General features: G+C 38.6%; 3 protein-coding genes across 4 annotated transcripts; 1 reads left to right on the top strand and 2 right to left on the bottom strand.

The window, feature by feature from the left end:
- Window positions 1–18,096: 18,096 nt before the first annotated feature.
- Window positions 18,097–19,164, bottom strand: LOC145773752 (uncharacterized). The gene has a single exon (XM_082584885.1). It carries the CDS (start codon window positions 19,162–19,164, stop codon window positions 18,097–18,099), a length of 1,068 nt encoding a protein of 355 aa, XP_082441011.1.
- Window positions 19,165–46,149: 26,985 nt separating this feature from the next.
- LOC145774844 (surfeit locus protein 4-like) lies at window positions 46,150–143,145 on the top strand. 2 transcript variants are annotated; one of them, XM_082586171.1, is made up of 7 exons: window positions 46,150–46,295; window positions 48,548–48,669; window positions 67,224–67,320; window positions 72,122–72,210; window positions 91,960–92,146; window positions 141,949–142,122; window positions 142,885–143,145. In XM_082586171.1, the coding sequence occupies exons 1-7, from the start codon at window positions 46,248–46,250 to the stop codon at window positions 142,969–142,971; spliced, it is 804 nt and encodes a 267-aa protein (XP_082442297.1). In that variant the 5' UTR covers window positions 46,150–46,247; the 3' UTR covers window positions 142,972–143,145. The 2 variants fall into 2 exon arrangements, with proteins under 2 accessions (XP_082442297.1, XP_082442296.1); XM_082586170.1 differs by lacking the exons at window positions 141,949–142,122; window positions 142,885–143,145 and adding an exon at window positions 135,910–136,713.
- On the bottom strand, window positions 121,965–122,563 carry LOC145774845 (zinc finger BED domain-containing protein 5-like). The gene has a single exon (XM_082586172.1). The coding sequence runs from the start codon at window positions 122,454–122,456 to the stop codon at window positions 121,965–121,967; it is 492 nt and encodes a 163-aa protein (XP_082442298.1). The 5' UTR covers window positions 122,457–122,563.
- Window positions 143,146–144,179: the final 1,034 nt, after the last annotated feature.

Below are 144,179 nucleotides of genomic sequence, written 5' to 3'. Positions count from 1 at the left end.
ATTGGTTGGTAGTCTAAAGAAGTAAAGAAAAGTAAAGACATTTCTTCTCAGTTTGGTACAGAAGAAAAATAACTTTGACATTCATTGGCAAGAAAGAAGATTAAAGGCAATCCATCTGTGCTTGAAGATTCAAGTGGAAGAATCCAAGCAAGTTTTGTGGAATTTAGGACTTCATACTCGTACAGCTACGGTATCGTGCATTTAAATTCTTTTTTGTATTTTTACGGTCTTTGCAGTTAAGTTTTTTATAACTACTGTAATTTTGTGTGTTTGTGTAACTTAATTTTTTAATTGTTAAATTTAGCCCTAACATTTAATATGTCTACACTCGGTGGCGACAAGGACTCGACCGCCGTAGACTCGACTGAGTTTAAGCCTGATGATGTTCTTTGCGGTCGGGCAGGCCATTCTGGGGAGGGACCCATTAACGATGAGGCTAAGTCAGTTCGAGAGGCCCGGCATCTTAGACGGGATATTTTGACTCAAATTGGGAAACTTTCTGTAGCCCTAGGTTCTTTGAGTGATAAGCAGGAACTGTTAATTTTTAGATCTAAGTTATCTACTTTAGAAGAGGAATTACGGCATTTCCATGCTCTCTTGAGTAAAATTTTTAACTCTGCAATCTTAGCAGAACTTCGTGATAGGGTAGATCCCGAATTTAACTCGTTAAAAAATAACTTCGAACAAAAAGAAAGTGAGTTCTCAGATAGGTTGGATGCTGACATACATCCTGAGGATAGCGCCTCAAATGTAAGCACTAGGATGTCTGAGAGCTCGTCACGGATAGTTGCACAAATTAACCTACAGTTAAGACGAGAGGAGCTCCAGATCCAAGCTGAGGCCGAAGCTAGAGCTGCTGAGGCCATCGCAAGAGCTGAGGCCATACGAGCTGAGGCCATACGAGCTGAGGCTGCCGCGAGAGCTGAGGCCGACGCGAGAGCTGAGGCCGCACGAGCAGAGGCTGCCGCAAGAGCTGAGGCCGAACGAGCAGAGGCTGCCGCGAGAGCTGCTGAGGCCGCCGCGAGAGCCGAAGCTAGAGCTGCTGAGTACGCACTCAAAGACGCTCAGTTGAGGGCCGAACAACGTAAAGAGGTAGTTTTAGCTGAATATCGTTCTGAGTTGGGCTCCCGGCGTAGCTCTAGGAAGGGCTCTTCTAGGCATTCCAGAAGTGAACATCAATCGCAGTTTAATTTACCTAACCTTTTCCAGACGCCTGTTCAATCTGTAAGTGGACCTGTACAATCCACATGTTTTCCAGCTGTTTCAGGAGGTCTCAGGGCCGCGGCTAAGGGTCTTCCAAAGGCTGTAGAGCCAAGGTCTGCAAATTACAACCGAACTCCTCCCCCAGAGCGTACAGGTCACGGGGCCGCCATTAGCAGTAATGCTTTGCCCCCTTCACAGTTTTCTGCGCCGCTAGTTTTTGATCGCCCAGCTACACGTAATTTGGGTGGTTGTGAGAGGCGTATCGTGTCTCCTGATTTTAACGTGTTTGAGGATCGTGATCGGGCTGTGCATGTGACTGAGCCCACTCAGCCCCTTAAGGGATATAGCTTGTCTTCTCCCGCTAAATCGAGTTCTCAACAGCAGGATTGCTTTTTTGAATACCAAAATAGTAGGACGTTCTTCGATAAGGCGGCCTTGATTGGTTACGATGGTAATAATATGCCATTTGTCTTCTTTAAAAATCGTGTTATGGCCTTGATGGCAGCTTCGCCCTTTAAGGGAACTCGTTTGACTTTGTTGCAAGCAGCTTGTGTTAGAACAGCTGCACAAACGATTGCTAATTTGGTTTCTGACACTCCTGGCTTGTCAGAGGAAGACAGGATAGAAATGTCGTTAGCTCGCTTGTCCCAACGTTTTGGGGTTCGTGGAGGTCTTTTCGCAGAACCAGAAATTAGAAAGTATCGCTATGGTAGCAAATTGACTTCTATCTCTTCCAGTGATTTGAAAGAGTTTAAAGATGAATTGTCGCAGTGTTTGCTTTACGCGAAAGCTTATGGTCAGCGTGATAAATTAGAAGGACGTTTTGTTTTGGATTTGGCTAAGCGACTCCCGTTTGACGCTAAGCAGCGTTATCTTGACTTTTTAGGTGATCAGTATGGTAGCACTGAGGAACCTACTTTTCAGAGTTTGTTTGATTTTGTAGTACGGGAGGAAACGCGCAAGTCGACTGATTTTAGCATTATGCTAATGGGCGATTCTGGTGAGTCGCAGCATTTTAAAAAGTTTGGCAAAGGAAAATTGCCTTCATGTCCGGTTAGGCAGACGTCGGTAAAACCCCATGATAATGTGATTTCAGGGAGTTCGCAGTACTCGACTGCTGTTGGCGCACCGCGCGGCGGTGTGGCCAGACGTAGTGACATACCGGCATGTTTTTGTTGTTCGTCACGTGGTCAAGTTGAATATCATTTTTTGTCTAATTGTAAAGAATTTTTGCGCTTGACACCTAAAGGTCGGAGAGATGTCATTGTGAAAGCTGGAAAATGCTTGAACTGTTTGCGCCAGCATATGGTTAAGGACTGTAATCATGCAAACAACTGTCGTCAGTGTGGGCCTAACAACGATAGGAAACACTATTTTCTTCTGCATGATTTTTATGTGACGTCACGTGATTCTCTGGATTCGGTCGGTAAAGATGATGCTGGTGCCAGAGTTCCTGTGCGTAATGTTAAGATTGGAAATGTTAAAGCAGCCTTTAACCGCGTTACTGCTGCTCGTGTTTTGAATCCAATGACTGGCAAATCGAAGTTGGTGTATTGTCAGCATGATCCTGGTTCGCAGTTGACCTTTGTTTCGAGTGATTTGGTGTGCGAACTTGGTCTTAAACCGTATGATAAAGCGTCGTTTAAAATAGATACTCTGGCTGGTCAGAAACCTACTTGTGCTGACCTTGTTAAACTCAACATCCAGTCGTTAGAGACTGATGAACTGTTTTGTGATATAACCTCGGTGGTTAACCCAGCTTGGGCTGACGATGTTAAGACTTTACCACATAAGCAGGATTTAAGTAGTTTCCGTCATTTTCATGACGTGAATATGTTTCATTTGAATGATTGTAGTACTGTAGATGTACTGATTGGCAATGACAACGCTTATTTGATGTGGGCTAAAGAAGAACGTGTTGGTGAAAATCGCAGTGAACCGCATGCTTTACTCACTCCTCTCGGTTGGTTGGCTTGTGGTGGTAAGTCACCCTTAGTTGAAAGCGTTGCTAAAGTGTGCAGAGTGCAGACGTCTTCAGAGTCGGATGTCATCTCTGGCTTTCAGCGTAAAATTGAGTCTCGTGATATGGAAATAACAGACCTGAATAAAGTCATTCAGGATTTGACTTTGCAAAATGAAACCTGTGAATTGTCTCGCAATGATATTTTGGCTAGAGAACTTGTCGAACCGAATATTGAGTTGAAAGATGGTCGATTTGAGATACCTGTTCCGTTGAAGGAAGATATTGATCTACCTAACAATTTTGTGTTGGCGTCAGATAGAGCTGCTGCTTTAAGAAAGAAAGCTTTAAAACAACCTGAACTTCGTGATTTCCTTACTGACACCATGAAAGATCTTAAATCTAATGGCTATATTGAGCGTGCTGGTGAAGCAGGAAATGTCAAGGGATTTGAACGGTATTTGCCATACTTTGTAACGTCACAATTAAAAAAGCGTATTGTTTACGATGGCAAGTCTGAATTTCGAGGAACTTGTGTTAATGATGTAATGTTTTCGGGTCCTGACTTGTTAAACCCTCTGGTAGATGTCTTGGCTAGATTTCGGCTTGGTAGATTTGGTCTCATGGCTGATGTGACTAAATGCTTCTTTCAAATAATGTTACCTGAGTCGCAAAGGGATTTGTTTCGTATATTGTGGTTTGAAGATGATGACCTTGAAAATGGTAGGATGGTACCATTTCGTTTTTGTGTACACCCTTGGGGAATAAAGAGTAGCCCGTATATCGCTTGCTTGGCTATAAAGAAAATGATCGAGCAGAATCCCAGCAGTGCTGGTGAATTGACTCTCTGCAATATTGCAAATAATATGTAGCCTACATGGATGATTTTATATTTTCGGCTGATAGCTTAGAGGAAGCTCAGCAAATCACTCATGAATCAATTGCTTTGTTTGATAGCCGTGGGTTTAAACTTGTTAAGTGGAGTGCTAACAAGGAGGCTATGATTGTCTTGTCAAATTTGGATTATGAGATGCTTTCACCTTTGATTCGTGACATTGACTTTCAGACTGAAAATATGACTTTGCCATCAGCGAAGACATTGGGTTGTGTGTGGCAAACCGAGTCTGACGAGATGCGTATCGCATGTTCCTTAAAGCCCTTAGCTAAACACACGCGCCGAAGTATGCTCAGTCAGCTTGGACAAAATTTTGATCCGCTAGGCTTTGGAGCGCCATTTTTTCTAAAAGCACGCCTTATACTTCAGCAATTGGCGATAGACAAGTTTGATTGGGACACCGAGGTCCCTGATAGCTTTGTTAAAGAGTGGGAGTCGTGGCTTCGCTCTTTGGACCTGCTTAAGGATTTTTCGTTACCGAGATGGTATTTTGCAAACTCTGGTGTGTGCAGTCCGGATGATATTGTTTCATATCAATTGCATGGGTTCAGTGATGCTTCGAATCAAGCTTTCTCTTCTGTTGTTTACTTACGTAGACTGGTTAACGGAGTTCCGAGTGTGTCTTTCGTTCTGGGTAAATCTACCATTGTTGTAAAAAATCAGTTTTCTTGGCCGATAGCTAGGAAAGAGCTTGTTGCCGCTTTGAATACAGCAAGACTCGTGAAGCAGGCCTACGAGGCATTGAAGATGCCCGACTGCAGTAAGTATTTTTGGTGTGATTCTCGGACTGTGTTGCAGTGGGTTAAGAACCCTGATTTACGTTTGAATAAGTTTATTACGCGTCGAGTTGAGCATATTTTATTGTTGTCTGGAGCCCAGGATTGGCGTTTTTGCCCTACCGATATGAACCCAGCTGATGTTGGCACAAGGCCAAATCTTATTACAAAGAAAGAGTTTCGAGAGTTGTGGTTAAATGGTTCTAGTCTTCTCTATCAGTGTGAAGAAATTCCATCTGTAGAAAACCCCACTCCAGTACCTGTCCATAGCCTATATCTTCGTGACGAAGAGGGGTCGCTTGACGTTGGACAGGGTGGCCTTCACAGATTGATCGAGGCCGCACCTTCTTTGTATGTTATGAAAAAGAGAATTGCTTATTTGGTTGCTTTTGTTGAATTTTTGTGCTGTAAAACGAGAAAGCGTAGCTTTATGAAGCCAAAACTGGACGCCTCTTATCTTAATAGAGCCTTAGACTTAACTGTGAAGTTTGTTCAGAAAAGCGTGTATGGCGATGTGTTACATTTAATGACCAAACGATCGCCGGATGCACTTGAGGAAGTGATAAAGCGGGGTAGTGTTGGCGCTTCGCAACGTGAGAAGGAACGCTTAAAAGAATTGCGTTCACTTAAAAAGTACAGACCTTGTGTAGATGATGCTGGTGTAATCCGCATTGAAGGACGCTTAAGTAATTCTCCCGAGATTTCTCTAGAAGCAAAGCATCCGATTGTTTTGCCTTCGAAACACCCCTTCACTAGGCTTGTTGTACTGTCGCATCATAATCGAAATGCGCACTGTGGAGTACAGCACACTTTGTTGTCTACGCGACAGAAGTTTTGGATCGCTAATGGTAATGCTTCCGTGAAGAGGTATCTTAATGATTGTGGTGTATGTGCGATTGAGAAAGCTCGGCCTATAAGGCAGCTCATGTCTGATTTACCTTTGTCTCGCACAACTGCACATAGGAAACCCTTTTTTGATTGCGGCTTAGACTATCTTGGACCATTGACCTTTGTTGAAGGTAGGAGTCACAAAAAAGCTTGGGGACTCTTATTCACATGTATGGCATCTCGCGCTATTCATGTTGAGCTGGTTACGTCATTGTCGCTGAGTGATTTTTTACTTGCCTTTACAAGGTTTACAGATTTACGTGGGCAGGTTAATGCTATCTATTCCGATAATGGAAGTACCTTTCAGGCAGCATCTAAGAAGTTACCCGAGTTGATAGAATCAGCTGAATTTCACAACGCCCTGAGACAGAGAGAGATAAACTGGGAATTTATACCTCCGTATGCTCCGGCGCAAGGTGGCGCCTGGGAGGCAATGGTAAAACAATTTAAAATCGCATTTTTTCACATTTTGGACTCTTCAATTCGTAAGCCCAATTTTATTGAACTGCTTACGTACACAGGCAATGCCGTTCGGATCGTGAACGAACGCCCTTTGGTACCTTTGAGTGACGACCCTAGGGATTTTACTGTCATCACCCCTGCCTCACTTTTGACCCCATACTTAGACCCATACTGTGCTGTTGGGCAACCACATGATCGTGACCAATTAAGAAGGGATTATCGGTTCAATTTGTCACTTTCTCATCAGTTTTGGAATAAATGGATCGATTTTTACTTGCCAGGTCTTCAGGGCCGGAAAAAATGGCTAAAAATGGCCGAGAATTTGGAGCCTGGTCAACTTGTAGTGGTAGGTTCTCTCCAAGACATTGGTAAACGTGGGAAGTATCAACTTGGGAGGGTGCATGAGGTAGTTCCACAAATTAGGAAAGGGAAGCCTGTGGTTCGTAGAGCCAAAGTTGCCGTCTGCAACTATGATGAGAGTACGGGGAAAGTAAAAGTAGACTACGTGTTGAGGGATATTTCGTGCCTCGCCCCCGTAAAGAACACCTAAGTGTTAGGGTTTGAGCCTGGTTTTGTCTGCGGTGGCCGACCCTTGTCTGAGCCCGGAACAGTCGGTTATTATCGCAACTATTGTATATAGCGTCATTTTAGCGTGTACCTATGGTACCAATTTCATGTATCGTCGTGTATTATTCCGTATTGTTGTTCATTCTTTGCATGCCCTTTGTATTTACGTATTAACTTAAACGTGAGTGATTCAAACAATTTGTGTATCATGTGTTTTTATTCATTGGCTCACGATTGTCCTTCAATTCTTTTTTAGTTATGCCATGTTAGACTGTCATAACTAGGGGCCGCTATGTTACGGCCAATCTCTGTACAAATCAAACGTCATATAAAACCGTTCAAGTCTACTGAATATTACGTCATGGAAGTTGCTAGAAAATGTGCCAAAATTGCACCATCGTTCATAGACTTGTGTCAAACTTGTTTGGACTTGTTTTGGCCTGTTTAAACAGGAAATATTACATCAGCTTTAAACACCTGTTGGAATGACTTCATAATTGTCTTTCATTTATTGCGTCACAGTTACTTTCTACGTGAATTTGAGATATTGATATCTATTCTGGTCATTCGTAAAATGATTGTTTGAAAGTTGGCCGCACATTTAACTGTTGGCTTAGTGCTTGCTAGCTGGACAAAAGTTCCGTCTTTTATCCAAGTAATCTGTTCTGTAGTGACAGTTTTTCAGTGGTGTAAGGCGTTGCACCCCCTCGTTTTCGGTAGCCGTGGGCTAATTTTACAGAAATACACTGTTTGAAAAGAAGTTCAAGCGTGTGTTTCTTCGGTCATTATATACAGACGAACGGATTCGGGAACTTTATGTTAAAATTTTCCCAAGAAGAGATTATGGTTTACCGCTGTGACCAGGGGGTATTATGTTTGTATCTCAGTTGTACACTGGTAATGTGAGTGACAAAGAAATATGTCAGGGGAGTGGATTCTTTCACCTTTCAAAGCAGAAAATAGCTGCTAATGAAGTTAATGAACTGCACTTCAATGATGCTGCTATGGCCGATAAAGGGTTTCTTATAGAAAAAGACTTAGGCTACATGATATTGGTCTACATTTGAATATCCCACCGTTCCTAGGTAGAAGGCCTCAAATGAGTGAAGACGAAGTGTTGAATACACGAAGTATTACACGCCACCGCATTCATGTAGACTAGAGAGAACAATAAAAAAATTCGTCAATTTCATATCTTCAACAGGAAAATACCAGTGACTAGCCTATGCTTGGTGTCATCAATCAAGTGTGGTTGGCTTGTTGCATGTTAAGCAATTTTCAAGAACCTATGTTGATTGATTGATGGAATCTTTATCCTCGGACTGGGAAAGCTTCTTGCAGAGCTTAATCCTGGCAGTTTCGCATACTTGTAGAGCAGCGGTTCCCAAACTGGGGTCCGCGGACCAACTGGGGTCCCTACAGTAGTTTCAGAGGGTCCGCACTGAGAATTTATATTTTTAATGATTGTGATTCGATAATGAAGATTTCTCAGGTGTAATGCTTACTTTATCATTAGTCTTTAGTTAGCGAATGTTGTAAACAATATTGCGTGTTTTCGGATGTCTCTTGTGACATCATAAAGCATCTAGGCTATTATGCTGTACTACATACTATCAGTGAATCGTTCGCAATAGTTAGAAAATTGTTAACATTAGAAACAATCGTGACTGCACTAGTGTAGCTTACTACAAGAAACATGGGTCAACTGACCCTTAAACGGAGGAGTGACTGTCGCGGTGTAGATGTGGTAACAGACTGAGTTGGTAGCACTTAGTAGATAGGAGAGTTAAACGCTTACGGTATTTGATTGTTTTTGCTTTTTTTTCATTGGTGTGGTTTTTGCATTTTTCCTATAGCATTCTTTGATTTTTATAGGGCCGCGAAATATCAAAACAATTGCAAAGGGTCCACCAGGCAAAATTTTTAGAAAAGTTTGGGAACCGCTGTTGTAGAGGCTTTGAATCACTGACGCAGGCCCAGTCACCGAGATTAACAGAGTGAAGTTTCTGATTGTTGAAGTCTTGTTGCCGGGGAACTATTCCATCCATTAGATGCCACTGAATGGAGAGCACTCGTTAACGTGCGTTGCTCAAGCGCACATCCCGAGAGTCGAACCAGCGACGCTTGATCTTGAAGCTTTTTCGTTCCAGAAGTCACGCGCTAGCCAACTGAGCTATCGGGCGGACTTAAGTTATGTTGTTTGAACAAACTGAAGGAAACTGAATAAAACATGCCTCAGTTTTATCCGCTTATTAACACTTTCAACACCATGAATTTTAATTTACTGACAGAGAAAAGGCGATGCAGAATCAAAATAAAATGTTGCAAGACAAGGTAGCCTACCACTGACGTGGTCCATATAATAGCCTGCCCGGTCAAAATGCACACGCTCCACAAACATCGTTTAAACCGAGTTGTCCTTGGATTTGAAAATAGGCTATTCATGTGTTGTTTTAAGCTGTATGTCGCCATCCAAGACATGAAGGTAGGACTAGGAGTCCTTGTTTGTAGTCATCTCTTCTATGGTGCTATTCCTCCACTTAAATGGACATTTTATTTCTAACAAACCAAAGTTACTTCCAGGTTCATACTTTGATATACAATCCACTTAGATTATTTAGATATATGTATGCCGTTATCTAGTTTTGATGGCTGCCATGTCATCTGATTGTTGTTATCGTTCTGAATACTTTCAGTTCTTCTAACTTGTAACACTACTGTAGGCCTACCATTGTCTGTAAACTTGTAACAGTTGATCGCCTATTGAGTGAGATTTTGTGCATTTGCAGTTTGTGTATTATTTCGTTGTTTTTCGTTGTTATTTCGCTGTTGTTGTGATTTGGATATGGACAGCTTTGTCTGATGCAAATAAATATTATATTATTATATCACTTATGTCAAATGACAGCAGCTTTTCTAATGATTTCATCCAGTCACACGTTGTAGCTTATATCGCATATCTACAAAATAGCATTTGTTAATTATGCCTATGGGCTACTCCAGGGAGTCGAACCGTTTGATTTTTCCGGTTCGGGTCCGGTTCTGGTTCAAAGATTGTTTCAAAATTTGGTTCAGTTCCGGTTCAGGTTCGAAGAAACTTAAAACCGGTTTTATAAGTTCCGGTTCGGGTCCGATAAAATTAGGCCTAGGCCTACTATTGCCCAACTACTAACTAGCTCAATTGGGCGTGAAAACCGCAAGGTTGGCAACACTGATCTCAACACTGCTTTGCTCAATTAACTTGCCTTTGTTGTTTGTTGCATAAGTTACAATCAAACTATATCGTCTATGATGTCACAGAACAGAAGTTGTTTACCTCAAAAAATTCCTCTCCAAAGCATCGATGATAGTGGATCGTGTGTTACGGAATAGGCTATAATTCATCCGTACAATGTGGCCTCCAAGATAACAACATGCTACGTACCACTTCACTTACCACAATGCGAACAATGACGTAATGCTGGAGTGAACCGCTTTTTCAACCGGTTCGGGTTCGGTTAGGGTTTAAGCTAACTCAAATTTTCGGTTCAGTTCCGGTTAAGGTTCAGACAAAATCGCACCAAAACCGGTTTACGAAAATCCGGTTCGGGTTCGGTTCGACTCCCTGGCTACTACAGTACAACAATTCATAAACACAAAAAATTTACTTTTACTTGCCAGCGACCTCTCGCTTGTTTTTAATAACAAGAAACGCCTTCATAAACTGTAGTAAACAAGCGATTCTTAACCCTCAGACTTCGCGTAACTCAAACGTCACGCTCTGGTGATTTTGAATGTGCAAAAGGTCTATTATACACAATACGAATAAAATAATACCATAGCTATCTAAATACCACAACAGACAGAAAGCAGCGAAAGACTACATCAGTCATCGAGTCAGCTGCTTCCCAGTTCTTAATGTGACAAATGTCAAGCATCGGCAAATTACGTTGAAACAAGATAGGCTGATGTTCAGTAATATTAATGAAAGAAAAGAAATCATGTGCTGCTGCGATCCTCAAGTGAAGTCCTGAGGTTTTATTCAAATGTAAACTTTATTCCGGGTGAATAAAAATAAGAAAAACTTTTGAAATCAATAAACTCTTGTAGCAAGGGCGTTTAAACTTCAGTGCAACCAAGAAAAGTTCAAGCCAATAAATAGTACAAGATGCTGAAAAACGGCGGAATGAAGGTGATAAAGCGGAATGGATATGGATTTTTTGACAATTTTACTGTGTTTTTACAATAAAAACATTAAACCAACGTCGAGTGTTGAATATAACTACCTAGGCTAGAATGACATAAAATTTGCCAAATTGCATTAATTCAACTCAAAATTTACCCAATAAAACTTTAATACCCAATAAAAATATGAAACGTTTGCAACTAAATGTGTTGTAGCTATGTAATTTCTACTCGCAATTTAATTTTTACAATAAATGTACCAATGTAACGCAATTACGAAGAGTATGTCTTGATTTATGCACGTAGAAAGTTTCAGAAAAAAATGTTTTGCTCACCAAACGTGGGGCCTTGTGAAGCGCGGGGCCCGTAGCAGCTGCTACATCTGCTACTATAGTTAATCCGGCGCTGCTTCTTCTTAGTTTGAGCTCAAATTGACTAAAGCGGGATTGTCATTATTAGTAACAGCTTTTTCATTCTTGGAAGCGTAAACGATATCATCCGGTGGCATGAATTCTTGGATGGAATCAGCTAAGAATGGATAAAGTTCTTTTTTATTGTCTGTATTTTGCAAAAAAGTTTGGCCAGTTCTTTGGGACTCTCCCATCTCGAGTAACTCTCCGCCTGCTACCATTACCCCTCTTTGTACAAGCATGAGATTTGATGCTTCCGTCCTTGCAAGTGTCAAACACAACATCCGTTCGTTTGTGCTTTCCGGCATATGGCTTAATTTTCTCCACGACGTCCTTCTGGGCATATTCACCAAACGTTTGGTGTAGTAGAGTGTACTAAACATGCTCCATCTATCACCATCATGTCTGATGTCTACATCGTCCAGTAAAGCAGGTTGTGCAGGTACCACATTCTCTAGGCAACCCATTAAATCTGCTTTCTGTGTTTGGTAAAGATCACCTCCTGAACTTAAAGCTGCTGAGAATCGTTGGTTTTCATGGCTAAAAAATTCAGGCAGATCAACTTGTCGGATCTGGCATGAAATAAAGAGCTTTGAAAAAAGGCTGCAGTCACCATTCAATGTGCCTGTGATTCCCTTTTTGTGTTGTCTTTTTTGAGTTAAACCATCTCTGGTTAAACAGTGTGAATTTGTTCCGAGCAATTGGTGAGTAGAACTCAGGGATATCTAAAGAAGGGGATACGAAGGCTTTTATTATGTCTGACAATAGAAGGGCTTTTGTTTATCGTAAATAATCTGTGTTTATTGTAAAATGACAATTGGCACCGATAGTAGTTTAATAAATCTTGTTATGATAACTTGCATTGCACTATTAGCATCAGGCCTGGATATTCAGAGCATGCTCATGGTTGCTTGTTAATTCAACTACCCATATACTTACTTAGTTACTTTACATCTAGCTTACTGCAAAGGCTTTGTTAAAAAAAAAACAGCTCACTGATAACTTTTCAACTGTCTTTGTAAACAAGTATTCTTTAAATATGCTCTACATAACATTTGCTAACTGTCTTCTGTGGGCTCATTGTACCAGCTGCACTACAAAACTTTCTACGATTTTAAAAAAAACCACATGTTTAAAGCATTACAAACTACCGCCCTGGTAGTGTCATGAGAATAAGGCAATCGCTGCGAGCCTTCATATCCCCTTCTCTAGATATCCCTGGTAGAACTTGTCTAACTCTGATGTGAAGTTTTCCAACTGTGGTCACAGCGGTAAACCATAATCTCTTCGTGGGAAAATTGTAACATAAGATTCCCGAATCCGTTCGTCTGTATGTAATGACCGAAAAAGAAACACTCCTTTGAAACGTCTATTCAAAATTGTATTTCTGTAAAATTAGCCACCTGGCTGTCGAAAATGGAATGCAACGCGATACACCACTAGAAACTTGTCAATACAATACAAACTACTTAGATAAAAGACGGAAACTTTGTCCAGCTAGAAAGCACTAAGCGAAACAGTTAAATTTGCGACCAACTTTCAAGCAACAACCTTACGAATGACTAGAATAATTTGCGATATCTCAAACTCACGTAAACAGTAACTGTGACGCAATAATGAAAGACATTGTCACGCAATTCAAACAGGTGTTCAAAGTTGGTGATGCAATGTTTCATCAGGTGTTACGAACGATGGTGCAATATTTTGACATTTTCTAGCAATTTCCATGACGTAAGATGCCAGCTAGGTTAAGTAGACCATAACGGTTTTATATGACGTTTGATTTGGTGAAAATTGTCCGTAACATGTGGCCCCTAGTTATGACAGTCTGACATGGCATAACTAAAAAAGAATTTAAGGACAATTTTGAGCCAATGAATAAAAACACACGATACACAAATTGTTTGAATCACTCACGTTTAAGTTAATACGTAAATATAAAGGGCATGCAAAGAATGAACAACAATAAGAATAATATACGACGATACATGAAATTGGTACCATAGGTACACGCTAACATGACGCTATATACAATGGTTGCGATAATAACCGACTGTTCTGGGCTCAGACAAGTGTCGGCCATCGCAGACAAAACCAGGCTCAAACCCTAACACTTAGGTGTTCTTTACGGGGGCGAGGCACGAAATATCCCTCAACACGTAGTCTACTTTCACTTTCCCCGTACTCTCATCATAGTTGCAGACGGCAACTTTAGCTTTACGAACCACAGGCTTTCCTTTCCTAATTTGTGGAACTACCTCATGCACCCTCCCAAGTTGATACTTCCCACGTTTACCAATGTCTTGGAGAGAACCCACCACTACAAGTTGACCAGGCTCCAAATTCTCGGCCATTTTTAGCCATTTTTTCCGGCCCTGAAGCCCTGGCAAGTAAAAATCTATCCATTTACTCCAAAACTGCTGAGAAAGTGACAAATTGAACCGAACCGATAGTCCCTTCTTAATTGGTCACGATCATGTGATTTCCCAACAGCACAGTATGGGTCTAAGTATGGGGTCAAAAGTGAGGCAGGGGTGATGACAGTAAAATCCCTAGGGTCGTCACTCAAAGGTACCAAAGGGCGTTCGTTCACGAATCCGAACGGCACTGCCTGTGTACGTAAGCAGTTCCATAAAATTGGGCTTACGTATTGAAGAGTCCAAAATGTGAAAAAAGTACTTGGTCATATCGGCCACGAAACCAAATCTACTCAGCCGAAATCTAGCCAAGAGATCTGCCAGAGGGTTTAACAAATCAGGACCTGAAAACATTACATCATTAACACAAGTTCCTCAAAATTCAGACTTGCCATCGTAAACGATACGCTTTTTTAATTGTGACGTCACAAAGTATGGTAAATACCATTCAAATCCCTTTACATTTTCTGCTTCACCAGCACGCTCAATATAGCCATTACATTTAAGATCCTTCATGGTGTCAGTAAGGAAATCACAAAGTTCAGGTTGTTTTAAAGCCTTCTTCCTTAAAGCAGCAGCTCTATTTGACGTCAACACAAAATTGTTAGGTAAATCAATATCTTCCTTCAACGGTACAGGTATCTCAAATCGACCATCTTTCAACTCAATATTCGGTTCAACAAGTTCTCTAGCCAAAATGTCATTGCGAGACAATTCACAGGTTTCATTTTGCAACGTCAAATCCTGAATGACTTTATTCAGGTCTGCTATTTCCATATCACGAGACTCAATTTTACGCTGAAAGCCAGAGATGACATCCGACTCTGAAGACGTTTGCACTCTGCACACGTTAGCAACGCTTTGATCTAAGGGTGACTTACCACCACAAGCCAACCAACCAAGAGGAGTGAGCAAAGCATGTGGCTCACTACGATTCTCACCAACACGCTCTTCTTTAGCCCACATCAAATAAGCGTTGTCGTTTCCAATCAGTACATCTACAGTACTACAATCATTCAAATGAAACATATTCACGTCATGAAAATGACGAAAACCACTTAAGTCCTGCTTATGCGGTAAAGTTTTAACATCGTCAGCCCAAGCTGGGTTAACCACCGAAGTTATATCACAAAACAGTTCATTCGTCTCTAACGACTGAATGATGAGTTTAACAAGGTCAGCACAAGTAGGTTTCTGACCAGCCAGAGTATCCATTTTAAACGACGCTTTGTCATACGGTTTAACGCCAAGCTCGCACACCAAATCACTCGAAACAAAAGTCAACTGCGAACCAGGATCATGCTGACAATACACCAACTTCGATTTGCCAGTCATTGGATTCAAAACACGAGCAGCAGTAACGCGGTTAAAAGCTGCTTTAACATTTCCAATCTTAACATTACGCACAGGAACTCTGGCACCAGCATCATCTTTGCCAATCGAATCCAGAGAATCACGTGACGTCACATAAAAATCATGCAGAAGAAAATAGTGTTTCCTATCGTTGTTAGGGCCACACTTACGACAGTTGTTTGCATGAACGCAATCCCTAACCATACGCTGGCGCAAACAATTCAAGCATTTGCCAGCTTTCACAATGACATCTCTCCGATCTTTAGGTGTCAAGCGCGAAAATTCTTTACAATTAGACAAAAAATGATATTCAGCTTGACCACGTGACGAACAATAAAGACATGCCGGTTTGTCACTACGTCTGGTCACACCACCGCGCAGTGCGCCAACAGCAGTCGAGTAGCCTACTGCGAACTCCCTGAAATCACATTATCATGGGGTTTTACGGACGTCTGCCTAACCGGATATGAAGGCAATTTTCCTTTACCAAACTTTTTAAAATGCTGCGACTCACCAGAATCGCTATAATCAGTCGACTTGCGCGTTTCCTCCCGTACTACAAATTCAAACAAACTCTGAAAAGTAGGCTCATCAGTAGGCTACCACCATACTGATCACCTAAAATGTCAAGATAACGCTGCTTAGCGTCAAACGGGAGTCGCTTAGTCAAATCCAAAACAAAACGTCCTTCTAATTTGTCACGCTGACCATAAGCTTGCGCGTAAAGCAGACACTGCGACAATTCATCTTTAAACTCTTTCAAATCACTGGAAAAGATTGAAGTCAATTTGCTACCATAGCGATACTTTCTAATTTCCGGTTCGGCGAAAAGACCTCCACGAACCCCAAAACGCTGGGACAAGCGAGCTAACGACATTTCTATCCTGTCTTCTTCTGACAAGCCAGGAGTGTTAGAAACCAAATTAGCAATCGTTTGCGCAGCTGTTCTAACACAAGCTGCTTGTAACAAAGTCAAACGAGTTCCTTTAAAGGGCGAAGCTGCCATTAAGGCCGTAACACGATTTTTAAAGAAGATAAATGGCATATTATTACCATCGTAACCAATCAAGGCCGCCTTATGAGTTTAAGCCTGATGATGTTCTTTTTCGGTCGGGCAGGCCATTCCGGGGAGAGACCCAGTAACGATGAGGCTAAGTCAGTTCGAGAGGCCCGGCATCTTAGAAGGGATATTTTGACTCAATTTGGGGAACTTTCTGTAGCCCTAGGTTCTTTGAGTGATAAGCAGGAACTGTTAATTTTTCGATCTAACTTATCTACTTTGGAAGAGGAATTAAGGCATTTCCATGCTCTTATGAGTAAAATTTTTAACTCTGCAATTCTGTTGTTGAGAACTGTTGCTGTTGTTGAGAAATTCAAAAAACGTCCTACTATTTTGGTATTCAAAAAAGCAATCCTGTTGTTGAGAACTCGATTTAGCGGGAGAAGACAAGCTATATCCCCTAAGGGGCTGAGGGGGCTCAGTCACATGCACAGCCTGATCACGATCTTCACAAACGTTAAAATCAGGAGACGCGTTACGCCTCTCACAATCACCCAAATTACGTGTAGCTGGGCGATCAAAAACTAGCGGCGCAGAAAACTGTGAAAGGGGCAAAGCATTACTTCTAATGGCGACCCCGTTGTAGCATCCCGCTCGGTGGATGGCTGGGTTTTATCGCTAACCTACCAGTCTAGCCTGACTCTCACCACAAGAAAAAAATACAGTTAGCATGAAAATTGTAATTTGACCAGAAAGTAATTAACAAGTGATAAACAGCATAGTTTTAACAGTAACTAACCAATAGGAAGCATAATTTAAACTAAAGTTTTCTTACCATCCACCTTGCGACCGAACACCACATGAAAAGAAAGCACAAGAGATCAGCAACTTCGTTGTGCTACATTGTCACACAGGTTCAAGTAAGAATAAATTGTAAACAAAAAAGGGCAAACATGAAATGACAGGAATCGTCCTCAACATTCTCCCCACAAAAACGTAAGTTGCTAACGAACGTTTTTTAACTAAGGACGATACCACACGAGAGATAAATTGACACTGGCACACGAGCAACTGCCAAACAGTACAGTAGGCGACAGGGAAGCGAAGACAACACAAATAGCAGACCGTGTATGAGCACGAAAGTCGAAATCAAATGCAATTACGAAATCGAGTACGAATACAGACTATCCAACGACTAACCTTGAAATTAGCTAAAACTTGATGTAGCTAAACGCATCAATGAAAGGCTTAAACTCAAGTACGCCTCTACATTATACTTAAACGTCGTTGTTGCTTCTAAACAACAACAAACAATTCAAAATACACCAGTAAACTAAACAAAAACATGCACACGAAATGAGAAACTTACTGTTCGTCAGCGAAACCCTCTAACAAACAAAGTTTACGAATATCTCTTACGAGGGTTGAGTGAGCCATTCGAACTCTCACTCTTCGAACCAAATTATTACTATCAGGCATTACGGCCTCGACCACACCCTTCGGCCAACAACCACGCTTGACCGATTCGTTCACAACTAAAACAAGATCACCAGGGCGCAAATTACGAGACGTGCCAAACCATTTCTGGCGTGGCTGCAGCAGCGGTAAATAGTCCTGTAACCATCGATCCCAAAATACATCTGCTTTGTATTGTGTCATTTTCCACGATCTGCGGTACGCATCAGCCTTCATGAACACACCTGGGGCAACTCCTTCGCATAACGATCCGGTAAGGATCATACTGGGGGTCAAGGCTGCTAAATCATCTGGGGTCGCGGCAAGCTTGGTAATTGGTCTGTTGTTTAAAATTCTTTCAACCTCTGTTGCCAAGGTTAGCAAGTCGAATTCTTCTAGTGTAGCTTCTCCGACAACCGAACGAAAGATTTTCCTGACAATACGGAAAAAGGCTTCAGTAAAACCGTTTTGATGTGAGGCCAGAGGAGGCCCGAAATGCCAGTTGATGCCTTCTTGCAACATGGCATCTTGAAAATTCTTGCTTTTTCAAAGCTTGATACATTGGTTCAATTCGCGATTAGCTGCAACGAAATTGCCACCATTATCACTGTAAACATCACGAACCTTGGTTGTTCTTCTGTTGCAAAATCGTCGAAAGGCTTGAATGAACGCAGTCATGTCCAATGATTGAACTATTTCGAGGTGAACAGCTCTGCTGGCTAAGCAGTTAAAAATACAAACATATCGATTCACATAGCTTCTTCCGATTTTCACATGCAGTGGACCCATTAAATCGGTCCCACAAGCGCTGAAGGGGGGGCTCGGCGTCACTCTGTGAGCAGGCAGGTTACCCATTTGTTGCTGACCTGCTTTCGCCGCCCAAAACTTGCAATTGAGACACGAACGTAGCACTCTCTTCACGGTGGATCTTCCTTTCAGAATCCAGTAGGTTTTGTTTAGCGAAGACAACACATGAGGGGTTCCCATGTGTCCTTCTCGTTGATGACACGTCAAAATAAGGAGAGCGGTAACTGGATGATTACTTGGGAGCAAAATGGGATGTTTTTCTTCATCTGTCAGCGGAGATCTTTGTAAACGGCCGCCAACGCGAAGCACCCCATCGACAAGATACGGATTGAGCGACTGAACAGTTCGCAAATTGGCACATTTCTTTATTTGAGCTTCTTCTACTGGGACAAACGGGGCATCAAAACTTGGGTGATTGTAAAGCGTCTGCATCACGTCGGAAAAGGCTTCAACTTGAACAGCTTTGATGATCACGGACGTAGCTTCTGTTAATTCTTCCATGCTCAACAGACCACACTTGAGAGCATCACGAGCTGATTTAGCTTTCCACATCAGAAACTTCTTAAAACGTAATAACCAGGCACACGTGCGTCGAAGACGACTGAAGTCTGAATAGTACCGCAGTAATCGATGGATCGAGTCACTTGATGGATCAGTCAGTTGAGTGGAACAAACCTTCACTTCAGCATCACATTGTTCGACATTGTTCACAAAATCTGGCTGTCCTGGCCATTCGTTTTCGCGCGCGCGTAGAAATTCGGGACCATGAAACCACATGTCTGCATTGGACACCTTAGAGGGCGCCATACCGCGCGACGCTATGTCAGCGGGATTTTGGTCGGTGGGCACGTAACGCCATTGCTGCACTGACGTAAGAGTATGTAATAATTCCAGTCTGTTAGCTACAAACGTTTGAAAGCGACTGGTAGAATTATGCAAATACCTTAAAACTACGGTGGCGTCAGTCCAAAACACAACACTACTCAAAGAATACTCTAATTCACTACAAATCATTTTACCAAGTTTAGCACCAAGAACAGCAGCAGTAAGCTCCAATCGGGAACACTAACGGGTTTTAAGGGAGCTATCCTGGACTTCCCCATCACAAAAACACAATCAATGAAATTATCAACATATACTATACGTAAATAAGCACATGCACCATACCCAGTGGTGGAAGCATCAGTGAAAATGTGCAACTCAATGTAGTCAACCACACAATCTTGGAGCTTGAAGCTCCTTGCAAGAGACACCGCCTCTAAACTAGAGAGTGCCTGCACCCATTCTTCCCAACTATCTTTCCCACCCCCCACGGCCGGTAAAGGTTCATCCCACGCCAATTTCAAGCGGCAGGCCTCTTGCAACAATTTCCTAGCAGGCAACATGAATGGTTGGAGAAACCCTAGAGCAGTGCTTCTCAACCCCTGGGTCGCGACCCAAAACTGGGTCGCCGTTTCATTTGGCTGGGTCGCTGTAAGATGTGGTGATAAAAGATCATGTCTCTTGAGTCTTTAGCAAAGTTAAAACTGCCTACCACTAATTTAGTTTTCGTAATTTCCACTATTCAAACTACGCCGCAGGTTTCACCCAACGATTTTACCACACGCATTTTGCGCAGAAGTAGTACACACTAGACTAATTTAGAAGAAGAATTTTTGTTCTGCAAAGCTTCAGAAACAACAACACGAGGTCGAGGCGAAGATATCTTTGCTTTGGTCGCCTCATTTAAGAATGAAGAGGGTTAGAGTGGATAAAATGCTCCAGTATTTGCAGTGATGGAGCTCCAGCTATGCTCGGATTCGCAAAGGTTTTACTGCTCGTGTGAAAGAAATTAATCCTAATGTAGCCTACTCGTCAGTCACTGTTTCATCAAACCAAAGGAGAGAAATTGTCTTCAACCTGGAGATGACATGAGATTGGCACTAAGTAAGATAGCTCCAAATTTTGACAAGTTGTTGAAACAATACAAAGTCAAGGCTCATATTAATTAAATTCGACATTTTCTTGTTATGTTTAATTGTGTTATATGAGTGTGGCTCATTTTTTCACGCTTACAAAACGGTGAGCAAAACGTAGCTTTGGAAATAGGGTCGCCAAATCTTCGCTATTAATTCGACCTTAATTTTTGGGTCGCCACAAATAAAGGTTGAGAAGCACTGCCCTAGAGGATCGTATGTCTGAGAAATCATTGACAGGAGCCCTCGTCGAGTACACGGTTTTTCTTTTATATTTACCTTCACTTTTAAACTATCACTTTCAGCATCCCAGTAAACGCCCAAAGCCTTCTGGGTTGGAAGTTCACGTTGCTCCAAATCGAAAACGCCTGAAGCATGGTCCTTGGATGGAATTGAGCTTAACACCTGCTTGTTATTGGAAAGAAATTTTGTTAATTTAAAACCACCACTACTCAAAAGCTCTTGCAGTTCTTTCACTAGTCTCACTGCCTCTTGCACAGTTGTACAAGATTTACACATATCGTCTACATAAAAATTGTTAAAAACAGTCTTAACTGTGTCTTGACCAGAGTTTGTGAGGTTCTCCTCAGCTGTCCTTCGTAGGGCGAATGCAGCAACTGATGGCGATGAAGTCGCTCCGAACAGATGCACTCTCATCCGATATTCAGCTGGAGGTTGAGTCAGATCATGGTCTGGGAACCAAAGAAACCTCAAGGCATCACGGTCCCTTTCATCTACCAAAACCTGGAAGAACATGCCTTTGATATCTGCCACAACAGCAATGGGTTCCTGCCTGAAACGCATCAAAACACCTACAAGATTATTAGTTAAATCTGGGCCTTGAAGAAGCCCATCATTAAGAGCAGAACCATTCCACTTCGCACTGCAATCAAAAACTACACGAAACTTTGTTAACAATGATGTGCAGTGGTGTGGGACATACGAGATTTTTCCTTCTGGAGGCGAATCAGTCAATGGAACAAGTTCACAATACTCATTTTCAATCATTTCATTCATTTTTTCACAATATTTTTGACACACTTCTGGATCAGCCTCTAACTTTCTTTTTAAACCAGCTAAACGTTTCTCTGCCAACTTTCTGTTATTTTTGAGATCTACCCTGTCCTTTCTCCATGGTAACGCTACCTGGTAGTGATCTCCCACTTTCTTCACGGACTCTTCCATAATTTTGACCGCACGTTTGTCTTCTCGTGAAAGACAAGCATTCTGGGGAAGGTCAAGGTCCTTGAAATCTTGGTCCATTATTTGCAAGACTTGCTGGCAAGACTCATCTGGCAGGCTTAACTCACTGATGAAACTAACACATACTTGGTCAGAGTAACAACCGGGTGTCACTTTGTCAACTCCCCACAAAGCCCAACCTAGGGCCGTATGAAAGCCGAATGGCTGGTCAGTATCACCATAACGCAGTTCAGTGACACGAAATGCGTTTTGCACATCCTGACCAAGCAACAATTCAACTTCATTTACCTCCATCTTAGGGAATGACAAATCTTCCAAGTGTGGAAACATTTTTGCAACTTCATTGGTGGGGATACTAGACCTTACATTCACGATGGAATCCTGCACCAACACTCTGTTTGCTTGAAATACCTCTGACTCGTCAACTCCTCTTATATGCAGATTATTCATCTGCCACGAAGCTTCTGACACAGCATTAGCCGTGCATATTTTCACCTTGGCCTTGGACAAAGGAGCGCAAAGCTTCTCAGCAAGTGCACGGGTGCACAAAGTTGCTTCCGACCCCTCATCCATATAGGCCCAAGTATGCACAGCCTTTGCTGGATCATGCAGCCACACTCTTACAGGAACCACCTTATGCAATTTCCTGCCCAGTCCATCAACAGAACTTGGACAAGAGTTACACGCTACTAACACATTGTCATTAGTTTCAGGGCTACTGTCACCAACACTCCTCACCTCTCTTTGATGTCTCTGAAAGTGCAGTAAGCTATGGTGTCGCTTGCCACACTCTTGACATCTCTGTTTGGAATAACAATCACCCACACGATGTCCTGGTAACAAACAATTGAAACACAACTTGAGACTTTTGACAATATCATTCCTTTCATTTACCGACTTCTGTTTAAAAACAGCACAGCTTAACAGTTTATGTCCACCATCACATATGTAGCATTTTCCTTCTGCCCTCGGTAAACCTGAGTGGACTTCTTTCACAGCACTTACTGTTACACGTTTATTAAAATGACCACTGGAATGCTGGTCTCTGGAAGTTTTTGCTCTTCCAGCTGGTTTGAGGTCCAGCTGATACAGCTTCTTTCCAAGGGCACACTCAGCGTCCGCAGCAGCACTATCTACCAACTCTCTTAACTGACGAAAACTACCTCGTCCCTTTCTGTACAAGGGAACGAAATCCCTTTGAAGTTGTTCAGGCAAGCGACTGAACAATTTATGGATTACCTCATGACTGTCTAAACTATCTAAACAACCAAGACTGAGATAACTCTGTTCACATTCAAACATTTTGTCACGTAGGTAGACTATTTAGGGCTGACGAATCATATGCCTTGATGGCAGGTCCGTTAAGCATCTCCTGACGCACCTGTGCCATCAGAAGGTCATGACTGCCAAACCTTTGGTCTAACCTGTTCCACGCTGTCTGATAAGCCAGACTTCTATCGACATGACCACCAAGGCCGCGAATTGCCCTACCTGCCTCTCCAACACACAGAGATTGCAGGTACGACATGCGTACATCATCATCCTGGTAAACATTCTCTACAAATTTTGTAAATTTACGTTTAAACTCTAAGTAGTCCATCACATTACCACTAAACTTATCTAATGTCACTGGAGGAGCAACACCAAGATGTGGAGGCCGCATGTATGGAGCAGCGACACCTGGGAATATGGGGATTTGTTCATTCACAACTCTCACTGGTGATTGCACTGATGGAATACTGTATGAAGTACTAGCACTAGGATCTGGCAAATCCACTGTTGCCCTAGACCTAGGCTCCTCATGATTATTTACGACCGGTTGAGGACTAGTGGCAACTTGAACATGGGACTGATTCTCATCTCTCCTGTTATTGGAAATTCTAGAATCACTTAACTCCTTCACTTGACTTAAAGTCACATTTAAGCTATTCCAGTATCTCTGGGCTCTAGATTTGGCCGAATCAGAAAAACTAGTACAGGCATTGATTTTCTCAAACAAGAACTTGGCATCTGTCATTGCCAACTCACATCTTTCGATTAGCTCATTGACCAACTCATCGGCATCTGGTTGACCAATGGCAGTCCACATCTCATGTTTGAACTCACATAATTTTCTCTCAACGCTTAGAAATCCTTTCATCAGCAAGGACAATTCCTTGGATGAAGACACCTGCACTTGTTTATTCACCACAGTTGTCACTTCAGAACCACTTGGCTCACTGACACTTGATTGGCTGGCCACAGAACTCACACCGAGTACGACCCCATCGTCACTTTCTACAGCTACACTGTTACTTGTACTAGATTGCTCAGACATGTTCTTACAACTGGTAACACGAGATCTAAGATAATAATTATGCTGACTTTGGTGCATTCAACCAAATTCACTTAATGAGGCTACACCACCAGCAAACACAAGTTCAACACTTACTTTATCCTTAACATTAAACAATGTCTAACAACTTCAACACAAGTTTAACAGCACAACACAATTTGTCAACACAGCACAAGAGTTAATCAACACTAAGCAAGTTAAAATGACTTAGCTTTTCAACTGATTACACAAAGAAACAAATTCACTAAAGACCAAGTGCAAACAGCACTATGACGACACAATTAGCATTGGAATTTACAATGCATATAAACACTAGTGGTTACACAAGACACCACAAATCACTTACTAGGAATAATCCAATTTAACACAACACAAATTAAGAGGCCTTTAGTTTAAATCAAATGTAGCATCCCGCTCGGTGGATGGCTGGGTTTTATCGCTAACCTACCAGTCTAGCCTGACTCTCACCACAAGAAAAAAATACAGTCAGCATGAAAATTGTAATTTGACCAGAAAGTAATTAACAAGTGATAAACAGCATAGTTTTAACAGTAACTAACCAATAGGAAGCAATTTAAACTAAAGTTTTCTTACCACCCACCTTGCGACCGAACACCACATGAAAAGAAAGCACAAGAGATCAGCAACTTCGTTGTGCTACATTGTCACACAGGTTCAAGTAAGAATAAATTGTAAACAAAAAGGGGCAAACATGAAATGATAGGAATCGTCCTCAACACCCGTGACCTGCACGCTCTGGGGGAGGAGTTCGGCTATAATTCGCAGGCTTTGGCTCTACAGCCTTCGGAAGACCCTTAGCCGCGGCCCTGAGACCTCCTGAAACAGCTGGAAAACGTGTGGATTGCACTGGTCCACTTACAGATTGAACAGGTGTCTGGAAAAGGTTATGTAAATTAAACTGCGATTGATGTTCACTTCTGGAATGGCTAGAAGAGCCCTTCTTAGAACTACGCCGGGAGCCCACCTCTGATCGATATTCAGCCAAAGCTACCTCTTTACGTTGTTCAGCCCTCAACTGTGCGTCTTTGAATGCCAACTCAGCAGCTCTCGCTTCAGCTCTCGCGGCAGCCTCAGCTCGTATGGCCTCAGCTCTCGCAGCGGCCTCAGCAGCTCTCGCTTCGGCCTCAACTCGTATGGTCTCAGCCGGGGACGGTCTCAGCTCTCGCTTCGGCGTCAGCTTGTAGGCTATCTGGCGCTCCTTTCGTCTTAGCTGCAGGTTAATTTGTGCAACTATCCGTGATGAGCTCTCAGACATCCTAGTGCTTACATTTGAGGCGCTATCCTCAGGGTGTATGTCAGCATCCGACCTATCTGAGAACTCACTTACTTTTTGTTCGAAGTTATTTTTTAACGAGTTAAATTCGGGATCTACCCTATCACGAGAAGTTCTGCCAGAATTGCAGAGTTAAAAATTTTACTCATAAGAGCATGGAAATGCCTTAATTCCTCTTCCAAAATAGATGTTAGATCGAAAAATTAACAGTTCCTGCTTATCACTCAAAGAACCTAGGGCTACAGAAAGTTCCCCAAATTGAGTCAAAATATCCCTTCTAAGATGCCGAGCCTCTCGAACTGACTTAGCCTCATCGTTACTGGGTCTCTCCCCGGAATGGCCTGCCCGACCGAAAAGAACATCATCAGGCTTAAACTCAGTCGAGTCGACGGCGGCCGAGTCCCTGTCGCCACCGAGTGTAGACATATTAAATGTTGGGGCTAAATTTAACAATTAAAAAATTAAGTTACACAAACACACAAAATTAAGTTATAAAAAACTTAACTGCAAAGACCGTAAAAATACAAAAAGAGTTTAAATGCACAATGCCGTAGTTGTACGGGTGTATGAAGTCCTAAAGTTCCACAAAACTAGCTTGGATTCGTTCACTTGAATCTTCAAGCACAGATGGTTTGTCTTTAATCTTCCTTTTTGCCAATGAATGTCAAAGTTGTTTTCCTTTAGAACCAACAAAGAAACGCCTTTGATTTTTAGCTTGAAGTTCTTCAGTACCAACTGAGAAGAAATATCTTTAATTTTCTTTTGCTTCTGTAGACTACCAACCAACAAGATCTTCTTTTATTATTTCTTTGCTTCTGTAGCCTAACAACCAACAACTTCGTCTTTTATTATTTTGTGCTTTCTAAGTTCCAACTGACAACAACGTCTTTTATTATTTTGTGCTTTCTACGTTCCAACTGACAACAACGTCTTTTATTATTTATGGTCACAGCGGTAAACCATAATCTCTTCATGGGAAAATTGTAACATAAGATTCACGGATCCGTTCGTTTGTATGTAATGACCGAAAAAGAAACACTCCTTTAAAACGTCTATTCAAAATTGTATTTCTGTAAAATTAGCCACCTGGCTGTCGAAAATGGAATGCAACGCGATACACCACTAGAAACTTGTCAATACAATACAAACTATTTAGATAAAAGACGGAAACTTTGTCCAGCTAGAAAGCTGTTGTGTTCTTAGCTCATTCAATCAGAGTCATACTGGAATTCTGTTTTATTATAAAATTGCACAACCAAGATATAGTGTGAAACCTGCAAAGTAAGCCCAAAGCGAAAAGTGCCAATTAACAAAAGCAGGCGGATGAATATTAAGCAAAAGAGAAGACCTGAGGGAAACGAAAACAAAGTACATCGTTTCAATGCAAATAAACTAAAATACATAACACCTCCCCAATAAAATTTATGACCACCCATAACGAAGAGGTGGTTGGCGTCTTCTCTTTGATCGCCTTAATGTTTGTTCTTGATGCGATGACGATGATGGATCGTCGGTCGCTATCGGCGTCGATGAGTCCTCGGTCGCTATCGGCGTCGATGAATCCTCGGTCGCAATCAGCGTCGATGAATCCTCGGTCGCTGTCGGCGTCGATGAATCCTCGGTCGCTATCGGCGTCGATGGAACCGGAAACTCGTTAGCTGTCGATGACGACGTGAAAGTAGTCTCCCCTGGGTCCCCGTCTTCCGGCGAGATGTAACGCGGACGTAGCTGGTTGATATGGCGTCTCCATATGGTCCACTCGAACCTGCAAACTACGACTCCCGTGTCGCTTCACCACAACGACAGGAACCCACCGAGGGCTTCGGCTTTGCCTGGAACCAAAGTATAAAGCATAACAAGGATCACCAACATCGAAGTTAATTGTTTTCCGGTTTTGTTTCCGAGGCGAAGGACTCGTCGATGGTTTCGTGATCTGAGCTGAGGAAGGAAGTAAAATATCTAATTTAGTACGTAGTTGTCGGTGGTTTAATAACTCACTGGGAGAGTAACCACTGGCATTAGGCGTACGGCGAAACTGCATTAAGAATTGAGTGGTCGCACTTTTAGGCGGTAACGACGATTTTCTCAACGCCTGTTTGAAAGTGCGCACCAAACGCTCTGCAGCACCATTCGTAGCTGGATGGTATGGTGCTCCAGTGATGTGGACTATACCCCTAGCTTTACAATAATTCTTGAAGTCTTCTGAAGAAAACGTAGTCGCATTGTCTGAGACAATGGAGTGGGGGTATCCAAAATGGGCAAAATCCTGCTCTAAAAGATCAATAGTAACAGACGTCGATACGGAAGAAGTTGGGTGAATAGAAGGATACTTACTATAAGCATCGGTAACAATAAGCCAATTAGAACTTAAAAAATTAATAGCGTGATCGACATGAATTCGACTCCAAGGCTTCTCTGGAGCTATCCATGGGTGGATAGCAGCCTTGCTTGGTGCAGCTTGATGCTCACCACATGTAGTACATGTTCGGCAGAGGTCGACAATGTCCGCATCGATATTGGGCCAGTAGACTGCTGTCCTGGCCAGCTGTTTCATTCGCTGCATGCCGAAATGACCTTCGTGTAAAAGAGAAAGAATATCATTGCGAAGTTTAAAAGGAATAACTACTCTAGAACCATATAATAAACAACCATAACATGTTGTTAGAGAATCAGCAACTCTTCTAAACTGTTCGATTGGATCGTTAGCATTTGATTTCGCAGGCCATCCTTCTTGTGTGAATCGAATGATTTTAGACAAGACCGGATCCTTAGAAGTTTCCTTGCGCAAAGTAGAAGAATCGGAATGACTAACCTGCGAATTCAACGTATCAATTGCGCAGACAATATCAACATCATCTGCACTTTCCTCCCCATCAAAAATTGTGTCATCGTTGGACGGAAGACGGCTCAAGGCGTCAGCATTTTGGTGATGCGTTGTTTTGCGATACTCTATAGTATAACTAAATTGACTCAAAAACAACGCCCAGCGTGCTAACCGGTTAGCCGCCAGCGAAGGGGTAGGTTTATCTGGACCAAAAAGTGAAAGTAAAGGCTTATGGTCCGTTACCAAAATAAAATTCCTGCCGTAGAGGTATTGATAAAATTTCTTCAAAGCGAAGATGATAGACAAAGCCTCCTTTTGGATTTGGCTGTAGTTTCTTTGAGCCTTCGTCAAGATTTTCGACACATTGGCTATTGGCCTCTCGCTTCCGTCCGGGGAGCGGTGAAACAGTTTGGCCCCAATGCCCACGCTTGATGCGTCGCACGCAATTCCTAAAGGAAGCAACGGGTTAAAGTGTACGAGAACATCTTCTGCGGAAAGAAACGTTTTTAATTTTGCAAAAGCGCATTTTTCTTTGTGTTCCCAGCTCCAAGGAACACCACTCTTGGTTAAATGATATAACGGTTGCGCTACCGTAGAAAATTCTGGGGGCATAAACTTAGAATAAAATTGAACCGACCCCAGAAAAGAACGTAAGGTACCAGCATTGGAAGGAGCAGGCATGTTCAGTACTGCATCGACTTTAGGACCCTTTGAAATCCCCTGCTTAGAAAGAACATGACCTAAGTAGGCTACTCGACATTTGCCTGGGCAAATCTACATTTTTCCTTCCTACATCTAAGACCTTTCGAAGATAAACGATCGAGTAGTCGTTTAAGGTTCTGGAAATGCTCTTCCGCTGTAGCTCCACTTATCAAAATGTCATCCAGGTAGACTGCTACACCTGGAAGGTCACTAGTTAAATCATCCATTATCTTTTGGAAATGGCCTGGGGCAGAAGAGATGCCAAACGGCATAACATTTTGCAATAAAACCCCTCTATGGGTACTTAATGCCAATATTTTTCGACTCTTTGGACCTAACCTAATCTGGTTATAAGCATCTGCCAGGTCAATCTTAGTGAATCCGTGGCCACCTCCTAGTTTACGCATTAAATCCTCTGGAAGAGGCAAAGGGTGCCTGTGAGTTTTAAGTTGTGGATTAACCGTCGAGGAATAGTCACCACAAACTCTTAATTTGGATTTCTTACCTTCGGTAGAAGCCTTGCGAACTGGTACTACAGGAGTTCCCCAGTCGCAAAATTGTACAGGTGTCCAGATACCTTTTTCTATGCAGGCGTCATAGGCAAGAGCTAAGTCTTCTTGAATGGCGAAAGGCACTGGTCTGGGCTTTGAAAACACTGGTTTACAATCAGAGTTAAACTCAATCTCTAATTCGTAATCCTGAAGACAACCTAACTCAGGTTTAAATAAGTCTTCGTATTGATCACATAACTCGGAACATGATTTTTGCAAGTTAAAATCTATGTCGTTGTGACGATGAATAGCATGTAAAGATGAAGAAAAGAACTTATCTACCGAAATATCTAGTGCTTGAATAGCATCACGCCCTAATAAGTTAAGGTTAGAGATTTCACATACCATAAATTGAACTGTGGTTGTCTTTCCCGATTTGTTGCAGCTCGCTTCGGCTGTGAAAGATCCAACAATAGGCATCGAGTGCTTACTTGCCGATTGAAAACGTAGCTGCGGAGTCTGCAAGATAGGTTTGCCTAGCTGCGACCAAACTTCAGAAGAGATGAAATTTCCCCCTGTAGCTGTATCAAGTTCCATTAAGACGGGAAAAGACTTAATAAAAATTCGAACCTCGAGTTTAGGAACTTTACACGATGAATTATGAACAGTATTTACCTCCTGTAGCCTATGCAGTTGACCTTAGAACTTGTGTGGCTTTTTTACGACATGCGGATTGTACATGCCCTGTAAGTTTACAGAAATGACAGACCGCATTTTTAAATCTGCAGTTGTTAGCAAGGTGATTAGAATTACCACATCGATAACACTTACTTTGCTTGTTCGCATTAGCACTGGCCACTGTAGCTTTCTTGAAAGAATATCGTCTATCGGTGCCTTTAACTTTATGTACCACCGACGGTTCAGTGCCAAACACCGTCTCCTTAGCCACTTTGGCAGCGTCTTCAGTTTCTATGGCTATTTCAAGAGCACGTGTAAAAGTAAGATCGTCAGGTTTAATTTTAAAGAGGGCTTTAAGAACTGCTTCGTTTCCTACCGAGCACATAAAATACGTACGCAAAGCTTCATCTAAAGGATTAGTAATAGAAGAAAAGTAGCACGTGGCAGCGGCTTGCCTTATTCGTGCACCCAATTCTGGAACAGTCTCACCTGGTTTCCGCTTCAAGTTGCTCCAGAAGCGAAATCGTTCACGAATAACGAAGCGCTTAGGGTCGAACTGTGCCTTCATGTAATTAGAAATTTCCTCCATTGTAAGTTCATTGATTGGCTTTGCTGTAGACTCTTGTGCGCCAGATTGAGGATCATCTTGTAGATGCTGGCTGACTGGTTAGTGAGGAAAACTTGAGCCTTCTTATCATCAGGAACGGACTGTGCTTTTACAAATGTGCAAAAACGTGACCAATAATCAGTCCAAAGTTCTAAAGCTGAATCAAACTCACAAAATTTAGGAATGGCTTGAGATAATCGATTTTGGTTTTCTGATTCGCATGGAATTTTGAGGGCTGAAATTAACTCCTTCAGTTGTTCTTCATGATGGCGTTCTTGCTGTTGCATTTGTTGTCGTGCCTGTTCTTCTTGCTGTTGCATCTGTTGTCGCATCTGTTCTTCTTGCTGCTGTCTTTGTTGTCGCGCCTGTTCTTCTTGCTGTTGCATCTGTTGTCGCATCTGTTCTTCTTGCTGCTGTCTTTGTTGTCGCGCCTGTTCTTCTTGCTGTTGCATCTGTTGTCGCATATGTTCCAGCTGCGACTGCATTAATTCCACGACTTTGTCCATATTGTAAATAATCGTAGAAATTAAAACTTGTAGAAACTAAAACTTGTATAGGAACTAAACTGAACGCTCTACATACCACTGTAAGTTTCTCGTTCAGACGTTCAGCATCCCATCCTCGTCGCCAAATAACTCTGTTGTGTTCTTAGCTCATTCAATCAGAGTCATACTGGAATTCTGTTTTATTATAAAATTGCACAACCAAGATATAGTGTGAAACCTGCAAAGTAAGCCCAAAACGAGAAGTGCCAATTAACAAAAGCAGGCGGATGAATATTAAGCAAAAGAGAAGACCTGAGGGAAACGAAAACAAAGTACATCGTTTCAATGCAAATAAACTAAAATACATAACAAAAGCACTAAGCGAAACAGTTAAATTTGCGACCAACTTTCAAGCAACAACCTTACGAATGACTAGAATAATTTGCGATATCTTAAACTCACGTAAACAGTAACTGTGACGCAATAATGAAAGACATTGTCACGCAATTCAAACAGGTGTTCAAAGTTGGTGATGCAATGTTTCATCAGGTGTTACGAACGATGGTGCAATATTTTGACATTTTCTAGCAATTTCCATGACGTAAGATGCCAGCTAGGTTAGTAGACCATAACGGTTTTTATATGACGTTTGATTTGGTGAAAATTGTCCGTAACAAACTGATTTTTACCTTATGTAGCCTATCATAGTCTTTTAGCATATCTGTTACCATTTGCTTCATGACAATTTTCGTATTAAGAGTAAGCAGATCTGAAGTTGACTCCTCAAGATAGGGATTGCCCATCTCTTCAATGGTTCGGGTGAGAGAAATGACGTCTTTGAGAAGTGCTTTCTGTGCTGATGGTGTTGCTTCATGATGATTTAGGGATACTTTCTCTCGACTTTTAGAAACACATTCATATTCCTGTATAATTCTACAGACTTCAGGGCCTGCTACCGTCCATCGTAGCAAGGCTGATTCGTGTTCTGTGATTCCTATTGTTCCTCCATCTCCTTTCATAATAGCATAATTTTGTTCATGGGCTTAGTCAATAGCAATCGCAGAATATTCTCTGTTGGTCTTCTGAATCACAAACTTGCTCTCTGCGCAGTCGACGTGTTGGCTTCTGGCTTGATTCGTGAAGCTCTTGTTCACGTTTCTTAATGTTTAATTTTTAGTTCAGCTGTTGTTATGATAATCTTATTTAGTAAATAAAATATGTCAATAATATTAATATATATAGGTGATTGTGCGTTGCTATTGCTGGTCAAGGTTAACATTGTCGTTTCGGCAGCGTCAGAAAGGAAATTTTGTGCGTTACTCTTGTCAGCTAACCAATAGTTACGCACAAAACTTCATTTCTGACGCCCGCGAAACATAATTGTTTGTAATAATTGACAAACCATTAAACCAACAATCAGATTTTACTACAAATACCACCTCTGTTTGCTCGAAAAATTTACTCTGGTGACTTTCGAATTGGACCCCTACTTCTGTCTCTTTTTAAATGCACTGAATTTGAGGGTGAATAGTAACGACGGATTTTGCTGAGGCTAACATTTTTTAAATGACCTCCCTTTTTTCGCTAAAAACACTAAAAAACGTTTTTCCCCGATTTTGTAAAGATTTTTAATGAGAGGTACAATCTGAAATCATAAACACTGGCTAAAAATGTCACAAAAAACATTTTCAAGATAGTAAGGGATGAAAAACACCTAAATTGCTCTCATAAAACAACTTTCCTACGTCAGTCCAGGACCGGAATTGCGGCCATTTTGAATTTTGACGTCACGGGCCGCCGCTTTGAATTTTCGTTTGGTTAATTAAACTTTTGAAATCTACATGGTCTAAGGTACATATGTGCCAATTTAATTTTTATGCTTGTGTCACCAAATGAAGTATTTTACGAGAAATCTAAAGTTATCTGCTTATAACTAGTGGTGACATTTTCAATCAACACTGATTGAAGCACCACTCTCTATTGCCACTTTGTGATATTACGTGGCGTAGGAATGCATTATGGGAAAGGATTGGCACTTGGCACTTCCACAACAATCCCATTGATGAGTGTGACACTGGGCCAGGGTTTATTCATTCTTTCATTTATTTTATTCTTCGTCATTAACGCGTCCGGGACGAAAAAGATACTAGAGTAGTCGATATAGGCCTACCAGTATGTTAATAAACGGGAAAAGGTGGCAAAACCTTGAAAGGACTAAAAGCTGCATTCTCACTTTTAGGGATAAGTTCCAAATTGGAACTTTTAGGGACAAATCTAGGGATTTTTTGCAATTTCTTGCTAATTGTATTGTATAATTTGCTAACTAGTAAAATTTGTATTGTTTCATTTTCTCTGATATGAAGTTAATTTTTGAAATCACGTCATCGTCACTTGTTTTTGTGTGGCGAGTGGTCACTGTTCAGTGCTGTGTTTGTTTCTTTTTTGCCACTACACCAGTACGTACTGATACACCAGACCAGATGCAGTATTGTGTGCCTTTAGACCAGTGGCCCAGGGTTGACCAGCAGCACCACTAGACCAGGCGAAAAAACAGATTGCAACAAAAAGAAGTTTAGACCATGCTAGCCTTTTTGTTTCTGTTTATTTAGAAGTGGAATACCGGGACGATTCGCTTTGTTGATTTTTCTTAACGATATAGACAGCTGGAGGGTCATTGCAAAATTTAAAAATTGGCAGAACTGCAAAGCGTTTTCTTTGCTTTTGGGTAAATTCATTTTTATCAAATGAAATGCTATGTATAATGTATACCTATGTATATTTTGCGTGAGGTTTAGGCAGGGATATCTAGAGAAGGGGATATGAAGGCTCCCAGCGAATGCCTTATTCTCATGACACTACCAGGGCGGTAGTTTGTAGTGCTTTAAACATGTGGTTCTTTTTAAACTCATAGAAAGTTTTGTTGTGCAGCTGGTACAATGAGCTACAGAAGACAGTTAGCAAATGTTACGTAGAGCATATTTAAAGAACACTTGTTTACAAAGACAGTTGAAAAGTTACCAGTAAGCTGTTTTTTCAACAAAGCCTTTGCAGTAGGCTAGATGTAAAGCAAGTATATGGGTAGCTGAATTAACAAAGTCACCATGAGCATGCTGTGAATATCCAGGCCTGATGCTAATAGTGCAATGCAAGTTATCATAACAAGATTTATTAAACTACTATCGGCGTCAATAGTCATTTTACGATAAACACAGATTATTTACAATAAACAAAAGCCCTTCTATTGTCATACGTAATAAAAGCCTTCGTATCCCCTTCTTTAGATATCCCTGGGTTTAGGATGCTAGAACATCGGCAGAACCTTGCTACTGGTACTGTTACTACTGCAGTGTGAAATCTATTGCTGCATTATTATGACTAGTATAGCATTACATAAACATGATATCACATATTTTCATGCATTTATTTTGGGAATGCACACTTTGTACGGATGCAACCTAATTTGTACCATGAACAATTCGTACCGTCAGTTCGTACCTTGAAAAGATAGAGAGAAAAAATTTAAAAAAAGCCGAAGTCGCTGATTGCAGTTTCCGCAAACGAACAAAAACTCTTAAGATCATTATCAGAAACTTTAACAGTTCTGCTGCTGGAAACGAGTTAGCTCGTGCAATTGTGATGTAATTTAACGTCACATGATGTCACAATGCCCCAAATATCCTAATGTGTTTCCAGTCTGGGGGCCTGACAGGTTGCTTTAATTTTAAACCAAAAAAAAACTATTTTTAACCTATTTCCCCGCCAAATTCTTAAAATTAAATAAAAGTCAAAACACCAATCTGTGTGAACAAAGCTCGAAATACAGCAATGACTTCGAGGTCTAGAAATTCTTAGACTGGGATCATGATGCCAGGCTACTAGTATATTGATCAATGCACATAGGTCATGTAAAAGAGCTTACTTTTTATGCAGCAAGGTAGGCTAATTGAAATATTCTATTATTTTTTAAGGTTTAGACTAATTTACCTATTCATTTAGAGTCACTAGACTAGACTGCTTACTGGTACTAGCTAGAAGTCCTGTAGGCTATCTAACCCTAGTCGCTAAAAAAATCCAAGCAAGCATTTTCTTATGAATATATGCTATGACTATGGTATGATGTCAACAAAACTTTTGAATGTAATGTAAAGGCAAACCAAACGTGGTAGCCTATAGGTTTCATCGAAAGGAAATATGTTTGCAATCGCCTAGTTGGTTAAGTTAAACTTCAGTACGGTACAGTAGCCTAGCTACCGGCCAGCAAAAATTGTCATTTTTACATCGTTTCATCGTCGCCAGACGTTGAAATCGTGTAAAAAAGGAACTTTTGCAGACCAGGTATAAGTTGCAACTGAGAAATATTTACAAAAGCCATTCGATTTGTTCAAAGAACCGAATTAGCCTAACAGTTCGTATTTACATTGATTCAATGTTTGAATACGTTGAATCACTCGGCCTATCGTTTTTCTTTACATTGATTTCACGTCTGAACAGATTGATTCAATGCAAAAAAAAAACTGTTTTGCTGACTGGCGCGCTTGTAAATGCAATGGTCATTTCGACGATCAATTGCAACACCGATTTGCTTCAAAATTTCAAAGTGCGTTTCAATAGTTTGGCAACCCATTTTTTCATTACCATGGCAACCAGAGAAAGAGGAGAACTATTCTCACTTTTTCAAAACGCTGGCAGCTAAAGTGTTAAAATGTTTGCGGAAGGGGCATTCCATTTATAATCAAACACCCCTTGTAACCACTAGTCACAGATTTTGCTTATTTTGACATATTTTATACATACTAAAAAATGATGAAAATAGCAAAAAAAAATTTTTGAAATATCTTCATTAGGGGCCGAGATAAAGCACTTTGAATTTTCGGCCACTAGTAGGGTTTTGGGAGCTGAGCACAGCCATTTTTTCATTTCGCGCCTTCATTTTTTGGCAATAGCTTTTTACCTTGAACGATTTTCATAATGAAAACATGCATTTTACCAATTCAAGACCCAAGGAATTCATTTTTGCACTTTAAATTATGCTAAGATGAACATTTCAAATGGTAATTTAGGTTTAAAGTTTTTCTTATTTTATTTTTGATACGCTAACTTTGGGGGAATATTTCGGAGCGTTGGGAAAAAGGTGCAAAAAATTTTTTTTTTCTTTGAACAAAGCAATTGAAGTATAATACTTTTACCAAATTTGGTTGATGTAAGTTTTGCATAAACCAAAATAATCAACTTAGAAAATACCAGTAATTTAACTAAAATTGTTATGAAGAAATGGCTATAAAGTTAAAACATAGGACTTAGAGCACATTAAATGCTCTTTGAACATCTTTTGCAAGTGTATTTGAGAACAGTGTATCCCTATTGCCTTAGTTCTGCTTTATTTTATTCCTTTGTCTTAAACTAGAACAGAATGACAAACTCAATAAACTTATATGTACCGTACCACTGGCGCCGACTTACGGGGTGGCCACGCCACTCCGTTTAGGTTACATTACTTACTGCAAATAAATGTAATTTGAACGGACGTTTAAATATTTTTTTGATCATTGGTTTTCGCTTCAAGTCAACGTAAAGCAAGAGGTGAACCAATACAGTGTTGCGAAGAAAATGATTGTTTTTGTCACAAGCATGATACTCGCGTAACATCAAGCAAGCTACGTGAAGATTACGCAACATTACACAACGTGCTTCGTAATGAAACTGTTAATGTCAAACAAGCAAAGTATTATTGTATCATGGCCGATGAAACAACCGATGTTACTACTAAAGCACAACTTTGTTTATGCATTCGGTATACAGATGAAAACTGGAAAGTTTATGAATCACTTCTCGGTTTAATCGAGTGTCCAACTGTCCAGTGTCCAACTGTCCAGTGTCCAACTGTCCATGCACTGATGCAGCGACTCTTCATAAGCTAATATCTGATGGATTGACTTCTCTTGGCCTTGACCTTTCCCTCTGTCGAGGTCAAGGGTATGATGGAGCTGGGTCTGCTACTATTCGGTGAGTCCGATTCGGTGAGTCCGATTCGGTGAGTCTGATTCGGTGAGTTCCTAACCCTAACCCTAACTCCAAACCCCTAACCCTAAAACGGCAATGATAATTAGGCTACGGTACCCGATAATTAAAAAAAAAAATTGAAAAAATCCCCCGTTAAGGGATCGGACTCACCGAATCAGACTCACCGAATCGGACTCACCGAATCGGACTCACCGAAACGAGCCATTCCGGATGGAGCTGCTGCCACGGCAGGAAGACTTTCAGGTGTGCAAGCTCCCTTTAAAGAAACTCGCCTAGCTATGCTTTATTTGCATTGCGAAGGTCATCAAGTAAATCTGATCGCACCAATCCTACCAACTCTACATAGGCTACTGTGTAAATTCATGCTCGTCTGATGACATGGGCTACATTTCTTGGACCAACAAAATGAGCGATTTTATGTAGATTTAACAGGACATTGAATTGCTTTTCATAGTTTAGTGCATTTTTCACTCGGTGCAGACTTACCAATTACTAAGGCCATTTTAGTTTAACCTAAAAAAATTCTTTTTTACTTTATTTTTACTGAACGGAATTGATAACTTGGAAACAAATAAGGCGATAGCAAGTCAAGTCAATTTATTTTGTTTCAACAGCGCCATATATTAACAAACAAGCAGAGTAAATGTAATCATGCATGTCCAATTGTCCATCTAGCATATCTTTCATCCGTGCTGTATCTATCTCACAGTAGCACATAGCTTGATGTTGCTCAACCATTGCCACACAGTGACAACATGAACACCTGTTGATATAAAATTGGTAATAATTAGGGTGATTACTTTTTTACTTGTCAAAAAAAGTCAAAAATTTATCAAAATTGTAGCGTTAGATCAAAAATTGTCAAAATTGTTCACAAAGTTAAAATTGTTTACAAACTGCATCGTGGTGTCGTAGAGCTTCCACAGTCAGTGAATTTTTTTCATTTTACACCTTGTAGCCTACTTTGGCGCGGAGGGATGGTGTAACGGATAAGAATTGGACTCACCAAATTGTAGCAGACCCTCTACAATCTACATGTATGCGAAACTACCAGGAATAACCTATCAAGGCTTTGTTAGTCCGAGGATAAAGATTCAAAACCAACCAAACCTGGTTCGACTCCCAACTTCAACTGGTTGTTGAGAACATCGCTCACCTCTAGCTAGGGTGTAATAAATTGGGTGGGCATAATTGCTGCAGGAAAGGCGGCTGAGAGAAAGGAACTGGCCACCCTACTTTCTTAGTGCCAAAGGCTTAGTACAATGAGTACCGTACCTATCTTCTCATACCCAACACTTGAAGTTGAATCAAGTATGGGATTACATTTGCCTTTTTAGCTTACTTTATACTAGTGTAAATGGCCCATTGTCTACTTATTGTGAATCATAAGCCATTAGGTTAATATGGTGTGGTGCTCAACACACCTCAAAATGTGTAAAATTTTTGATAAGTCGTTTTGCGGCAGCTGTGTTGTACAGCATGTTGTACAATGATGCGTAATTTAACTACTTGAGTTCTTCATACGTGAAAATTTGTCAAAACAAATTTTAATGTCAATAGTTTCAATTTTTAGGCCAAAAAATAATTGCCCTAGTAATAATTCATTGCATAGGCTACCGGGACGGGAAAATTCAACTTTGCAATATAACTAGTATTAGGCAAGGTAAACTTAAGAGCGTTAAGATTTCATTTTCTTATAATTTCAGTTGCATTTGTAAAGTTGTTTTGAACGTGTTGTAGGTTCAAGGCCTTACAAACCCATAGGGAAATACAATGCAAAGCTGAGCAGTGAGCACTTATCCCGCTACGGTCGGTGATTTAATTATTTTATGTTAAGTAAAGCTAAACAAATGCAGTATATGTTGTCAAATATCTAAATTTGCTTACCAATCAGTGTTCCCCACTCGATCCTCCTGCTGAGAAACGTCAGTCACATCAGCAAGGTAAAGCTGATTGATCTCTGCCTCTGTGTACTCAGGCTCAAAACGATAGGGTTCAGGTTCTAGCATACTTTCTTCTTCATCATCACTTTCACTTCAGCCACCGTACTATCTTCCTCTTTGTATTGGAAACCAAGAGGCAGAAATTCTCCAATATGACACAAAAAATTTATAGTAACCTAAAGCACCTAAAAATTGACAACTATATAAACCACGCATACAATAATGATGTTATAATTAAAGTAACTTCCGTTCTTCTGGTGATTATAGGCTACCATACTAGGTTGCGTTCTTCTGGTAACCTAGTAGCCTAGAAGAACGCAAGTTACTTTAATTATCAAATGCCTGGTGAACCATTTCACTCTGTTTTTAACGATGTTATAGGCCTAAAGTGAATTCAATTCATTCAATTTTCTTTTTTGCTGCTGGCGCAAACAAGTACAGAATGACAAAGTAAACATACGAGTTTGACACCAAGCAATTTAAGCAATTTTGTGAAGTTGGTTTTTGTCGCCGAAAAGTGCTTCAAACTGTGGTTTAGATTTTTGATTAAAAAATGTTTTTAATTCATCACAAAGATCAAAAACACGTTTCCAAACTTTGCCTCTGGACAGTGGACAACCATCTCACACTAGTGTAAAATGATAGAACATTACTGGATGTATCCAATTCACTGCAAATTTTTGAAAATAGGCGGCTGTTTAAAGCACTAGCTTTTACAAAATTCACGACACTTCACCGGCGCCGAGTCCCGGGCGGGCGGGCCGCGCCCGCCGGACATTTCAGGAATTAAAAAAAAAATTAATGCAATTTAAGTCCCAAAATTTCTGTAACCATCTGCCACCTTCTGATCCTAGCCTACTTACCTTATTCGCAGGGTTTTGTCGCCATATGATAGCCCCTACTAGACCTACTAATTAAGCTATTAGTTTTCGTCAATTATTGCCATTGTAACATTCATGCAACGTTAAACAACGTTGATTCGCGGTTAAGCGAGCAAAAGTGTCCGGCCGCGCCGTTTGTCTCCACTCTGCCACTCGTAGCCCAGTGCTATAAATTAAATAAATTGCGCAAACATGCGAGGAACTTCATTTGCAGCAAAAATCTGACCTCAATTTCCACTGCTTTTACATCGTTTTAACATCGCCAGATGTTTTATCGTTGTAAAAACTGTTAGCATTGTTCTTCAAAGTAGTAATTTTCTCTCAAAAGACGTTATCAATTAACTCTGCTGCCAAAATGCTCTATTTTGTCATCTCAATCATCACAGTTGCGTCTGTTACGTCACTGATAAGAAATGTGCACACCTGTTGGTTTGGCCGGATGAAACCGTTGGTTGTCATTAGTTGCAATTCAGCTCCTTCGTTATATAACTGTTCTAATTGTAGATTCAATGTAAGCTCGGTTCAATAGCGCAGTTTATCCCTAAATCGCTTCTCGGGAGCTGAATTGCCGTGAAATCGCTTCTGCGTTGCATTACAGCATCTTGTTTCTTATCTGTGCGCACGCTAGGAGCGACTAACCCACCGATGTATTATGTGTGTGTTATCGTGTTGTATCAACAGTAGTAATGTATTTATGGAACTAGTACAGTATTGCAGTTTTCGTCCCGCAACCCGCACATACCAATCACAAAAAATATGCGGAACTGAATTACCAGGACCAGACGTTGTTGCGTACAAATTACATTTATTACTTGTTTCCAAATCGTGTTAGAAGAGACATATACTTAAATGTAAAACTAGGCTAGCCCAACAACCTCGCAAAATCGCCCTTTTGAAAAACACACAAAATAACCTTCATGATGTGACAGCGTGTTCGCCCGCCCAGCTATTTTGAAAACTCGGCGCCTATGCGACACTTACAACGCTTTTCATTGTATCTTGAAATTCTTGTGGCAAAGTTTCTAAACTAATGAAATTCTAAACTGTTCAGAAGGCCTCAGGTGACCCCAGGCAAATTGGGGGTCGCGACCCACATGTTGGGAACCCTTGCACTAGGTTAATGGCCTTGTTGTAAATTAGTTTCTGGTGGAGAAGGAAAGATTGATGGACATTAAGGGTGGACCAAAAAAAAATGAATTTTTGAGTTTAGCTTAGTGCATTTGCTAAAAGTTGCAGTTTGGGCTATCTTTTGCATTGGTACTTGAAAAAACATTTTTTGACCCCTATCCAAGAGCTCTCTAGTGGCCGCCAAACCAAAATTCCTTGAATTGGCTATAATTTTTTTTCTAGTGGGTGCAGGCTAGTGGTTTTGGTGTCTATCCCCACTAAATCAAGTCTTGGGAAGTCATTTCTGGAATCGAAAATCATCTATGGGCTAGCAAAATGACATCAGAGCCCTTTTTCAGCAAAAATGCTTGAAAAAGTTTGAAATTTATTGGTATTTTTTAGAAAAAGGGCAAAGAAAAACAAATTCATAATGCTGCTAGTCATTTCTGTTAGTACACTGAAGCAAACATATAAAAGCAAACAATTACCATATGAAGTTTTGCAAAAATGCTGCCTTTTTAACTTGTACATCCAATTATCCATAGCATTACAGCAATTATCCATAGCACAAAATGCATGACAACGGGTTCAGGCAAAGTCAGTCTGTTACTATTTTGTTGCTCAGTTCACCAACTTATGGCAATATGGCATGTATAACTTTTTTGTACATTTATTTTGTGCAGAACTTCCAGCCAGCATGGTTTGTTGCTTGTGTAGATCTTGTACAACTCTGTACATATGGCCTTTTTTTTTCTTTAGACTTGGTTACTTTACCGGAGTGATAATTTGTTATCATTCCCAACGCTCGCTTATCTGCATCGTTTGTGACACGAAAGAAGCTGAGTTTCTGCTTGATAGAAGTAAAATTTTCATTTTGTTCCAATAGCCTTGGAGAAAAGTGCAAAAAGTCTGGAGAGACCTCCAAGAGGGAAAATAAAGTAAATGAATCTGGACCAAACAAATTTTTAAACTTTGCGTCTGTGGCTGTATAATAGGCTTAAGTAAATCTTTGGATTGGGGAGTTGTTCAAGTTCATTGATGCTGACTCCATTGATACTTAACCATGATTTGCGCAGCAGATTTTTTTCAGTTATGGAAACTTCTTGGCTAAACAAGCTAAAGACTACAAGTCTCTCTGTCAGGTACCAAAGATGGTTGTCAAGCTTAGCCTGGAACAACTGTGCCAATGGTTTAAACAATTTAGGATACTTGCCTGTGTTATGATCCATCATCAACATTAAATCATTGCTGGGTGACTCAACGGTCAAAGGAGCAGTGAACCATGGCTTAAAGTAGAAAATGCAAAGAAATACAGCTAACTCTGTAATTCTTTGCACCTGCTCATCCCTACAGGTTGCAGAAGCTTGGATTGGCACAGTTATCTGCTCTTTTCTTTTTCTGCTTGACTTTAATGCTGATTTCGACTTCGAACCAGTACTAGTTAATACATTTCCAGTTTATTTTTAGTACAGTTATCACTTGTCAGTTGTTTAATAACCTTCATTTAAATAGCCTCTAATATTAATTTCGATACAGCAGTCAGATGCTTCAGATAAAGGGGTTACATGAGAAATCTGAGATTTGTTTTTAATTGCAGAGGGGAGTTTTGCTAGATGGAAAATACTTCAAAATGAAAGCTCCAGGTACCTACCGCTACCATCATGCTTGATGGATGACAAAAATAATATATATACACACTGAAAATAGCCTTGTTGAGAAACCAAAAGTCGAAGTCAGCACTAAACTTAAGCAGAGAAAGAAAAGAGCAGAGAAATAAGCAGATATCTGTGCCAATCCAAGCTTCTGTAATCTGTAGTGATGAGCAGCTGCAAAGAATAACAGAGTTAACAGTCTCTCTTTGCATTTTCTACTTTAAGCCATGGTTCACTGCTCCTTTGACCGTTGAGTCACCCAGCAATGATTTAATGTTGATGATGGATCGTAACACAGGCAAGTATCCTAAATTGTTTAAACCATTGGCACAGTTGTTCCAGGCTAAGCTTGACAACCATCTTTGGTACCTGACAGAGAGACTTGTAGGTCTTTAGCTTGTTTAGCCAAGAAGTTTCCATAACTGAAAAAAATCTGCTGCGCAAATCATGGTTAAGTATCAATGGAGTCAGCATCAATGAACTCGAACAACTTCCCAATCCAAAGAGTTATTTAAGCCTATTATACAGCCACAGACGCAGAGTTTAAAAGATTTGTTTGGTCCAGATTCATTTACTTTATTTTCTCTCTTTGAGGTCTCTCCAGACTTTTTGCACTTTCCTCCAAGGCTATTGGAACAAAATGAAAATTTTACTTCTATCAAGCAGAAACTCAGCTTCTTTCATGTCACAAATGATGCAGATAAGCGAGCGTTGGGAGTGATAACAAATTATCACTTTGGTAAAGTAACCAAGTCTAAAGAAAAAAAGGCCATATTTACAGAGTTGTACAAGATCTACACAAGCAACAAACCATGCTGGCTGCACAAAATAAATGTACAAAAAGTTACGCATGCCATAAGTTGGTGAACTGAGCAACAAAATAGTAACAGACTGATTTTGCCTGAACCCGTTGTCATGCATTTTGTGCTATGGATAATTGCTGTAATGCTATGGATAATTGGATGTACAAGTTAAAAAGGCAGCATTTTTGCAAAACTTCATATGGTAATTGTTTGCTTTTATATGTTTGCTTCAGTGTACTAACAGAAATGACTTTAGCAGCATTATGAATTTGTTTTTCTTTGCCCTTTTTCTAAAAAAACCCAATAAATTTCAAACATTTTTAAGCATTTTTGCTGAAAAAGGGCTCTGATGTCATTTTGCTAACCCATAGATGATTTTAGATTGCAGAAATGACTTCCCAAGACTTGATTTAGTTGGGATAGACACCAAAACCACTAGCCTGCACCCACTAGAAAAAAAATTATAGCCAATTTAAGGAATTTTGGTTCAGCGGCCGCTAGAGAGCTCTTGGATAGGGGTCAAACGGGATCAAAAAATGTTGTTTCAAGTACCAATGCAAAAGATAGCCCAAACTGCAACTTTTAGCAGATGCACTAAGCTAAACCCAAAAATTCATTTTTTTTGATCCACCCTAAATTGGACATGCACCGGGTGTCAAGTCTTTTGGCATATCCCATTTGGAATTGAAGACAATTTTTGAAGTCTGCTTTTTGAAAATGCAGACTGCAAATTCTGTGGTGTGGTTTTGACTTTTGGTCCACTCCAATGACAAGTTGTGGTGTTGACAAATTTATTCCATTTCCTTTTTTTGTGTAGGCTACTGTCTTTGGGAAACCCAAACATACTAACTTTATGCAATGCTGTCGTGTCACAGCCAAACACAACACAAAAGTTTGGGTCGTATTAATGTTTTGAACAGGATAAGAAACATTTTTGTATTGAGAAATGCAGATGACCTCTTGATTCGGAATGGCCCGTTTCGGCGAGTCCCATTCGGCTAATCCGATTCGGCGAGTTCCCTATTCGGCGAGAGTCTTTTTCGACAAGTGCCCTATTCGGAGAGTTTTTAAAATTTTATTTTTGAAAGGGAATTATCGGGTACCGTAGCCTAACTGTTTTCACATCGTTTTAACGTCGCTGAACGTGCAGAAAGGAATAAAATAAAATGTTTGAGCTATTAAGTTAAAATTCGTCATGTCAGTTCAGTTGTTTTTATTTCTGACCATCATATCAAAAATAATACACGTCAACATAGCAAAGGTAGAAGCGACAAAACGCAAACGTTAAAAGGTGCTTGTGACCGAAGTAAGTTATTGAGTTAAAAGGAGTTTGGCACGGTTGCTGAAAATTGCTGAAAAAAAGTAGCCTACTGTTGTGAAATGCAGTGCATAATTTCATTTGTGCAGTTTTGTTCAGTTGAAGAACATTGCAAATTAATTATTTTACCAGACAGCGCAAAAGACTTGAAAAAAAAACTTTGCGATTTCAAAACAATAAGTGTGAGCCGTGTTTTTCTACCATACCACTATTTTTGTAGGCCACATTCCATACTCAAAACTACACAGCTGGTACGAGCTAAAAATAGCCCGCTTGAATCAAAAACGCCAATGTCAAAGTTGTGACGTCATATAGATCTGTTGTGACATCACATAGATCTGTTGTGACGTCACATAGATCTTTTGTGACGTCACGGAGATCGGTGAGATTAAAAGAAGTCCGATATGCTTTGATCATACTTGCTCAGCCAAGTCAGCAAAGCTGGTCTTTTTTACATTGTTTCAACGTCTCCAGATGATAAATCAATGTAAAGAGGACCAGTTTTGCTGGCTGGAACATACAGCATTCTGGCTGGAACATACAGCTGGACATACAGCATTAGTGTTATGTAACACAGAACTAGTAAACTCTTTAAAGTTTAACCAGAATTGTAAACAGTTGTAGTATAATCGTATCAAAACGTCTGGCAAATAGGTGATTCGATTAACCGATTTCGTCTGTATTTCGGACACACAATAAGGCAAAACTCGTTACAAAGATCATTAATAGAAGGGAAGATAAACAGTAAAAGAAATAAAGGCAGACCAAGAATAATTTGGACAACAAACATCACAAAATGGACAAAATTAACTTATGAAAGTGCAGTACGCACAGTCGCACTGCTCATGGTCGATAACAATGGCGCCTTGTATCCAACCCTCCATACAAGGAAGGAACAGAATAATGATTATATTCTTGTAACAATTGTTTGTGCTGTGCAATGACAGTGCTCAGGGTTACAAATGTTTAACCTGAGGATTCAAGTTATTTCATCGCCAAAATACTTCGTACTCTGATTTCATGGGACAAAATCAGGGTACGATTTGTTCAGGGAACGAAATAGGTTGCATCCAGGTGAAAGATATCATTTTAGTTGAAATGGCATTGGTAAACCTAGTTCTAAATAGATCAAATATGATCAACGGTTCCGTGCAGAGTGACTGCAACAAAAAGAATTTAAAGACTGGTTGATCGGTCCGGGTGCAACTTGTTTCGTCCCCTGAACAGTTTGTACCCTGAAAAAAATCGAGAAAAAAATACAACAAAGCCGAAGTAGCTGATCGGAGTTGCCACAAACATTTCAAAATTGCTCTCGAACTTTTCAGGTGATGAAATAGGTTGCAGGCTTCGAAATTCGATTTTGTTCACAGTGCTCAGACAAACGTGTCCGGTCTGAGCAGTGAGCAGCTATCACGACGGACGAATTAAGTCTCACAACTAAAATATAAAATTGACATTAATTTTGTGGGTATCATTATTTTTCTCTTAGGACATCTAAATTACCCAGTTTTCCCCTGTAAGGTTCAGTGCATGTATTGAATTATTGACATATTTGAAATTCTGCTCGACGCGTTCTTATATTTGTTGTAGTATGTCTTCACAGAACTTGCTAAGCAAAGCGGAAGATGCTGCCGACAATGTAAGTAATCCAGTGATCACCCTTGATATTTATATTCAAAAAGATAATTATTTTATTGTGGTGTATGTGATGACTCATTTATTTATATATGTATACAACTATATAATACATGTTTTCATAAATTTAGAGCATTTACTTTTTGTGTTCTAGTGGTTAGTTAGAATGTTCTTGTTTTGTGACAATTTTGTATATACAGGGTGCGGACAAAGTCCTTGGACTGTTTTGTGTAATATTTCTGTAAATAATGAATAAAATCGCAAAATATTTTAACTGTGTATTCAGGGCTGCAAATTTTTCTTTCTTGTCGAACGACCAAAAATTCTACGCTTGTTTGTCGAATAGTAATATGACGTCACAAGAGTCAGATTATAAGCGTTTGGCCGCGAGTTACCGCACAAGTTGTGTGGTATCAGAGTCACTTACTTTAAGTTTTTAATCGCACGCTGGTTGAGTGATTCCATCTACGACGACAAAAACATAGCCGTCGCCAAATCAACACACCTTGGATTGCTGCGACAATTGCCGTATGCTTTAATGTTTAATCAAACGAAATTTTATGCGTTTCTTCATCGCGTGTCCCACGGCAGTAGCCCAGAGCATCACGCAAGCTATTTTATGCGCTGACAATGCTCTTGTGAACTGTAAAAAGTTTGCAACCTTATAAATACCGGCTTATTGTTACGCAAAAGTTATTCTTTCATCGAATGCTTATTGTTTACCGATGTCGTTGCGAATATAAATTATCGTGAAAGAAGATACAGTTAAAAAGTGGAATTTACCTGCTATAGATTATCAAACAGAAGGAAAAGTTAGTGTGGTATTTTGCAAAATTTTTAAAAAATTTTATAACGGAAACAAATCGGAATTAGAAAAGCTACGGGGTCAAGTTAAAAAAGTGGTACAAAATTGGATAAACGGTTCTGCGGCAGAAAAGAAAAATAATCCTTCTGATCATATGGCATTGCGCGTTCATGAACGGGCAGTTTTGCGTCTTCAAGTATTCCAGTGACAATGCGACAGCTTTATCCTCCCATACAGCGTCTTATGATTCCGATTCTGACAGCTAGTTCTTTATCAAACAGACTCGTGTTTGCTCGTAGTATCTCAATTGTGCCGAAATTATGTTAATGTAAACGTAAATCGAGGCAATCATCTCGCAGTGAGATATTAATTTGTTACCGGTACCTGGTTGAACAATTAACGTTATTTTATGATAATTCAAAGTCGCTACATGTCGAATTAATGTAAAACAAACGTAAATTTCTTCTTGGGCATTGTTACGCAGGCAGCAAAATTCGTTATTTTTGCATTGACTTCACGTCTGTAGACATTTAATTTTTCAATTTTTGCTTGCTCGTGGTCACCAGATGGCGGTAGCGCTGCCGATATTGACAGCTACTCCCAAAAACTGCTTTTAAAAGCCCTTTTGGGTCATTTGGCCTGTATACAGACCCCATGTTTTTTTATTTGAAAAAAAAATTTTTTATAAAAAAATAATTTATAAAAAATAAAAAAACTTGTATTATATAGTCTACCTGGGACTGGTATATAAGTCCCACCACCTAACTCATGACAAAGACAGGACTCAATGGACATGGCTCTTTCGCCTAAGTTGTGTGATGTTTTAGTCGTTACCATCAACATCATCAAAGGGAGGTTTCAAAACAGAGAACCAGTACCTTAGATAAGATCAGTGGCAGGGAATCGAAGTTTTACTTAAGACTAGTAGTTTAACAACAAATTGAATGCAATGCAGAAAAAGTTAATCAAAATTGTGATGGCTGCCGAACAGCTTGCTTCAGTCGGACATGTTTGGTCGCCGGAAATTTTTTTTTCGAGACCTGGGATACATGTCAATTTTATGAGCAAACACTTGATTCTATGAGCAAACACGAGCAAACATTTTAATGTAATAGTTAAAAAATAAATTTAATGTGCTTTTTATATTTTGCTAAATTTAAATTCAATTTATTTTTCTTTGTTGGAATGCAAAAGAAACGATATTGTGGAATAAAATACAAATTTCTCTAAATAAACAGTAGACGTCGTTGGATTTTCAAAAATTCTTCGAAAAAGCTGTCTCCAAATCGGGATTTCTCCAAAACGGGCCATTCCGTGAAACTGATGCCATTATTGCATTTGTTGCAAAGTCGCTTGATTGGTTTGACTGAAATCTGGTACCAAACATAAGCTTTGGTTGACAATACCACAATTTGTAAATAACTTTTTTGTCAAGTATTATGCATTTTTAGGTTCTCAGGCATACCAAGTACATCTTACCACATTTGGGAAGGTTTTGTCTCATTTCCACGTTTATTGAAGATGGCATCAGAATGTGGGTGCAATGGGGTGAACAAAGAGACTACATAGCGAGGTGTTGTAAAATTAATTTTAGTAATTTGATACATTTACATCTTAAATTACGGTACTTTAAACATACTTTTTTGTTCAGATTTGATATATATATCTATTCTTTTTGCTTCTAATAAACCTGGTCTCCATCTCAAAACATCAGGGTTGACCACTTGACCAGTTGTCAGCAGTGACTTTGCTCTTTGTATTATTGGCATCTTCAATTTTTAAGTATGCAATGTTCGTATGGTCATCCTATATAAAATTAGCGACGGCAACTGCGGTGGTAATTGCTGCCGCAAACGTCATAATGGCCATTCTACTACGGCAGAGCAGTGTTATGTGCGGCTCGCGGAAGGTATCAGCATACAAGTATAACCAAAAATACTTTACTTGATGAGTTTAAGAGCATGAAGGCAAAAAACAGTTTCTGGAAAGCATGTTTTTGCTTTGCATACGATTTGACCGACAAATCAGATTGTAATTCTAGCTGGGGGTCGCCTAAAGGTATTCCAATGCGATGTCTAGCCACACTGTCCCAGTGGTTAATTAAAATGCGTATAAAAGTGTAATTATTTGCTTCCGTGCAGTTGAAAAACGTGGACAAAAACTTCTTGTTGCGTCATAATCGTTTTGATTTTTTTTAAAATCTCGGGCACACCGCACAGGTAGAGCGGGTGTTGTTGAGTTGAATAGTTTGGCCACTGTTGCGCAGACCCGCAGTAAAATGTTGCAGTCTAACAGTAGGAAGCGTAAATTAACTGAAGAAGGCAGAAGTTTTAATGAAAATTGGACAAATGATTACATTTTTGTTTCTAACAAAAGTAAAGCAACCTGTCTAAGATGTATAGTAATCTAATCACACAGAAAGAGTACATACAACGTAAAACGCTATTACGAAAGTTGCCATAATAAATAGTTGTCTAATAATAATCAAAGAAAGGCAGTTTTATAGGCTTTCACAAAAAGCATGAAAAAACAACTCATTGCTTTTTTATAGGGAACACTGTTCATGAATTACGATAGAAACGTTTTTTAGGTGATTTCCACAAGCGTTTGTGTCATGGAGCCTGGTTTCTTTCTCCCTGTTATAGGAGCATATTTTTTGCTGATATGTTTGCAGGTCGCTATTTTGCCTGTATTGCGATGTGTCAAACATTAATTGCAAGATATTTTTTGTGAAGCAAAGTGACAACAACTGGCGTTGAATATTCTGATGAAACTGCTCGCCTCGCTATAAGTGCGCAAGACAAGTGGCCTCGGTTATTGGACATTATTAAAGAAGTCAAAAGTGTTGTTAAAGGAGTTTGGCCTGGCAGTAGCGTTGTTCGACTAATTTTGTTGCTGAGCCAACTCGCCCAGTGTCTTCAAGTTGAGTTCGGTCCATGATTGAATGTTGTCTTGCCATCGTTTTGGTTGTCTGCCACGTTTTCTTTTTCCTTCTACTTTGCCTTCTGTGCAAACTTTACTGATTCCGAATTGTGATCTTTTAGTGTGACCGAACAGTTTTAAAACTTTTGATTTTATTATTGCTGCAATTGGATGTAGTTTTGTCATAGTTAGAAGATCTTCTATTTTCGTGTGATCAAGTAACCTTTTGTAACGCTGGATACTGGATACAAAATGCGTTCTTTTCTAGCATAAAAGTTAACCTACCTAAAATTTTATTAGTGCGGCCCGCCACAGCTCTCCTTAATGCCACAGTGGCCCGCATGCAAAATAGGTTGGTGACCCCTGTACTACGGCAATAAAAATCATGCCGTAAAATGAGCAAAATTAGTACAAAATAATTCTTTCTGTATTGTTAACTAGCAGTAGGATTTTAATCAGCGGAAACATCGCACCAAGACATCAGCTCGGACTCTTTTACTTGCTGTGAACATGCCTGAAACACTTAACTTCTTCATTTTCATGTTAAATCAATGTATGATAACGTTAAACTGATGTAAAATTGGCAAACTGTCCAAACTTTTAAACCACTAATGACTAACCCAACAATTACCACTCTTTAAAATTTCCTTTACAAACAAATAATAATCCTAATGAATACACCACTTTGTATGTACAGTAATAAATGAAGTTTGCGCCACTACCGCGTATAAACTGACACATATCCGAGCCATTTCTTGCAATGATACAAAATGTAACATCTAACTTTTCTGTTTTCGTAGAATATCTTTTCTTTGCATCTAACCTCTTAATTTCACTCCAACAACCACTTTGCTAGTAAGAGTAGTAACTTTCCCATTACTGCCTTGTTACAAACTGTACTAGTAACTCCATTTCCCCTGTTTTGCAGCGAAGGGTAGGTACCTAGGTACTGTCATCAAGTCAAAAGAAACAAACCAAATCTTCCTCTTTTCCTTACTTTTTTAGGAATCCGCACAATTGAAGAAAAATTGCATCACATTTTCTTCGCGCTAGAGCAACCACAGGTTCGATGTCGGTCAGGGTTGCCACATTGGCCTTTTCAAATGGCGTTTTTTAGAGTCTGCTGGCCTTAGAAATTATACATTTGGCCTTTTTCTAGATTTGGATTTTTTTAAATATACCGTATTCAAAATTGTCAATATTTTTCATATTTATAACCTTACCAGATGAAACTATATTCACCATTCTTCAATACATGTTCTATACTTGTTTAATACTCATTAAAGATGACCTTAACTGTTATTTACAAATAACTGTTATTAACTGTTACTTTGAAAATTATAACTGCTACTTTTAACTGTTACTTTATAACACAATTTGGGTAGAGAGGTAACTCTTTTAAACCATAAACAGACATAACTCAGCAACAATACTACATTTAACATTATAAAAACAAAAAACAAAAAGCGAACGTTTTCGGCTAGTCATATAGCCCTTTTCAAGCCTATAAGAAAATACATTTTTAAAAGAAGTGCTAAAGAATCATATAGTATCACAGCAAAAATATGGCCAAATCTAAACATTTGAGAAACTGCCTCGCTCACACAAAATAATAACTGAAAATTACACAGCACAACGGGTCAAGTATTTCAGAGGTAACATTAACTGATTGTTCAGACAAGGACTCCGGCAGATTACGCAAGAAGGACAGAAGCACAAGAGATAGTGGCACAAAACAAAGTAAATGCGAGAAGCACAATACGTGATAATTCATTCAAAAACTGCTAAAAGGTAAGAAGCTCCGCAAGCACATAATTGCCTTTTGAGCCCTGGGTTTAAAGATTTGATGATCAATGCCTTTGATGATCAATGAATCTTGGTGTCGAATTCGGACAAACACTTACGAACAATTTTGTGCTTCTGTCCTTCTTGCATAATCTGCCTGAGTCCTTGTCTGTAATTTGCATATTTTCTCTCAAAAGACGTTATCAATTAACTCTGCTGCTTTAGACTGATCCATCGCCTAGCAATGCTTAGCCAATCAGAGCAAAGGAGAGCAAGCTATCTTTGCTTGCCCACTATCTAGCATTGCTTTTATGCAGTTTTCGTCACATTTATGCTGTGATTTTTTAGAAGTAGAATTTTCTTCTGCAGTACTTGCAGGTTTGACAGCAAATACCTATTTGAGATGTCTTAAAAAACTTAAAATCGGGAACCTACTGCAAATAGTGCTTTCTAAGACACAGTTTAACTGGGTTGTTAGAGTCATGCAGTGTTATCAATGGTTTGAATAGTTGATCATGTTTTTATAGAAGTTATATAGCCTGGATGCGGATGGTGTGCTGTGCTGCAACTGCTACGTTGTTTGTTTGATTTGTTACTACAATTCACTGGAGTGACAAATTAATCTATAGACCAAATCTTTTAAATGAAAGCCATTTCTTAGCCTGCAAAGAGTCAAAAATGGCTGATTTTCCAAAGACAAAATTTTCAAACATTTTTCTTTGCATTCTTTGTGTTTAATGGTACTTGTTGCATTTTGCGTCAAAAAATCAAACAGAGTTTTAAATTGCATGTGACTTAAACCAGTATAATATCAATCAATCAATGTTTTATTTGTCAGTAACAGGAACATAGGTAGGCTACATGTTTGAAATATGCAATTAATAGGTATAGGGCAATTCCACGTTAAATGTACTCCAGTGGTAAAAAAATAAAAATAAAAAAATAGAACACTGAAGGTTTGCATATTTTCTCTTGTAGTGGACACCTTGAACTTCCATGAAAAAAAGTTTTTACAAGTTTTAACCTTGGAAAATATGTGTTTTTGGTGCATCTACTGAGGTACCTTAAAGAAACAAAAAAAGTTTATATTTTAAGTAAATTTTCAAATAACTCCCAATTGGCATAGAACAACACATCGTCGCTAATAAGCTGAACTATCGTAACTCCAAAAATGCAGTTTTGAGAAAATTGAATTTTAAAGTTCACGCTGCGTTTGCTGTACATTGTTTGATCTTTCTAAAAGTTTTCTAACGAAAAAACTAAAGTAGATAGAGTTGCGATGCTTTAACAAAATAAACTGTAGTCTATAAAGATACCAAATCAATCAAAAACGCAATTTTGAAAAATTTGGACTTACGATAGTTCAGCTTATTAACGACGATATATTTGTGATCTGATTAGTTTTCTGAACAAAATTACTGTTCTTCTAAAGATTAACATTATGTGAAGTTATGTAAAAATAGTTTTATGGTTTGTTTTTGACAATTTAAAGCAGACCGAAGGACAACGTCCCGTTAGTCACATATTTTCACAAAACATTTTTTCTTAGCAAATTGTCTTTATCCCTCAAATGCCATCTCTCTCTGTAGGTATCATGGCTGATATAGCCCTCGATGTACAATGCTGTTCCAGTTTGATCGATCTCGTGCGTCTTGCCAAATTTTAGTAGGGTTTTTGATTTGTGGTTGAAAATTGTGCAAAAATGTGAATCTTTGAGCTCCTCTTGACCGTTTTCCTGCCCCCCCTTACCTGCCCCCCCTTACCAAAAATTGTTCTTTGTAATATACCGCTTTGAGGGTGGATTACAACTATAAACAAAAGAATAAATTTTGAACTTCAATTTGTATTGAAAATACATGATGTCTTCCGACCTTAGCACTAGAGCTGTACCGATACCAATATTTTGGCCGGCCGATACAGATATCACTACTTTTAAAGGCCGATACCAATATTTTGACCGATACTTTAGTGTTACAAAAAGACGCAATTTTGGTATTTGCAAGGAATTATATCAAATGCTAAGTTTGACCTTATTTGCATAAAACTATTAAAAAAAGCTTTGAATTGGCATAATTTATTAAATCAAGAATCCAATCTGAACCACATTGTTGTCATAATAATAGGTTTTAATCATGAAAGGCCACCGTGATTGAGGACTGGGGCATAAGGGAGGAAACATTACATCATAATTGGGGTTTCTGAAAAAATAATATATATAGGGTTTGCGCAAACTCTCCAAATAGGCTATCATAATTTATAATAACATGTAAACCAAGTCATCTGTGTAGTCATACAACAACTATTCGACAAGTAATGTGCAACCTAAGGGTTTTGTCATTTGGTTGAGAAGCTTTTACCAGGCCAAGTCTAACCAGGTACCAAAAATGTATAATTTTGCATCGTTTCTAAGTTGCTGAACATTTAAAAAACCCATAAAACTTGGTTGTTTTAGTAAGCTGGATTAATGTTCTCGACATTAGCAGCGGCACATGGCAATTGCCGTGGTAAATGCTGCCGCAAACGTCATTAATGGCGATTCTGCTACGGCAATAAAAATGAGGCACAAAATGAGCACTTAATTGGGACAAAAATTGTTCAAAATTTCTTCCTGTGTTATTCACTCGCAGCAGGATTTTAATCAACTGAAACATCGGACCTAGATGTCAGCTCGGACCATTTTACTTGCTGTGAACACTAACGTGCCCAAGACACTTAACTTCTTCATTTACATGTTAACTGTTAAATCAACGTATGACAATGTTGAATTGATTTACTCGCAGCGGGATTTCAATTGGCAGAAATACCGCACCAAGATGTGCTACTGCTCCAGACACCTAACTTCTTCATTTTCATGTTAATGGAACGTATGACAATGTTGAATTGATGTAAAATTCAGTATTCGAAATTAGCCTCGGCAATTGCCGACGCAGATGCATGAATGGCGCATTAGCGTCAGCAATAAAAATGCCGAGGCCACACGAGCGGTTTTAAGGTTAGGGTTAGACATTCCTCCCAGTGATTATGTCACAGCCATAGATTTGTTCCTTAGTCAACACCCTGATGGAGCTTTGCAAAAGAGAAAGAGGCGTGTGCATGGGTATCAAAGCACGAAAGCCGCAAAACGTAGACGCTCCATTGCGAGCGAAGACAGTGTAGATTTACAGCCAAGTGATGAGCCTGATGACGCGATTACCTCATCCTCCGATACAGCATCTGATGATTCCGATTCTGACAGCTAGTTCTTCATCAAACAGTCGCAGTTGTGCCGAAGTTATGTTAGTGTACTGTATACGTAAATCGAGGCAATCTTCTCGCAGGGAGCCATTAATTTGTTACCGGTATCTGGTTGAGCAATTAACGTTATTTTATGATAATTCAACGTCGCTAGAAGTCAAATTAATGTAAAACAAATGGAAATTTCTTATTGGGCATTGTTGTTATACAATATAACCTGCGGGAAAAATTAAATCTATTTGTGCGGACTCGAACGTCGAATCAACCCAAAATTAACTTTCTTCCCCCCCCATGAGTTATTTAACGTGAATTGCTGAGACAGCGTGGGTAATCGTGTTGCTTGCTTTATCTTTACTTTTGGCACTATTACATCACAACAAATCAAACAGTGCGGTCGTGACAGACTACTCCAGTATATTTTTCGCTTCTCGTTTTACATGTTTTAGTGTAATTGTTTTGGAATAAACGTTCACAGCAATTGCCGAGGCAGTTTCAACTTTTGCCGTTTGGCCTCGGCAACGTTTTTGCTGAAGTAAAAATATGTTAATTTCGAAGACTGAAAATTGGCAAACTGTCCAAGTAACTATCCCAGATGCTGTCTGGGAATGACTAACCAAAAAGTTATCACTCCTTAAAATTTCCGTTACAAATAAATAACAATCCTAATCAATAAGCTATGCCGCCACAATGCCCTTTGTACAGAAATAGATGAAGTTTGCATGGCTAACTTTTATAAACTGACTCATATCCCAGGAATTTTTTATTAAATGCTTAATGTAAGCGAGAAAGTTTATGTATGGTGAAAAAGGAGACAGTAAAAGGTTGGAATTTGCCTGCAGTAGGTTACACAGTTGAAGAAGGAAAAGTTAGTAGTTACCAATATCTTCTGTAAAGCAAGCAAGGAATTTTATGGAAGTAATTCATCTGAACTAAACATCCAAAAACAAGTAGAGAACTGGATCGGTGGAACTAAAGTGATTAAAAAGCTAATGTGTCTGATCATGCAGGAACATGCGTCCATGAACGGCACTTCTTCGTGTAAAACAAAGAACCCTAGGAAATGACGATTTAACTTCAGCGGAAAGGAAGACGCTTTCTCTATTTTCACAAGTCAAACAAGTATAGTTCAGCAATCAGCATGCTCAAACGCTTAATGAAAAACAGCGGAATCAATTATTAAAGAAGTTCCAAATGGCTCATTTTTTAGTGATTAACAGTGAATCCTTTAAGTTTTATGAAGAACTATACAAGTTTAAAAAAAGGTTTTCAATGTCAATTTGGGACTAGGTTATGCAAATGACAAATCCTGTAGGGAGATGGCAAAATTTCTATCCAACGCTTTCCACTCCATTGATTGCAGTCTTAAGATCCTTCTTGCACTCAGTTCAGTTGCAGAAAAAAAATAGCAGGCCTCGAATTTCGTTTTTGTTGACGACAGACAAACATGTCCTGTCCGGTCTGAGCAGCTATCTCGACGGACAAATCAAGTCTCACGGCGGACATGCCAGTTTTAGCGTCGAACGTCATGTTTAATCACTCTATCGTGATAATTCTTCGCCATTGGAGAACTATAGCTACGGTTTAGAAGGCTTTCTAAAATTTCAGCAAAGTCACTCTGAAAGGCTTTCATCAGACCAACGATGAGCGCTTGATGAGTAAAAGCGCCGTGTGGCTGCTTAATATACCGCATAACTGATTAACTTCCACCGAACGAGGTCGTGTGGCTTCCTGCATCACAATGCTCTGGGCAGTGGGTAGTGTTGGGCAATATAATATTTAAAAAAAAAAAACGATACAATATTTGAAAAAATACTCGATATTTTGATACTTTTCGATATTTTTGTTCTAATTAAGAAAAGAGTTTCTCAGTCTTTGAAATTAGTATCGGTAATTACTGAGGTGATTTCCGACGCAGATGCATGAATGGCGCATTAGCGTCGGCAATAAAAGTGCGGAGGCCACACTAGCGCTTGTAAGGTTAGGGTTAGACATTCCTCCCAGTCGTTATGCCACAGTCATAGATTTGTTCCTTAGTCAATACCCTGATGGAGCTCTGCGAAAGAGGCGTGTAGATGGGTATCAAAGCACGAAAGCGGCAAAACGTGGACGCTTCATTGCGAACGGCAAGACAGTGCAGATTTACAACCAAGTGATGAGCCTCTTGATGTGTCCGATTCCAGTGGTGACACGACAACCTCATCCTTCGATACAGCATCTGATGATTTCAATTCTGACATCTAGTTCTTCATCAAACAGACTTTGTGATGCTCGCAGTATCCCAATTGTGCAGAAATTATGTTAGTGCATACGTAAATCGAGGCAATCTTCTCGCAGGGAGCTATTAATTTGTTACCGGTATTTGGTTGAGCAATTAATGTTATTTTATGATAATTCAACGTCGCTAGATGTCAAATTAATGTAAACTGGTTATTTTCTCAGTCATTTATCGGTTATTGACCGATTTTTTAGCAAAATATCCGAGAAAAAAAATATAGTCAATTTGGACAAAATGTCCGAAAAAATATATAGTCCATTCGCTCAAAATATTCGAAAAAAACGTTTCTCAGCGAAACTTAATGTTGTAGCTAGTCAGGAAGTGCAAATTTTGGTTTGTATCAGCTACTTGAAAGGAAATATTTTCATCAGAAAAAATGACCGAAATAAATAAAAAGTGACCAAATTTTTTCAAGACATTTCAGACAAATTGACTGAAAAATCTCAGCAAAAAAAACCCATAATGTAAAACAAACGTAAATTTCTTATTGGGCATTGTTGTTACGCAATATAACCCGCCAAGAAAATTAAATCGATTTGTGCTGACTCGAACATTGAATCAACCCAAAATTAACTTACTTTTCCTCTTCATGAGTTATTCAACGTAGATTACCGTAACAGCGTGCGTATCGCGTTGTTTGCTTTATCCCTACTTTTGGTATTATTACAACTGTGATGATAGACCGATCCATCGCCTAGCAACGCTCAGCCAATCAGAGCAAAGGAGAGCAAGCTATCTTTGCTAGCCCACTATCTAGCATTGCTTTTATGCAGTTTCCGTCACATTTATGCTGTGATTTTTTAGAAGTAGAATTTTCTTCTGCAGTACTTGCTGGTTTGACAGCAAATACCTATTTGAGATGTCTTAAAAAACTTAAAATCGGAAACCTGCTTCAAATAGTGCTTTTAAGACACAGTTTAACTTGGTTGTTAGAGCCATGCAGTGTTATCAATGCATTGAATAGTTGATCATATTTTTATAGAATAAGTTATATTGCCTGGATGGTGTGCTGTGCTGCAACTGCTACGTTGTTTGTTTGAGTTGTTACTAGAATTCACTGTAGTGACAAATTAATCTACAGGCCAAATCTTTTAAATGAAAGCCATTTCTTAGCCTGCAAAGAGTCAAAAGTGGCTGATTTTTCAAAGACAATTTCAAACATTTTTCTTTGCATTCTTTGTATTTAATGGCACTTGTGGCATTTTGCGTCAAAAAATCAAACAGAGTTTTAAATTGCACGTGACCTAAACCAGCATAATATGCAAACAATTCACTAGTTCAGGAGAATTTAAAATGGATCTTACATTAAAAAATGACCCTAGCTTCTTGCAATTGTAGCAAAAGAAGAGATTGCAATTCATGTTGCATTTTTAGAGCACAAAGTTCTTCTTTCAAAGCTTGATTTTCAGTTATCAGCTTGCATGATTCTGCAATGAATAGCATAACCTGCAAACTATGGTTGTGTAAATTCAATGGTTGCATAAGATAAAAAAAATGAACTGAAACATATAATACCAATAGCCTAGTAGCCTACCGTAAGCTACCAGTAATTAAGGGTCTGCTACTATTCGGCGAGTCCGATTCGGCGAGTCCGATTCGACTAGTCCGATTCGGCGAGTTCCCTATTCGGCGAGTTCCCTATTCGGCGAGTTTTTGAAATTTTTGAAAGGAAATTATCGGGTACCATAGCCTAATTATAACTGCCGTTTTTACATCGTTTTAACATCGCTAAACGTTGAAATCGTGCAGAAAGGAATAAAAAATAAAATGTTTGAACTATTTAATTAAAATTCGTCATGTCAGTTCAGTTGTTTTTATTTCTGACCATCATATGAAAAACAATACACGTCAACATAGCAAAGGTAGAAGCGACAAAACGCGAACGTTAAAACGTGCTTGAATTCGTCATGTCAGTTTAGTTGTTTTTATTTCTGATCATGATATCAAAAACAATACACGTCAACATAGCAAAGGTGTAGAAAAAGGTAGAAGCGACAAAACGCGAACGTTAAAACGTGCTTGTGACCGAAGTAAGTTATTGAGTTGAAAGAAATTTGGCACAGTCGCAACACTTTCAGAAAAATTTAAGATATGAAGGAAAAATAAAACAAAGAAAATGTTACAAAAAAAAGAAGATCATGTTTATGTCTATAAGTTAGTACTTTTGAGAAGTTAAAATGATTAGGTTGGACCGACAAATGTGTGGCCTACAGCTTGGATTGAAAGGAAATTATCGGGTACCGTAGCCTAGTTATCCCGACCAGCAAAATTTGTTCCAAGAACACAGTTCATTTTTACATTGTAGTAACAGAATGAAAAGGCTAAACAAATGTGTGGCCTATCGTGTCAACGTTGAAATCGTGTAGAAAAGGGAGCTTTTGCTGTCTAGGATACTTTGAAACTGAGAAACATTCACAGAAACCCTACGATTTGTTCCAAGAACCCATTTAGCATAACATTTCATTTGTACATTGATTCAACGTCTGAATACATTATCTTAAAAATGCAACGTATCGTAGGGCTTCTGTAAATGTTTCTCAGTTTCAACGTATCCTAGTCAGCAAAAGCACCCTTTTCTACACGATTTCAACGTTTAGCAACGTTAAAACGATAGGCCACACATTTGGTTAGCCTTTTCATTCTGTTACTACAATGTAAAAATGAACTGTGTTCTTGGAACAAAATTTTGCTGGTCGGGATAACTAGGCTACGGTAGCCTACCCGATAATTTTCTTTCAATCTAAGCTGTAGGAGTGTAGGTCACACATTTGTTGATCCAAACTAATCATTTTAACCCTAGGCGCCTAAGCCGTGGGGGCCAGGCCCCCACGCATATTTTCGCGTGGGAGCAAGTTTTTATGCGGCATTGATTCATAAAACAATAGTTGAACTAGCGATCGGCAGCAGGAAAACATTTTTAAATGCAAACCGCAACAGCTTCGCAGTAAATAATCACTAGAACGAGTAGCGATGCTACAATCCCACCCCAGACAAAAAAATCTGTCATTTTTACGTTGATTCAACGTCTGCAGACGTTGAATCAATGTAAAACTGACTGATTTTGCTGCCTGTGACATAGCAAAAATCTACCATTATGCGTCGATTCAATGTCATCAGATGTTGAATGCACCCAAAAACAACATAATTTGCTACGTTGACGCAGCGTGCGTTTAACTTAATGCGCTTGCAAACTGCCTCGCTGTCGCTTTTGAAAGTCGAAACCTCTGCAGAGAATTGTCGCGGCAGTGAATCGGTTGCTGTGAAAATGAACTTGAAGTCTCGGCCCGAGGTAACCACTAACCAACGTAACAAGGGCTGGTACAAACCGCACTGCCCACAGTCGCACATGCGGCATAATCAACACAACAACGGACTCGCGCAAACTGCATGGCGCACACACGTCCGTTGCCATAGAAACCCGATCAAAGGCGGGGAATATGCGCATCTTTTGTTTCATCTGCAACACGAAAACAAGCGTATTACAGCGAATTGAAACTTGAAAGCTGGTCAGCCATAAGTTGCGATATTGTAGTGAAAAGGGAGCAATGTCAAGTCGAAATCTTAATCAAACGTCTCTCTGTAACTATTTTTCAAGGGCTGTTTACGGATGTCAGCAACTTTTAAATTTATTAAAGGTGACGTGCTGTTGAATAGGGTGGAGTGAAAACAATTTTTTTCCTGAAATTCAAAAAAGTGTAGTTCTTAAAACACGACAAATGATCCAAAACCACCATAAAAATTGATTTTAGGGGGTTGCCACTTTCATTGTCCTGGCAACCGGCCACAAGATGGCCGAAGAGGCCCCAATTTCTGAAAATAGCCATAACTCCTGAACCGATCATTCTAGAAATACATGGTTGGTCTTAAAAGATGCAGAACTATCAAGTTTCTATATGTCCTAAAAGAAGTTTTTGGTCTAAAGTCAACAAGAAAAAAGTTATGTGAAAAAATGTACATTTCTCCCAGAACGAGCAAAAGCATAAAGCAAGGATACATTTAGGAGCAAAATGAGTGGAGCGTTTAGTTAATCAACGCTAAAATATAAGAGCCAACAGATTATCAAATAGACTCATATCTTCATGAGACATTTTGGATAAAGACTATATCCAATTATCCATCATCAGTGTTAAAATTAAGCTAAATTATTGCATTGACACAATAGAGTCATTGAGGATCAATACAAAATACACATCACAGACCTGTTTACACAAATTGCTTCTTGGTATCAAATCGTTTTATCAGCCTCCTCGATTTTATTCTTTGAAGAATCATACCATCTCTTCGATCATGTCCTATTACAGCAGAGGAAGCTTCCGAAATTAATTTGACATGCCTTTCTACTGCTTGATTGTGGTAGGGTTGTATAAATGTTAAGGGTTTCATCCTCAGTTCTTCAATAAGCGAGTCAGTGAGATTTCGGATTGCTGGAGGTTCTTCGATGTCAACTGCATTGAGGTTAACAAGTCTGTGGTAAGACTTGGCATTGAGGTTGAGACGGGGTAATAGAAATCGCCTTATTGATCCGCATCTGGCATCAGTGTTGGCATCGTCCTTGTCATCGTCACGTTCAACATACCCTCCTTTAAAATTATTATCACTTATTACAAATGGTATTTTACCCCTTGATGCCTGGACTTTGTTGACTGCTAACCTGCGGATATTTTCATCCTCATCGGAAAGCATCCCAAGAAGAATATACTCAGGGTGTGCAAAGAATGCATTTCTTTGCACAACTTTCAATGAAATATCTCGAATTTGTTGGTTGGGAAATTGAAGAATTCTCTGCACAAGATTGAAGAAATTCTTGGATCCATCAGTGATTTTGTTTTTTAATTTTATTTGAAACCAAGCAGGAAAATAGATATGAACACAGAACTCAGCCAGGAGTATTAAATTTTTGGATGGTCTCCTTGTTGAGGTATAATATCGGAGGATTCAGCAAGCAAGAGTGAGCCACCTTGCATGAGCAATTGGACCTATCTCCAACAATTTTAGATCCGTGTGTACCGTACCAAGAATGATTGCCATACATATTCTGTAGCCATAGTATTGATCATGGCTTAAATCATCAATAATTTCATTTGGAAGTGTTGAGAAATTTTGGTTTGGTATCCGCTTGAAGTTTTCCACTGGCCAGTCTGAAGCAACCCCACCAAACATTTTGCCAATATAGGTCCTGAAAATGTAGTTGGACTCTGAGTTGTCCCATCCAGACTAAGAAAGACATGTCTCAGGGGCAATTCGTTGCAGTGTAAAAGACATACGGCCCATTGTAGTGGCCTGTTCACTAGTTCTTCCAAAGCTCTGATGCACCCATTTTTTGCACCAGTCATAGATGCAGTACCATTTGTCCCAGCTATAACCAACGCTTCCTCTAAATCAGTATCTTTGATTGTGTTGTATATATCTTGTGCTATAGTGCGACCTTTACCATTCTCAGGGGATATATGTGTGAGATAAAACTCTCCAGGCTCGCCAACTATAGCATAATGCTCTTGTAACTGTGTCGATCTATACAATTTTTTATTTTTCCCCATAAGCATAACCAGAGTGGCATCCTTTCTTCCATCAAAATACAAACTATCGACCAAATCAAAGTACTTCTTCTCTTCTTCCTGCACTATACATCTATATTTATTTCGCTCCCTTCTCAACTTGCTTCTGTCAATCACGTAGGATTCATCTGCATCAGTTATTACACCAGCATCTTTTATCATGCCTCTAGATCAGAGGTCACCAAACTACAGCCCGCGGGCCGGAACCGGCCCGCAAACTGATTTCATCCGGCCCGCCACGTGCTACGGAAAAACAGCTGCATTACAACTGTTAAGGAAGAAAGTTACCAAACTTTTTGTAATGGACTGACGCTGCTGTTTATCGTTAGGCCACCACAAATGGGGACAGCCTAGGCCAAATTTGGAGATGTAATGTTTTTTCAAGAGCTCGATGCCCTGTAGTGTATCACAGCAGGGGATAACTTTTCCAGCAACCTTTCGATTTTCATCACAACTTTGCTATTCCACCGCTGACTTTGTTATTTATTGTGCTCAATTCAAGTCAATGGAGATTTTAAATAGTTGTATATCTTTTCGCAATTTGTATCCGGCCCGCAGGTGTTAATCTCGCAGCAATCCGGCCCTCAGAGAAAAAAGTTTGGTGACCCCTGCTCTAGATCAAAAGAACTAGCTCATTTACATACATTAAAAATGCATTTTATTTTTGGTTGCACTTGCTCTAAAATATAGATGTTTTTAAGATAACTTTTTTTCTAGTGGATTTAGACCAAAAACTTCTTTTAGGACTTATAGAAACTTGATAGTTCTGCATCTTTTGAGACCAACCACGTGTTTCTAGAATGTTTGGTTCAGGAGTTATGGCTATTTTTAGAAATTGGGACCTCTCAGACCACCTAGTGGCCGGTTGCCAGGACAATAAAAGTGGCAACCCCCTAAAATCAAATTTTATGGTGGTTTTGGACCATTTGTCAGGTTTTAAGAACTACACTTTTTTGATTTAGGAATTTCACTCCACCCTACTGTTGAATTGATGTAAACATGAATGATTTTGCTTTCAACAGGTAATTTTCAAGCATATGATCAAGTTAGTATTTTCATTCCATTCACAGTATACCTTTTAGTAAACCTTTTCGTCTCTTGTTTCATGCTAATAAATCTAGTTCGTTGCTAAACTTTATGTTGCGCTTAGCTTAAAGAGTCGCAGTCCATCAACCGCTAGCCAACGCAGACGCATAGCATGTGTTTTGGTCGAGCTTTGTTTATAATAATTAACGGTAGGTCGGACGTAGCGATAACTCCGAGTGTGGCAATAAAAGCAATCCTAGTGTGACGACATAATTACGTCATCCATCTGCGTGACATTTCGCTGAATTTACGTTGCTACTGATGAAACACGCTTTCGCCCCCACGGCCAAAAAAATAGTTAGGCGCCTATGATTTTAACTATTCAAAAGTACTAACTTATAGACATAAACATTATTTTTTTTGTAACATTTTCTTTGTTTTATTTTTCCTTCATATCTTAAATTTTTCTGAAGGTGATGCAACCTTGCCAAATTTCTTTTAACTCAATAACTTACTTCGGTCACAAGCACGTTTCAACGTTCGCGTTTTGTCGTTTCTACCTTTTTCTACACCTTTGCTATGTTGACGTGAATTGTTTTTGATATCATGATCAGAAATAAAAACAACTGAACTGACATGACGAATTCAAGCACGTTTTAACGTTCGCGTTTTGTCGCTTCTACCTTTGCTATGTTGAAGTGTATTGTTTTTGATATGATGGTCAAAAATAAAAATAACTGAACTGACATGACGAATTTTAATTTAATAGTTCAAACATTTTATTTTTATTCTTTTCTGCACGATTTCAACGTTTAGCGACGTTAAAACGACGTAAAAACGGCAATTGCAATTAGGCTACGGTACCCGATAATTTCCTTTTAAAAATTTCAAAAACTCGCCGAATAGGGAACTCGCCGAATCGGACTAGTCGAATCGGACTCGCCGAATCGGACTCGCCGAATCGGACTCGCCGAAACGGGCCATTCCGAGTAATTAATGCATACAAATCAAGAAATAAAACTGTCGGTATGGGAGCTTGTGTAACTTTGCATTGTGTATTATAGGGCAATTCCAAATGTGACTAACGGGAATTTTTGACTCCTTTTTGATGTAATTAAGAAATATGAGATGATGTAAAAACATGAAACCTATGAGATTAGTTATCAGTGACTTGGACCTAAACTTTGCACTATTTGAAAAATTCATGAACTTTTTACTTTTTTCAAAAATCTAAAAGTTTGTTGTAGGTAACGGGACAAGGGACAAATCTTAAAAATTGGTGCTGTAAATGCAAATTCAAAAGTCTGCTCATTGACAGCACGAATTCTATTGAAATGCCAGTATTGTGTTGTGTAAATATTAAGGAAATGTCAGCATGGTTTAGTTTGGAAATATCTTAAAGTGTAAGTTAGTAGTTACATCATAAATTAAGTGTGTCATTGTGACTAACGGGACATAGCCTTTGTGACTAACGGGACATCCATGTTATTTTCATTATTTTTTTGTTGTTTTCTTGTATTAATCAGTGAACTGAGTAACAATTTTGTAAAACTAAAATGAGTCTTGCACCCCAGGTGAATCACAGAAACATTTCATTGGGTGCCAGTACTTTGGGGCACCACTGCTAAGCTACTTCAATGAAATAATGTACAATATAAATGATTTCTCTTTTTTTCTCTTAAATACTTTTTCTCCATTAATTACAACATTGATGCAGTCTTTCACTTCTGGTGATTGTCTTGAGATGTCATCACGCTGATAGAAATTACTTATATCCATTTTGTCTATTTCTGTTGGTTTTCTCTTCTTTGGGTTGGTTATTTGAACTGCAAAGGTTTTTTTGGTCATTTCTTCCCAGGCAAGTTTTCGAACAACTGCACGCCTTTTGCTTGGGCTATATGGTAGATTTCTTTTCGCATGTGTTACAGCTTTACCGTAGCTTGATCTGCTTCTGAAGGCAGAGTCTGAGGGAGACACTGGGAGGAAGAAGGAGCAGCTGAGTCAGAAATCTTCTTTTGTGCTTCTCGGTAGAGAGATTTTCTCCGTCGCTCATACATTCTTTTTGCTTCAACAACCTTATTTTTTTCAATGTTTGACATTTTTTGTATAACTTCATGTTGTTTTGCCCTAAACTTTTTCATTTTTTCTTTCTGTTGCTTCAAGTAATTTTCATAGGTTCCCTTATCTTTCATTTTTTGAATCTGTTTCCTTTTTCTTTCAGCAGTAGATTTGGCCATCTTTATTACTGCTCCTGTCTTTTCCATGTTTTTAGATGCCTCTAAAGCTTTTGATAAAATTAATCATCATAAAAAAATGTTTGAAAGAAGAGTGCCTATGCAATTTGTCCGTTTGTTACAGTCATCAAACTATGCGACATGCGTGTAAAATGGGGTGGCCACCTCTCTCAGCCTTTTCATGTTTCAAATGGGGTGAGGCAGGGTGGAGTTTTGAGTCCATACCTCTTTTCCCTTTATGTTGATGATCTATCCAAAAAGCTTAACATGTCTAAAGTGGGTTGCTATGTAGGGAATGCATTGGTAAATCACATTATGTTTGCTGATGACCTTTGCTGCTTTTGTCCCAGCCTTGTTGGTTTACGTAAATTGATTGAAATCTGCCAAGACTTTGCTAAGCAACATGACATTACATTTAACTGTAGAAAATCCTTTGGGGTGTTATTTAAGCCCAAACATTTCGATCTGTCTGCTTCCCCAAAGATTATTGTTGACCAAGAACCGATCGAGTTTGTTGAAAATATTAAGTATTTAGGTGTGTATATCACGTCCTCATTATCAGATGACAAAGACATACTGCGACAAGTTAAATCTCTTTATTGTACTGTAAACAAATTATAAAATAAATATAGCAAATGTTCACGAAGAGTAAAAAATGTATTGTTTCGCTCTCACTGTACAATGTATATACATCTCTTTATGCTTGTCAACTTTGGCACAATTATCACTGTTCTACGATCAATCGGATTAGAATTGCCTATAATGACTCATTTCGTATTCTACACAATATGCCTCGCTTTACTAGTGCACGTGAATGTCAAGTTAATGCAAATGTTGTAACTTTTAATGCTCTATTGCGGAAAACAGTTTATGCCTTTGTGCAACGTTGTTATTACACAAAATTAAAGGACCGAAATATTTGCTGCAATTATCTCAAAAACAACTTTGTGGAAGTTGGGCCCTTCTTGAATTCACGAATTCAATTGGCTACTGATAAACATATAAGATGCAAATCTGTTGTTTGCTTCACCATGAATGTGCTATATGTCATAGTTTCATTTTATATTACTAAAGTATTTTCAATTTTTCTTTTCAGCACTTGGTTTTGCGGCCAGTTCATAGCTTCTTTATTTGTTTTCATAAACATGGTTGGACAAGTTGGATCTTGTGCGGGTATTTTATTGAGAAAACATGTAAGTATGAACAATTGCAAAACACAATATTTGGCTTTGTTACTTTAACTTTTATCTATGACTATGTATTAGGGTTGTTCAAAATGATCAACTATTGAAATATTTATGGGATACCCGGAAAAGTGATTGGTTCTTTTAAGGGTGCAGTTCGACTTGGAAAAAAAAATTTTAATTTATTTTATATTATTGATGATATATAATATTGTGGAGCTGTGACTTTTGTGGTTTTTAAATTGAAACATTTTTCGCATCAATGTCTGTTTGTTACCAAATTTTATTTTTGAAATATCACCCATTGTATATCGCCAAGCTTTATAATGTAGGCTCAGGCCTCGAAATTCACGGCGGACATGTCTGCGTCACAGCATGTGATGTCCGCGGGAAGTGCCATCTAGATCGGTCATATTTGTCCTCCGAGAAATAACATAGGAACTAGCAATACAAATCGTCATTGCATAGCACGAACAATTGTTGCGATAATATTTTTCCAGCGCATTCTAGCGCGCATCTTAAAATGTTAATACTGTATCCCTTACCGTAGCTTCCATTCAAAGAGGAAAACTTTCGATTTTTACATTGCTTCAACGATTGATGACATTGAATCAGCGTAATAAAGGTGAATTTTTCGCTAAGAATCGGTAGGAGTACAGGTACTTCTACACTAATCACGCGCAATTTAGTTCAAGTTTTACGTCACAATGTCTGGTTTTAATCTCTGAGTAATAATGATACGGCAAGGTTGGTTGTTAAATTAGATTATACAAGTAGGCTATTACAGCAAGATGCAACAAAATTTGTTAAGTTTTGGTATTACAGTATGAAAGAAAAGACCCAAGGAAAATTCACTTTCGCTCACATAACACGCAAAAATAAACTTAAAGAATAAAGCCCGTGAAACTTTGCACAGCAGAAAATAGTAGCGTTAGTGTAGAAATTTCCCGACTCCTGCCCAGAGCATTGTGACGCAATAAGCCACACGACCTCATTCGGTGGAAGTTAATCAGTTATGTGACGTATTGACCAGCTATACGGCGCTTTGACTCTTCAAGCGCAAGTCGTTGGTCTGATGAAAGCCTTTCAGAGTGACTTTACTGAATTTTTAAAAAGCCTTCTAAAACCATAGTTATAGTTCTGAAATGGCGAAGAATTATTATCAAGATAAAGTGATTAAGCATGACGATCGATGGCTAAAACTGGTGTGTCCGCCGTGAGACTTAATTTGTCCGCCGAGATAGCTGCTCAGACCGGACACGTTTGTACGTCGTCAACAAAAACGAATTTCGAGGCCTGTAGGCTACTTCGATTTATATGCTGGTCACTTTGAACTTAAGCTCTTAATACGCGTAGATACTAAACTGAGCAAACCGCACCTCGTTATTGACACTCCCAATAAAAAACAAAACTGAAGAAATCAAGAAAAACGTTTTTCAATCATTGTTACTGTGCTTCAACGGCACCATGCTGGCGTTTATCAGCTACCGTACTTCTGTTTCTTTTGTTATCTTAGGAGCAGCGCTCTTGTTGCAACAAGTAAATCTTTTAATTGAGATCAGTCCGCAATGAAAGTCAAACTAACGCAAATCTGAACTTAGAAACATTTGATTTAGGATTTTTTTTAAATAATTTGCGGAGGCAGCCCCCCCCCCCCGTGCTAAATGCACGGGGGGGCGTTGCCCCCCGCTCCCCTGGAGCTGGCGCCTATGACTACAGTGTGGAGGTGATGGCGATCATTGACCTCTGCCTTTAATGCGAGCCGTATAGTGGAATTCTCTCTGTGTATTTTTTGTGAGGGCGATGCCTGAAAGCGCTGGTAATAAGTCTGTGGGAGTTGGATGCAGGTATCCAGTGATTATGCGCATGATGTCATTAAGGGTGATACTTTTTGCCATACATATCATATGCCACAGTTGTAGGAAAATATTTCTGGATTGTTAGGACAGTGTCTTACATGTTGAAGGTCTAGTTTATTGGGAGCAAGTCTTTTAGGCGCAGACAGTTAGGCGCTGGTCAAATAGGCGCGCATACTGTGGCGTCTGGATATTTAGGTGCGGAGCACTGTGGCGCTCGTTCATTTAGGTGCTATTCCTAGTAAAGTCTGCAGATTGTATCAGCTTAGCAGGTAGGGCAATGCTTTTCACACAAAATGTTAAATTGAACAGAAAAATATGTTGTTTTGCTAATGCGCGCGCATTTATTTGTTGTTAGTCATGGCTTCACTGAGGAAGCTGCTTTTTCTGGCAATGCTTTTCACACAAAATGTTGTATTGAACAGAAAAATATGTCATGGCTTCCGTGAGTGAAGCTGCTTAAATCGGCAATGCTTTTCACACAAAATGTTATATTGAATACATTGTTTTTTTAATGGGCGTGTTCAGCATTTATTTGTTGTTAGTCCAGGTTTGCGTCGGCGAAAGCTTTATCGATAAATTATTCAAGTTTCTGAACATGACTGAGTTCACTTTTAGTTATATAAGTCAAATAATAACTACACTAAACATCAGTAAAAAATATACCGTAGCCTATAATCAAGCGGGTGGTAGGCTTAAGTGAAGAGTAACTTAGTTTTCCGTCAAAACCCCGACTAGGTTTTGCCCAAGCTGAGCTGATACAATCTCCAACCTTTACTAGGAATAGCACCTAAATGAACGGGCACCACAGTGCTCCGCACCTAAATATCCAGACGCCACAGTGTGCGCGCCTATTTGACCGGCGCCTAACTGTCTGTGCCTAAAAGACGTGGACCCAGTTTATTAGCCTATAGCCCAGAAAAAAGTTTCTTTTTGAAAAGAGTAGGATTCGCTTTAGGCTTTAAATACAATTGTACTTAGGCAAGCATTAGTTTCAGTATTTTTTCAATGCAAAGGTGCATTCATACACTCATGTAGGGGTGTTCAATTTCGATTAAGGTGATATTCGTTTTTCGTATCTGACATATATTCGAAATTATAGCCGCCCTTTCGGCTGAACGCGGTTGAAAGTAACCCGAGTGGCGCGAAATCTGTCTTGTCACATTTTGCAAGCAAAAAAGACTTCGACGCATGCGCATCGTCGATCACGTGATCATCACACGCTTTCGCGGGTCCAACGGCCAGTCCCGCACATGGGATGCCAGGTTGGCATTTTTAATCGCAAATTTCTCAAGAATGAGGATAGCTAGGTTGTGCAATAACAGAAAGTCTAGGCTGAGCTTTGTCGCAGTTTTATCCATTTTTTACTGAATCCATAGGTGCCTAAGCCGTGGGGGCAGGGCCGTAGCCAGACCGCAGAGCAGGGGGGGTAACTTTTTTTAGGGGGGCCGAAAAAATTTAAATGGGCAAAATCATTATAATTGTAGCTGTTGCTCGAGAATGTTGAGATTTTGTCAAGAAGGTGGAGAATTTTTTTTCAGGGGGGGGCGAGCCCCCCCTGGCTCCCGGCTGGCTACGGCCAGGCCCCCACGCATATTTCTGTGTGGGGACAACTTTTTATGCTGTATTGATACATAAAATAATAGATGAACTAGCGATCGGCAGCAGGAAAACACTTTTTGAATGCAAATCGCAACAGCTTTGCGATAAATAATCACTAGAACGATACCAGACAACAAAATTTGTCATTTTTACATTGATTTAATGTCTGCAGACGTTGAATCAATGTAAAAATGACTGATTTTGCTGCCTGGGACATAGCAAAAATCTACCATTTTGCGTCGATTCAATGTCTTATCAGATGTTGAATGCACCCAAAAACAACATAATTTGCTATGTAGACGGAGCGTGCATTTAGCTTTATGCGCTTCCAAACATATTTGATGTCGCTTTCGAGTCGAAACCTCTGCACTCTGCAGTGAAATGTCGCGGCAGTGAAAATGAACTTGAAGTGTTTGGGAACCCAGCGACCTCTGCTCCAGCGGAGCAATCGTTTTCAAAAGCTGGCCTAGCGGTCACGAAGCTGAGATCCCGACTGACGGGTGACCATGTCGATCAGCTTTTCATAAACACCAACATGGGCCTGGAGCTGTAAACGGTATTTTATGTTCTTTTTTTCGCACATTTTTGAGACTTTTTTTTCGCGTTTTCTAGCGAATTTTCATGTGTTTCTTTCAATAAAATCACATTTTGCAGTGTGGTGAATAGTTGTGATATTCGAAATCGAAATTCGGAAATCGAAAATAAATTGAACACCCCTACACTTATGATTGTCAAGCTGTTTTTCTTTGTGATGTGCAACGATTCAAAACCATTTTTATTCAAAATTCATGTCTCCCTTCCATTATCCACAGTTCACTTCAACTCTTGCTTGTGTTTAGACTTACTGCCATAGCAACCACTTGAACTAGACAAACTTGAAACATCACAATGTTGCAGCCCGCTAAAATGAATAGTTTTACTAATTAAAAGGTTTCAGATAATGTTTTCAAAAGTAATTTCATTGTTGAATGTTTCAACCTCAAACTAATTCGAAAAAACGAAGTGCATTTTCGGAATCAAGGGCCCTTGAAGTATTCAAAAATGACCGTCACAGTTTGTGTCAAAATTTTGTTTGTTGGCCTGTGTAATCCATCATTTAAAAATACGTTGAATTGTAGTTTTGTTAGACAACAAAAAATTAATGTTCTTTTAAAACAATTGGTCATAACATGTCAATGCTTTTGGTATATCACTATGATAGATTTGCATTTACACCTTTAGTCAACCCCTATCCAAGTAACAGTTATTAACATGGCTTTGCATTGTAACACAGCAAATACTTGTTCTCTGCTTCAAGAGTCAAGTATTATTTTCATCGCTTCTACTGCTAAATTGTGTAACGTTTCTTTCAGGTTCCAATCATGTGTGGCTGTCTTTTCTTTATAATCGGTTTGCAAACCATTGCATACAGTATATTGTGGGACGTGAAATTTCTGGCAAGGTTAGTAGATATGATTATTGAATGATGTATTCTGGTTTAGTGTTGGCATGAAATGCACGCATTTTTGCTTCATATCTGGAGACTGGAGAGTAGGTAGTAGGCATAGGCGCCGGGTTTTGAAAATTGCCGGGGCAAACTTTCTAGCAACTGATTGCTTACATTCAAATGCTGATGTTTGTTTGTCAGCATTGATGTTTGTTTGCGTCTATCTGCCATTGTATATCGCCAAGCTTTATAATGTAGGCTCAGGCCTCGAAATTCACGGCGGACATGTCCGCCGTCACAGCATGTGATGTCCGCGGGATGTACCATCTAGATCGGTCATATTTGTCCGCCGAGAAATAACACAGGAACTAGCGATACAAATCGTCATTGCAATATTGTTGCAATAATATATTTTCTAGCGCGCATCTAGAAAATGTGAATACTGTATCCCTTAGCTTCCTTTCAAGGAGGAAAACATTCGATTTTTACGTTGCTTCAACGATTGATGTTTGATGACATTGAATCAGCGTAATAAAGGTGAATTCTTCGCTAAGAATCAATAGGAGTACAGGTACTTCTACACCAGGGGTCACCAAACTATGGCCCGCGGGCCGGAACATTTCATCCGGCCCGCCACGTGCTGCGGAAATTACAACTGTTAAGGAAAAAAGTTACCAAACTTTTTGTAAAGGACTGATGTTGCTGTTTCGCATTAGGCCACCACAAATGGGGACAGCCTAGACCAGTGGTTCCCAACCTTTTTTGGTGTCGGGGCCGAATTTCAAACTTCAGAGTACGTATGGAGCCGCATGAAAACACTCAAGTAATTATACCGAAAATTTGAAAGCACGAAAGCATGTACCAACGAATAGCAACACTAACAAGGAAAATAACACAAATCAATTTAATGTCCAACTTGGCATTGGCTTTGAGCTTTAACGAGTTTGTCAAAGCGAGGCGCAATTGCAGAAGATGCAGTATGCAGTAGCTGCTTGAGATGGTCATCGGTCAACCGATTACGATATTTATTTTTGATTCTGATCATTTTGCTGAAAAGTGCTTCACATACGTAAGTTGATCCAAATACAGAGGCGTTTTTCTGGGCATTAGTTTTCAAGTTGGGATATTTTCCCTCTGGAACTCGACTCCAAAATTCAAGTAGGTCTTCACTTTGAAATAATTGTTTGAGCTTGATAGCTGACTGCATGTCTCGCAACTCCAATTGAAAATTATCAGGAGCAGTGGCCAGTGGCCACATTAACTGCAATAGGATTTGCAAACATGTTCATCATTGGCAAAAATAAATTCATTCCGTTAATGCGGCGGTTGAACTCATCAATCAAGTTACTGATAAGTCTGCTGAATGCTTCAAATGATCCATTGGTTCGATGGTCAGATAGCGTTAGGAAATGTGTTGTAACGCCACTTGCAAGCTGCGTTTTCCAAAGTAGAAAATGGGCCATTCTACAAGGTGTAAGATGTAAAACGAAAAGTTCACTGACAGTGCAACCTCTACGACACAACGACAGTGCAGTTTGTAAACCATTTTGACAAGTCAAAAAATAATCGCCCTAATTATTATAGCCTAAATAGATTTTTTATATTTTTTGTGGGATTTTCAGGGTCAATGAGAGCCGCAAAAAGGTTAGCTCGGAGCCGCATGCGGCTCTAAGAGCCGCGGTTGGGAATCACTGGCCTAGACCAAATTTGGAAAGATGTAATGTTTTTCAAGAGCACGATGCCCTGTAGTGTATCACAGCAGGGGATAACTTTTCCAGCAACCTTTAGATTTTCATCACAGCTTTGCTATTCCATCGCTGACTTTGTTATTTATTGTGCTCAATTCAAGTCAATGGAGATTCTAAATAGTTGTATATCTTTTTGCAATTAGCAACCGGCCCGCAGCTGTTAATTTTGTAGCAATCCGGCCCTCAGAGAAAAAAGTTTGGTGACCCCTGTTCTACACTAATCACGATCAATTTAGTTCAAGTTTTACGTCACAATGTCTGGCTTTGATCTCCGAGTAATAATGATACGGCAAGGTTGGTTACTAAATTAGATTACACGAGTAGGCTATTACAGCAAGATGCAACAAAATTTGTTAAGCTTTGGTATTCAGTAAGAAAGAAAAGATCCAAGGAAAATTCACTTTCGCTCACACCTCACATGACACGTAATAATAAACTTAAAGAAAAAAGCCTGTGAAACTTTGCACAGCAGAAAATAGTAGCGTTGGTGTAGAAATTTTCCTGCTCCTGCTCAGAGTATTGTGACGCAATAAGCTACGCGACCTCGTTCGGGGAAAGTTAATCAGTTATGTGACGTATGACCAGCCACACGGCGCTTTGACTCTTCAAGCGCAAATCGTTGGTCCGATGAAAGCCTTTCAGAGTGACTTTACTGAATTTTTAAAAAGCCTTCTAAAACCATAGTTATAGTTCTGAAATGGCGAAGAATTATTATCAAGATAAAGTGATTAAGCATGACGATCGACGGCTAAAACTGGTGTGTCCGCCGTGAGACTTGATTTGTCCGACGAGATAGCTGCTCAGACTGGACACGTTTGTCCGCCGTCAACAAAAACGAATTTCGAGGCCTGTAGGCTACTTCGATTTATATGCTAGTCACTTTGAACTTTAGCTCTTAATACGCGTAGATACTTCTTCTATCGAGTCTTCTAAAGTTTGTTGATACACCACAGATTGACACATTCTTCCGCAACGGAGTTGTACACTGACAGGTCCCACCTACTGCACCGGGTGGCAAGCCGAGGGCAAACAAGAAGGTGGTCCGCTGTTTGGGGCTCGGTGCCACAGATACATACAACAGGGCCCGTGTCGTAGCCCCACTCCACCATTGCAGACTTAGTACGTCCAACACCGTTTCGGAGTCGATTTAATGTTTTCCACTTTGCCCAAGGAGCGTTTGCTCCTGGGGGGAGGGACTCTGATGGTGGGATCTTCATTTCAGTGTATGATGGGTCATTTTCGAATTGTTGTTTCCATTGCTTAAGTCTTGTTTCTTCTTTTGTTGAGGTTAGTGGCTGAACGTCTGTTAGGAAGCCTTTTCTTGATTTCAACCGGGTTTGTGCAGCAGTTTTTCAATATAGAGGATGTTTTTCATCACATGTTTGTTTTAGCCTTTAAGCTTGACTGTTAACGTCTCTTCTTATGTGTGGTGGTGCAATACCAGCAAGCAGATAAAGTTTGTTGGTATTTGTGGGCTTCAGACACCCAGTAATAAGACGACAAGAATGATTGAGTACCGAGTTAAGCTTCGATGAGTGACAGGACCTGTTCCAAACAGGGCATGCATATTCTGCTGTGGAGTAGCACAAAGCCAATGCGGTCATTCTGAGGGTTTGTGGATTAGTGCCCCACCCAGAGTTGGTAAGCTTTCTCAGGATATTGTTTCTGGTGTTAACCTTAGCCTTTGTGTTTTCAATGTGCTTTTTGTAGCTGAGAGTACGGTCCAGTGTCACTCCAAGGTAGACGGGGTTAGGGCAATGTTCCAGCTCTGTTCCTGACCAGGAGATTTTGAGGGTCCTTGTAGCTTCTCTGTTTTTTAGGTGGAAAGAACATACTTGTGTTTTTGAAGGGTTAGCTTTGAGGTGATTGTTGGTGTGATATTGTGTTAACTCCTCGAGCGACTTTGTAAGGTTTTGTTCTATAGCAACAAAGGTCTTTTCTTGTGATGTTATGCAAAGATCATCGGCGTATATAAACCGCTTAGTGTGTTGATCTATCGGCTGATCGTTGGTGTATATGTTATACAGTAACGGTGCTAGAACACTTCCTTGAGGAAGTCCATTTCGTTGATGATGCCAGCGGCTTGTTTTTGAATTCAGGATAACTTGGAATCGTCTGTTGTGGAGTAACGTTGCTATAAGCTTTGTTACTGCAGCATCTTTGGACATCTGCAAGATCTTTTTCAGCAGGAGACGATGGTTAACTGTGTCATAAGCCGAAGATAGGTCAACAAATGCAGCACCAGTAATCATACCTTTCTGGAATCCGTCTTCAATATGTTGCGTTAGACACAGCAATTGACCTGTTGTTGACTTTCCAGGTCGAAAGCCAGCTTGTTGGGGAATTAGTTGTGGTTCAACAGAAGGTGATAGTCGGCCAAGAATTAACCTCTCGAACAATTTGTAAAGGTGACACAGTAAAGAAATTGGTCTGAAGCTTTTTGCTAGAGATGGATCTTTTCCAGGTTTCAGAAGAGCAATGATCCGTGCTTTCAACCAGATCTTTGGGATGTGTTTCTTTGCCATGCAACAATTAAACAATTTTAGAAGCCACTTTCTAGCCGAAGGGCCAAAATGTTTTATTTCTTCAGTGAAAATGCCGTCTAGTCCAATAGCTTTGCCATTTTTGAGAGTATCAATACCTGCCTTAAGTTCGTTTGGTGAGAAGGGTGATGTTAAACCAGTATTTTCAGTATATTCCACATTCTTGATTTTCGGTCTGGGGATTTTCTTTGTTGGTTTACCATTTTCTAGCAGCTGGTGGGCAACTTTATTAGCCGTGATAGGATAGTGTTGCTGTTTTGATTCTGATGGATCGTTACTTAATTTTCGTATTAGACTCCATGCCTTCTTGCTATTCCTCGACATATCCGTTGCTTCGATGGTGTTTTGCCATTTTCGTTGCCGTTCTTCGGAGATGGAGATCATCAGGAGTTTGCCGGTAAGGATGGTAGCTTCCGCGAAAGAGTCTTCTTCAAACAGTTGTTGGTACTTTTGCAACAGTTTGGCACTTTTACAGTTTAGACCGGGAATATATTTTGAGCTGCATCCACGTGGGATGTTTCTCTTGGCTATGTGGTGCACAAGATTGGCAAAGGATTCATAATTTTCTGGCGCTGGGTCAACTGATTTTATTTTGTTTTCAAGTTCTTCTGTGAAACATGCCCAGTTTGCCGTTTGAAAGTTGAAACGTCGTTGAAAAGGAACACTTGATGGTGAGATTGCGGCAGAGATGCTTATGCTGATTGGACGGTGTTGTGTTCTTGGGATAGCATTCAAGACTGTTTTCTTACACATTCCTGCAATTCTATGGCTTGAAAATGCAATATCGGGGTTGTAACCAGATTTCCATCTTCTGCTATTGAATGAGTGGGGCTGTTTAGTGTCATGTATTAGGCTGAGTTGGTAATTTTCAGCCCATAATTCAACAGCTTCACCATCAAGGTTTGTTTCACTGTATCCCCACTGGGTGCTATGGCTGTTAAAATCACCAATCACAACATGTGGTTTCTCTGTAGTTAAGAAAGGAAGAAGTTCAAATTGAGTAGGTGGCGGTTTGCAAATGGAGGTGATGTTGACATGAGTGAGCTCAACAGACAGCGCTTCGATGTCCTTCAGATTGAGCTTTGATGTTGATTGCACAATCAGTCCTTCTCTGACAAACATGGCACTGCCATGTTTTTCATGCGGCCTTTCAATGACATTTTTCATGCCGTCCACCTGAGGTCTCGGATCGTTTTCCCCTCGGTGAGTTTCTTGAAGGCAGAGAACATCACAGTGGTGGTCTCTGCACAATTTGGAAGTCAGAGCTTGCTTGGGTGCGGATACTCCTTCAGCGTTGAGAGATATTATGGTCAACGCCGGCTTTGATAAAAGCCGATCGTTGTGACGTTGGCCTCTCTTCTTGCATCTAAGGGTCTTCATATCAGTAGATAGTATAATCTCTCTTTAGAAGTTTTAGTAGAATTCGCAGCTACTACTGTGTCGTGTGCTGACAGGGGTCGCGACGTGAACGCTTCTACTATGATCTAGTCACTTTGAACTTTAGCTCTTAATACGCGTAGATACTAAACTGAGCACACTGCACCTCGTTATTGACACTCCCAAGAAAAAACAAAGCGGAAGAAATCAAGAAAAACGTTTTTCAATCATTGTTATTATGCTTCAACGGCACCATGCTGGCGTTTATCAGCTACCGTACTTCTGTTTCTTTTGTTATCTTAGGAGCAGCGCTCTTGTTGCAACAAGTAGATCTTTTAATTGAGATCGATCCGCAATGAAGGTCAAACTAACGCAAATCTGAACTTACAAACATTTGCTTTAGGATTTTTTTTAAATAATTTGCGGGGGGCAGCCACCCCGAGCTAAATTCACGGGGGGGCTCCGCCTTGGTTTGTGGCGGATTTGTGGCTCCGCCCCCCCGGAGTCGGCGCCTATGGTAGTAGGTACAGTACACATTTACCTCCTGATTCTTTAAAGCTGTCCGCCAGCCACAAGCTTGTCTGAGCTAGTAAAGTTAATTTATTACGATTTAAGGAAGCGATTGCCATGGATATGTCGACCGTGACAATGATTTATGCGTAACAAATATGGATGGACAATTTGGAATTAAATCTTCGCATACATATTGTCAAACCATTACGGCTTTGCCACCTTTTCCTTTTGTTGGTTATTAGGCTGGCCCCTTTTTGAGTGATTTTGGAAATTAATTAGGCCTGGGACTGGGTGTTAAATTTTTGTTATGACCCAAAAAAATGAGATTTCCAAAATTTTTTGGATTTGAATCATGTCTAGACCCTGCCCCGGGCCCCAGTCCGTCTCGCCAGTTGACGAAATTTAAAACAGCCGTAACTTTCACAATATTCATGTTAATAATGTCATGTAAGTACTCATTTTCATTGGTTTTTCATGGAGAACAAGAATGTAAAGGTTTTTGATACATATGGCATGATTTAGAAATCTTGTTTTTTGTAATTGTTTGAAAAATCACTGTTATTACGCTTATTAGCCTCATTTTGCATAGCAATGTCTGAAGCAACTGCCTTTGTGTTTACTGTATTTATTCTCTTGATTTTAGCATAGTATTTCTGCCGGTACTATCAGGCATCGCCCCAGGTAGACTTTGTAGGGAAAACCACGTACATAGTCTGGTCCTACAAGCTATGTCAAGGGATGACCACCTCCTCAACCAGATTGTTCTAAACTCGCACTCCCAAAAGCCCCAGCGCTTGAAATCTCGACGCCCGTTCTCCCGACATGCTGCAGCTATGTGCAAATCGGACTTCCACATTTCGGAAGTTTGGAACCGTGAATGGAGAGAAGTTGCGAGACCAACCCAATTCACAGTCCTTCCCAATACCAACACCCCACCTGGAGCAGAACTACCCCGGAAGGAATGGGTGAAGCTCAATCGCCTGCGGACTGGAGTGGGCCGTTTTAGCAGCAACATGTTCCAGTGGGGCCTCGCCGATTCACCATCTTGTGCGTGTGGCTCAGATTTTCAAACTGCACACCACATTATCTATCAATGTCCTGTATATCGACCACAAGATAGACATGTGGACCTAACAACGCTTGATGAATACACAATCCGTTGGCTGCTGTGCCCGGATGTAAACAACGTAATCTGTGGCGGCCTCAAACGCAAGAAGAAGAAGCATAGTATTGTAAGGTTTGTCAAATTTTTAATGTGGATGATAGAAAAAGAAGAAAAATTGCAAAAGATCCGCTTGATATTGGTACGTACCAACCCATGAGTCAGTCAATGCTTCCGGTTAAGCTAGATGTCCTGAGGCATTATCTGTATCTGCGAAATATTAAGTACACAAATGATGTAGGACAAACTGTGCTCTACAATGAAGTTTATGACTGCATTTGTAAAATCTACACAGCTGCATCCATTCCAGTAACAAAAAGTAAGACCAGAATAATAGCCGAAATGCAAGAACTAGAAAAAATGAGGAAGGACGTTAACAAAAGAAAGAATCCCAAGCGAATTCTTGACTTCACAAATCATCTAAGTTTGATTTTCTCTGTTCTTAAAAGTACAACTGATGTACCGATACCAGAGAGAGAATTTTACAATGACCAGTGCACTGACAGGAAAATGATGAATTCCTTCTCTGTTGACAAACAACAAACTGCTAAATATCAGCGTAAACTCAGAAATCAACTCCAGCTAACTAGTCTTCAACCGGAATCATCAACGTTGGAATGCCAACGTTGGTGAACGTTGGTGAAGAGCAGGTAGCCAAAATTTTAACTGCTTATAACCAAGACATTGGTTACCAAGCAGTGGTAACGAGAAAGAAAGTTTGTGGTCAGAGGGAAAAAGCACGGAGACAAAAGACAAGTGAAATGAGACAAAATGCTGTGTATGGTGATACGCTAGTTTTTAACTTTGTGAATGAGATTTTGAGCTATGGTAACAAAATTAACAGCTATTTAACACTCCATATATCAAACTGGTCTTTATTACGATGGGCGCCTGGAACGGTTGTGAAAGAGAGCACATTGCCTTCATCATCATCAACACAAAAAGAAGCCTACTACTCTGTTGTTTCACAGCCTGACGAAACTTATCTGGGATTTTGCAGCCCTGAAAATGGGACTGGTATGTAATGCATATGATTTTATATTATTTGTTGAACTAAAGGAGCTGGATAGCTAATTAGCCATATAAAGCATAACTAGTACACATGATACAAAGTGAACTAAAGTAGCCTATGAAAGACGGCTTCTGTTCCTGGATGGATATTTCTAACAATGACACTTTTCTCAACAGGTAAATGTGTAGCTGATACCATCTTGGACTACTTGGAATCATTGGAGGTTGATGCTGGGGATATCTGTGTGTTAGGCTGTGACGGAACAAGCTGCAACACTTGGTGGAAAGGGGGTTCAATGGCATGCATTGAACAAAGCCTGGCAAGGCCGTGTCAACGAGTAGTATGCATGTTGCATCATTGTGAACTGCCACTATGCAAGTTGTTTGAAAAACTTGATGATTCAACAACAGGCCCAAGTAGCTTTTCTGGACCAATTGGTCAGCTGGCAGCAACAGATGTATGGCAACAGCCTTGCCAGAAGTTTGATCCTCTCAAGCTTGCAGAATTTCCGTTGCTAAGCAAAGAAGTCGAAAATAGTTTGTCAACAGATGCAAAATATCTTTATCAAATGTGCAATTGTGCATGATGGTGAATGATGATAATATTTCTGGGGCACTGCTGAAGAAAAAAATTGGTCCGGTATCACATGCACGATGGTTAACTTTAGCATCTCGCTTGCTCACAATGTATGTTTCCATTACACCTGAATCTCTATCCTATCCTGCTGTGAAAAAGCTGGCAACATATATTGTTGGTGTATACTGGAAACTGCACATCAACATAAAACATAGAAGATCAATTCAAAAAGGTCCCTTACTTTTATACCAAGAAATAGCAACCCAGAGAGATTTACTTTTAGATGTTGGTGATCTCAATGTTGTGCAAACTTGTGTTCAGAATAACTGCTACTTTGCTCACCTTGAAAACCTTCTACTTGGAATGCTGGGGGATGACAATAAAGCTATTCGTTCAGAAGCTGTGAAGATCATTCTAAAAATCCGACGAACCAAATCACAAGGTAAACTTCAAGAATTCTACCTTCCGAAATTAAATTGTGATGCCTCATGTTATACCAAAATGATAATAATGGCATGTGATGGAAGAGCTGCACCAACATACCTGACAAAAACAAAGGATACCAGCAAATACATGAGCCGCCACTCCTGCAAAACTGTGACATCAAGCAGTGTATTAACTTCCCAGTTCAGTTCAATTACCCTAATCATACACAGTCAGTTGAGCGAGCAGTTAAGCTAACTACAGAGTCAACAAGCCGCATCACGGGCAAAGGCCGCCAAGTTGGAGAATGGAGAAGCACTATGCAAGCTTTCTGGCAGAAGCAAGAAGTGGAATGGTCCACACTACCGTGTAACCAGAAAGGCTGCATTGCGAGAATAACAAGGGTTCATTGATACCAGATTATGGTTGTCATGATGTGTGCTTTTACATGCAACCCAACTGTATGGTTACTATAATGTAATGTGTATTTTCAAGTGCCATTCAGTGTATAGTTGTTATTGTGTACCGTTTGTTGGTCCTCCATTGCAGTGAAAATTGCATGGTTGCAATAGTCTGTGGTCTTCATGCACCACCCAAGTTACAAACCTTGTTGTTGTACTTCTTGCTACATCTTAGTGCTTGAGAATACACAGTAAAATTTCATTAAAAAATCATCATCATCATCATAGTCCATCGTCGGTTTGTTCCCCACTAGTGGGGGTGGCCGATTGTTTCCGCGCAGCAATTGTTTTAACCCTTTTTCTCCATTTCACCCTGTCCCTTGCATCTTCCTCCTTCAGTCCGATTTTTTTAAATTCATCCTTCACTTGTTGTTTCCCCCATTTTATTAAGTTCCTCCTCAGCACCATTCTTCATAGCTCTTGCAACAACCCTCTTTGCCTTCTTCTTCATACTCTTATACTTCTTTTTATTCTCTTCTGACCCATTTTTGCGCCACTGTTTGTATGCATCTCTTTTCTGTGAAATCGCATGCTTCACCTCTTCATCCCACCACCATGTGTCTCCACGATCCCTCCTCACTTTCTTTTTCCCACATACTTCATCACATGCTGCTAGGACACCTTTCTGAAATGAAGCCCACAAGTCCTGCGCACTCATGTTTACCAGATCTTTTGCTCTTTTCACAAACTTAATTCTCGTTTCTTTTTCCTCCAGTTTCCACACATTTCTCACAAAAACTCGTTTTTTCTTCACAATTTTCTTCACTTTTTTCATATTTAAGTCTCCTACTACTAGTCTACGGAATGGCCCGTTTCGGCGAGTCCGATTCGGCGAGTCCGATTCGACTAGTCCGATTCGGCGAGTTCCCTATTCGGCGAGAGCCCTTTTCGGCGAGTGCCCTATTCGGCGAGTTTTTGAAATTTTTAAAAGGAAATTATCGGGTACCGTAGCCTAATTGCAATTGCCGTTTTTACATCGTTTTAACGTCGCTAAACGTTGAAATCGTGCAGAAAGGAATAAAAAGAAAATGTTTGAACTATTAATTAAATTAAAATTCGTCATGTCAGTTCAGTTGTTTTTATTTCTGATCATCATATGAAAAACAATACACGTCAACATAGCAAAGGTAGAAGCGACAATTCACGTCAACATAGCAAAGGTGTAGAAAAAGGTAGAAGCGACAAAACGCGAACGTTAAAACGTGCTTGTGACCGAAGTAAGTTACTGAGTTGAAAGAAATTTGGCAAGGTTGCATCACCTTTAAAAAAACTTAAGATATGAAGGAAAAATAAAACAAAAAAAATGTTACAAAAAAAAATAATGTTTATGTCTATAAGTTAGTACTTTTGAATAGTCAAAATCATAGGCGCCTAACTATTTTTTTGGCCGTGGGGGGAAAGCGTGTTTCATCAGCAGCAATGTAAATTCAGCGAAATGTCACGCAGATGGATGACGTAATTATGTCGTCACACTAGGATTGCTTTTATTGCCACACTCGGAGTTATCGCTACGTTCGACCTACCGGTACCGTTAATTATTTTAAACAAAGCTCGACCAAAACACATGCTATGCGTCTGCGTTGGCTAGCGGTTGATGGACTGCGACTCTTTAAGCTAAGCGCAACATAAAGTTTAGCAACGAACTAGATTTATTAGCATGAAACAAGAGACGAAAAGGTTTACTAAAAGGTATACTGTAAATGGAATGAAAATACTAACTTGATCATATGCTTGAAAATATACCTGTTGAAAGCAAAATCATTTATGTTTACATCAATTCAACAGCACGTCACCTTTAATAAATTTAAAAGTTGCTGACATCCGTAAACAGCCCTTGAAAAATAGTTACAGAGAGACGTTTGATTAAGTTTTCGACTTGACATTGCTCCCTTTTCACTACAATATCGCAACTTATGGCTGACCAGCTTTCAAGTTTCAATTCGCTGTAATACGCCCGTTTTCGTGTTGCAGATGAAACAAAAAATGCGCATATTCCCGGCCTTTGATCGGGTTTCTATGGCAACGGACGTGTGTGCGCCATGCAGTTTGCGCGAGTCCGTTGTTGTGTTGACTATGCCGCTTGTGCGACTGTGGGCAGTGCGGTTTGTACCAGCCCTTGTTACGTTGGTGGTTAGTGGTAACTCGGGCCGAGACTTCAAGTTCATTTTCACAGCAACCGATTCACTGCCGCAACAATTCTCTGCAGAGGTTTCGACTTTCGAAACCGACAGGAGGCTGTTTGCAAGCGCATTAAGTTAAACGGACGCTGCGTCAACGTAGCAAATTATGTTGTTTTTGGGTGCATTCAACATCTGATGACATTGAATCGACGCAAAATGGTAGATTTTTGCTATGTCACAGGCAGCAAAATCAGTCATTTTTACATTGATTCAACGTCTGCAGACGTTAAATCAACGTAAAAATGACAGATTTTTTTTGTCTGGGGTGGGATTGTAGCATCGCTACTCGTTCTAGTGATTATTTACTGCGAAGCTGTTGCGGTTTGTATTTAAAAATGTTTTCCTGCTGCCGATCGCTAGTTCATCTATTGTTTTATGAATCAATGCCGCATAAAAAGTTGCTCCCACGCGGAAATATGCGTGGGGGCCTGGCCCCCACGGCTTAGGCGCCTATGGTTAAAATGATTAGTTTGGATCAACAAATGTGTGACCTACACTCCTACAGCTTAGATCGAAAGGAAATTATCGGGTAGGCTACCGTAGCCTAGTTATACCGACCAGCAAAAATTTGTTCCAAGAACCCAGTTAGCCTAACAGTTCATTTTTACATTGTAGTAACAGAATGAAAAGGCTAACCAAATGTGTGGCCTATCGTTTTAACGTCGCTAAACGTTGAAATCGTGTAGAAAAGGGTGCTTTTGCTGACTAGGATACGTTGAAACTGAGAAACATTCACAGAAGCCCTACGATACGTTGCATTTTTAAGATAATGTATTCAGACGTTGAATCAATGTACAAATGAAATGTTATGCTAAATGGGTTCTTGGAACAAATCGTAGGGCTTCTGTGAATGTTTCTCAGTTTCAAAGTATCCTAGTCAGCAAAAGCACCCTTTTCTACACGATTTCAACGTTTAGCGACGTAAACACAATAGGCCACACATTTGTTTAGCCTTTTCATTCTGTTACTACAATGTAAAAATGAACTGTGTTCTTGGAACAATTTTTTGCTGGTCGGGATAACTAGGCTACGGTACCCGATAATTTCCTTTCAATCGAAGCTGTAGGCCACACATTTGTTGGTCCAAACTAATCATTTTAACTATTCAAAAGTACTAACTTATAGACATAAACATGATCTATTTTATTTTTTTTTTGTAACATTTTCTTTGTTTTATTTTTCCTTCATATTTTAAATTTTTCTGAAAGTGTTGCGACCGTGCCAAATTTCTTTCAACTCAATAACTTACTTCGGTCACAAGCACGTTTTAACGTTCGCGTTTTGTCGCTTCTACCTTTTTCTACACCTTTGCTATGTTGACGTATTGTTTTTGATATCATGATCAGAAAGAAAAACAACTGAACTGACATGACGAATTCAAGCACGTTTTAACGTTCGCGTTTTGTCGCTTCTACCTTTGCTATGTTGACGTGTATTGTTTTTCAAATGATGGTCAGAAATAAAAACAACTGAACTGACACGATGAATTTTAATTTAATAGTTCAAACATTTTCTTTTTATTCCTTTCTGCACGATTTCAACGTTTAGCGACGTTAAAACGATGTAAAAACTGCACTTATAATTAGGCTACGGTACCCGATAATTTCCTTTCAAAAATTTCAAAAACTCGCCGAATAGGGAACTCGCCGAAAAGGGCTCTCGCCGAATAGGGAACTCGCCGAATCGGACTAGTCGAATCGGACTAGTCGAATCGGACTCGCCGAATAGTAGCAGACCCACTAGTCTATGCTGCAACTCCCACGGAATTACTTTCACATTCTTCAAGTACTTTCTCTGTTCCTGCCCAACCACAATAAAATCAATTTCCGACTCATGTCCTCCTGAGCTGTGAGCTGTAAGTCACCTTCCTTTTCTCTTTCTTTTTAAACCATGTGTTGGCAATACAAAGTTTCCTTTCATCACAAAATTCAAGTAGCATTCTTCCTTCCATGTTTCTCTCCCCAAAACCATACCCTCCATGAATGCCCTCGAACCCATTTGCTTGTTTTCCAACATGTCCATTAAAATCTCCTAATCCAAACACCAACTCTTTTGAACTCCGTAAATCCCATTCCTCTGCCAAAACATCATAAAAACTTTCCTTTTCTAAGTAATCCCTACCACTTTGAGGTGCATATGCATAGAGATGTACCGATACCAATATTTTGGCCGATACCGATCCCGATACCGATATCACTTTTTTAGGCCGATACCGATACTGATACCGATATTTTGGCCGATACTTTGGTGTTACAAAAAGAAGCAATTTTGGTATTTGCAAGGAATTATTATATATCAAATGCTAAGTTTTACCTTATTTGCATAAAACTATTAAAAAAAGCTTTCAATTGGCATAATTTATTAAAGATTCAAGAATCCAATCTCAATCACATTGTTGTGTCATAATAGTAGGTTTTAGTAATGAAAGGCCACCGTAATTGGGGTATAAGGGAAGAAACATTACCGTACATCATAATTGGGGTTTCTGAAAAAAAGTGTTTGCGCAAACTCTCCAAATAGGCTATCATAATTGATAATAAGATGTAAAATGTAAACAAGTGACTTGTGTAGTCGTACAAAAACTATTCGACAAGTAATGTGTAACCTAAGGACGCTTGTCGTTTGGTTGAAAAGCTTTTGCCAGGCCAAGACTACCCAGATAGCAAAAATGCACAATTCTGCATCGCTCCCACCCGCCAAACGCTCAAAAAACCCGTGTAACTCGGCTGCCCCCAGCAAGCCGGCTCCATCAGTCGGCGATTCAACTTCCACCTTTAGCCGCAACAAACTCACCAAGCTCAAACAATGTCACGGCAGGATAAGTAGGCCCAAAAAGAAAGCAATGGGACCACGAATCCTCACCAAACCAATCAAAATGGTCCCGTTGCGCCCAAGTTGACAACCTCATTGCAAAGAAAGGAGCGTCCCCCCCGGCCACCAGCACAAGGCTGAGCACTCACCAGCACAGCGAGCTGCCGCGACCTGCCAACCACAACGATGCAGCTTCCACACTAGCCATTTCAATTCTTGTCGATGTCAATTCTTACTACAAAACGGCAGCCGAGAAACATATAGTTGATTGGATGGTCTAAATGGCTAGCGTGGAAGCTACACCGTTATGGCCAGCGAATCGCAACAGCCCGCCGCACCAGTAAGCGCCCAGCCCCGTGCCGACAGCAGGGAAGGACACTCCCCCCCCACAATGAGGTCGCCATAAGACCACTTATTGATTAGTTCAGCGAGGATTCGCAGTCCCACAGCCCCCACCTCGAGCCCACCCACTCCGCCACGACTTTGTTCCAAGCCTGATGAGTCCACCACAACGAAAAGTGGAAACCAAATCACAAACTGACAGAACCAGCCCACCAAAAACAACCAAGCCACACGGGTCCCTCAAACTTCCAGCAACGCAAAAACGATGCAAAACTACACATTCCGCCACCTGGGTAGTCTTGGCCTGGTTTTATCCTCTGCTGAGAGTAAAAAAGAAACACGAATGATAAATATTGGAGAAATTGAGTCTCCTTCACAACGTAAGAATCGAACAACGCAAAACTGCTGAAACAAAACGTTTTGTTTGAGTGAAAGAATCACTGTAAGCAAACAATGCCAAAAGGTGCGCGGCTGCGCGCATGAAGTCATGGGAGTGTGTGGGATCAAAAATTTGAACAGGTTGTTATTTTTCTACTTCAATGTGACGTTAGTTACTACTTTAAAAAAATCTATATTTATAATATCTTTGCTTCTGCAGAAAATCCGCAGCAAACGCCTTTTTTTTACATGTTTAGTATCGGCCACAGTATCGGCCAAATTTTGCCGATACCGATGCCGATACCGATACTCAAAAAATGGCCGATATCGCCGATACCGATGCCGATACCGATATATCGGTACATCTCTACATATGCACATATTAGCCTCACTACCTCCTCTTCAAAAGCAAATACCATTGTCATCACTCTGTCACTCCTTCTTTTAACTTCTATTACTTTCTCACATAATTCCTCTTTCACCAAGAAACCAACACCACCGATTCCTGTGTTATTTCCTGACCACCATAACTTATATCTCCTCCCATTGGCACCTAAAAACCGCGCTGACTGTCCCCTCCATCTTACTTTCTCTAGGCAACATATATCCACCCTTCTTTTTCTTAGTTCTTCACATATTTCAGTTCCTTTACCACACAAACTTCCCACATTCCAGCATCTGATTCTAACACCATAATCTTTTTTCAACGTTTTTTTGTTTTCTTGGAACCCAGAGATTCTTCGCACCCCTTGCCCATCTAAGGGCTGCTGGGGACTAGGGGCCATTTTTAGCTTTTGCTGCATTTAAAATATTTTGGAGCATAGATTTTCCAGCCGGATGCCCTTCCTGACGCTAACCACAGTTATTGGCGGTGGGCCTAGCCTTTACTTAAAAAGTATTTCCTGCAAGGCAGCAGGATTTCTAACAAGTTTTAGCCAACCAGTCGAGGTTGTTGCCCATGAGGTGGGACGTGGACCCACTTGTTAGTTTGGTGTGTGATCAAGACCAGTGTTCCCCGAGACCCATGTGTAACAATCCATGGCGACTGCCCAGGGTTCAAAGGTGCTACTTGTACCACACACCTACCTCACAAAAAAAAAGTGATTGTGAAATACAAGCATGTGATAAACCTGTACTATTCAAGGACAAACTGGAAGTAGCACAACATGTAGACTGTAGTATGCAATACCTGCACCGATATCCCAACGTATTACTTGTACACTAAAAAACGAAACTTCCAAAATTAAGCCAAACCTATCAAAAACCTGTACATACTTGTTCTCCATGAAAAACCAATGAAAATGAGTACTTACATGACCTGGTTAACACGAATATTGTAAAAGTTACGGCTGTTTTAAAATTTGTCAACTGGCGAGACGGACTGGGGCCCGGGGCAGGGTCTAAACATGGTTCAACTTCAAAAAAATTTTGGGAATCTCATTTTTTTGGGTCAAAGCAAAAATTTAACACCCAGGCCTAATTAATTTCCAAAATCACCCAAAAAGGGGCCAGCCTATTGGTTATATCACTGTATTTTATTTTCACAACATCGTTTCTTCTGCATTCCGACAAACTAAAATCTGTTGTTACAATCACAACATTTACTTTATTTTGCGTTTGCTTCATTTCCTATGGCTGAAATATATCAAATCAGATTCGATGTAGGCCTAACTAGGCTACTCTAGCAGGCCTTTAAGCTCGTTTAATTTTCCAGAGACCAAGCATGGTCTACCAGAGCTGTTTCCCGGCTGCCAAATTCTCGCGCCCGGCAGCCACAACAAAAATTTGTTATAAAATTGTGTTTATAAAAACCTGTAAATTGATATCGTGTTTTTGTTGTTTGAAGAACAACGTAAACACTAAACAAGGACATGAAACATATTTGGTCCCACCTAGGTGTAGAGCTAATCTTTTAGTTTTTATAGGTCGACAGCGATGTTCATACTTTGCCTTGTTTGTGAAAATTATTGCAAATGCGAGTGAAAAAAAAACATTTTGAACACCATGGAGAAATGTTGGTTTGTGGAAGCCGGCCTAACATTTTTGGAAGCCTGCCTAAAGGCCATTTAACGTTTGATAGCTGTTTATTTATTTTTCTTGCTGAGACTTTTTTGCTGATACTTTACTTATTTACTTACTATTTAACCACTGCTTTTTTGGCTGAAAGTTTATTTAATTAACCTCTATTGCTATTCATGAAACATCATTTGATAACCTTTTTTTCTTTAGTTGGACTTTTTCGCTAACACTTTACTTGGTTCACCTCTAATGTAAACTACTTCCTTTAAATAAGCAAATGCCGCTGTGGAATTTTAATTCTCCGAAAAAGGCTTTCTCAGAACTGGGATTTCTCATAATCGGATTCATTGAACCAGGTCCTCTGAAATGAATTTTCCGACTGAGAAATACATGTACCGTACTCAACTCGTCTTTGACTTTTTCACATTTAGATTTATCTACTTACCTGCAAAAAAGCAACATTTAATTGTGTTATCAGTCTGGTGCTGTTAGCCATCCATTAAACAAACTCCACTAGAAGGATTTATAGAAGCAGGTCACAGTTTTGACTGAAGACATCGAGGATTGCTTTGAGGCAAAAAAGAAAGCAAGCGCTGTCTTAGATCTTACAGCTCTGCTTATGGCATTGCGGCCTCATTTGCAAGCTGCTTCGCCTGCTTTCAGACCAACATATTATAATCACAGAACTTGTTAAGAGTTGAAGCTTCACCCTCACCACCGACAACTCATGTGGAAGCAGAATCTCTGCCTGAAACAGATCGCTCACATATGCCCGAAACAGATCGCTCACCACCATTTGGTGAAACTCAGTGCTCCGCTGCTCAAGCCTTGGCAATCTTTCCATTCTTGCTTGGATCAATACCACTGAGCTTCGTCGTGAAGAAGCCACTTTCTCTCGGTCAATGGGCATTGTAGCCCAACCATCTACTCCATTCCAAGATCTCTGCTCCCTAGTAAGAGAGCACCCCCATTGAATGAAATCAAGACACCCACTTGTGCTAGTCGCGTAACTTCTAATCAACAAAGCTGATAGACAAAACATATCTGTGGCCAACTGGGCGGACCATAAATGGAACTCTCAATGAAGGTCAAGCACCACCACTCCACCAGACCCCATTCGTTCTTCCTCGATGCCTGCACCCATCCCATTGGCCTGACACTACAAAGACAGGCGTGGGTGCGTCTCAACCGTCTCTGTATGAGCGTCAGGGGCGTTTCCGCATAACCATGCACCAATGAGAAATGGCTTCTATCTACTTGTGAATGTGGTGCTGAGAAGCATACCGCAGACCACATCATCATTTGATTGTACCATCTTCAAGCCACCCAATGGAGTGGAAGGTCTGCAGTTTTGATAATGAAATCAAAAACTGGCTGCTCTCTAGTAGCGTTCCAGCTTAGTACGGAAACATCGTGAATCTGGGGATAGACCCTCGGCTCCAGAGGCTAACCTGACGACGATGCATGTATAGACTATAGATTTATCTAAAGGTAAAGGTCCCATACTCAGATACTGAGCTTTGGGGAATGAGAAGATAAGGTTCTCATTATACTAAGCCTTTGGCACTAAGAAGAGTAGAGTGGCCAGCTCCTTTCTCTCGGCCGCCTTTACTTCAGCACCTATGCCTATCTAATTTATTACACCCTGGGTAGAGGTGAGCGGTGTTTTTCAACAACCAGCTGAAGCCAGCAGTCAAACCAGGTTTGCATAATTGGAAAGCCAACGCCGTATCCGTTGCGCCATCCCACCGGCATGGTAGATTTATCTATTTACATGCAAAAAAAAAACATGTCTGTTGCTGTCGGCCACCCACTAAACACACTCCACTAGAAGCATTTATGTTCGGATAAAATAGCTAACCAATACCAAGATCTTCTAATTGCTTCCAGTGATGATTCTAACCTCGTTTCTAAAATATTCAGTACGGTACGTAGTACTACGTACCAAAAAGTACTGCTTTATGAATTCAAAACTTCTATGGTACCGTACAAAGATTACCACAAAACATCCTCAGCAAAGAATATTAGACTTCCACTTACCATAGTGTAAACTTGCTTTGAAAATCGTTAATATCAGTTTATGTTGTTAGATTTAAAATTAGGAAATAGGAATGGTTTTTCAGCAAAAAGTATTTAAATGACTACGGTACTGTAAGCAATCATTTGTGAATAATGTAATATTAAACATCGAAATTTGGTTTCATCTTTTTTTGTTTCAGAAACATGGCTCTTGTTGGTGCAGTGTTACTGCTTTTAGCTGAAAGTAAATCTGAAGCAAAGTCCCTTTTTGCCGGTGTCCCAACACTAGATCGAAATACATCAAAGTCTTACATGCAGCTGAGTGGTCGAGTCCTTCTGGTTCTTATGTTCATGACGTTACTCCACTTTACTCTTAATCCACTTGATGTAAGTTGAAACTAACGTTTATTGCAGTTAAGATTTCACAACCAAAATTTGATACAACCAAAGTTGTCACAACCAAAATAGGTTCTAAGTATACAAGAGAAGAAATTGTATTTCCCTATCATTTAAAATATTCAATCATCACGCTTTAGTATTGTTTTGTCCTAGTTGTCTTTGTTTCGGTTTATTTCCTGCAGTGTGTGTGTGAAATGTGCTTTATCGACACATGGCAGCAACTTTTTAACACTTTGGAATATTCTTTATACCTTAAAATTGGGCAAATAAGGAAAAAACACAAACTTTCATACAAATTATGTTCTGTGTGTTGCAACAAATTTTTTTGTGTTGGCTTGTGGTAAGTTAGTGGGTGTACTTTTTAAAAAGTATTAGTTTTCTCTGCTTTTAATAAAAGTATGCCAAACAATCAACTCTGCTTTATCAAACTTTGTAGTAATTGACCCAACAATGCCTACATGAATGGCAAACCAACAATCAGAATGCAACCTGAAAGATTGGTACACGGCATCTGGGCGAAACCCTCTTGGGTGAGGCCATGTCGGCGACTGTAGCGAAAGTTTAGCAGTTTGAAACGGTGGTGGCCTACTGTATATAATTTATCTAGGTGCTTTGCAGCATCACGGTTTATCGTGACGCTTAAGAGGAACGTCAAGTCTGACAATCTACAAGTGACAGGAGCGCTAACAAATGAGGGACTTAACATTGCAAATTAATTATTTTACTATATATATAATACAGCAAAAAAGACTTCAAAAAAATCTTTGTGATTTCAAAACAAACAGTGAGTGTGAGCGGCGTTTTTCTACATTACCTCTGTTTTTGTAGCAAAACTACACAGCAGGTACGGAGCTAAAAATAACACGCTTAAATACGGAGTATTCAGGTCATATTAATTAGTAATGACGAGTTGCAAAATTTGCTGTAAAGGAGTTGCAAAGCAACTACAAAAATTGTAGAGGTCACCACCTTTCGTCCAAGGGCACGGCTATTTTGGTGTTTCTATCACATAAACAAACAACATGCTGAAACACCTGATTGCTGTCCCTGGATCAATGCAGAGGTACCACTCAGATGCTGAATTTGCGTTGGCGTGCAAAAGTATCATAGCAAATGCATTTCTTCCAAGACCTCAAATTGTTGGAGAACTTTCGCTACCACCCACCTTGGCCGTCACCCACATGGGCCTTCGCCCACATGGTCTCGCGGTTTCTCCCAGGTGGGCTTGTCCAGATGTCATGTACTGTGAAATAGGCTGTATCAAATTTTGGTAACTTTGTCAGATTACTTAGCAAGTTTCCCAAAAGTTGTGGCTTAGGTACCTAATCAAAATGCCATATCTATTTTTTGAAAAAAAATTGGTCTTACGCCTCCTCAATGCTTGTTTCCATGACGACGGGCCCAAAATTGACGAAACAGCTATAACTCCGGAACCACTGGAGGTAGAACCAAAAATTTTTTTTCAAAAGATGCAGAACACCCAGGTTCCTATCTGCTGTCAATACATTAGTCCAGTCGTTGAAGCGAAAAAAAGGGCCGAACCTTGAGTTAATTGGTGTAAAGCTGAAACTTTGCACATTGTTTCTGTTGATTATGCACATTGACCAAAAAAAAATCCCCGTGAAAATCTTTTGGTGAAAAAATGTTATCCGCCTTTTTTGAAAATCCGCCATTTTTTTCTTAAATTGGCGGATAAACAAAATTTGAATATTTTTCCGAAGTATTGTCATACTATGGCTTCTTTAAAATATGATATTATCATTGTCACAATTAATTAGCAAGTAGGTACGCAATAACAACTATATTTGACTTTAAACGAAGTGATACTAACAAAATATTATATAATAGCCTACGCTAATGTATAATAAGCTAAAACCTCAATTGCTAAGGTAACAGGGATCAGTTGTCAGTAGATGTTACAGAAAATATATTTCGCACTTATTCAGTGCATCGTCAGTTCTGATAAAGGGCAGTTAAAACCTACAAGTAATGTTTTAAACAACATTACAGTGACGCAATAATGCCAAAACATGAGCGTAAAAAATTGAAAAAGCAAAAGCGTAAATATTGAAAAAATTTTTTTCAATATTTACGCTTTTGCTTTTTCAATTTTTTACGCTCATGTTTTGGCATTATTGCGTCACTGTAATGTTGTTTAAAACATTACTTGTAGGTTTTAACTGCCCTTTATCAGAACTGACGATGCACTGAATAAGTGCGAAATATATTTTCTGTAACATCTACTGACAACTGATCCCTGTTACCTTAGCAATTGAGGTTTTAGCTTTCTAGATATGGAACAGGGATCGTTTCAGAATAAGACTAGGTCAGAAAGCGAGGCAGACTCCAACGAAGCTCAGCATCAGCCAAGAGCAGTTAGCTAATGTATAATAGTTTCAAAAACGATAAATTTGTTCACTTATAATCAGGTCAATATATGGTTTGACCCCAAAAAACTCCTACAAAGGGTTTTCCAACGGTTTTTTCTAGTATTTATCATCAAGAATAATATATTACAAATCTAGGAGAATCAGAGCACCGGAACGTTGTCATTTTCAATATGGCCGCCAAAACAGTATAATGACAATAATTCACTTAATATTCATGCTAGAGCTCTAATTCTGGCGTCTATCCCTAGGTTTAAGGTGGTAAGGAATTCATTAAAACAATTCAAAATGAAATTAACTAATTAGTTTAATGAAAAGACTTATATGAAACAAAACCAATAGTGAAAGACTGACAGTACAAGAATCGCAGACCACTTATTAAGTTATTTACATTCAGTTGTTTAATAAGTCCTTGTCATCATCTTCATCCAGTAATGACTGATTGTACGTATTGTCACAGGCATCAAGTTGCACTGTCCACATGCTGAGGTACAGGGTAGATTGTTCTGCCTACACCTGGCAGTGCTATAGGCAGTTGTGCAGTTGCAGTGGATAATCTATAAGAGGGAATCTGGGTCCGCATTCATGTCCGACTCTGTTGTCACAAACTGACTGCCTTCCAGTTTCCAACCCCACCCGCAAGTTTCCATGTCACTCTCCAGTCCTAGCCAGACCATTATTTGGTAGTAAACCCTTAGACAGTGAAATTTTGTTGATGACTCAGTAGGTGGTAGGCGTTCTGGTGTCACAAATGATTGGGAGGAGACTACTTTTTTTCTTAGTGGCCTACTCTGTAGTGCAATGACGAGTGGGAATCTGTCCGCATGCCCCCAAAAATCACAGCCATCGCTTGACAATCTTTGTTCACAATGGATGCTGCTGTCTGCTTTGGAAGAAGGAGGTAATTGGCACAGTCTTTCATAATAGCATCACCTTTACCAGCTTGTGAAAGACAGATTTTCTTACCCACACCAAAGATTCTTGATGTTGTGTCACATCCAGTGTAGGAGTAGGCATGTAGAAAAAGTCACTGGGAACATAATTCTTCACCCATCACCATTTTCAGTTCGTTTATATGATACACTTTGTCAGCATTTTCCTTGTCGGAACGGAAATATAGATCTCTGTTCACTTGTTGCGCATAATGAAGAAGCAGGACCAACAGATCTGTGTCTTCTCCAATCAACGTTGTCGAGTGTGACACTGCACTAAGAACAGTAGCCTTCACAATCGGAACATCAGCATTTCCTGCGGGCATTGATCACTTCGCAGCCTTTAGGCTACCCCGAAGTGTTTTACTGATCGAATAGGTCGGTCATTTTTTTTGTTCATGTACATTAACGTTATCCTCGGCCACAACACCATTCACAATATTCCTCAGGGTTTGATCTTGAGAAAAAGGTACATAACCAGCCAGTGATGTCTTCTGCGCTTCATTGGCAAAGCGGAGTTGCATGATTTCAATCCTAGTCTTCTCTGTGATGTTGAGTTGTGATATGTTGTGCCTTAGAATCATACGGTTCGCTTTCTGAGCCGGTGTCAAGGCAGCAATCATTCTCATCTCGTGGAAAGTCCCCTTCCCATCCAGGGTGATAATATTATGATCATTGTCAGCTGCAAATAACATTGTACTTTCGAGTAGGTCTATGTTCTCTAGAACAATGGATTCTGACGCTACACATTGTACACAATCAGCTGCATTCTTTTCAAACCTCAGGACTTCTGCGTAAGAAGAACAATATCCCGTATTGTGTAAACTGTAAAGTATCAACAAGAAATCTCGACCTGTACAAATGATGTCCTTGAACAGCAAGACCAATTTGCAATGGTGCAATCACCGCTCGTGGTCTGACGATCTGGTCGGTCGAGTGGTGAGAACGACAACTTGGCCAATGCTTGCAACCTTTTGCTTTGTGTCTTTTCTTACAAATAAAGAACCCAACAGTGTTCGCAAAGTTTCAGGCAAGTAGGGGAGATGTTCCACCAACGGACAGGGTACGACCAACGGACCACCCTTCTATTTCTTAAAATAAAAGTTGAAAGCACGAAAAATGTTATTGTGGTATCAAGATTAACCTTTTTGGGTTTGGAAATCTTCCTTGCGGGGACCTGTGATTTTTTTTCATATTGTTATGAAGGAAAGTATGTTTTACAAGGTAGAAAGTAAATTTTGAACATTTTTTTTCTGCAATTTTTTTCACCCATCGGTTTATTTTTTCAAGACTATTTTCTGTTTGCTGATTGCTTATTCATTGATTAATGAAATTGCAATGAGTTAAATGTTTAAATTTTATCCATCATTAAACTAGGTCATAAAATCCAAGAACTATCATGTATCTGACCAACGGACCACCCACCTGTTTGACCAGTGGGTCACTAGCTAATTGTTCAACAACGTCTTTCTTTATGTAGTCAGACTAAACATGTCAGAAATTAAAACAACTAGCAATAAAACAGGGTTGTTTACTTCTGAAAATCTCAACAAAGCTGTCGAAGATGTTTTGAAACAAAATATTTCTGTTCGAAACTCGGTGAAAAAATATGATATATCACGAACAACGTTGGCTCGTTATGTTAAAGAATGAATCAATGGATAGTGAGAAAACTACTGCACCAACACCCGTGGCATCTGCAAAACACCTGTCTCATAGCCTATCTTACAGTTTTCTGCAACTTTAGAAAAATATAAGATTTAAAAAGAGTAAAATAAACACCAAAAACCCTTGAATCTCATATTATCAAATTGAATTGAATATGAAAATATGAAATGAAATTTCATAATAAAAGCATGTTTCTAGTGCTTGTTGCTTATGTTGTTGTGTTGTTTGTATGTTGTTCGTGTATTAAATAGTCCAAAATAAGCACCAGTGCATCAGCTTTTTGCCAAGTAGAAGTGACCCGTTGGTCGAATAGCAGTGGCCCGTTGGTCGTATAGGGGTTTGACCAACGGGGCACTTTTTATTATCATTTAAAAGTTATTTTTCGGCAGTTAGTAGTTGGAAAATTAAAAAACTTTTTTGGCTGAATATACCAGGGTATGTAACCTACTGTTATGCCAAAAAAGGAGGATGCATGACCTTTGTATGGAGAGAAAATAACAAATATGTGAAAAATGACCTGTTGGTGACACATCTCCCCTACATTAGAGCAGGACCGAGATTGAGTGTCGGTTGCGTAGCCGAGTGGTGAGAACGTCTGCACGACGTTCGAAAGGACGTGGGTTCGAAACCGCTCCAGAGCACGCGACTGTGTCTCGGCAAAAACACTTAATGGCAAGCCAAAATAAGGAGAGCAGCTGACTCGAAGACAATATGTCACTTCGCTGCTTCCTGTCGTCTGTTGTATCGCATCTGCGATCGCAGTGTTACTGTATGTTATGTATCGCAATGGGCGCACATAAAACACGATTAGGCCTACTATTATTATTGAGTGCGTCTGTGCTTGGACAGTGATCATTAACAGATGGAACATCATTTTTGATGAGCCTTGCCGCAGTTATAACTATTTCTCTCTTTTGTGACTCTTCATCATCCTCATGCACATTGTGGCGCTTCATGAAGGTTACTTTGACCTGATGAAGTCATGAAGAGACCGCTGGGAAACCATCTCACGGCCCAACCAGTTCCAAGTCACACCAGACACTACGGTACCACCTGGCTCAGACCTGCCAAGAAAAGAATGGGTGACTCTGAATCGCCTCCGTACTGGTGTTGGTCGCTTCAAGCACAATATGTTTACCTGGGGATAGTGTGACTCACCAGCCCAGTGGCGTAGCCAAGGGGGGGGTTTTGGGGGTTACAACCCCCCTTTGGCACACGTATGACGTCACGATATTGAGAATAATGCTTTCAGTCTAAAAAAAAATTGCCTAATTTTAAACAAAATTGCATTAAAAGAGCGAGTTTTGCCAATACCAAACATCTCAGCCAGGAATTAGCAACAAGAAAACACAGAGACTAAGCTTTATTTCCGAAAAATGCCGAAGAAAACTTGATCTTATCCTTTTGCTATGCTACCGGACAGCACCATTTTACAGGAATATTCGTACCCACATTTTTGTTGAAAATGCTCTCAGAATGCACCAAATTCAAAGCAATTTTTCAAAATTTTCTGGGGGAGGCCCCCCAGACCCCCCGCCGCTGGGTGGTCAAAACCCCCCCTTTCAAAATTCCTGGCTACGCTACTGCACCAGCCTGTGTTTGTGGTGACTGTTAAACAGCACAGCACATCATAAATCACTGTCCAGTGTTTCGATCTGCAGAACATGTGGATCTCATAGACCCTGATATGACGACATTACTCTGGTTACAACAATTGGAATATGTTGCCTGAATTGCTGCCTCATAAGCAAGAAGAAGAAGATCCTCATGCCTTGTTTTTAGGTAATGAGATCGGAGAAATTCGGATGTCTTCTCTCTCATAGTGACAATGTCATGAAGGCCCTGACCTTCAGTTATATAAATAGATTCATCGATTGGGTCTTCAGATATTTTGATTCATAAGGAAGGCAATCATCATTTGCTAAAAACTCCTTCATTTTAGATCTGAGGTCTGATATCGTTAACTGTTCTTCATCATTCTGTTCAAGATGTGAATACATCTTTAGAGACGCCTGGTCCTGTTCCTCATCCTTCGGTCGCCCAGATTTTCGACGTTTTGCCTCAATACTCTGCCGCATTACAAGGTTACGTTAAATCCATATATAAAATTAACACTACAAGAATGATGGTATAAACGGTGCAGCATGCAAATCGCTACCGTAATATTCAATACGACCTTTCGTGGCGAATGACCAATCGTCAGAACGTCTCTCACAACACTCTAATATAGTCCTTGCAAAAACATCTGTTTTAACAAAACTAAAGCCAGGTCTGTCCGTGAGAACTCGAGTCCCACAAAACAAACAATGAGTCTTACTGCCGAAATTGCCATCAAGAATTCGAACACTTCGTTTCCTCGTGACGCAGGATCCACTTTCCTCTCTGTGCTTCTTAAGCTGTATATCGATTGGGTTGGTGTAACGTTTAGGCCTACGACAGTCTATGTGTAGGCCTACTTATCGACCAGCTGTCGCAACAGTGTTGTCCCCTCTATTAGTACTGACAGCATTAATCCCATCAGCACCCTTTTGACGCAGTATACTGGAGGCTTCAGAAGCTTGAATTTCCTTGTCACAGATCATAATTTCTTTGCAGGCATTTTCCCTGAACCCTTTTCCGTGTATCCGTAAACTTCCTCCGGCAATCACGGTGGACCAAAACTTTGTCAATGTGAAATAATTGCAGTATGAAATTTACTTTTAAATGAGCACCAACACTAACAATAATTTCATAAAAATTGCATATTTCAGTATTTGTACATCCGCCATTTTGAAAAAAATGGCGGAATTTCGAAAATAGCGGATAACTTTTTTTCACCAAAAATTTTTCACGGGGATTTTTTTTTGGTCATTGTACACAATGAACAGAACCAATGTGCAAAATTTCAGCTTTACACCAATTAAGTCAAGGTAAAACCCTTCAACGACTGGACTACATGCCTATGTGCAGCACTTTTCCCAAAATTTACAAAAAACGTGTTTTAGCCTATTACAAAGCAATGAAAATGAATTAGTGTAAAACTATAGCTAAAATCCTATTTAAGCAAATCAACAAAGGTTAAATAGTTTCACACATCAGTTAGCAAATAACACTTCTCTAAACTTGCACATTTCAGCATGTCTACCTTGAAAGAAACATGAAATGCTGTACAAACAGTCAGCAACAACTAAACAACAATCGATTGGCAATATTAAGCTGAAATCTCACATTGCAGCCAAAAAAGTTTAGCTTTGTAAAATTGATATTGATATTTCCAGGCAAAGAACATTACACAGTGCAATAATACCATTATAGAATAGAATTGCAGAATACGTTTCAACAACAAACTAAAAAAATTCATAGCAACAACTAGTTTATGCCAGAAAGCACAATGCAACACAACAGGCTGTGGTCCACAGTCAATTGATTGTTTAACTTTAATCCATCACAAAACTCATTTTTGCAACTTCAACAATAGTTTAGGTGCTGGTGTTCATGGTCTTGAAGACTCTTTTTAGTCACTCTTTCACTAGATGTTGCTGCTCCAAGTTGAACATGTACTGTACTATCTTTCACAGTGTGAAAGATAGCATACTCCAGTCCAATTTATGGAAGAATATACGATAGATACTTTCTGCCCATCGTCTTTCTTTAAAATATCTACTCATTTATATTTTCCACTTTATTCTAGCCATTGCTTGTCCCAAAGACAGTGTCAACAAAACATGTTCACTCCATTAATTATATACAGCATGGAAACTATCTCACTCTTTTGCAAAAACATTATGTTCTGTCTACCTGTCCAACAACAGTAATAAATATGAAGCATGTTTCAGGTGTTTACATGAAGTATGTCTGTATTGTTTCCTAGAAGGCTGTATTGTATTTGCTGTTTTGCATATAGCCTACCCTTAGCCATTTGCACCTTTATCCCAAATTATCAAGGTAAATCACAATTATGATCAGTTATAAAGTGCAAACAACAACTCGTCACATCTTGCCTGGTTAATAAGCTTACTTAGGAGTCATTCCATGCCAAATGAGCAAATGGGTTACACCATATGTCGTAGATTTTATTGAAATTTGGCATACTTGTAGAATGTAGATGTCAAAGAAATATAAAGAATGCAAAGTTTTTTTTAATTTTTTTAAATATTAGTAGAGTTATGGTCTAGTTTCTTAACCTGTGATCATACAAAGTGGCTGAAGATTGCTAGACAGACATTTTAAGACCCAAGGAATCCAAAAATGTAGATTAAAAAGTTGACAGAGAACTGCTTGATGTGATTATATACAGCTACCGCAAAATTACTTCGGACCTTTCTTAATTTTGAAGAAAAACAAGCATTTTGTAAACAATGAAATTTTTTTATAAAAACTATCAACCTTTCTTAATAATTTGTCATATTGCATTGTTAGTCACAATCCTTATTGTTAGTGGTATGATCTGAGCTAAAACGCACAGCTACCAACCTGGCGTAAATTTTGGTACAAAGGTCCGAAGTCATTTTCCGGTAGCTGTAGGTTTTAATTTGCTACATGCATTTTTTCAGAGGCCAAACTTTAAGGGTCTATAAAAAAGATTGGTACAAAACTTAAGAACTGAAATTCACATGTTTTATGCTTATACCAATACTCTTTCATGTCAGATAAAAATATGAATTAATTGTGATTATTACTATGATAAAAGCTGAATTTTCTGATTTGCAAATTTTGTACTTTTTCACACTCATTGTTCAAGATTATTGTCTACAACATCACAATTTACATATTGCTTGTTCATGACATCACAATTTATATATTGTTTGTAATGACAATTGTTATGTAGCTGATGAATGAAATGAATACTGGTAATGCACTAAGGTTTAGTGTTGTAGGGCATGCACTATAGTAATGTCAATTACTTTTTTACTTGTGATTTCAATTTTAGGTTGTTCTATTAGTACTTCATTAATTTTACAATAACACAATTGTTATGGATTCATCACAGCAATGCGACATTGAAAAAAAAAAAAAAAACTGGAAGAAACGTGCCATAAAATTCACTTTGCTAGTTAAGCAGAAGAGCTTCAATGTACAAGGTGGAAATATGACAAGTGGGTTTGTTGACATAGGTTGACTTGCAGAAACAGATGTTGAATTAATTTGTCACAGAACTTCGTTGGCAAAAGATGAGATTAAAAATATCTGCAAGCATCAACATATGGCTTATCTGTTAAATATCATTTGCAGCATAAAAAGTGTTGTGCCCCATTGGCCAAACATAGAAAACCTTCCAAATTTGGCTTGATTGACATTTCTCTGCTTCAAGCAGATAGATGGGCTTTGAACGGTGGGAAAACTATAATTCCTGGTTGAACATGTTAGGAATAATACATTACTAATGGGACAACCTAAAATTGAAATCACAGTTAAAAAAGTAATTAACTCTACAAGTTACCATTACTATGGTGCATGCTGCATGGCCTACACCCTGAGTTTTTTTTTTGGTCATTGACCAATTTTTTAGCAAAATGTCTGAAAAAAATATAATTAATTCAGTCAAAATGTTCGAAAAAATATGTAGTCAATTTGCTGATAAACGTTGAAGAAACGTTTGTCTGTTCTAACTTTTCTCAGATAAAACACCACAACGTTCTCAGCGAAACTTAATGTTGTAGCTAGTCAGAAAGTGCAAATTTTGGTTGTTATCAGCTCCTTTAAAGGAAATATTTTCATTAGAAAAAATGACCGAAATAAATAAAAAATTACCGAATTTTTTCAAATCATTTCGGACAAATGACCGAAAAGTCTCAGCGAAAAAAAAAACAGCCTACAACACTCAATCTTAGTGCATTACCAGTATGAAATTCATTCATCAGCGACATAACAATTGTCATGACAAACGATATGTAAATTGTGATGTCATAGACAAGGTGGAAATATGTTCAATAAATCTTGAACAAGCAATGAATGTAAAAAAGTACAAAATTTGCAAATCAGAAAATTTAGCTTTTATGATAGTAATCAAAATTAATTCATTTTTTTTGTATTTGACATGAAAGAGTATAGTATAACCATAAAACATGTGAATTTCAGCTCTTAAATTTTATACCAATTTTTTTTATAGACCCTTAAAGTTTGGCCTCTGAAAAATGCATGTAGCAAATTTAAACCTTTATAATCATATCAAGCATTTCTCTGGTGACTTTTTATTCTATATTTTTGGATTCCTTGGGTCTTCAAATGTCTGTCTTGCAATTTTTAACCATATTGTATGATCACAGGTTAAGAAATTTGAAATATGACAAGAAATTGGGCAAAATCACTGAAACGGAACAAGCAAAAATGGCCATTTTTCTAATGACCATAACTCCACTAATAGTTAAAAGTTTTCAATTTTTTTTTCATTCTTCATATTTCTTTGACATCTACAAGTACCGGACTACCGGTATGCTAAATTTCAATAAAAAATTTGACATGGAATCCCCCTTAGATTAAGTTTTTGAAATTAAATTTGGAAATGGCTTTGTATACGTACCTTTGTTTAACCTGTCTTGTTTTCACTGCATGAGAAACGGCTACGGTACCTTAATTGATTTCACTCTGGGGTGATTTAGTGTCGAAATCTTTTGAGATGTCACATTTATGCCATGTTGGACTGTAGGTGTCTCTGTTATACAGTACCTGAACTTACAGTAATACAAAATATCTGCAATGAGTAAACGTTAAAATAAAAGTGGTAAAATAGCACTCACAATTTTTTTCAACACCAATACTTGGTACTTGATAAATCTTCAAGCAAACAAGCTCAAACATATTAACATCTACAGGCTTTATTTTATTTAGGTATCAGTAAAGTTAGCTTCATCCGTATGTCTGCATTGCAAAAACAGTTTTTTTAAATGTGCTTTATCAAAAAAGTAAGAACCACCTGTATGAAATCTTACTCACACTAAAATAATTTTGAATAAGAACCTTCTGAAGATCTCACTGAGGGTGAAAATAGACTGAAGGTTTTTTTTAAATATGATCTTATAAAATCTGTTACACAATATAATCTAAAACTTTGCTAAACATAAGCCTTAAGCCATGATGAATACTTGTCATTGTTTATCCTGACTACAAATATCATGCTAACAAAAATACCTATGTCATCACTTCTCAGTATAAGATGCCTTGTTAATAACCGGAATGGCACATTTTGGAGAATCCAACTTGGTGAATATGATTCAAAAAGGCCCATTCGGAGACGGCGTTTTTCGGAGAAAACCAATTCTGTGATTTTTTTATATCCAGCAACTGCTTCTGTTATTTAGAGAATTTTTAGGGATCATTTCGGAAAGTGGTTTTTGTGTTTTCCCTTCCATGCCCAATTGCCCATGCAAACTAGAAAGGTGTTGTTTCAGTGAGGTAGATGTACATTAGCCGATGTCTTGTGAGTATAGGCTACAGCGATATTAGGGTGTACCTTAACTTACAAACCGGCTTAGTGGTTAGTGCGCCCGCTTCTGAATCTGTAGGCATGGGTTCGATACCTTGTCGGGTCATACCAAAGACTTTTTAAAAATGGTACTAAATCTAATTCTTGCTTGGCACTGAGCAATGGAGTGGATTCGGGTAATAATGTACTCAGTTGCGCCTCTATACGGCTGCATTGACACTGTCTGCTTTGTAAAGCGCTGTGGAGCAACGCATTCTGCGTTGGATACAGCGCTATATAAAAACTAACATTATTATTATTATTATTACCTTAAAAAAAAAAAGTTGGATAATTTATGCTCTCACCCCCTACGTTTGTGCCATTTGACCTAAAAACAATGTCTGTTAAATTTGAGACAGATCCATTGATATTTAGAGGTCAACCTGGAACTTTGAATTTTTATACTATAATGTCATGGATGGACATGTATTTGTATATATCGTACAAAGTAAATTGTGACAATACAATTAGTATGCATATTGACAATACAATTAATATGCACAAAATTCTTTGCAAAGAATGATTTTTAAAACTATGAACTTATTTAGGTACTTTCCTGTTATCGTCCCACCACATTTGCTGTGTGACTACTCCGGCTCGGAGCCTCTGGCTCGAACCCCCTACCTACATAGGGTTAAGGGGCATTTATGTAAAAAAAACGTTAGAGCAATCAAAGAAGATTTATTGAGGTAGAGGAGTAATGGGTGGTTGGTGGGGTGATAACAGGAATGTACCCCTAATAATGAATAATGTTGCAAAGTTTAATAGCAACCACACGTCAAATCATCGAACATCGTGCACACTGCACAGGTGGTACATCATTTACAGAAAGAGTTCAAGGGAGATGAGACACTTATTGTCCACTGGGATGGAAAGTTAATGAAAGATCTAACAACAAACGAGTATGTTGATTCCCTCCCAGTTCTTGTTTCTGGTGGAGGAGAGATTCAGCTCCTTGGTGTCCCAAAGATGGGTCAGGAACAGGAGCACAAGCTTCAGCTGTATTGTCTTGTCTTAATGACTGGGGTATCTGTGACCGTGTCCAGGGTCTATGCTTTGATACCACTGCATCCACCACTGGGAATCGTGCTGGTGCATGTGTTCTCCTGGAACAGAAGTTGGATAGGGGTTTGCTATTTCTTGCTTGTCGACACCATGTTTTTGAATTGGTCATTGGTAGTCCCTTTGAGAAGACATTTGGGGCTTCTTATGGTCCGTCAGTTTTACTTTTCCAAAGGTTTCAAAAGCAGTGGGAATATATTGATAAGAACAATTTTCAAGCAGCCGATACAGATGAATTTGTGGCTAATGCAGTCTCCTCAAAGAAAGCACAGCTCCTTGCCTTTGCAAAATCTCATCTCATGTCAGTGCAGCTTCGAGATGATTACCTACCGTGAATGCCTTAAGCTTGCCATCATTTTTCTTGAAGAATCTTCTGACCGAGGGGTTCATTTCATGACCCCAGGGGCAATGCACCATGCCGGGGGGATGGCAAAGGTCATCTATGTGATAAAACTCTGGTTATTTTGTGCTCAATTCCAGTTGACCAGCAAGGAGCTTCAAGACACTCGTGACTTAGCTCTTTTTGCTGTCCTGGTTTGTCTCAAAATTTGCAACACTGCCCAGGTAGCTGTGGCTGCTCCATGGAATGATCTTTAATTTTGAGTAAACTTTTCAATTACCCTCACCACAAGGAAATTGCCACGGCAAGAAGATGGCAAACCAAAGCTGGTACCTATCAGAAGAGTTGGTGGGTCTGGCATTCTTTGACCCCTCTGTCCCATACTCAACCAAGAAAGAGATGGTTTGCATCTTAAGGAGGAAGGTAGTGATTAACTGATTATATTTTAAAGTGGCCAAAGGTGGATGTTACATCTTTGGATGGTTTGGAATCCTTTGTGACTTCCAACACCAGTCACCAGAGGCCTTTTTATGAAATTAAAGATTGAGATTGATTTCATAAAAGACCTGGATCCAGAAAGATGGGATGTCTGCCCCAGTTTCAAGTCAGCACAGGTCAAGTTGAAAGACCTTGCAGTGGTGAATGACCATGCAGAACGTGGGGTTGCCCTCATCCAGGAATTCAATGGGCATTTGACAAAGGGAGAAGAACAACTCCAATTCTTCCTTCAAGTCATTTCTGAACATCGAAAGAAGTTTCCCGATACCAGGCAGGAAACCTTGATGACCGTGGCAACCAAACCAGGCAACAAAGAGTAGACTGGCATTTATGTGACCCCTGCCCATGAGCAGATAATATCTATTCCTATAGGGAGGCCAGGGGCCCTGGTGTCATCTAAAAATGATAAATATTCTCGAGAAAGATCTACCTTAAATGTATGTACAATCCAAGATATGTGTAAACCTACTGCATTGTGTTTATGGCGAATATTTACTCAATGCTAATACTGTATTGGTGAAACTTTAAACTCAGAGGTTGACCTCTAAACCTTTTCTGATTGGTCTGAAACTTTATAAGATTTGTTTTTAGGTAAAATGGCACAAATGTAGGGGGTGAGAGCTTCAACTTTCCAAAAAATTTTTTTACCCCTATAGCTAAGGTACACCCTAAGCGATATCTAGCATATCTAGCAACTTTAATTGAGAATTTTTTGCTGAAACTTCATTTGATTAACCACTATTTTCAATCACGAAACGTTGTTTTAACCACTGTTTTTTTTTTCACTGAGACTTTAGTTGAGACTTCATTTTATTAACCTTTATTATAAGCTAATTTCTTTGAATAAACAGATGCCACTGTGAGATCTTAGAAATCTTCGAAAAAGGCTGTCTTCGAATTGGGCTTTGTTCGAATCAGATTTGTGTGATTTTAAGCTGCTTGACTGCCATGTTACCATACAAATTAATGGACTAGATCAGGGTTACTCAACTAATGTTAACAAAGGTCCAGTTTGACAAGTTGAATATTTTTAGCGGTCCGGTGAATAAGTTATTTCACACGCAACCACGAAAGTTTAACTATCTGTACGAAACCACTTTTTTAGGTAAAATGTAACTCGACTTGGATTTTTGAGAAAGTGTTGGGGAGTCTGCGGGGCGAAGCCCCCCAGCAACTAGGATAATCACAGTAAAATTGCTTCCTTCCAGTAGAAATCTGTTTAAAGAATGCCTGAAATGTGGCAATGAGGTTATTCTTCCAAAAGCTCAAGGTCCACCATCAACACCCAGAAAGTCTGGATTTAGACCGCGGTCTGCCAGTTGAGTAGCCCTGGACTAGATTTTATCACTTGTGCTTGGAATCCGAAAAGTGTCTGACAGCACTGGTAACAGGGAGAGATCTGACATTTTGTAACGTAATATTAGGAGTTTTGCAGTGATTTGCGATGTAGTCATCACACTTTGGCAAGTTGAATTCTCAAAATTATCATTTCAGCTGTGCGGTATATATATATAAAGAAAATGTAGAATAGATTTTAAAGTCTAAATTATATCGGCCTCCAGTTTGCAATGTCTTTGTACAGGGCTGGAAAAAATGCTTGGCTTCCCGGGAATCTGTTTTTTTGTGAAAAAATTTCCCGTGGTATACAATCACGATAATGACGTCATAATTACACATTTACACGTTTTCTGGCAAAAAACCTCACGCAAAAATATATTATCTACGGCCATCTGTAGCTTCATAGTTCCAATAAACAATCTTGGTATCGTGTTTTATTCGTAAGCAGGCATGGCGCAGTGTTTGTGCCTGATATGCCCACGTTGATCGGAATAAATTGGAACAATGATAGGTATAATAAATTACACGCCGCATGCTTACAAATTAGATCCACTGACTCACTGACCACCGTGTGAATGTCATGAAACAATACGCCATCACGAGCCGCTTGTTACGTACTTGACAAGTTGACAATAACAACACTTCATGCTCGAACGGGTTGATAGTTTGTATACTATGTGCAATGTGCATGAATAGCATAACCAATTAGGAAAAATGATATAGGCATTAGGCATATAGCACAAAAAACGGCCAAGCGGATGAACAAATCAATGCACAACAAGTTTCGCTGACAAACACGACATAGCGAAAATTAGTACTATAACTTACAAAATAACCAGTCCGCTACACGGAGAATGAAACGCCATTAACTTGACAACAAAATCATGTGAAATTTCGTCCATGCGAAATTACTACAAATAATACAATACACTACTGGGACATAAAAGATAGTGACGATTTCTCGTTGTTTAGTCTATCTACCACAGCAGACAATTTGTACATTTTCGAGCGAACGTCACTGCTCATAAAATGCCATGGTTTTCCTTTGAAATATAGACCAAGAGCCTGTTTGACGATGCTGTTACACTTGCTTATGTGTGGCCCATTCCAGTGAATGAGCATCTCGTCGCTAATGTCTTTAATATCTTTTTTATTTGTGGATGTTGCGCTTCCAATAACTCGACGTCACTGTCTTCGACTTCTTTACTACTAGCAATAACACCTGTTTCGTTTTTTTTTTTTGTTGTTGTCCTTGATTGTTCTCCTCGTCTTGGGGATGTGGTCTTTTCCGAGTGGATGAGGAAAACATTTTCGTTAGACTTATTTGACCATATTCTTTAATAGGAAAACCTCGATGTTGCTGACGGGTATGTTCGCTAAGCCTGTCCCTTCGCATAGACACTCTGCAATAGCCACACCTAATTGGAAGCTTTGATTTAAATGTTGGCGTAGCTGCCATTATTTTATCGCCAAGAACTACTGAAAATACACGCTGAACTGAATATAGGGCTAACTTGAGTTATGCAAATAGTAATAATAACGCCAACACGGGCAGTCGAATATCCGCTTAGCATCATCGGCAAGCGTTAATAGACGCTGGCGCGTTTTGCTTGCGTCACCGGGCAAGCGTCTATACACGCAAATTTTAGTTGCTTAACTTTGGAACAACGTTTACGGTCGTATACAGCTTGTATTGCTTCAGTGAATTCCCTAAAGCTTTTGTTATCCATCAGCAATAGTTTGGGTTCAATAAATCATCGTTATGGTTTTGCTTCGTAAGGAAAAAGCTGGTGTGTTTACAAGCAGGTTTGAGAAATTCAGTTCAAACTGGCTATTCAATGAGTATTTCCACGTTGATTCAAGGCCTGGACACGTTGAATTCATATTACAGCCGAAACGCCAACAAAAAATTTTGCAAAAAAAACAAACGCCGTTGGCATGGCACCATGACGTAAGCGAAAACGCCGACTCTAAGTGGATAGTAGGGAAAAACTTCCCGCTGAGAAATTAAATTAACACTTTCACTGCGAAGGCTAATCCGCTAAAAGCATCCATTGACTGCTGAATTTTTTCCCGTTGTGCAAACGCCAGCATATTTTAATGAATGCAAAATAGCAGTAGGCCTACCATTGGTATACTGGAATTTACAATTATGACATCACAATACCAAAATTTATTTTGTAAATAACGTTTCTTGTAAATACGCATTTGCGACGCTCGTATGAAGATGTTAGTAACGTGATTTTTACGGTAAAAATTTCCTGCAAACCGGCAAATTTCCCAGGAATGTCATTCCCGGATTCCCCATTTTTTCCAGGCCTGGTCTTTGTATTTACATCGCTATGGTTTTAGCCAAGTGCTGCTGATAGAAATGTCAGGTTTGTATTTTCAAACTTTGTTGTCAAGAAAAGATACTGTTGCTTGAAATTATATTTGGTAGTGCTTAGTAGCTTAGACGTAGTAGTTTTTGAATCATTTTGATTATTTGTAGAACATGTACAGGTAGATGTGTTATCCAGAGTGGATATCAGTAACTTTGTGTTATTTTGTAGTAAAGCTGTAATTTCAAAACATTTTGATTACTTGAGGTTGAAAATGGACTTCCACATTGCAACCTAACATTGCATTTGGAAGTATTTGTAAGTTGAAAATATTAGTACAGTGTAGAACTAAAACTGATGCAATTGATCCAAATCTGGTGTTGTCACAATGTCACAACATTAAAGTCTGCTATGCAGAGTTAATACTCCATCTATTTTAATAAGGTGAAATTTGAAAACCATTTGAAATTTGTCATATAGATAGTTTCACATCTTCAACTGTGTAGATTGCAAAATCTGAAATTGAGTTTAGTTTATATATTCTAGCTGGCAATTGGACAATGTGGACGAAACGTTTTTTTGTTTGTCAAATTATGGTAAATTTGCATATTATCAGTACTTAGGAAACAAACGGTCTGCTACTATTTGAAGAATCCAATTCAGAGAGATATCCCAATTCTAAAATACCACAGTGGAATGTGTTTAACTGTTTATGCAAAGAATTATTTTATAATAGAGGTTAATCAAATAAATTTTCAGTGTCAAGTCTCAATCTACAGTCTCAGCAGGAAAAACATAGTTGTCAAACGGCATTTCATGTCCATACTTGTTACTCATGAATCATTACCATGATCAACATGTCAGTGGCAAATCTCACAATCGCTTCCTTAAAACACAATAAATTAAGGCAGTGGCTATTTGACCGGCTCCGGTCTTTGAATCTGAAACACTATTTGACCGGTCATGACGTCACTACATAAGCACTTTTTTCTTTTTCTCTTTCAAAGCAAAAGACGATAAGCGCCTTAAGTTTTAAATTCAACACGTTTTTTTCAACTGAATCCGTGGCGCATACGTAACGTCTCGGGCTGCCATTCTAGAGGGAATGAGTTCGATTCTATTCGGAAGCGTTCTTTTTTTTTTTTTTTTAACTAAATTTTTGAAAGTGGAAAGTTGTCTTGAAGGGTTGGTTGAGATGATGATTTGAAACTTGACTGATTGTTGTGCGACAATGAGACTGGATTTAATTTTTGACTTCGGACTTCAGCGAAACGTAATCTTACAGCCTATTAGAAGGTGTGATTTTTTCAGAGAATTTGTGCTAAGAAATGAAAGGAATTTGTTAAAAATAAAGACTAGAAAAAACTTTTTTAATTCGTTTTGAAACTTTTTTATTCACTTGTTGATTCATTCATATCAGTTTGTATCCTTTTGTAGTTAAAAAAAAAAAAAAAAGAACGCTTCCGGATAGTATCGAACTCATTCCCTCTAATATGGCAGCCCGAGACGTTACGTATGCGCCACGGACTCAGTTGAAGAAAACGTGTTGAATTTAAAACTTAACGCGCTTATCGTCTTTTGCTTTGAAAGAGAAAAAGTGCTTATGTAGTGACGTCATGACCGGTCAAATAGTGTTTCAGATTCAAAGACCGGAGCCGGTCAAATAGCCACTGCCATAAATTAACGTGGGCCATCTACTTTTCTTCATCAGATGTATGAAATCACCCCTTCAACGTTACTAGCATGATCCACTACTGTGACATCAAAGATTATAGGTTAGGTTAATTGTGTAACTTATAAAGCAATCGTTGCTAGATATAGCTATAGCCTATACTGGCAAGATATCAGCTAATTTACATCTACCTTACTGAAACAATAACTATCTCATTTGCATGAGTATGGAAAAGTAAACGCAAAAAAACACCTACCTAAATAATCCTTACAAATTCTCTAAATAAACAGAAGCCATCGCTAGATTTTCAAGTAATCACCTAATCGGTTGTCTTCGACAAAGGCTATCTCCAAATTGATGTCTTCAAATCGGATTTTTTGAAAGGGGCCATTCCGAAAAAAAAAAGTTGTACAAACACTGTAAATTGAATTGAAGTCTCAATATTTTGCAACTTTCACAATTTAACAAGCGTCATCCTAAATTTGACTAGAAAGTTTAAAATTATGGGAATAACAAGAAAGCAGTTTTATGCTATGACATGTGCTAGCTTATTGCATTCTTATTATTTATCCTTTACAAAAATCCATCTTTACTGCACAGCGATATCTTACAGATACTGTAGGCTATATAAGTTAACAGAGTTTAGTTGTTTTATAATGACAGTCTTAAAATCGTTTTTTATCAGGTTTGTTTGCCTGATAGTTGACGACTGATTTTGATTTTATTTAAAGGACACAGCTTCAGTGCAGTAGTTTGTAACCTTTTTATCTCGATTCGATAGAATCGTTTTGTTATTAATTCCATTCAGTTTTTTTGTTCAGTTTTGTAGAGAAAGCTATATTATAGTCCATGTTTAAATTTACGACAATTTTTTTCCAAGTACCTCTGAAAGTCGTAGTTAACTTAAACAGTTATATACTCTTTTTTTATTAGAAAGATATTTTTATACCCCTAAGCAATAAGCATGTAATACTTTCTCTTCTCGTTTGTTATATATATTTATTTTGATACTGCTTGAAAGTGAGGATGATAAATTTCTTTTTATAAAATATAATATATACAGAGTTTTTCCAAAAATATAATTTTATAACCAAAAAGTAAGTCACATAATTGGTGTAAACCGATAAAACTTACACAAGTTGTGATAACATTATTATTGATAAATAAGTTGAATTTTTTTCTGTCATTATTTTCAATTGCTAACTATTTGTAAACTGAATGCATTTACATGGATGATCGCAAATCAGCACATGGGCTCTGTTTATTTCTTTGCCCCATGTGATTCATACAATAGTAGGAGACAGGATTAACTGTGGGAAGGCAGATTAGTGATCAAGAAATGCGTCATTCCAGCATGATGTCATGCAAATCAAGCCTTAAAGCAGCCGTGTAGTAATGCTTGAATGGCCGCTGGTGCTACTTCCTCAGTCGGCCAAGTTTGGCCTCCCGTTTCTTCTAGCCAAATATTTAATTTCGCAATAGAATGATCGTGGATTAACTGTCGAAAATGTGTAGTATCAAAGAGTGCCGCAGAATTAGGTCAGCGTGTCATAATCGCCACTGTTGTATTGTGCGGGAACATTTTCTATTGTATGATATGGAATATATCCAGCTGCGATCACCAGCGCTGTAAGTCTTGTTTGTAATTTCCGACGTTTATTTTAACAATTTGTTTTAATCCGAAGTGCTAATTCACATCGGCTGGCAATATTTTTGTCTTTATGTCGATTCAATGTTGTCGGACATTGAATCGTTGTTAAAAAGGAGAACTAGGTTAGTTGACATCCGAAGGGAAAACACATGTCTGCATAGTTGAGAAATGTTCCCGCTGTGGGTTGGCAACTTCACACCCTCAATGGTGACATCATAACAGTATAAATGGTCAGGTTTTTTGAAAGGCGGTATGTAGTTGAAACAATTTACTGAGCAGCGAGCAGTTTAAACAATTTAGTAGTGTCGTTAAATGGTCCCGCAATACCGGATTACAATCCTGATAGTGCAGTTATTGCGTGGTACAACGATTCTATTGCAGGACGTCACCCAGACCTCAACAACGCTAAGTGATTATTTTAGCATTGTTGCAAGTTTAATTATATTTACTTGTGCTATTGTTATTTGTATTTTGGCCTCCAACCACGCAGATTTGGCCGCCGAAAAGGAGCTCCCAGTAGGCCACGATGGTTGCCGGAAAAAAAACATGAGTTTTAAGGCCTGCAAATGGTGCTACTTGGGTTGGAGTCATACTCATGCAAATGGTTGCTTAAACACTTGTTCTGAACTTAGTTCTACTGTGGTCCAAAAGTTCAAATAATCGGTTTTACACACATCTCTTAACATTTAAAGAAAGAAAAACAAAGGCAGTAAAGAAAATGGCTTACAAAATGACTTAAATGTGATTGGTGGATTAAAAAGCTGCTTTAAAAAGTTTCAAATTAAGTATAACGTTAATTTGGCTTGTACTGTAGTTGATCGATTTACTGTATAAAATAGATTTGCCCTGTTAATTTCTACCTCAGACCAAAGATCAAACAAGCTGGTAAAAATGAGCCAAAGTTTTAGTGACACTTTTGCAATGTCAAGCATAAAACAAAGATTAATCAAAACATTATGCGGCAAAATTAAAAAAATTCTGACTTTACATTAACCTATGACAGCTTTTTTATCCAGCCAGCACAATCAAATCTTTTGTTTTCATAAATCACTGTTTTTATCGCTTGTGCTTTTCTTAAATGTTGGCTTCTTTTGACTGCTGTTAATTCTTTTGATTTTGTGAACCACTTTGATTTTTTCTTTACCACTTATGCTTCTCTTCCTTAAATCTTAGAGATGTCTGAAGCGTTACCATCAAAAACAGGTCAAAAAAACTAAAGTAAAATTCAAATTGACTGTAAGAATGACAATTGTTACGTATTTAACACAAAAAGCAAATCGTGAACTCCTCATCATGACTTTTCAATTGATTTGTTATACATTATAATGATGTGATGTGATGCATTTCATTTTCTACTACCTGGCATCAGGGGCGCAACTAGGGGGCTGTTTAGTTGGCATGATAGCCCCCTTTAAGATTTGCAACTTCAAGAAGAAGGACAACTAACTAGACTGAGACTTACGTACTACTTAACGTGTGTCAGTACAAGCTACGGCCAAGGGGGCAACGGCCAAAGTGGGCGACGGTAGCGAATTTTAGTGGTGGTGACATATATAATTTATCTAGTTGTTTTGCGGCGTCACGGTTTATCGTGAAGCTTAAGAGAAACCCCTCAGAAAAGAGACAAACGAATGGCCAAAGAGTGGTTGAAGTCATCGAAGCTTGTCAGTCATTATAAAGTCACATTTTCTGTTTTAGATCATAAAATATGACTTCTAATTTTTACTTTAAAATACTATAATTGATTTGTGGAAGGGAGGCAATGAGAGTTCTCATGCTGAGTTTCACGAAGCATTGGATGCAACATTTTTATTATTTTTTGTTTTAGATCATAAAATATGACTTTTAATTTTTACTTTAAAATACAATAATTGATTTGTGGAAGGGAGGCAATGAGAGTTCTCATGCTGAGTTTCACGAAGCATTGGAAGCAACATTTTCATTATTTTTTGTAGTCTAGTAGTAGCGCTTGCTGTTTGATGACTTCAACCACTCTTTGGCCATTCGTTTGTCTGTTTTCTGACTGGTTTCTCTTAAGCTTCACGATAAACTGTGACGCCGCAAAGCAACTAGATAAATTATATATGTCACCACCACTAAACTTTCGCTATCGTCGCCCACTTGACCCGTCGCCCACTTGGCCTGTTGCCCACTTGGTCTCGCCCAAGTGGGTATCGCCCAGTTGTCGTGCACCGACCTTATTAACCCACAAAACGAAACTGCAGCTGGCTTTAGGCTAGTTTGATTTGTAATCTTCGTATGGTCGCAACTTCACATATTCTTAATCCAATTTTATAATTTTGCTATCAAAGAGACGGCGATTAAATTTTCTTTACAATCTTGTCAAACTTGACGTGTATCCAGGCCCTAAGCTTGTGTGGACTAGTTTTTAAAATGTGGGCCTGGAGAGCAAACAATTTTATGCCTACTACAAATAAATGTTAGTTTTCTCTCTCGTTGCCAACCCCCTTTGATTTTTTCCAGTTACGCCGCTGCCTGGCATCATCATTAATTTTATTTGGTGTAATTCATTACGATCTAAAATAGCTTATCTATGATTACTCAAAAGCTTCTTTTATTCCTTTCCTTGTGCAATTATTGGGCCATGTTGGCAAACTTGTTTGTATGTTAACTGATTTGAGATTAAATTTATCAAAAAACGTTTTTTTTTGTCAATTGTGTGCATTTTTATCATTAGGGTGGGGTGGGGTAATGTGGGGTCTAGGGAAAAGTGGGTATAATTTAAAAAAACTTAAATAGCCGTATACTTTGAAAATATATTTTTTAAAGTTTTGGTAAATATTTAAGTCATGTCCAAGACTATGTGTGACTGAAATCTCAGTGCATATTCTTGGGTGCTTCAGGGTGTTTTTAAGTTCACATTTTCTTGTGGTGAGAAAGTAAAAATAAGTGCATATTTTGAACTTCCTAAAACTTTAATGTTTTTGGAATATTTTGTGAAAGTTGTGATGTCAGGTTGTTGTCAATGACTGAAACCACTATTTACCATTGGTATCATTTATTTTAGTATTGTGTATATTTTTTTACAAGAAGTGAAAAAATTTGGGGTAAAGTGAGTAGAAGTGAATTTTGATATCGGGTAAATGGGGTATACATGATTTTAGTACTATGAATCGTGCTACATACAGAGTGACAAAGATATTTCACTCTCTGTCTCTGAGTGTACTCTTGTGATGAAGTGATAAGTTAGCTATTGCATTTAGAAGCATTTATATCTCTAACTTTTCTCAAACGAAGTGTGCAGGCTAAAGTTGGAGAAGTTTTAACGTCGCCTGAAAGTTTACACAGGTTAAAGACTGAAGAGTTTCGCAGAAAGGTGCAGAAATGAGTCAGGAATAAAAAGAGGTCAAAAGAAAGTCCAAAAGGTCAAAGGAAAGCCGTCAAAAGAAAGTGCTCCATAATCAAGAATAGATCTTTTTTTAAATGATGAGTCAGGTTTTGGGGAAAAAAACGACGAATGTGTAATGCATAATGAACAAAACAGAAATAAACTACGACTACAAACAAAAATCGAAGGTATCACACCAGTACCAAGTTGAAGATTCTGGACTGGGTGGTAGTTACTTATGGAGATCGAAAATTTTTAGGAGAAGTTGAGGAAGTTGCTGAGGAGGACTTGCTTAAGATCAACTTTCTTCGTCATAAGAAGACTGAAAAAACTCCCAGTGGTCTCTTCACATTTACACAGCACAAAGTTGTGGAAATTATAGACAAAATGTTTTTGGTGTTGTTCAGCCACCAACTCCAACTAGAAGGGGGAGAACTAAAATTTAATTTGAATGCTCACTTGTGGTGACTGGTGATTTACTTTAGACTGAATGAAAAAACTGTTCAATTTAAGCCTGCTTGCATTTCGTTGCTTCTCTTCGCCTGAAGAACATTTTTTGGTATGGGGATTATGTACTGTATTTTGGCAGTGGTTGTTTATTTTAAATGCACAAGTCATAAATTCAGATGGAGTTGCTGTTCCATGGTTTCAAAAGGATTTTTGAAAAATTCGCAAAATACAATTTGATAGACATATTTGATCAAACAAGAGCATGGTTCTGTGTTGTGTCACAGTTTGTTGATTTTTTTTTATACATTGTTATATACCCACTTTACCACATTGAAAGGCCAAATGGAGGATATGAGTTTATGTTGGTTATTTGGAAGGAAAAATAGTTGTTACACCCACATTACCCCACAAAGTGGGGTAAAATGGGTATACAAAAAAGGAAAAAAAAAATTGTCATTGTAACTTCTGTGAAACATTTTTTTTATAATTTTTTTGTGGGTTGTGTAGGTGAATGCCTTAATGTTATAATCCATAAAAAAAAAGAAAAAATATTGGTAGCAGAAATTTTTTATAGATCATTACATTGCAAATTCTACCCACTTTCCCCCACCCCACCCTACTAATTAAGAGACAATCTTTCACACCGACATTTGTAATTGGATGCTTATATTCACTTGTACAGTTGTACACTACCCAAGTACCGTGCCCATTAAGGCAGTCGTTCTCAATTTGTGGTATTCTTACCACCAGTGGTGCTTAGCATGAAGAACTTCCGGGTGGTAAATGAGTATGTATTGTTTTTTATCACCAAAACTCTGTTCATAGCTTTTACCAAAAACTTATCATAATTGTAAATTTCAACAACATGTCAGCTCTTGTGAAAATTTTGGCTTAGATCATATAGTTACATTGGCTTTTTGCTAAAACAAGATTTTAATTAAAGAATGAGTTTCTTTTATTTTGAGGGAGAATAACTGCAATTGTTAAAAGCTTATGGTGGCAACAACTGTGTTGCCACTTTGACACTGACAAATTCCCCCAGAAAATAGTTCATTCTGTTCGACTGTTCAATGCTGAGTTAATGTGTTTCCTTCTAAATCGGAAATATTGCGCTGTATAGGCTATGATTGGTACATTGGTACAATTGGTACATGAGCAATTCAATCAGCTTTGCTTCAGCTGATCAATTGAATGGAAGTGAAGAGTATGGGAAGTTAGTGTTGACAAGAAGGTTTTATTTGGTACCTTTGAACCAACAATCTCTTTAGGGAGCCTGTGAATTAACACCATATATTTGGAGTATGTTTGTACTCGGGCTTAAATGTCAATGCAGGATATCTAAAGAGGGGGATACGAAGGCATGCAGTGATTGCCCTATTCTCTCAAGACTAGTGGGTACCACGTTAAACATGTGGCTCTTTTTAAAATTGAAAACAAATTGTACTGTTGCTGTTAGCAAATGTTATGTGAAGCATATTTAAAGAATATTTAAGCATGTGAAGCATATTAAAGAATACTTGTTTGGAAACACAGTTGAAAGGTTACCATTAAGCTGCTTTTCTTACAAAGCCTTTCCAGTGACTACATGTAAAACAAGTATGCGGTAGTTGAATTAACAAGTAACTATGAGCAATTGAGCATGCAGTAAGTTTCTAGGCTTGATGCTAATATCACAATGGAAGTTATCATGACAAGGTTTATTAAATTACTATGGTACCAATCGTCATTTAACGATAAAATTAGATTATGATAAACAGGTGCCCTTTTATTGTCTGATGTAATAAAAGCCTTCGTATTCCTGTATTGATGCCCTCCTGTGACTATTTTTGCCATGCATTGCTTTTGTTCACATAAGGTTTTCTGGAACTGGATGATAGGTAGTATGTATACATTGTGAAATGATGATACATGGTACTGACAGAAAAAGGTTGAGAATCAATGTCAAAGAATTGCATCAGAATAAACTGATACATTGTTCTCTACAAAATGAAACTTCAAACAACAGCTATGTTTGACCACATTTGTATAGAGAATACCAGTGGTACAAGGTTTGTAAAAAAACAATCTATTTGTGTGTGTGGTTTAGCTTACAGAGGCTATAGTTTAATATATATTTTTGACAAGGCTTAGTCTACACCTGTACAGCTGCAGGAACAATCAATTCTGGTTGCTTAATCACATGTTCAGTTTAAAGTCATTTGAGACATGTGAGCTGTCTTAGTGATGGCTTTAATACAAAGGTAAGTAAAAGTTTAATATTAACGGTAATATATTGAATGAAATTACTATGTTTATCATATTCTGTATATTTTATATACAATAGGTATCTAAATCGAATGCATTAATGTGTCGCAAAAAATGAATATTCTTTCATAAGCTAATTAATTTAGTTAGTTTGCGCACCTTCTTAATTGCAGTACTGTACATTGAAAAATAGAAAATAATATATAACTTCAAATCATGCTTTCGAAAAATTGTATTTTGTAGGCTTCACTGGTCAACCTGATGTACCGTAATATATAAATGAAACTTGCCAGAGCAGATTGGATTGATTTATACTATTGCAATGCTAAACAAATGCATTTGTGGACGTTTTTCTCTTGATGATTGTTTGCTTTGTTTAAAGTTTACACAACGATTATTATCAATTAGGTGCAGTAATGTAAGCCATGCCAGATAAATGTTCTCACTATATTGCTGGATAATTAGGTATTGACTCACTTTGTTGCAAACATGATGGTTTCTGCAGCGCAGTATTTACTGTATAATGTAAATCAAATATAGTTATTAGTCTCTAAACCCTTGACAGCCTGTTTCACCTAAATAGAGGATCATCAGAAGGTCCTTATTGCTTGGCATTGAGCACTTTTTGTAGTATTAATAGTTTTTATTGTTTACTGTATAATGTATATATTTTATTAGCAAACATGTAACTATCACATAAAGGTATAGTAACAATGCAACAACATGAAACATTCTTGCCATAAGCCAGTCGTTCCCAGCTGTGGGTGACTTCACTCCCCTGGGGGCAATATCAAAATTACTGTAGGGAAAATAGTTCAAAGGGGTGATTGAGCATCGAAAATAATAAACCACTTACCAATTTAATTTTCTGTTATATTCATTAGCCTACCGGTACATTGGAATTGCATTGAACCACAGCAGTTCGAATGACGCAAAGCAGCATGCATGAATGACGCAAGATTTGATTATTTGTACTAAAATTAATTCTTTTGAATAGGCTACAGTAGTAAGTTCATTTGTCATGGTAGCAATTTCAATTTTTTTTTTTTTTATACAAACAAAAATATAAAAATTGCTTTTTGCACTTAAACAAAATAACGATGAGAGTCTAGGGATGCCCAAAGTAGAATAATTGCCTATTCTAGAATTATTCTAGAATTTATTTTCGGATCTAGAATTTCGAATCCTATTCTAGAATCCTCGGCGTACATTTTAACCTTTTCTTTTTATTGAGAAAATACACATAACGGCATGAAAAAGAAGCTTTGCAAAGCCATCATTTTAACAAGTTCTCAATCGTTCAAAACAGCAATGAATTGCAATGTAGAACGTTTATCTCCTCCAGATGCTGCCCTGTCAGCCTTGTTTTGAGTTTTCCAACAGTCAGCCCAGCGCTTGAAAACAATCGCTCCAAAGAAGCTGATGTTGCTGGAATGGGCACATATTTTGCAGCTAAATTGTGCAAAAGTGGGAAGTCTGCTTTGTTGCAAGACTTGCAAGCGTATTTAAAAAAAAAAAAATTTTCTTTATAATTTTTTCTTTTCTCCGTATTATTTCTGAATCGAATTACCCGATAAAAAAGCGGTTTTTAGATTGGAATCTGGATGGATTCGAATCTCAAGGATTCGAAATTCTACTTTGGACATCCCTAGATGAGACTTGGGAATTTCTCACTAAAACCTTTTTTTTTGGTTGTAGTTTCATTTGCATAGTAGAAGTAGTAAATACTAGTAGCGGTAAGACTATGCTTTCTCACACTGATTTTTCTTTATCAGCGCCAATCACTTTATGGTGCGTTAAAGATGTTTTATATAACTGTTTTTGAATCAATTTTTTTAGTTGAAGTTGAATTAAAAAATGCAATCAATTTTTTTTCAACCAGGATAAGTTGTTTCTCCATCACATTTTTAATTATGCTACCTTTAATCGTCATTATGCACAGTGTTGTCATTGTGATGTCATGAAAATTTAATTCAACTGCTGAAACGTTTTTATGACGTCACAGTTCTGAATTGCAAAGCCATGAAACTGTCAAATATTTTAAATGCAACGTGCCAAAATCTAGACCTGATGAAAGAAAACAGATAACATTTTCGCATTCAACATCGAAAAGTACACCAGGATTCAGGAATCGTTATCACTTTAACAACCTTAACATTTACACAGCACAGTGTTAATGTTATTTTTGTTCACATAGACCAGGGGTTTCCAACCTTTTTATGTTCTCGTACCACTTAGCCACCATGGATTGTCAACACGTACCACTATTTTCAAAACAACTAATTTCATCCAATATTAAATTATTTGCAAGATGATGAATCTGGATGTAAAGTCAGCGAAAGTAGCAAAATTAGCAACAAAACTTCACAGAGTCCATTACACCACACAGCACAGAACGCATGAGAATAACAAAGAAAAAGACACAACCAAACACAAACACAATACAACTAAATTTAATGAGATTTTTGTTTTTGTTTATCTTTCACCAGTTGATCGATGCGTGGCATAACTTTGCTAATAGCACATCGGAAGTCATGTCCAGGGGCACATATTCGGTTTCGATTTTTTGATTTGATGTTCATAAGAATAGAAAATCCCTGCTCGCATTCCCAAGTAGAAGGAAAAATCAGTAGTTGTGGAACAGCGTGGGAAGCTAGCGTTGGGTATGAAGAAGCCATACTAAGCCAGAAGTTTATTGCAGAACATTCTTTGAGTTGTTTTTTTGCTGTCTGATCCTCCAGCATGTCTATCAGTTCCTCTTGTTCCCCTGTACCGACAGGTAGGTCGGCTGGGTCCACTGAGAAAGGATCTGTGATGTATGGGCAGCTTGTGGTATCTGGAAAGTAATGCTGCAATTCAGCAGTTAGCAGCGAGAGGTGCTGGGTAATTTCTCTGGAAAAGTCATCACTGATTTCCATTTCAAGGGCTGACAGAAATTTAAACATACCATAGCGCTTGTTTTCCACATTTTTTCTCCATAATTCCACCTTTCGGATAAAAGCTCCCAGTTTTGAAACAAAGTCTACGACAGTGCAGTTTTGCCCTTGAAATGACAGATTTAAATGATTGAAAGCTTCAAATATATCTGACAAATAAGCCAATCTTGCAATGAATTCCTCGTCTTCCAGATCATTTTGAAATTCATGGTCTTTCTGTTGGAAAAATAAAAGTAATTCATTCCTCATTTCAAAAAGACGCTTAGTTGTATTTCCTCGAGAGAGCCAGCGCACTTCTGTGTGATAGAGGAGAGAAGATTTTAACAAAATTTACGGTTTTGACTACCCTGTTCAAGCACATTAACAACTTTGCAGGAAGAACCTTTGTGCAAAGAGCAAACCTGTGTATGAAACAGTGAACTCTTATGACGCGAGGTGACACAGCTTTGACATGGGCTTGAAATCCAGACTTTCTACCGAGCATAAAGGGAGCCCCATCTGTCGTACATCCGACAAGATTTCCACAATCCAGTTCATTTTCCTTGAAAAAATTATCCAAAGAGTTGAAAATATCTTTTTCTTTTGATGTAGTGGACACCTCATGATTCAACAATAATTCCGTTTTTACAATATCGTTCTGTGTACAGCGGACGTAGACAAGCAGTTGGCAGCAGTTTGTGACATCTGTGGATTCATCAAGTTGTAAGGCAAATCCAAACTTTGAATCTCTTACTCCTGCAATCACTTGGTCAGTGATATCAACTGACATTTCCTCGATGCGTCGTTTCACAGTATTGTTAGAAAGCAATACATTATCCAACTTTGCCACTGAATCTTCTCCAATCAAATTTCTGACTAATATCTTTGCTGCTGGCAAAACAAGTGACTTGGCAATGACATGAGCTTTTTTGTTTTGGGCCATCAGAAGAGATACTTCATAGGATGCCTTCACAATTCCGGGATTATTTTGGTAAAACTGGCCTGTGTGATCCATGCGCTGTCGCTTCACGTTCTCCCCAAGTCGCTCAAAATAACTCTTATCTCGATTCATCTTATCTGCATGATTGGACTCAAGATGCCGCTTAAGCAAACTTGGTTTCAAAGCTGCATTTGAAAGGGTTTTCATACAGATCACGCACTGAGGTAAGCTATCTCCACGATGTTGAATAGCAATGAAGCCATACTTAATATAATCTGCGCTTTACTTTCGCTTCGACATTTTCAAATATTTAGACAAAACTGTAATGCTGTTCAGGATTCAGCCACTACACGTCGGAAAACCAACATCAGAATAAACGCAATTCTGCAATTGCACAGACCACATTGCACACGTAATAGTTTCGTCACAGACACCATTCACATTGCACCCATAATAGTTTCGTCACAGACACCATTAAGTTCGCACAGCAGCATTGCATTAATAACAATGACAGCAGGGAGCAAGATCGACAACAGTAGCTTACTGAGAGCAGAGAATTTAGTACGGAAAGAAATAAAAGTGTTGTTCGCATATTTTAGAAACTCAAAATTAAATAATTGTTGCAATAGGCCAACTTTATTTGACAATACTACTACATATCACATGCAACGGAGAGCTGCTCGCGTACCACCTGAAAAGCTCCCGCGTACCACTAGTGGTACGCGTACCACCGGTTGGGAACCCCTGACATAGACTCATAGAGGCCAAGAAAGACTTAATATTCGCTCTGATATCAGAAGTTATAACAAAGAAGTTTTCTGTAACGGAATAAAAATGTTTGCTGTAGAAATTTCTAAATTTATTGCCTGCTTTAAGCTATGTTTTTGTTTTTTAGCCAAGCGAGAGTGTATCATAATTAAGCAAAAATAGGCCACTTTCGACCCAATCTACGGCCAAAATCTACGTTGGCAATGATTTTGGCGCAGCAAAAATGTGTTCATTTTGAAAACTGCCGAGCTGGAGACAATTGCAGCTTGTCCCGTGTTAAGTTGAACCTGTCTTTTTGAGGTGAAAATCAGTTGCGAACATCTCGACCTATACTTGAGTATAGGCTATACGGTATTCGATAAAAGACTGTAAAGACTTTCGATAAAAAAACAGAAAACACTTCGCCGTTGTTTGTGCTGTGAAAATAAGTAATTAGCAAAACGAGGTTGATAAAATGAGCTAACAACATCAACATTTTTACGACTAGACGTACTGCATGCGTAAAACTAATCGTTTCAAGTAGGGTTGAAAAACTCACTTCCTTATGATTGAGGCCCAAAGCCAAGAAACCGACCTTTTTCCCACGCTCTCTTGCGCTTCTCCCTTATGCTACCTGGAAGTAGCAAACTTGTCTATGCCACCTAGTGATATGACATCACGTTTTGTCAAACTTAGTGGAGACTAAACTAGACGAGATAGGCTTGGTTGCTAGTGAATGTGCAAATTTATAAGGCATCTATAATCAAAAATCATCCTTCAGCCAGCATATTATACAAATTTAGTTGTTGATGCCTGTGTGCCAGGAGTGGTCTGCGAAGCCCATCGCCGACGGATTGGCTTGATTCGGTGAGAGCCTTTTTCAGAGAGTTCCCTATTCGGTGATTTTTTGAAAATTATCGGGTACCTTAGCCTAGTAATTATCATTGCCGTTTTAGGGTTAGGGTCTTATTTCAACGTTTAGCGACGTTAAAACGATGTAAAAGCAGACATTTCTGATTAATCATTTCTGATTAAAAACATTTCTGATTAGTATGAGCTGTTTGCAAATGTGTCATTAAGATTAAAGAGCAACAAATGAATTAGTGGCAGCTTCATTATTGTAAGTGAAAAAAATTGAAATTGCTACAAACATGCACCTCTAAGACAATTATCTAGGCGTGAAAAAAAACTAACACTTAAACCCTGGATAACTAAAGGCATTTACAAATCAATCAAAACAAAAAATAAACTTTTCAGATTGTGTTACAGGCATGATGATTCTAAACAGATTCTTTCCTACAAAGCATACTCTAATAAACTGTCACACTTAAAAAGAATTGCAAAAAAACAATATTACTACAATCTGTTTAACCAAAAATAATTCTGGAAAAATGTGGAAAGTGATTAATGATCTAACTACATACAAAAACTCTTCCTCAAAAAATAATTTACCTCAACATATAATCATTGATGACACAACGTATGAAACTGATTCTATGAATTTTACAAATCTAATCAACAAACATTTCACTGAAATAGAAACAAAAATGGCAGCTAAAATACCATCAGTACATCCACGTAGTGATATAAAAAGTCAATTAAAATCATTTGCTTTTGAAGATATTATTGAAAGCGAAATCTCTGATTGTATCAATGGCATGAAAACAAAAACAGCTCCTGGTTTGGATGGTGTCTCCACTAAAACTGTTAAATTAGCTAAATCTGTCATTACTCCTGTCCTGGTCAAACTATTCAACAAATGCCTTGGTCAAGAAGTTTATCCAGATTGTCTAAAACTATCACAAATCACTCCAGTACCAAAACACCCTCATCCCAAAGCCTTAACTGATTTTCGACCAATTTCTTTACTGTTGACATTCTCTAAAATCTTTGAAAAAATTCTATATCAAAGAATTAATAAATTTCTCAACAAACATAACATTTTGTCTACATGCCAGCATGGCTTTAAAAGTAATGACTCCACTTCACTAGCCACAACAAGAATATATGATGAACTGTTATCTGCCATGAATCAAAAGGAATTTACATGCTCAATTTTTCTGGATTTAAGCAAAGCCTTTGATACTGTAGATCATAAAATCTTACTAAGTAAACTTTACAATTATGGCCTTCGAGGTAAAGTTCAGAATCTTTTAACTTCCTACTTATCTAATAGACAACAATGTACTAAAATACTTGGAAATACATCTGACTTTAAACAGGTAAAATGTGGTGTCCCTCAAGGCTCTGTTTTATGGCCATTACTCTTTCTATTATATGTGAATGACTTACCAAATGCAACAAATTTTAAAACAACATTATTTGCTGATGACACCAATTTACATATGACAGATAAAGACTTAACTTGCCTTCAAAAAAGAGTAAATAAAGAAATGAAATTTGTCGATATTTAGATGAGACAAAATAAGCTGTCAATTAACTATTCAAAAACTGCATACATGATAATATGTAAAAATTCTTTCAAAGCCAAATCCTTTCAATTAAGTATTAATGGAAATCCTATTCAACAAGTAGATTCAATTAAATATCTTGGTGTTACCCTTGACAACAAGCTATCATGGAAATCACATTTAACTTGTCTTCGCACAAAGCTAAATAAAACTTGTGGAATTTTATATAAGCTCAGACATTTTGTACCACTTAGTACATTGCGTGTTGTTTATTTTGCTCTTTTTCAATCTCATTTACAATATTCATTAATAAATTGGGGTAGGGCTGATAAATCTATTTTACATCCCATTGAAATTATTCAAAATAAAGCTCTTAGAGCATGTTTATTTTACCCCAGACATCCCTCTGTAAATTTATTATATGTTAAATTTGATGTTCCCAAGCTTAATGACTTTATTGAAATTGAGTATGCCAATTTCATGCACAAATATAAAAATGGACTTCTACCTGATTGTTTTAGTGCTTATTTTAATGATTTAAATAATATCCATCAATATAATACTCGCCACAAGATAAAATCCCAATATTTCTTACCCAGAACTAATAATAACTCCGGGCAAAAAATGCTACAGTACTTGGGACCCCAAGCATGGGGTAAGGTTCCTTCAGAAATTAAATGTTTGTCTCTCTTTTCATTCAAAAAGCAATATCAAACGTATTTGGTCGGTTGTTACTCTTGCTAAATGCAACCCTGCTGTGTATTTTTCAGTGGAATTGATTTGACATGTCTGACAACTTTTGGGATCTAATTTGTGTTTTGTTTGATTTCTCTGTTTTTGTTTTGTTTTTTTATGTTATGTTCATATACAATCTTCTCATGTTTTGGCTTGCATTTACTAACCCCCACATTGCGATTGTAACCTTATTCAACGTTTCATTATTTTCTCTAAGTGTTTTCAGTATAATTTTCATTGGTAGTAATTTTTTGTAAAATACGGTACTGCCACCGGGGTGGAAGCTGACTTGGTGACCTCATAAGGTCTTTCGCTTCCTTCCACTCTCACTTCTATGTAATGTACCAATGTATTTGTCGTGATAATTTGAGAAAAAAATAAACCAGTGATTGATTGATTGTGGCATATGAAATTACTACCGTATTAAAAAAACAAACAAAACAATTAGTTTTAGTGAGAAATAACCAAGTTTTATCTTTATTTTGTCAAGTGCAGAAAACAATTTTTGTATTTTTGTTCGTATAAAACATGGAATTGCTATTGTGATAAATGAAGTTGTTACCTAATTCAACTAATTTGAGTACAAAATAATCAAATATCGTGTCATTGACATATTGCAGCATTTGGGCCTTGCGTCATTCAGGTCATAGTGAAATACCTAATAAAAATCTTCATCCTTCCTTTCACCTCATGCACCTGTTCAAACAAAAGAGCGTACTAAGTGGGTTCTTGGCTCTACTTGCATAGTCAGGCACTGCACAGTGCCCACAGCGGGGGAACTATCGTATAATGAAGCATTTTTGATAAATGATTATGAGTGCAATTTGTCACACCGAATAGCATAGGTATGGGTGGAATGAAAAGTTCCTAAGTCACTGAAAGGAGAAATGCAACAAAAAGGTTGGGCACCATTACCATGAGTTAAAAATCCAATGTTTGCGATTGTAATGCAAACAGTAGAAGCAAGTTCGGTGGATCAAACTGTGTAAAACAAAAAATAAATTATTGGCAATAGCTATATAACTACAATGGCAAACACAAGACATTTTCCTTGATTAGAGGTAACCAGAGCATGATTTGTAAATCAGATTAAAGTGGGTAGGCCGGATCAGTGGCCTACTCAAGAGTTCATGTGCGTTTTTAAAGGGCATACTATGAAATTTGTGAGTTTTTTAAGCTTTAACGATGTCAGATTTGAAGTATACAATGGCTAGATTATTGTGATAGATTTTGTATTAAAAGTGAAATTGCAGTAGGCTATATTAGAAGTTGAAAAAAGCTTGGTACCACACGTAATGTGACATCACATGGTACAACAAGGTCAAAAGTCTTCAGAAAGAAAGGTTACATGGGCTGGTCAAGTTGACAGGGGAAGAATAGATATATTAATTTTCTGAGCTGAACTACTTCTCGAAGAAACGGGTTTAGTCAAAATATTGTGAAGCAATGCCACAATAGTCATCTTTATGAGGTTTCACACTGTTTTTATAAATTCTTTCCTGAATACACCACAACAATATGACTATATATCACCCTTCATAATATCAAATACCATCTATCGTTAGATTTGATTGAAGCATTATTTGACATGCCAAGAGCCTGTAAAGATTGCCCTTAATACTAAGAGAACTTCAACTGAATTTTAGATTTTATTTGCAAAAGAATATCCACAGTCCTCAGCAGCTGCATTGAATGTTCTTTTACCATAGGGAACTATCTGCTTTTGGAAAATGACGTTTTCTGACTGTATTTTTATATATGTAAAACAAATGCAGATCAAGATTAGAAATAGAAGAAACACGTCGAGCTGATTTGTTAAATTTTGATAATCATTATCCAAATTCGGTTTTGTCCTCGTCAGTGAAGCTGACTGGTTTTTTCATTGCTGTGATTCTCTTCACTCTTTTTTTCCATCTCATTCTGTCAATCCCATCTTCTTTCAGTCCGACCTTATCTGCCTCATTCTTCACATATGTTCTTTTTGGACATTCCCGTTTTGTCTTCTCAACCACCTTCGAAGTCAATGCCTTTTGAAACTTTCCATACCACCTTACTCCATTTTTCCGTGCAAGTTAATCCATAGTCTCCCTCATCTCTAGCATATCCGGGTCTGCTACTATTCGGTGAGTCCGATTCAGTGAGTTCCTAACCTCTAACCCTAACCCCTAACCCTAAAACGGCAATGATAATTAGGCTATGGTACCCAATAATTAAAAAAAAAATGAGGGATCGGACTCACCGAAACGGGCCATTCCGAGCATATCCATTAGTTCAAAGTTTTTCCTCAGTCCTCGTTTTTACCTCATACAATCCTGTCAAGATTGCTTTTCACTCTTTCTTAGTGTCAATGTCTTGCTGTTGTATAATGTTACGGTCCGCACACAAGTTCTCTGATTTTCGTATGAAAATTTTTTGCATTCATTGTTTCAATTCCATGACAGAAAGAACCATCGTCATTAACTAAATCCCTTCCTTCATCTCTTTTCCTACAAACAAAACACCTAAGTTCTTAACACATAAATCTTGTCACTAAAGTAAGTACGATAACTTTCTCTTTGATGTGCTAAGTTTGATGCAATTTTGTGCGAGAAAATTGCAGCTGTAAGACATTTAATTGCAAAGTACTTTTTACAAAATTATGTGCTTTCGAAATGTTTAGGTCGCGAGGATTTAGAACTATTTTGAGGGTCACACCAACAAATATTTACAGACCCTTCAGGCCTTCACTATTTGACTGATTTTATGTTAATTTTACAGACCTTTCTAACTTCCGATCTTTTAAGTGTCTCGTGAACAGACATTTATTTACATTCTGTCACTGTGGCTTAGAAAAAGCCAGAGGAATTATAAAACTTTAATTTTTATCCCAAACTGTATTTACGTTATGTCGATGATATTTTTGCCATTTTTGATAATGATGAATCGTGCTCAAAATTTTTAAACCTCTTAAACTCGCAGTATAAAAATATCGATTCACACTTGAAAAATCTAATGATACCGTACCATCGCATTTCTTGATGTTGAAATTGAACACAATTCTTTTGACACCTGGATTTGGCGAAAACCTACCAACACTGGCTTGCTTTTAAATTATTACGCTTTATGCCCTAACAAATGGAAATCTGGTTTAATTTTGTGTCTGTTGTCTCATGCTCCTTTTGGTGTGTTCTGATAATCAGTTGTTTCAGAAATAAATCAAGAAATTGAAAAATTTGTTTTATTTAAATGGATATCCTTTCCACTTTTTCAATAAAGTCTTAAACACCTTCATGGCTAATGAACCAAAAGACACACCTGAAGAAGTAGATTTTAGTTATTTTATTAGTATACTCTTTTTTAGGAAAAGATTCAACAAGCTTTGCAAAAAACCTAGCTAAACTTATAAAAAAGAAATTTTCATGTGACATTCATCCTGTGTATAAAACACTTAAAGTGCATCAATATTTTCAACTGAAGTCGCTTACCCCCTTTGCTCTTTTTTCGAATGTTGTGTATAAATTTAGTTGTTTGCATGACGCAAACCAGACATACATTGGTATGTTAATCAGACATTTGTTGACAAGGGCCGGGGAGCACTTAAACCCAAACTTAACAACCAAAAGTGCAATTAAAGAGCACATCGCCTTTTGTGAAACGTGCACTGACAATGTCTCAATCGACCAACTTGAAATCATCTCTCGAGGCAGATCCGAGTTTCAGACTAAGATCATGAAAGCCTTAAGAATCAAACGTAATAATTCGTCTCTCAACCGGCAGTTATTGGCCTGTGGCTCATCGTTCCTCTTGTGTGTGTTCTAATTATTTGTCAAATGCCTGTAGTTTACACCTCATGTGATCTGTTTCCACCGTATAAATTACTTGTAATCATTCCTGTGTCACTCGTTCAGTTTGTGCTTTTTAGTCTGGAGTGTCGTTAGTATACAGTTATAGTGCAAAGTCAAATTTACCTTACAATTTTCATTTTATGTATATTGCAAATATGTAATTCTTGATGAGGACACACGTACGTGTAGAAAACGTTAGATTTTATTTTTAATTATGTTATATTTGTGTATGTAATACATCATGTTAAACCGCTAAAGTTACTTTGTTTTATTTCTCGAATTATAAAACATGGAACAAAGGTCTAATTAATGGACACTGACACAGAAAAGTAGTTGGCCTACTACAGGTTACCGTTAATACAGTTAATTTATTTCGTTTTAAGGAAGCGATTGCCATATTTGCCACTGATATGTAAACCATGATAATGATTCTTGAGGAACAAGTATAGATATGAAACGCTGTTAGAGAACTGTTTTTTTTTGCTAGGACTTTATTTGATTTATCTCTATTACAATGGTCAACAAAAAAAAAATTTGTATGAAATTTGGGGCGTTGATTTCAAATGTGAAGTCAGATTTTCTCTATCACATCACGTTTCTGAGATACCGACATGAACCAAATTTTGCTATTTTCAGTATAGCAAAAATTCGAGCGCTAAAACAATCATAAAAAGTCAATAAGGATAAAACAGTTATCGACCATTCAACAAGAACGTAAACAATCAAAAGCAGTCAACAGTAATGTAAACTTCAGTAGGTGATCACTCAGGGGCATAGCCAGGGAGGGGGAGAAAGGCACCATTGTCCCGCCGAACTGTAAAAAGTTTTGAATTGAAAGTAAATTTTGCATACATTACCAAGTCGAAATAATGACATATTGTGTGCTAAAGGAAGAGACGGCTGATTGTTACCATTGTGCGACCACACAGCTTTCAAACTTGTTTTGCTGGAATCAATGAATAGCCTCCAGACAACAGGATCGTGTTCACATCCTAGCTCTTGCCTCAAACCATCTACAATTTTACAGTAACATGACATCTTCAGTTGTAAAAAGCGCAAAATTTTCTTGCTGCGTTTACAAAAAAAAAATAAATTGTGGTGCCTGATTCTAACAAATTCCATCGTTGTAATCTAGACCCCAAAAGTTCCGCTTTCTCTTTGGACAAAGACAGAACACGTACAAGGTCGTCCAAGCGATCTTGATTGATTAAGAGTGGTCTTCTTTCATCCAACAAAGATGCCTCCATTTCCGCATCTGTATTCTCCTCACTACTCATTCACTGTTCATCACTAAATAAGAACTCCTCATCTCTAACTGGAGGAAGCGGAATAGCAATATCAGTACCATGGATAACGGGTAGAAGAGCTGAAGGGCAAACCGGATATTCAATCTTAGACTTGTTTTTGCGTGAAAATCCTTTGATGTTGGTCATGCAAAAGTAACAGTCTGAGTGATGATTACTTTGCTCACGCCATATCATTGGCACAGCAAAAGGCATAGCCTTCCTTTTACCACCAAGCCATAACAGAAGGCCTGTTCTGCACCGATTGCAGCAAATGTGTGGGGCCCAGCTCTTGTCTTGGTCACCGACTTGACACCCAAAGTAGTGCTTGTATGCAAACTGGACTCTGGTGGAGAGCTTCATAGTGTGGGAAAGGGTGTCTGACGTTTTTTTCGTAAACAGTTTTTCGTAAAACAATTGTTCGTAAGCAATTGTTCGTAAAATCAATTCTTCGTAAAGCAATTCTTCGTAAAGCAATTCTTTGGGCATGCAATTGACCGTAATACTAATTGTTCGTAAACAAATGTTCATAAAAGTTAGGCTACAGCTTTTTTTTAAAACAACAGTTACAATTGTTTACGAACAATCAATTAGGGTAGCCTATATGCTAGAGATGTGCTAATTGTGCTTAAAGACGTGCTGTACCTGTAGAGTGTAGACAAGCAGACAGAGTGTAGAGTCCCAAAAAGGAAAGCCAAAACTTTTGTATAGTGGCCACCTTTATTACAAAGATTATAGTGCACTTAACGCACAAGGGCAAGAAACTTCTTATTGGAAATGTGAGCATTTTAATAAGAAATGTCCTGCACGAGTAACAACTGCTATGGCAGCCATTGTACAATCCAGAGGTGAGCACAATCATGCTGGTCATGTCGAAGCAGCAAAGGTTATGGAAAATATTCGTTGTGCAGCAAAAGACAGTCGTGATGCCCCAAGTTACCTCGTCTCAGCAAAAACTATTGGACTCAGTCAAGCCAAGTGTGCAGAGCATGAAAAGGGCAGTCACCCAAGTGCAATTGAAGGAAAATGCAGGCCCGGCAATCCCACATTCTCTCCGTGACATTGTGCTTCCAGTAGAGTACAAGCAAACATTTGCTGGTGTAACATTCTTGGCCTATGATTCTGGGTCTGGATATAACCGTATGGTCCTCTTTGCCACTGAAAGAAATCTGCAGCTCCTTGCCCGTTCAAAACACTGGTATGCTGACGGCACCTTCAAGACAGTGCCTTCACAGTGTAAGCAAAGAATTGCCAAACACAGACAATTGTTGTATTCCAATAAATAACAAAAAATGCGCTTTTTTATTGTGCTTGTTTGTTTGTGTCGTCGTAACTTGGTTATTCAGGAAAATTTGCATTACGCACCTTCATCGGAAATTGCAAGACAAACCTTGCTGTTGCGAAAAATTGTTCACGAACAATTCACCTATCACCTGTTTACGAACAATTCACCTATACGAAGAATTGATGTATACGAACAATTGCTTTACGAAGAATTGCTTTACGAACAATTGCTTTACGAAGAATTGCTTTACGAACAATTGTTTACAAAAAATTGCTTTACGAACAATTCACCTATAACCGTGGGAAAGTGGAATGTATTCTCCGCATATGTAACAAAACTTGTCTGGATGGTTCAAGCAAGCTCACCTTGAGCTGCTTGGTCGAGAACTCATACTTCTTGCAGCCTCTATTGCTAACTACGTTAGTAAAAAGTATACAATAACCTGAAAAGATACATTGTAAAGTTATGTCTCCAAACACAATACTAAGCGTAACCAAATATATTAGCTGCGCATAACTGCAACACAAACACAGCAACAACCTCAAAACCAATGATACAGTCACTTGATGTAATACCTAAAACTGAACATAACCAGCTGTCCATTATGACAGATTATGATGTCACAAAATCGAAAAGCCAAAGGTTATTATTACATCATTGTGTAACTTTGTTGGAGACAATTAACTGTAGAAAACTTGATTTTTTTGCTAAGAAACGTACAAAAGTGTAATTATCTTGAAATCCTGACGTGATAGGAAAATTCTGACTTCAGATTCGAGCTCAGCACACCTGAATTACCTAGAAAAGGTTGTTAGTTCAGCTTATAAAATTTTCTTGTTGACCGGTGTTATACTCCTTCAAATAAACAAATGCCACTGTGTGATTTTAGAAAACTCCAAAAAAGGCTTCCGAATTGAGATATCTCCAAATCGGATTCTCCGAATAGTAGCAGACTGTTTAGTTTAGGTAGTGTAGTAAAGTAGATAGCTTGGTTTGAGCCCATGACCATGAAATCTTGATTCGAGATATTCTGCTGCTTAGCAGTATGGTTTTTGCTGGTTAATTTCATTTTTTCCAATATTAAAAAGACCATTTCCACACAGTACTAACTACTAAACATAGCTATATTTCGATTAGCTTTCATTTTTAAGTATGGAACTTGTTCGAAATAATCTTCTGGTGTATCTGCAAGACACGTGTTTATTGACATTCCTTTTAGGAGCTCTTACACCATTTGCGTTTGGTCAATTGTTGTTGGTATCATCAATTAAAAGCTTTATGAATTAGTGTCTTTAAGCACTCTGGTCAGTCAATTAAAAGAAAAAAAATATATTACATTTTATTAAACTTTGTGGGATTTTGTATAAATACATTACTGTCATTATTCACCAAAAGGTATTTTTATCAGTTACATTTTAAAATGAGTAGAACCTCCATTTTTCACCTGTTCTTTAAAGACCACTAACTCCCGTCCGACTTTTTCTGCCCCAGTTTCTACGCTAGTGGCTACAACTGCCTGCACATCGACTGGGACTACAACAACACGTGCCACAAAAACACAAAGTGTAAGAAAAAAGTGATTTTGCCTTGTAAACTAGCATTCAATGATTTGATGATTTTTTTGCAGTAATAAACCAAAATTTAAATGCTGCCACACCAATCACATGGCCCACTAAAAGTAATTTACCGACCACTACGTGCAAGATATTCGCTTGCTGTGTTGAAATCAGTCAGTGGCATTGAACCATCTTTAGCAAAAAACCTCTTGTTAATCAAAAAATAGTATCCTTTTAGAGGTGTCAAACTGTCAAGCCCACAGTAATGCTTAACAACTTGCATTGTCCGCCACAGAAAAATCATAAAAAGTTATCAAGTATCAATATTACATACATGAGAAATCAGTGTTCAACTGTTCATACAAAATACACCAAAATTTGTAAACTTTTCGGAGGGAGTTTACAATTACTTTTTAACTACATTGGTAGAACATTGCAAAACTAATTCTTGTGAATTGTTCCATAGGGTTTTATATTTTCTTGATGTATGTTTGCTGTTTCTTTCGTTCGATTGTTTAACACAGCATCAAACTCTTCAGAGAATACAATTTGTATAATATGCGTGGCAGTGAAGCCAGAAGCCAGTGAACCCAGAAAGACATTAGTGCAGTGGAAGTATCAGTTTCCAAATCAAAGTATGATAAAAGTAGAAGACTTTATGAGATATTTACTTTATTTCTTCATAACATCTTTTTTTTGCAGATGATTCAAAATCTTATTGGTTCGACTTTGATGATTCTTGTGTGTATTGGCTACAAAACCAAGCTGTGTGCCATGGTTCTCGTTTTGTGGTTGTTTGTGGTCAACATGTATCAAAACCAATTTTGGACCTATGCATCTTCCAGGGCCATGCATGACTTTCTTAAATATGACTTTTTCCAAACTCTCTCTGTCATCGGAGGATTGATGATGGTTGTTGCTTTGGGACCCGGCGGCGTTAGCGTGGATGAACGGAAAAAGTTGTATTAACCAAATATGAAGTGAAATCCTATAGGATATTTGCTTTTTCGTTAGGCTGTCTTATCAAGCCATCATTGATATATATTGTGTATAGTGTACTTTCACCTACTTATTGACAATAACATATAATATGAAAATTATAAATGCTATTTTCGGTGGTGTACGCAGAGGGAGGGTAATTGGTTTGTGTTCCCCTCTTCAAAGTTTTTTTGGCATTGGCTTGTTTTTCGAAACCAGCAGTTCAAAACTGTCAATAACCTCACCAGACACGAATTTAAGACAATCTATGATTCTTATGCTCCTGACCTGCCTATGTGTTGCTGAAGTCAGTTCATTGTCTAAAACCAGACTTTCCAGATCAGCCCTGTTATTGAACCTTTTATTAGGGTCAAATCATTATATTTCAACAAGAAAATTGCAATTTGTAACCCAATGTCTCAAAAACTCATGAACTTTTGATATAAGGTGCACTTGAATGAGCTAAATCCGATCAAATAAATTTCAGTGAAATCCATCAAGAAATGGCGGAGCTACACTGATCTGACTGTACCACTAGAGGCGCTGTGTGCGATAAGGTAAAAATACAAATATTGATAAAATTTGCAGTTCTAATGCTAGGAATGTGGCGAAAACTGGTAATGTACCATTTTTGGGGGTGTAGAATTCAAAAATGAGATCAAATTAAGCAAAAAAGACTTGCAAATGGGTCAAAACTGAGATTTTATTTTCAAAAGTGACCCATTTCAAACGCGTGCCCTCCGAAAAGGGGACGATGTTTCGAAAAAATAAAAATAGGAAAATGACCTTTGTCAATCAAGGAATCATGTCCAATATTCAAAATAGGTGCCGCAATGCATTTTATAGACAAATTGCAATGAAAAAAACTCTGAAATAGCACAAAATACTGTAATTTAGTGATCAAATTCAAACATGAAAAGTTTTTACAATTTTTCATACAGTTTTTACAAGTTTTTTACAACGCATTGGGGCACCTATTTTGAATATTGGACATGATTCCTTGATTCCCGAAGGTCATTTTCCTATTTTTATTTTTTCGAATCATCGTCCCCTTTTCGGAGGGCACGCGCTTGAAATGGGTCACTTTTGAAAATAAAATCCCAGTTTTGAACCATTTGCAAGTCTTTTTTGCTTAATTTGACCTTATTTTTGAATTCTACACCCCCAAAAATGGTACATTACCAGTTTTCGCCACATTCCTAACATTAGAACTGCGAATTTTATCAATATTTGTATTTTTACCTTATCACACACAGCGCCTCTAGTGGTACAATCAAATCAGTGTAGCTCGGCCATTTCTCGATGGATTTCACTGAAATTTTTTTATCAGATTTAGCTTATTCAAGTGCACCTTATATCAAAAATTCATGAGTTTTTGAAACATTGGGTTACACCCCTTGTTGAATTATAATGATTTGACCTGCCAGTGAACTGGCCATACAAATTAGGTGTGGCCGTTTTTCAAATTTGATCATACATTTGTTTATTTTCAATTTTGTAAAGCTGTTCATGTTATGTTGCTTTTTGCGCTATAGTTTTCGATGCCCTGCTTTTTCGATCTAGATTTAAATCTCTAATGAGGACATTACATCGAAGCTGAAAAGTTTTTTCCTGTATTCTTAATTGAAATTTGTTGTACTTTTTTAGGTAGATTTATCCTACTAATCTAATTGCTTCTACTTGCTGTCAGTTTGTGACTTAGCATGGATCAGCATTCAGCATGTATGCACCAAATAAAATTAATTTACACACCGATTGTTCGAAAAGTTAGCAAGCATTACCAGCTCGTTTTTGCTTTCACTGCAAAATTTATCTGAAAGAGTCTCGCAATTTCATATTCAAATTCTAGTATCGTTCATGTAAGCTTACATACTACTTGTTAACCATAGGCTTTGCAGGCTATGAGCACTCACACGCATTGGGCTTTAGTTTGAACCCATGACTGACAATGACTATGAAAATGGCGTTTTTTTTTTTTTTTTTAAAGAAATATCAATCTCTTGACATGCACGTCATGAGAAAATTTTGCATGCGCCACTGCATATTTTCATAATAACACAAATCAGTAAGAGTTTGCTAAATGCAGAAAAATACATCACTATTACTAGGGCTGTTCGAAACCAACTTTTTCAAGTCAAAACGAAACCCTTTTTTAAAGGCTTTTTCTCCGAAACGAAATATTTCGTGATTTCAAAACGAAATATTTTACAGCTAGCAGGCCATTATTGCTTTAGAAGCCAACAGGGAAATTTTAAGCATCCTTTCTTTGCAAGCAAAAATGTGGCACTAGGAAAAGAGATTGACAGCCAACTCCCTTTCTCCGCCAAGCAGAACAAAACACTGGGTTGCAGAAGCGTGGACAACTAAGTTTGGTAAAACTGAAATTTTAAAACGATTTTAAAACTTTTAAAACATTATCTACCAATATGCAATGTACCGATCCCAAGAATACGCTGATTTTACAGCGCTAGGTGTACAAGCAATCCCCTGGCCAGGGCTGCCAAATCCAAAATAATTTTATAGCCAAACTGTAACTACAAATAGCCAAGTTTTAAAACGTACAACATTACAAGGATTTTTGAGCTTTTCAAGCGTTTTATTCAAATATTTATTGATAAAATCTTTCCAGATTTGGAAATTTCTGCAATTCAAAATTTTTCGTTCCAAAGCTCTTAAAGTTTTTTTTTCCAAATTTCGCTAAATTGGAGATAACATTCCTTATTTGTCAACATAAATGGAAAATGAATCCCGGGTTGAGGCGAATATAATAAAGAGAAATAGGAGCACTTTGTTAGCTTAGAGTTTTTCACGTTGTGAGTTGCGATTATTGTTATCTAATCTTTGAAAAACATAATGCGAATCCACTTTAAAGTATGAGTTTTTGGCACTTTTTAAATTCCAAAATTTTTGTATGTTTTGAACGCAGAACGAAACGAAATGGCATGGATTTCGGAACGAAATCAAGACAAGGAATTTTGCTTCGAAACGAAATATTTTGTTTCGAACAGCCTTAATTATATCACTTTCAATGATGTAAAATTTTTGTTCGTGAATGTTTGGGAATTGTGATGTGTTGCCGTGGCTTTTGTACACGAGTTTGTACTGATTGAGGTGAACTGAAGCAAATGCCGATTGTTTTTCCTAACTTTCGTTAAATTGTCCGTAAAGTAATAGTAAATGTTGCGTATATATATTGTAGATCCACACAAAAATATGTATGGGCCTATCGAAGATCATTTTCTAAATTTTGCTGTTTAGCTGCTATTTCGCCGTGCAATTACATACAAAACTCAACATGCTATTTATATAAATACAGAGTAAGACTATTCACCAGGCATCTAATAGGATATTTTTTGCGTTTTTTTGGTAAGTCGTTCTGACTGAAGAAACGTTTGAAATAAAGCTGGCTATCATTTTCAGTATCTTGTGGTAGCCTAGGCTGCAGTCATCAGAAAAATGCAAAAAAAATTTTTAATGGCACCAATTTATCAGGAAGTTTCTGAAGCATATTGTGGTGACGAGGAAGCATTTTTTTTTTATTTCAGTATTGGTTTTCGGTCATCTGAGTTGTAATTGTGAAAATTCCTGTTGTCTGATATATTTGAGGAAACATGGAAACATTAATCAGTTCACGTCTGATGTCACCTCCACTTTAACAAATTTTCAGTTTTTTTCTATTTTGATCATGTTGATAACATTTTGACGTTTAAGAATGTGTGTTAGCGTTTTAAACAAAATGTTGATTTAAATTGATCTAGGTAAAAAAAGATTTTTGTTTCCTGTTCAGGTGACAGCTTTGCAAGTTTCATTATTTGTAATATTCTTGCGATAACAGCGTAAAGAAAAAGTTTCCAAATTCAGAAAATTGGGACGTCAGCAACAATTAAATTGAAAATTTTGACTGCACCTTGAAATTCTATCAATCGATTTGTAGCACTGAAGCTGGAGACAATGTAATTTTCGAAATGTTTGTTGGCCATGAGTTTAGTTTCTGCATTTCAGGTTTCTATCTGAACTTTTTGCTATTGACCGAATATTTTAACCATTTGATGCCTATGATTGCAACTTGATAGTTAGATTTTAGATTGAAATACTTACTGTAGTTTAAGATTGCTATGATCACGATAAGGCAAAGTTATCATATTCTGTTTTGCATGAAATCGTAGCTTCAATCTTTACTAAGTTTTTTTGGACATTGCTATTACCTGAAATGAATTTATTTCGAATTTTGTCATGTTACGTTGCATATGACGCGTAAAGTTTCTATGTTATCATCATTAATTCGTTGGAATTGATTACCGTGTTTAGTATCATGTGCGGTTCATTTTTACAACCTTACTCACTCGTAAACGTATCTTAGCGTTATTAGTTTTCATGCAAAAAGTTTGCGAATTTTTTATGTTTCTTTAACTAAAGTGGGTGTCTTTCGCTAGTGACACAACTTGTTGATAGGTTTCAAATTTTCGTGCAATTTCATTACAGTAGGTAGCGTAGCTCAAAGGTGTTTTCTGTTGCAATGGTGCCGTTGTGCTCGTAAATGTCGCTTTTTAATTTAGCAGACTTTTTGTGGAACACAGTCATGCTGGTGCCACTGCTCTCTTGCAATCAGGGGTTTGGGTAGTTGCGCAACAAAAATTTTACAGCTTTTGTAATAGACGCAAGTCTGAAAGAAACTGCTTGTTTAATGTTTATGTGCATGGCTGCTCGCTGTTAAAGGCTAATACTCGCCTCCCTGCTGTTGAAATGTACCAATCTGATTTCTGAATTTGAAAGCTACTTTTGCCGTTTTGTACATAGCTTACTTGGTGTTGTGTATTTGCATTAGTGCCATTTTAACAATGAATGAACAGACAAGAAATAAACTCATTTGAAGCTTAGAAATTTGTCCTAGTTTTAACTTACTTGAAAAGTAGCAGGCACATTGATATCATGCATCAGCCTTGCATGAACGCATGCACATAAGATCCCTCAGCTTCAAGTTGAGTAAGTAAGAAGTTGTTTAGGGTTGAAGCACGTCTTTTAGGCGTAGACAGTTACGCGCCTGCCAAATAGATGCGCACGCCGTAGGGTCAAGATGTTTAGGTGCGGCGCACTGTGGCGGCCGGTCATTTAGGTGCTATTCCCAGTAAAGTCTATTTCATTAGGTGCTTGATGGTAATACTGCGGGTTATATCAGCTTGGCAGCTAAGGCAATGCTTTTCACACAAAATGTTATATTAAAATGAAAAATTTACAGGTTTTGTTAATGCGCCTTTTCGGCATTTATTTGTTGTTAGTCCAGGTTTGCGTCGGCGAAAGCTTTATCAATAAATTGTTCAAGTTTTCGAACATGACTGAGTTCACTTCTAGTTAAGTCATATAATAACTACACTAAACATATGTTCAAGCGGGTGGTAAGCTTGAGTGTAGAGTAACTGTTTTTCGTCAAGAGAGCTTGGTAAGTGGGTTGTAGGCTACTTGTATAGTCACTTAGTCAGGTACTGCACAAGTGCACACTGATATGTTTCAAAGTGATATTCATTTTGTAACGCAGCGGGTAGAACTGTCGTATAATAAAGTATTTCTGATAAATTTGACACACCTAAATGGCCGGGCGCCACAGTGTGCGCACCTAGTTGGCAGGCATCTAACTGCGCCTAAAAGGGTGAAGCAGGTTTTATGAATTAAGTCAAACATGGGTGACAACCATTGTTGTGTTACTCCAAATTCTACCTACCTCAAAGAAGTCGATAATCCTGTCTATAAATATCTTTGACATTTCAGATTTTTGTTAATCTTGTTGGACTGGGGTGCATGCTCTGCATTTCCGTTGGCTTTCATGCCCGCTTGTGTTCGACCCTTCTTGTTTTCGGACTTCTCATCGTCAACTTCACAACCAATAACTTCTGGGCTTACTCTAGCATAATGAATGATTTTCTCAAGTACGACTTTTTCCAGGTGATGTTTGTTCGGTTTCACTTCGTAACTATATGAGAATGCTTACGTGTTATTTGTAACAGCATTGACATGAGAGGTCTGGAGTGCTTTTGGAATCCGAATTGATTTTAGTGGCATGGAACATTTCCATTCGGCCTGGGAAGCACGGAGAAACCGCAACGCTTTTTAAGGACTGCTCTCCATTCAGCGGCACCTAGTAGATAGAATAATTCACAGACAGCAACTCTTAGACAATCTGAAACTTTACTCTGCCAATCTCCTTAACCGCCCAGAAACCAAAGCCATTGCCGCTTACAGTGTATTAATTCGACGTTTGTAGGCGTTGAATTAATGTAAAAAGGACGAACATTGTAGCTGCGTCAGTGTGTCAACGTTTCTACAATAATGTGAAACTGCCAGGAATGTCGTTTCAAAGGTTTTCTCGATCTAACGATAAAGATTTAAAATTGAATCAATTACAGAAACAACCGCATGTATGTTTTTGATGTGGTGCATTTGCGTCAAGCTCACTCGAGTTTTTTGAGCAAACTCCTAGCAAACCTTTTCCTCCTAGATGATTGTACTGCGCAGTAGTTCCTCTCCTTAGCTACTAAGCGGTGTCTTGTTTTGATGATTCGCGAATGTTTCAGTCGACTTAAATTAGCCTCTAAACTGCCCTGACTGTTTACTAAAGTCTCTTGCTAAGCTCAAGAGAATAAATGTTTTCGAAGTTTTCACTTAAAATGTGATATGCCCCATTACAATACTTTTATTATGTTAAAGGTGATGTCGGTTATCGGGGGTCTCTTGTTGATGATTGAAAAAGGGCCAGGAGACATCAGTTACGATCAGTACAAGAAAACTCTTTGAATGGAAATAGTTTTATGCAATATTGGCTTACACTGATGTTTTGTGGAAAGGACTGAATGTACACGAGGTTATCCATTGAGATTAGACTTTTTTGATCGTAACGTATCGAATTGTTCATGCGAAACGTGCCAGCTTATGTTGATGATAACGTTTACCCCTGTCGCCATATATGAAGCTCGCGTTATAAAAACCGTTACACGGATTAGCTTGAAATAGTCGAAGCTCCGTTTCCCAATTTATTTTACTGTAGCATCATGCAATTTGTCAAGAATACAAGATTAGCCACACTGAATGGTGTTTCATTTTTTTTTTCGCCTTATTGCTATATGAAGCTTACAAGAAAAGGAGAAAAACTGTAGGCTACTTGTGCTTTGTTGACTTGGAGAAGGTGTTTGGCCGAGTCCCGAGAAAAGTGGCAAAATAGGCAATGAGGAAAAGATTGGAACTCTGGAGGTGCTAGTAAGGGTGACGATGTCGATGAATAAAGGTGCGAGAACAAAAGTTACAGTTGGTTCAAGTCAGTGGGCTGCTCAGATAATAATTTTGTGAAAGTCGGGGTACACCAAGAATCAGTGCTGCCACCACTTATATTTGCTATCGTGGTTAATGTGACTGAAACGAAAGGTTACTGAGCGAAATTATGTATGCGGATGACCAGTGGCGGCTGGTAAGGTCTAGAAATGGGGGTGTTGCGGACGTGCGAATCCCGACCACGAGTTCTATGAAAGCAAATACAATAGGGGGTGTCTGGGAGGCCTTCCCCAAAAAAATTTGAAAAATTACATTTGATTTGGTGCATTCTGAGCGTAGTTTCAGCTCTACGTTGTGACAAAAGTTTAAGATAAAACTTGGCTAATTTTGGAGTTTCGCAAATGTGTAATATTTTGAAGGGGGCGATCGACTAACAAATGTGAATAACACGTTCTAAGTAGGGGGAGGGTGGGGTAAGATGAGCACCTTTTTGCTTAAGTCGCTTTTACAAAAGAACGGTTTGTTTTGTAAAATTTTAATAAGGTAAACTTAAAGCACTAGTGAATCAGCTACATTTTAGATTGAGTTTTATCACCTTGCGATTTATTTTTTTTTATTGATACTTATTCGCGTGTTGCTCAACTTACCCCGGCATAAATTGTATGGGGTAAATTGAGCAATGACCTGGGGTAAGTTGAGCAATTCGATTAAGTTGAAGCATTCCCCTGTCAGTTTGT

Source organism: Aplidium turbinatum, chromosome 7, assembly GCF_918807975.1.
Source record: "Aplidium turbinatum chromosome 7, kaAplTurb1.1, whole genome shotgun sequence".
Lineage (NCBI taxonomy): Eukaryota > Metazoa > Chordata > Ascidiacea > Aplousobranchia > Polyclinidae > Aplidium > Aplidium turbinatum.
Note: the sequence above shows the minus strand (reverse complement) of the source record. Positions and strands in the feature narration are given on the sequence as shown.

What these genes read in the sequence shown, in the direction of transcription:
- LOC145773752 (XM_082584885.1), bottom strand. Translation starts at nt 19,164, where the DNA reads ATGGCGCCCTCTAAGGTGTCCAATGCAGACATGTGGTTTCATGGTCCC.
- LOC145774844 (XM_082586170.1), top strand. Translation starts at nt 46,248, where the DNA reads ATGTCTTCACAGAACTTGCTAAGCAAAGCGGAAGATGCTGCCGACAAT. An exon ending in CAAAGAGACTACATAGCGAG is followed by an intron (nt 48,670 to 67,223) that starts GTGTTGTAAAAT and finishes TTTTCTTTTCAG; the next exon opens with CACTTGGTTTTGCGGCCAGT. An exon ending in TTACTCTTAATCCACTTGAT is followed by an intron (nt 92,147 to 135,909) that starts GTAAGTTGAAAC and finishes TTTTTTTTGCAG; the next exon opens with ATGATTCAAAATCTTATTGG.
- LOC145774845 (XM_082586172.1), bottom strand. Translation starts at nt 122,456, where the DNA reads ATGTTTAAATTTCTGTCAGCCCTTGAAATGGAAATCAGTGATGACTTT.